General features: G+C 34.3%; 17 protein-coding genes, 2 long non-coding RNA genes and 1 pseudogene across 37 annotated transcripts in view; 11 read left to right on the forward strand and 9 right to left on the reverse strand.

The window, feature by feature from the left end:
• Positions 1-2,834: 2,834 nt before the first annotated feature.
• On the reverse strand, positions 2,835-5,218 carry LOC140958308 (transcription factor bHLH143-like). The gene is made up of 3 exons (XM_073415708.1): positions 4,980-5,218; positions 4,736-4,884; positions 2,835-4,617 (listed from the first exon to the last, which is right to left on the reverse strand). The coding sequence occupies exon 3, from the start codon at positions 4,598-4,600 to the stop codon at positions 3,512-3,514; it is 1,089 nt and encodes a 362-aa protein (XP_073271809.1). The 5' UTR covers positions 4,601-4,617; positions 4,736-4,884; positions 4,980-5,218; the 3' UTR covers positions 2,835-3,511.
• LOC140958309 (uncharacterized) lies at positions 5,195-5,564 on the forward strand. Its single transcript, XR_012171766.1, has 2 exons — positions 5,195-5,304; positions 5,355-5,564. It is a non-coding gene; the product is annotated as an uncharacterized lncRNA (long non-coding RNA).
• A 7,551-nt stretch (positions 5,565-13,115) lies between these two features.
• LOC140958758 (MADS-box protein AGL24-like) lies at positions 13,116-17,247 on the forward strand. Its single transcript, XM_073416323.1, has 5 exons — positions 13,116-13,297; positions 16,146-16,227; positions 16,444-16,505; positions 16,603-16,702; positions 17,185-17,247. The coding sequence occupies exons 1-5, from the start codon at positions 13,116-13,118 to the stop codon at positions 17,245-17,247; spliced, it is 489 nt and encodes a 162-aa protein (XP_073272424.1).
• Positions 16,631-24,335, forward strand: LOC140959100 (guanosine nucleotide diphosphate dissociation inhibitor At5g09550-like). Of its 2 annotated transcripts, XM_073416856.1 has the most exons (17): positions 16,631-16,702; positions 16,808-16,849; positions 17,185-17,232; positions 17,341-17,447; positions 18,989-19,134; positions 19,567-19,629; positions 19,807-19,890; positions 20,109-20,216; positions 20,313-20,485; positions 21,314-21,425; positions 22,065-22,145; positions 22,238-22,300; positions 22,728-22,829; positions 22,942-23,066; positions 23,247-23,457; positions 23,705-23,779; positions 23,963-24,335. In XM_073416856.1, the coding sequence occupies exons 4-17, from the start codon at positions 17,411-17,413 to the stop codon at positions 24,002-24,004; spliced, it is 1,422 nt and encodes a 473-aa protein (XP_073272957.1). In that variant the 5' UTR covers positions 16,631-16,702; positions 16,808-16,849; positions 17,185-17,232; positions 17,341-17,410; the 3' UTR covers positions 24,005-24,335. The 2 variants fall into 2 exon arrangements, with proteins under 2 accessions (XP_073272957.1, XP_073272958.1); XM_073416857.1 differs by lacking the exons at positions 16,631-16,702; positions 16,808-16,849; positions 18,989-19,134 and having other exon boundaries at positions 17,201-17,232.
• Positions 24,336-25,661: 1,326 nt separating this feature from the next.
• LOC140959173 (KH domain-containing protein HEN4-like) lies at positions 25,662-30,714 on the forward strand. 7 transcript variants are annotated; one of them, XR_012171937.1, is made up of 9 exons: positions 25,662-26,402; positions 27,200-27,634; positions 27,722-27,994; positions 28,112-28,237; positions 28,326-28,384; positions 28,477-28,559; positions 29,843-29,954; positions 30,199-30,325; positions 30,411-30,714. XR_012171937.1 is itself a non-coding variant. In XM_073416981.1 (8 exons), the coding sequence occupies exons 1-8, from the start codon at positions 25,749-25,751 to the stop codon at positions 30,480-30,482; spliced, it is 1,950 nt and encodes a 649-aa protein (XP_073273082.1). In that variant the 5' UTR covers positions 25,662-25,748; the 3' UTR covers positions 30,483-30,714. The 7 variants fall into 7 exon arrangements, 6 of the variants coding, with proteins under 6 accessions (XP_073273082.1, XP_073273084.1, XP_073273085.1 ...); XM_073416981.1 differs by having other exon boundaries at positions 28,112-28,384; positions 30,278-30,325; XM_073416983.1 differs by having other exon boundaries at positions 30,199-30,714.
• Positions 30,715-30,943: 229 nt separating this feature from the next.
• Positions 30,944-33,041, reverse strand: LOC140958450 (costars family protein). Its single transcript, XM_073415891.1, has 2 exons — positions 32,922-33,041; positions 30,944-31,356 (listed from the first exon to the last, which is right to left on the reverse strand). The coding sequence occupies exons 1-2, from the start codon at positions 33,003-33,005 to the stop codon at positions 31,162-31,164; spliced, it is 279 nt and encodes a 92-aa protein (XP_073271992.1). The 5' UTR covers positions 33,006-33,041; the 3' UTR covers positions 30,944-31,161.
• A 971-nt stretch (positions 33,042-34,012) lies between these two features.
• On the forward strand, positions 34,013-36,326 carry LOC140958291 (uncharacterized). The gene is made up of 5 exons (XM_073415683.1): positions 34,013-34,166; positions 35,258-35,314; positions 35,536-35,619; positions 35,726-35,895; positions 35,988-36,326. The coding sequence occupies exons 1-5, from the start codon at positions 34,145-34,147 to the stop codon at positions 36,084-36,086; spliced, it is 432 nt and encodes a 143-aa protein (XP_073271784.1). The 5' UTR covers positions 34,013-34,144; the 3' UTR covers positions 36,087-36,326.
• A 643-nt stretch (positions 36,327-36,969) lies between these two features.
• LOC140958612 (methylmalonate-semialdehyde dehydrogenase [acylating], mitochondrial-like) lies at positions 36,970-43,059 on the reverse strand (annotated as a pseudogene).
• Positions 43,060-46,524: 3,465 nt separating this feature from the next.
• LOC140959205 (heat shock 70 kDa protein, mitochondrial) lies at positions 46,525-49,837 on the forward strand. Its single transcript, XM_073417045.1, has 6 exons — positions 46,525-46,706; positions 47,299-47,366; positions 47,445-47,523; positions 47,625-48,191; positions 48,257-48,877; positions 48,979-49,837. The coding sequence occupies exons 1-6, from the start codon at positions 46,632-46,634 to the stop codon at positions 49,603-49,605; spliced, it is 2,037 nt and encodes a 678-aa protein (XP_073273146.1). The 5' UTR covers positions 46,525-46,631; the 3' UTR covers positions 49,606-49,837.
• Positions 49,838-52,299: 2,462 nt separating this feature from the next.
• LOC140959462 (fatty acid amide hydrolase-like) lies at positions 52,300-60,784 on the forward strand. Of its 3 annotated transcripts, none has more exons than XM_073417288.1 (21): positions 52,300-52,445; positions 52,519-52,622; positions 52,715-52,824; positions 52,976-53,036; positions 53,356-53,546; positions 53,620-53,749; positions 53,856-53,933; positions 54,008-54,155; positions 54,663-54,775; positions 54,849-54,924; positions 55,182-55,253; positions 55,968-56,019; positions 56,299-56,379; positions 56,463-56,546; positions 56,715-56,818; positions 56,934-57,053; positions 57,317-57,385; positions 58,162-58,226; positions 59,181-59,242; positions 59,916-60,011; positions 60,461-60,784. In XM_073417288.1, exons 2-21 carry the CDS (start codon positions 52,544-52,546, stop codon positions 60,521-60,523), a joined length of 1,854 nt encoding a protein of 617 aa, XP_073273389.1. In that variant the 5' UTR covers positions 52,300-52,445; positions 52,519-52,543; the 3' UTR covers positions 60,524-60,784. The 3 variants fall into 3 exon arrangements, 2 of the variants coding, with proteins under 2 accessions (XP_073273389.1, XP_073273390.1); XM_073417289.1 differs by having other exon boundaries at positions 56,934-57,026; XR_012171979.1 differs by lacking the exons at positions 59,916-60,011; positions 60,461-60,784 and adding an exon at positions 58,298-58,589.
• On the reverse strand, positions 57,730-58,155 carry LOC140959466 (uncharacterized). Its single transcript, XR_012171980.1, has 2 exons — positions 58,056-58,155; positions 57,730-57,922 (listed from the first exon to the last, which is right to left on the reverse strand). It is a non-coding gene; the product is annotated as an uncharacterized lncRNA (long non-coding RNA).
• A 311-nt stretch (positions 60,785-61,095) lies between the features above and the next one.
• LOC140959465 (L-galactose dehydrogenase-like) lies at positions 61,096-63,334 on the reverse strand. 2 transcript variants are annotated; one of them, XM_073417291.1, is made up of 4 exons: positions 62,900-63,334; positions 62,290-62,479; positions 61,719-61,850; positions 61,096-61,373 (listed from the first exon to the last, which is right to left on the reverse strand). In XM_073417291.1, exons 1-4 carry the CDS (start codon positions 62,968-62,970, stop codon positions 61,290-61,292), a joined length of 477 nt encoding a protein of 158 aa, XP_073273392.1. In that variant the 5' UTR covers positions 62,971-63,334; the 3' UTR covers positions 61,096-61,289. The 2 variants fall into 2 exon arrangements, with proteins under 2 accessions (XP_073273392.1, XP_073273394.1); XM_073417293.1 differs by having other exon boundaries at positions 62,290-62,832; positions 62,900-63,329.
• Positions 63,335-63,808: 474 nt separating this feature from the next.
• LOC140959464 (malate dehydrogenase, glyoxysomal) lies at positions 63,809-66,040 on the reverse strand. Its single transcript, XM_073417290.1, has 8 exons — positions 65,870-66,040; positions 64,998-65,312; positions 64,739-64,828; positions 64,565-64,648; positions 64,445-64,480; positions 64,252-64,341; positions 64,075-64,169; positions 63,809-63,998 (listed from the first exon to the last, which is right to left on the reverse strand). The coding sequence occupies exons 1-8, from the start codon at positions 65,972-65,974 to the stop codon at positions 63,926-63,928; spliced, it is 888 nt and encodes a 295-aa protein (XP_073273391.1). The 5' UTR covers positions 65,975-66,040; the 3' UTR covers positions 63,809-63,925.
• Positions 66,041-66,322: 282 nt separating this feature from the next.
• LOC140959461 (uncharacterized) lies at positions 66,323-70,002 on the reverse strand. The gene is made up of 9 exons (XM_073417287.1): positions 69,663-70,002; positions 69,179-69,243; positions 69,038-69,096; positions 67,890-68,888; positions 67,712-67,784; positions 67,475-67,597; positions 67,264-67,389; positions 66,912-67,060; positions 66,323-66,805 (listed from the first exon to the last, which is right to left on the reverse strand). Exons 1-9 carry the CDS (start codon positions 69,859-69,861, stop codon positions 66,550-66,552), a joined length of 2,049 nt encoding a protein of 682 aa, XP_073273388.1. The 5' UTR covers positions 69,862-70,002; the 3' UTR covers positions 66,323-66,549.
• Positions 70,003-72,749: 2,747 nt separating this feature from the next.
• LOC140959601 (probable pectin methylesterase CGR3) lies at positions 72,750-77,089 on the forward strand. 2 transcript variants are annotated; one of them, XM_073417519.1, is made up of 7 exons: positions 72,750-73,002; positions 73,757-73,886; positions 74,187-74,226; positions 74,630-74,668; positions 75,315-75,689; positions 76,002-76,057; positions 76,912-77,089. In XM_073417519.1, exons 2-7 carry the CDS (start codon positions 73,767-73,769, stop codon positions 77,062-77,064), a joined length of 783 nt encoding a protein of 260 aa, XP_073273620.1. In that variant the 5' UTR covers positions 72,750-73,002; positions 73,757-73,766; the 3' UTR covers positions 77,065-77,089. The 2 variants fall into 2 exon arrangements, with proteins under 2 accessions (XP_073273620.1, XP_073273619.1); XM_073417518.1 differs by having other exon boundaries at positions 72,752-73,012.
• Positions 77,090-77,806: 717 nt separating this feature from the next.
• Positions 77,807-81,747, forward strand: LOC140959229 (protein trichome birefringence-like 13). The gene is made up of 6 exons (XM_073417096.1): positions 77,807-78,282; positions 79,031-79,208; positions 79,999-80,139; positions 80,620-80,740; positions 80,847-80,981; positions 81,406-81,747. The coding sequence occupies exons 1-6, from the start codon at positions 77,889-77,891 to the stop codon at positions 81,667-81,669; spliced, it is 1,233 nt and encodes a 410-aa protein (XP_073273197.1). The 5' UTR covers positions 77,807-77,888; the 3' UTR covers positions 81,670-81,747.
• Positions 81,748-84,952: 3,205 nt separating this feature from the next.
• LOC140959230 (uncharacterized) lies at positions 84,953-87,020 on the forward strand. Its single transcript, XM_073417097.1, has 2 exons — positions 84,953-85,653; positions 86,261-87,020. The coding sequence occupies exons 1-2, from the start codon at positions 85,054-85,056 to the stop codon at positions 86,624-86,626; spliced, it is 966 nt and encodes a 321-aa protein (XP_073273198.1). The 5' UTR covers positions 84,953-85,053; the 3' UTR covers positions 86,627-87,020.
• Positions 87,021-87,768: 748 nt separating this feature from the next.
• LOC140958873 (aspartate--tRNA ligase, chloroplastic/mitochondrial-like) lies at positions 87,769-97,047 on the reverse strand. 7 transcript variants are annotated; one of them, XM_073416447.1, is made up of 16 exons: positions 96,582-97,047; positions 96,257-96,400; positions 95,475-95,584; positions 95,193-95,304; positions 94,978-95,049; positions 94,362-94,453; positions 94,107-94,227; positions 93,129-93,251; positions 92,679-92,756; positions 92,561-92,645; positions 92,282-92,457; positions 92,094-92,165; positions 91,392-91,490; positions 91,219-91,299; positions 90,630-90,687; positions 87,769-88,070 (listed from the first exon to the last, which is right to left on the reverse strand). In XM_073416447.1, exons 1-16 carry the CDS (start codon positions 96,984-96,986, stop codon positions 87,901-87,903), a joined length of 1,998 nt encoding a protein of 665 aa, XP_073272548.1. In that variant the 5' UTR covers positions 96,987-97,047; the 3' UTR covers positions 87,769-87,900. The 7 variants fall into 7 exon arrangements, with proteins under 7 accessions (XP_073272548.1, XP_073272547.1, XP_073272550.1 ...); XM_073416446.1 differs by having other exon boundaries at positions 92,282-92,469; positions 96,582-97,045; XM_073416450.1 differs by having other exon boundaries at positions 87,880-88,003; positions 88,047-88,070; positions 92,282-92,469; positions 92,561-92,756; positions 96,582-97,046.
• A 5,351-nt stretch (positions 97,048-102,398) lies between these two features.
• LOC140959496 (serine/threonine-protein kinase TOR) lies at positions 102,399-135,310 on the forward strand. Its single transcript, XM_073417353.1, has 56 exons — positions 102,399-102,444; positions 102,513-102,587; positions 103,384-103,556; positions 104,721-104,819; positions 105,353-105,512; positions 105,600-105,743; positions 105,858-106,027; positions 106,118-106,322; positions 106,393-106,587; positions 110,637-110,789; positions 111,868-111,989; positions 112,136-112,235; positions 112,311-112,406; positions 116,077-116,207; positions 117,457-117,559; positions 117,642-117,824; positions 117,925-118,017; positions 118,190-118,225; positions 119,086-119,184; positions 119,267-119,365; positions 119,476-119,638; positions 119,720-119,844; positions 119,942-119,994; positions 120,920-121,043; positions 121,177-121,350; positions 122,172-122,324; positions 122,432-122,584; positions 123,145-123,219; positions 123,299-123,433; positions 123,505-123,566; positions 123,738-123,835; positions 124,150-124,259; positions 124,595-124,768; positions 124,846-124,911; positions 127,817-127,885; positions 127,989-128,099; positions 128,528-128,668; positions 128,761-128,889; positions 128,986-129,145; positions 129,264-129,478; positions 129,841-130,047; positions 130,393-130,506; positions 130,582-130,785; positions 131,027-131,107; positions 131,395-131,469; positions 131,561-131,627; positions 131,769-131,929; positions 132,074-132,247; positions 132,358-132,486; positions 132,597-132,680; positions 133,281-133,342; positions 133,424-133,496; positions 133,590-133,724; positions 134,253-134,429; positions 134,499-134,764; positions 135,061-135,310. Exons 1-56 carry the CDS (start codon positions 102,418-102,420, stop codon positions 135,077-135,079), a joined length of 6,981 nt encoding a protein of 2,326 aa, XP_073273454.1. The 5' UTR covers positions 102,399-102,417; the 3' UTR covers positions 135,080-135,310.
• Positions 135,311-137,027: 1,717 nt separating this feature from the next.
• The window catches only part of LOC140958541 (tubulin alpha-2 chain), a 2,601-nt gene continuing 2,093 nt past the window's right edge, over positions 137,028-137,535 (reverse strand). The window contains exons 4-5 of one of the 2 annotated variants that reach the window (XM_073416027.1): positions 137,361-137,535; positions 137,028-137,275 (exon numbers count right to left, since the gene is read on the reverse strand). The exon at positions 137,361-137,535 is cut by the window's right edge and continues 284 nt beyond it. In XM_073416027.1, the coding sequence (XP_073272128.1) occupies positions 137,135-137,275; positions 137,361-137,535 (316 nt within the window). In that variant the 3' untranslated portion in view covers positions 137,028-137,134. The other variant, XM_073416025.1, reaches the window with a different exon arrangement.

The following is a 137,535-nucleotide window of genomic DNA, read 5'->3' on the forward strand; positions in this document are numbered from 1 at the left end:
TAATTAATTTTATATCAGAATCGATCTTTTGTAGACTATATTGATGACTATTAATTCTTTGTTAAATACAATTTTAAAATAATAAACTAATCAACATATGTAATGAAATACACATTTAAATAAAATTATATGGTAAATATCAAATAAAAAATCAAATAAACTCATACAATAATTATTAAATATACATTTTAAACTACCAGCATGATTTTCACTATAAAAATTTGAAGTATAACATAAGAAATAAACTTTCATAAAAAAATGATATTTTTTTGTATTTGTTGAATTAGTTAGTTTGATTTCAAAATAACTAAATAAAGATATTAAAATATCATATGTAAAAGTTCTAATACTTTGACAAATATTAATCAATGATCATTATAATTTATATTATTATAAGGATTATGTCATATATTTTTTTTTATAGTAGAAAAAAACTTTCGCGTCTTTTAATTGCTTATTATTATCTATTTTTCATGCATTACATATTTAAGGTTTTTATTGATGACTAATTTTGACGAGCATATACAACTAACTTTTTAGTTATATAATTTAATAAAATAATCATGTCTATAACATATATATTTGTTATAATTAANGTATGTGCTTAGTGCTTATATATATGTACATTGAAAATATCAAATTATTTGTTTTTTATGATCCATTTTTTTAATATCAAATAGGCTATAATATTGGACGTTTGAAACATTTGCTTTTTAAATTTTTAGAGTTGTATCATAGTCAAATTATATGCAATATTTCTGTCACTTATTTGACTATATATTTTTTTATTTTCTTAAAATTTCATAAATAATTTAAAAACATATATAGAAATTAAAAATTATATATCAAAAGATCACATATTATCAAATTTTGTGTATTGAATTTATAAATTTGTTTGAGATATAAAGTTTTTAAAAATTGCTACTATGATTCATTTGTAAATATCAAATAAAATATTCATACAATATGTGAGACGATGAAACTAATTATTTAACAGTTATGTCTTAAATTTATATATTATGATAGCTGATTTTGGAACTGAAGCCAAGAAAAGATTTTAATTCTGATCATTTTGGTTCCACTGTTCTTGAAAATCATGGTCGGGTTCACCTTTAGACCCTTAATGCCTAAATTTTAAACATTCTTAGTAGATTCAAATACTACCAAATTTTGTTTATTGAATTTATAAATTTATCTGATATATAAATTTTCTAAAAAAAGTACTACTAAAATATTTAAATTTCTTATCATAACAAAATTATCTGAATTTTTATAAGAGATTCATATTTTATGATATTATTAATATATTAACATTCACAATAGTTGATATAAATTCTCTATACATCCCAGAACGTCCCACATCTTTCTTGTGTGTTGCAAGTGGAGAAGATTGGAAGTAGTTTTGGCGAATATGTCCCACAGAAAAATACACCACACATACAAAGCAAACAAACTTAGCAAACTCACTGTCCTGTTGTCTACTGCAGCTATGTATCCTTGGCCTTGTTCTGTTATCTTTTATGCAGCCAGGAACTGTGATTAATTACATGTCACCCAATAATTGCACATGTCTTCTTCGGTGAAATAAAATAGGGCAAATATACTTTTATCGTGTTAAGACTGAAATCTAACACCATTTTTCCTTCTACGGTTGGAAACATTGGCTACAAGCTAGACTCTACAACAGGCTTTGAGTTGTTTGTGTCAGCAGAAGAAGTTATTTTCTGCAACGCTTTCTTTATATAATACAACGATTGGAGTATAACGCTTGCACCATTATAAGTCACTACATGTATGGTGTGCTAGCTCGATGTCCATAAGGTGATGATCAGCAATTGTTAGAAGCACGGTTCTTCGGTACGTACGAGTACCGTGGTGATCTATTGAACGTGATATTACGCTTGAACTGTTCTGATAGCTCGGTTCTAAAGTTCATCAAAATGATTTTAATTTGTAAACAATAGATCAACTTATATATATATAAGTCGTTTTTTTCAAAAAACATGTGCATCAAATAACTTTGACAACATGCATGCGGTTGGAAAGTAGTGGGAAAATGAGAAGAATGAAGTATGAAGATAAGAAGACAAGAGATGCGCAGCCCACAAGCCAAGATTGATTGTGTACATGCTTCAAACCTTTATTATTAGTAATACAAGTTGAAGAATGGATTTAATTAAAAGGAATATATACACTTATTTCAGTGTCATTTTGGTTCTTTAATTTTTTTAACATGATTTAATCATATATCTGTTATGCAGATGGATGAGACATAATTTAAAAATAACCACCTTTGATTATTTTTTATTTATTAAAATAACCTAAAGAATTCAAAGTTTTCAGATTTCATGACTTCCCATCACGAAATCATGTAAAATTTACCACTTACTTTTGGATTATGAAACCACTTCCCAATTAAAGACTTTACAAATAACAACCGGTGCATGATTTTTAAATTAATTAATATATTATAGGATAAATTTAATATTTTTTAGATTAAAAAAATTGTTTTTATCATGCATTTCCTTTCCTTACATATTTTAAAAAGATTAGTAAAAAAAAAAAGAGGTTTCACTTGCATGTTGATTGTTATTAATGGAATCAACTACATGCAGATGCAAATAATTCACATATATAATTCAGGGAAATTAAATAAATAAAATCGGACATTTGCTTCAAGGGGACATCCAATCCAACAAACACCACAGAACGAAGTAATTAAAAAAAAATACCACAAGAAGACAAAGATAAAAACATCAATAGAAACACAAAAGCCAAAAAAGCAGAACAGAAGTAAAAGAACCCAACAATCTAAATTTATTCAAAAAACTAAATAGCTCAAACATATACTATTTAATAAAAACAACACCTAAAAATGGTCAAATTTATACAAATACACTAACATAACAATACAACAAGAAACAGGACAAATACAAGTACGTCCCTCGTAAATACACCAACTTTTACATCACAAACCTAACAAGTGGAAACAAATTTGATAATGGATCTCTATTCCACAAATTCATGATGAGTCTTGGGGGGTCCCCCCTTAGACTAATAGCTTGATTGAAGACTAAAGATGCAATATTTTCAAGGAAAAAAGGTCTAAAAGCAGGAAACAATTGAAACTGGAGAGTGGGACCCATACTCACCAAACACGCATGCTCTTGATCCATGGAGATTTTTCTCAACAATCCAAGAAAAAGGCACCACATCACTATGCTTTCATATATACCACACTTCGCTTTCATCCCTCAAAAGTTCCAAACGTAATCATTTCAAGTCAAGAGTGTATTATAACCCATTTTTCTTCACCACCTCATGAGTTAAAAAGCACAGATTTCCTCCCATTAGGCTCTCCTTTCTTGGCCCACACCACATACAAGCGCAGTAATAGAGTGAAAAGCTTGGTAAATGCTGAGGTAGTCCCTGTCCCACCTTGCTACTTTAATTAAGTTTATTCGAACACACGTAGTAGTTTCCTCTTGCAGTTCTCTCTACGAATAGAGTGTCAAGGAAAAGAGGCAAGTTTGCCATTAGGATTGGAGTGACCAAGACCAAGAGATTCGGCCTCGAGTTTCATAAGTTTCAAGTGAGTAATAGCTTTGTCGATTACGAAAAGTGGATCCTTACTCTTCACCCCAGGGATGATGCCCTCTAAGATCTTTAATGCCTCGCGGACTTTAATCTTCTTTTCTCTCTTGCTGGAGTACATATCATCAGAGCAGTTTCTCATACCGGCATTACTTGATTCCACATCGTCCTCGTATCCAGATGAACTATCCAGTTTCGTGGGACTTCCAGCTTCCAACAATGATGGTCGGTTGAAGCCACCATCAAACAATTTTCGCCTTTTAGGCAAGTCATCAGAACTCGCCACTTCTTCATCGAGTTTCTCAAATAATTTGTGCTTCCTATACACATCCTCAGTGATATATGTTGTATGCCCAGTGCTAGTAACTTCATCATTTTCACCACCACCACCACCACCATCCTCTTCGTACTCCTCTTCACCATCGGAGTAAAGCAAAGCATCGATTTCTTCAGAATCTTCAAGCATATCATCTTCTCCATCAGTTAACTGATTTTCATCCCATTTTTCTTCAGTGGGACTCACCGACAAATGCTCATCTACTTGAGCTGCTGGATTTTCATATGAACCATTAGCACAAGCAGGAATCTTGGAGGCAACAATCTGACAGTGGTGAGAAAAGGAGGAACTAAAAAACAATCTAGTTTTATTCCCAGATTGGTCAAAAATCAGAAACCTTTTTTGAGCGCAAGTGGCGACACTCGGTTTAGCTGCAACCCCAAGCCTGTTGAGTAAGGCGCATTGGGAATCTTTGGAATACAGGTTTCCAGTACCATGTGGTACGTCACAATTCAGAGGTGGCAGTTTTAAGAAAGCGTCAACTACATCTTGATTCCCTGGATTTGAACCAGGTAAAATAGAAACTGAATATTCTGGCAAAGCAACATTGGCAGTACACGAGGAAGGAGGGATGCACTGGTCCAGCTGTAAACGGGGCAAGTGGTCCAAACCAGGGGAGTTCCAAGCAGAGAACTGCTGATGAGTGTGAGACTCTTTGACCATAACCATCCAGTCAAAAGAGCAACCTGGCACACAAGATTTATCAAAAGGCAAACCTGATGATGTGATTGAAATAGTAATTAAAAAGATAAATGAATCTAGCTAACTTAAATGCAAGTACCATCAAAGTATAGAAAAACATACCGGGATAATAATTGAATTTAGTCTGCAAATACACTAATTTTGGGTATGCTAAACAAAACAAGAAAAAAAATGTTGCTAGCTTGACGTGGACACGGGAACTTGGAAACAAACTACGTTACAGGTTTCAGCAAGTGACGGAAATACTCTGCCTGCAACAGTCAAAGAAGTAAGCTTAGCACTTTTTGATCCACATGATTGAGTTAGTATAACTCTAACTATGAACTAGCCAGAACTATGAACGAACCTGACAATTCTGCAAATGTTGAAAACATTCTATAACTCTAATTATGATGGTTGTTCTCCCAGCAATCCCGTTTTCATGTTTCAGCGCCCTAAATCTCGTCCGACCAGCAGCTTGGCACACCATAACTCCTTTTGACCCTTTAGCTGACTTCAGAAGACAAATTTTGGATGCAACAATGATGGCTAGAATGTAGATATTGAGAAGGGGTAGACAAAGCGGAAAACAAGCTTGAAGACGTTTAGTATTTGCTGTTTAATAATAAAACTGACTGAAACAAAACCAAAGCTTACAGAGATAAAGAAGACAACTACAATTAAAAGTAAAGGTGACAATTGGCTCGTCTAAACAGTTATTCAACAGAATCTTATGGTAAAGGTGAAAATTGGCTCGTCTAAACGGTTATTCAACAGAATCTTTTGGCTACTCTTACAGGATAAAGAAAAAACAAGTAAGGCGAGGAAAGTGATTGGATCCCATGAATGGAGAATTTAGGAGTACGTAATAAAGAGGACAAGTTTGATAGAAAACTAGTAACTTATAGAATAACCCTGCAATACAGATTCAACGAGATAACATTGCGAAAAACATCAATAGACAGACTCAGCCACCGCATAATGATGAATTCCTAAATCCAATCGAGAAAATTGCACTTGAATATTCTAATATTGATACACCCCTTGCAACCTGAAATAACAGAAAATGGGAATGTCTGTGAGGCACAACGAGAATGCTTAGCATATGACATACACAAAAGAATCAGATACTCGTGGTAGAATATATGTAAACCAAGAAGATGAAGAAGTAAAAATAAACTATTAGAGACCAATTTAAGGCCTTCAAAAATCGACAAGAATTCGAAAAAGAGGAAACAAACAAATTACGAGATTAGAAATTTCACATTTTTATTATTATTTTTCTTCCTCCCGAGATCGAAGGGCAGTCTTGCATTCTCATCCAAATTCAAAAGCGAACGGCATATCAAGTCATCTTAATTACTTGACATGACAACAAAATTATAAACTTCACACGAATTTTTTAAGTATTCACACAATCATGAAAAAAAAAATGACAGCATCATCCATCTATTCAAGAAGAAACAAATAAGCTTTAAGAACCAATTACTTGAACTGGGACCAGCGCCAACAAATCTGTGCACATACTTTGCCTGTGAGCTACGGCCTAATGTATTTGCTTCGATATACCATAATACAGACAAAATCAACATATATTGAAGATCTCGAACAGGTAAGAAAAGGAATAAATAAAAATAAAACCAAGAAAAGACAAAAACAAATCTTGACCAAAACGTAGAGAGAGTTGACAGATCTCATAGATCATCAGGAAGAGATTATACACAAACAGAAAGTGGAAGCCATAAAAGAGTAATATCAAGAATCAAAAAATCGATATTTGAAAAAAGACAAAACACAGAATCTTGAGAAGGGTCTTCAGTTATCTTACAGATCGCCTAGCAGAGACGAAGATCCTGGGATTTCTGAAGAGTTTCAGTTCATGTGACGAAGGGGTATGCTGCAGAGAAATTGGAGGAGAAGATAAACAGTGTTCAGTGGATAGCAGTTGACAGTAGGCAGCAATAGTAAGGGGTGGCTGTTATTATTATAAAGAAATCCTATTCCCACTTTGCCCTTTGCTCCTAAATTTGATGAAAATAATAAAAACACTTTTTGTTGTAACTTTTGAATAAATTTAATTTAATTTATGTTACAAAAATTAATTTGATTTTATGTATGTGTTCTTAAATCATTAAAATAAATTATAAAATATATATATAAAAACATGGTGGAATTTATAATAAATTTTAAATTTGAATTATATAAAATACAATTAAATGAAAACAATAAAAAAAATTCTTGAGAATAAAAGGTTAATCCTAATCAAAAATCATGATTTACAAGAGGTGATAAAGTAAAAAAATAGATTGCAATTAACTCATTCGAAATTAGATTCGGATTTTATGGTTTCCTGAGCTAGATGGTGTGCACATATATGATTTAACGGTAAGAACTCCGGACTCTTCAACATGGTCTGAATTTCAGTGATAAGATTTTCTTCCAATCGAAAATCCACTCCTAGTTGAGTTATTGCCAGAACCGCTAAGTGAAAGTCTGTAAATATGCAAATATTCGAGCAACCACAAGTTCATACCAAAGCCTATAGTTTCTAATTCAGCTTGAAGTATCGAGCCTGAACCTCTAATTAATTTCGTTTTTGCTCCCACCATATTCCCTTGGAGAATTTTTGATATTATAACTTCTTGCTGACATTACATCTCTCATCTATGTCCAGTCTCAACTGATCAAGCAAGGGCACCTTACATTTTTATCTACTTTAACCTTGCTTTGAAGTATGGGGTGTTGTACATGCAATTGTAGCCTATCAAAATGCATTGTGTAAGGTGCAAACCCAATCCCCTTTTATATCTCTTTGATTGTGAAAAATCTAAGTGCGTGCATGTACATACTTCATGCCAAATAGCCCAGCATTTCATGGCAAACTTTTCAAAATCATTCTTCTCAAGAACCTTTGACAAAGCTCGACAATAATCAAGAAAAGATACATTTAAATATTGACAATACATATAATCTAATTTCCACCCTCTTCGGAGCACATCACAAAACAAAATTAATACAAGTACTAGCTGTAGCATAAGATAATTTGCATAAAACACATGTACCTAGAATAGGCAAATAATGATTCTTCAAGTTTACTGAAGTTGGGATGTAGTTTACCTCTGCATTTGCATAAACCACATGTACCTAGAACAACCAATTTATAAACACGTACGTACAAAAATTTCCACAAACCTCTGTTGCTTCATAGGTAGTTCATACTCAAGTTTTTCTTACTGATTATGCAATCAAACCATTTTGATTGTTCAAATTTTAGGCTATGAAATTGTTCAGATCATTATTATATCAATTTATATTACAATAATTTATTTGTTTCTCCTATATATGTTTTTTTTTTTTGGTTCGGTTTTGAGTTCATCATGTAGTATTATTTTACATATGTATGGATTTAGTTAAATAATCTCATTCTTACATTATTATTCATTATAAAATGTCAAAACATGTCTCTTTTTTTAAGAACAATTAAAACATATCATTTTGGGGACAAAAATATTGGAAATTTTCTATACAAGAGGAAACAAAATTTAATTTGTAATATATTATTTATTAATCCCGAGACTTTTTCATTGTTGGTAAATAACTACTCAAATTATCAATTATTTTCACATGAGCAATTATATGATTAATTAAAAGACGGAGCCTATGGAAATATAAATAAATTAAATTGTGTGTATATATACACACACACACACACACACACACTCGTAAATTTTTTTCCTGCTGCTGGGTTTTCTTTTTCTATGGCAGAGGCTGAGAGCTGAAGAGATGGGGTGTTCGGGGGAAGAAGAAGAATTATTTATAGAGGAAGGAGAGGTGTAATTGAACCGGGACAAGACACGGTTCACAGTAATTATCTCGGTTCTTTTTCTAAGGAAAATTATATCGGCTCGAGTAAATTTTTGTCACCCTGGGCTAGTCAGTACAGTAGACTGACACCCACTTAGCGGTCTTAAGTTATGGGACAAAAATGGCCATTTCCCAATTTATATTGGGCCAAGTTGGGTTAGTCACCCAATTTAACTGTTGATTTTTAAATAAAAAAATTAGAAATGATAATAAATAAATAAAAATGAGATATACTTTTATTTTATTTTGTTCGAGACAAAAATTGGACTACAATAATTAAAATAGATTTTTAAACTTTCAAGCATGTAAAAGTATATAAAAAATATTTATAGTGATTATAAAAAAAATCCAATCTTGATTTTTTTTAAAAAAAATTACAGAATAATTAAAGGAATGTGGAAATATCCATCTAAATACAAGTCGATCTGATCTATAAATCGATGAAAATTTTTCAAGTTTTAACCTTGGAATTTAATTGAATCAATTTTCACCAGGTTGGATTTAAAAAAATAGTAAAAAAAGGATCGAACCTACATCTACAAGTTATACTGATGAAATCACTATCATTGGACTATAAATCAGGTCTCACTTGGAGAATCTATTGTTACCACCAAAACATGGTTCACATAGTGAGACATGATTTTTTATACAAACTTGTATATCATTCGCGCAATACACGAGGTGTTATTTTATGTAATTGATATTAAATCTTGTAAATATGNTATATAAAAGCAAAAACTTGTGTGAGACGGTCTCACGAGTCGTATTTTGTGAGACGGATCTCTTATTTGGGTCATCCATGAAAAAGTATTACTTTTTATGCTAAGAGTATTACTTTTTATTGTGAATATAGGTACGGTTGACCCGTCTCACCTATAAAGATTCGTGAGACCGTCTCACAAGAGACCTACTCATATATAAAAATATCACAAATCCAAAATTATAAATGAAATTAAATAAAATAATATAATAAATGAAGAAATTTAAACGTACAAAATCCGTCATATTCAAATTTAAATTTTAAAAAAGATATCGAAGCGACTTTATATTTAATTAAGTATTTATTTAATATGTGCCCCAATTTATTGTGCAATGAATTGCATTAGGAGCAAACCAAATGAATAGTAAGGTGCTGAATATGAACCTCGATGGTGCTGGAGTTACATGTAAATGTGAATTCAACAGGCAAAACAGTGAATGATTTGGTAGACTTCAAAAGGTAGTTGGAGCAGTTAATTAGAGGAGAAGAAAGAATTATGCAAGGCAGTGTGGAAGCGGGACAAATCATTTAATTTGTAAAAAAATAAAACATAAATCGATTTAACGGAATTTAAACTAGTAGAAAAAAGACACTACCTGCGCGCAATCATTTCCAAAACTAAATTAAACAATAAGGGTATGTTTGGTGTGAGTGATAAGTCAAGGATAGATTATTAATCTCATGTTTGTCTCATTTTTATGGACTCAATTAATCAAGAAGCTCATGATAAAAAAACCCTATTTGGTTGAAAAGATATCANTATATAAAAGCAAAAACTTGTGTGAGACGGTCTCACGAGTCGTATTGGTCTCACGAGTCGTATTTTGTGAGACATGTCTCTTATTTGGGTCATTCATGAAAAAGTATTGCTTTTTATGTTAAGAGTATTATTTTTTATTGTGAATATCGGTAGGGTTGACCCGTCTCACAGATAAAGATTCGTGAGACTGTCTCACNAATACATAATTTATAATTTAAAATTTTATAAAATATTTATTTATTAACAAAACACATGATTTTGAAAACATTGCTACAAATATCATTTTATATACCAAATTGTCATCAATGCTAGTTTAGGGTATTTTGTCTCAACAACAAAAAATGTAAAATTTATCATACTCGTTAAAATCTTACCAAACAAAACATGCTTTATCACAACATNATTTTAACTAGTAGAAAAAAGACACTACCTGCGCGCAATCATTTCCAAAACTAAATTAAACAATAATTGATTTCCTGTTCTAAAAAAATATTACCATTCACATGCATGCGAAACAAAACTTTCCTTATATTTCGCAAAATTGGGCAGTTGATATTTATTATTCGTACAAGGAATTGCTGATAATTAAAGGCAGGTTCAGATCTCAGCGTACAATTCACCATAAATTCTTAGTTGTACGGGAAGCACTGGCATCACAAAAATCACTAAACCCACTCGTAAAGTGTCTTTGGTCCACCAAACGCCTTTCATGCATGTGTTCACCTTATATCGAGTCGCTCTCAAATTACTATAAGTTTCAGGCTATCTTTACGATATTATCTCAATAACACATCTAAAGACAAATAACTAAATAATAATAATAAATGACATAAGAATAAGAGTAAGTATCTTGTGAGACGCTCTCACGAATATTTATCTGTGAGACGAATCAACCATATTGATATTCACAATAAAAAGTAATACTCCTAGGATTAAAAGTAATATTTTTTCATGGATGACCCAAATAAGAGACTCGTATCACAAAATACGACACGTGAGACCGTTTTACACAAGTTTTTGCGAAATTTATTGAAAAATCAATGGACCATATATATTGATAAATATTCAATTTTAGATCCGCTGTTGTGATAATTATGCCTTAAAAGTAGCGTTTCATTTCTCCGTCAGGAGTTACAATATCATTTTCCAAATATAAGGACCAACAGCTTCAATTCCAAATGCAAAAGAATCTCCTCAAGTTGTGTTCAATTAACACATGCATTCCAAATTTTAGAAAATGTTTTTGCCATATTACACGCGGTTTTGTATTTTGATTCGGGTGTTAGAGACTTGATGGCTGGATATAGTTAGATGAATTTGAAATCCATAAACTCAGATATTGCATCAATACAAGCACAAACGTAGAGTACAAGCCTCGAATTTTTTTGAATCGAATTAACTCGAGGACTTCCGTTGGTTTCTAAAATAATCAGAATATTTTCGGACAACCCAATTTGAGTCTATAATTATATATATTACCTCATTGGTGAAAACAAATTAATGTAACAAGTATTGTGCATCAGTTTTAAGGAAAATATATAAGGCACAACAATATAAGTTCAAAAAAATGTCACATTATCAAGAACTCAAATTAATCTAAGCGTCCGTACGTTAATCGAGTCAATATTGTTTTGGTTGTAAATAAAGGGGTTCGAGTCGATCCGACACATATAACTCAATCGAGCTCGAAAGTTGTTCGTGAAATGGCGAGCTCAAAATTACATTCGAGTTTTTTTTTATATGTTTTAAAAATGACATAAGAATATTATTTTTCGTAAAAAGGAGTATCCATTCTTATATTTAAAATTCACGAAACGTGGTTTAAGTAGTGTTTATAACATGATATTTCTAACCAGTGAAATGTTTGAAAATTGTAAATAAAAACTTATAAACACTTAAAATAAACTATTACAAATACTAACTTAATTACATTGATAATTACTTTTGTATCATAAAGCGTATTTAAAAGAACAATATATGTTTGTCGTCACAAAAAAAAAACATAATATATGTTTGTTCAGATAAAATTAATTTAAAATCACATAAATTACTTTCACACCCAAAAACCCTACAAACTAATTTTTTTCATTGAAGCTCATCTACCATTTTTCATACTAAAGTACACTTGATTTGTCAAAATTCAACGGTCTTTTAATTTTCATAGCCCACCCTCATATATGCAAACAACATTTTGATTAATGTGATTATTATTATTTTTAAAAAATATTACATTCAAAGGTAATGATGTTTTGAAGAGAAAGTTGTAATTTTGGTTATTCACAATTTTTTTTTAAGATTTTGATATTTGTATAGTGACAAATTCAAATTTTTTTCACATGAATGATGACGTAATAATGCAAACGTCAATACCACACCGGCTCCACGTGGAATAATAACTGAAAATGTTAAAAAACCAAAGTTAAAAAAAAAACTAAACTAAATTCATTAACATACAGAATCAAAATCGAAAAAAAAAACAAATATATTACCAAAATTGTAGTTCCACATATTCAAATAGTTATAATTTTCCAAATTTAATATCTATTTATATAATATAGAATATGAAGTCGTCTGTCCAACTATATATGATCCGTCCCCACAACACTTAATATGGGGATGCTGCAGTATTCTCGTTCGATCTGAAATCGTTCACCACTTGAATCATTTTGCTGCGATATTCTTAAAGATCTGAGGATAACTTCTCTTATCTCTCTCTTCCCCCTCTAGGGCTATTGCTTGCTTTCTTTATCTTTCCCTCTGCAAGTTAGGTGTGTCATACATTAATCTTTTCCTTAAATCAACAACTGAGAAAGTTTCCATTTTTACACAAAACAATGTTCCGCAGATTCTTGGATAAAACCCAGAAAGCTATCTCTCGATATCGATCTACTATTTCTTTTGCTGTTTATGTATATTATTATATGAATAAAAGATTCCATTTCTCGGCTGACTATATAAGGGTTTCACTGCTTTCGGATTCTGTGTTGTACTTAAAGATATGCTTTCCTCTATGAATTTTTTAAACCAATAACCCATACCTTATGTCCTAGATAAATTTTCAGTTCTTTGTAATGATATATGTGTTTCTGTTGGATTAGAGATTTAAGGTGAAAACTAAAATGGTGAGACAGAAGATTGAGATAAACAGAATCGATAACTTGACAGCGAGACAGGTTACATTTTCCAAGAGGAGAAGAGGGCTTTTCAAGAAAGCTCAGGAGCTCTCCACTCTTTGTGACGCGGAGCTTGGCCTCATCGCTTTTTCTGCTACTGGGAAGCTCTTCTCTTTCTCCAGCTCCAGGTCTCTCTCTAGCTTCGATCTCTCTCTCTCTCACACACACACACGAGCACACACTTGGATCGAGCTTGTTCAGAATTAATTGAAAAGTACTTTAGGATTCGTAGATGAAAACCTTGTTGATTTGTTCCATGACATATATTATTTGGTCAAAACAAGATTATATAAATCAAACGGTGCACTCATGATATTTTATGCTTCGATTTGTGATTTGTACAAATCTTGTTTTCCTGTTTGGTTCATGTACATATATGTGCTCTAAAAATCTTGTACTTGGATCAGTCCCTTTTTTATTTATATGGTATATATCATTAATGAAGAAAATTAAATACATCTGAACAATATATTATTGATGACATTGTTTGATAAATAAAATAGATAAAAAAAACTATCATCTGAAATCCTATTTAATTATGTTAGTTTATATCAAGAAACGTTTAATGAATCCGAAAACGTGTCTGAATCCAGCTATATTCTTCGATAATCTCACAGATTCATGTGGTCGTTTAAAGAATCCTTTAATTTTCTCTTTGTTCTTCAATGTCTGATCTGATGAAATAGAATAATATTAATTAATATCCATATTTTCTTTGGTGTTTCAATACTAATCCATCATTAAAAAAAAACCTTTTAAGTCTCTTCAAAAACTCACTCTCTGTCATGTGTTAAATATCAAGTGATCCAAAATATTGATAAATTATATACTTTCCGTTGGACTTACCTTATTTTGACAGTCCACAACATATAATTTTCCTTACATAAACTTAAATCTGGATTAATAATCTGGGAATTTTCCACAGTGCGGCTATGGCTGTATTTTACATTATTATCATGCTTTTCAAAAATATAGCTGAACAAGCTCAGCTTTATTGTCATTAAAGAATTTTATTTATAGCCGGTTCGATCGATCAATCATATTAATATAGGATCAAAAGTCGTGTTTGTTATCACTGTTGTTATTCGACCATCTAGTACGCATGTTGATACAAGTAAATGACATGGATCGATTATAGCGTGGACGTGTAGAATGAAAGTTTCATGCAATGTGACTTTAACAAGTCGTCTTCGCAATTTTCTCCCTAAAAATAGTTCTTCTGATGGTTGTTTTTTGATATTCAAGTATAAATAAGTAGAAACAGTATTGCGTCTTTCTTGATATTTAATTATAGTTCAACATAATCGTAAGTGTCAATTAATTATATATAGTTAGCCTGTCTTTTCTATTTTTTCTAGAAATGAATAATGTTAATTATCTGGCCAAGCTAGGCTAAAGAAAATGCGATCGAGTTTATTTCGTTTTTCATTAAAATACGTAAAATTAGAAATTTATAATGATGTTCTAACTTGTAATTAATGACTTGGTACATGTATACCAGTCAACTACATGTAGTTAAGCGATTAGAAGCTAGAAGTACAAGAAATCATGTGTATTGGAAAACTAAAATTTTCAAAAAATAAATTCCCATTGGTTAGTGGAAAAAGATTTCGGTACTAAATCAATTTTGAAATTAAGGAAAGGAAATATAATTTGTAGAATTCTAGCTAGTGATCAATGAACATGCATGTGTTGCTGAATTATCTTCTTTAATTTATCTGGAAACAAACGTAATTAATTAGCACTTAAATTAAATTAAGTAAATCCTTCTCTTATTCATGCTTAAGGTTCGTACAACCCCCTCATTTTTCGTGTCTTTGATTTAAATATGCAAAAACAGAATTATCTTTGTTTTTCCTCGAATACATCCCATTGAAGATAAATTGGAATCCAAAAGTATGATTTGATTATAATTAATCCAAAAATTATTCAAACAAGCCAATGAAGGATTTGTATGAAGCATGCAAGAAGATCAACACCCGGTCTGAAGGGAGATTGAGATTACATAAATCAATAGTTCAAATTGAACTCAAATGTAGGGAATTTCCCATTTTTATAGGAACATATAATATATGTACCATGCATAAACAATGGTATATCTAGTTATAGCCCATTTTAGATATAAAATATATATCTTCTCACCATCCCCACAATGTATGAAACAAATGTATGCATTTCGATTAAGGTTTTATTTTATGGTTACAATTCTACCATATATTTCTTTTTCATTTTGTTGAAAATCGATTTAAATGATACAGACGCTTACGACCTCCCCTCTATATATGTACCTTGCAGTAATAATTCATCTGTCATCACGACTGTTACCATAATGATGATATTCATAGATCAAATTATTTCGTGGATTTGATTTCACTTGACTGTCTACGGTTCCATCTCTACCCATCCATATATATATATATATATATATATATATATATATATAAACAGAAGAGGATCAGACCAAGACCTCTGGAACAACAACTTTTTACAACATAGATAAGGCAACACAGTCCTATATATCTAGTGTACAACTCAAAATTTGTTTAGGAGTATTATTCACATCAACAATTTTACGTGCTTTGTGCGCCTCCCTAGCCAAGTAGTGGATATCTGGGACTCTTTATCATGCATGCATGAATGTAAGAGGATAAAGGAAGTATGGATAGAGATCTGGATTCTGGCCTCATTGTATAGTTGTTTGAGAAGTCAAGTTCCAAGTAAAATAAGATGTATATATCTTCTAGAGCATATTCCAGGCATTTGTCACTTGATCTTTAATTTAGACCTGCAGGTTCCTTCAACTTTATACTTGAGATCAATTTTCTTCTTGGACATATAATATTAGAATCATGTATACGTAGAACATCTAATCTTAAGTTATAATTATCTTTAAATGCTATTAAATTAGGTGAATGGCTGTGTTAATTAATTGAGTATATTTATATATACTTATGATTGCTTATCATATCATTGAAGCATGACACAACTCATTCAAAAGCATAAGCTGCTGACAGACAAGTCCAACAAATTAAGAAAATGGCCTCCTCAAGAAGATCAGGTGAGTCCCCACCCTTTTCACTATCGATCTAGTTCTAACGCACGTGTTTTACTGTGAAAATATGGAACGATTCGTTTATATATGGCCCGTATGTAGGATCAGATAAACTTAACTTTTACTACAAAATTATATATATCGTTCCAATTCTCGTTAAATATTTTTTTTATGTATGACCCTTCATTAATTATTTTGTGATTTCTTTTACGTACCTTTTAGCCTGAAAATAACGGCAATGAAGGGCTGAAAAAGGAGCTTATGGAGAGGACAATTGAATTACAGTATGAAACTCATGATGATCAAGAGTTTGTTACATATATATTTCCATGCACAATGTTTCGATATTTCTTCTTTTTTATTTTTCTGTTTTTTTTGCAGGCGACTCAAGGGAGAAGAGCTTCAAGGACTTGGGCTGGACGATTTGATAAGACTAGAGAAATTGGTCGAGGGAGGATTGAGCCGTGTTGGAAAAACAAAGGTCGTTTTTAATTTTGTCCTAATATTTCTTCTTAGCTAGTTTTCATCAAAGTTGTTGTTAAATCATATATAATAATATCTAAGTCCTAGCTTGGACGTGTTGCAGGACAACATGCTTTTCCAAGAGATAAGCTCGTTGAGGATGAGGGTAAGTCATGGAAATTAAGGCCTAATGCTAACTTAATTATTTCAAATTAAAATACATGTTTGTTACTTTGTACATCTCATGATATCTTATATTTAATGAATTAATTAAAGTTTTAGTACCCTGAATCTCTAAGACATTTTACATATGAAATCAATTTAATTAGTTTATTTTTTTTGTTTTTAATAATGTAATTAATTAACAGCTAGAAAAACTATACATGTCTATAACATATGATAAAATCTGAGAAAAAATAAGTGATCTTCCGCTTATTACCTCCTGTTTCTCCCGCTTACGTACGTCGTCTACTTATAAAAGTTTCGTTTCAAAAACCGCAGGAACTGGAACTAGAGGAAGAGAATGCAATGTTAAAACAACAGGCAGAGGTGATACAAATATAAATTAATTAATTTGGCCCCTTTATTATTTCACACACACACACACACACACACATATATATATATATTTATTAGTAATAATAAATATATTTTTAGATGCACAAATCGGAAGGCAAAAGAACTGCACCAACAGAAGGAAATTCTGCGCAATCATCCATTGTCATCGATGACAGCAGCGCATGCGATACTTCCCTTAAGCTGGGGTATGTCCATATATACTCCATTATACTTTTAGTGAAATGTGTTGTTTAATTTTAGTAAAGTTTCATTCATTTTAGTTACACTTAATTAATATTGCGAGGTTAAAATATATATATATATATCTTCCAAAACATGAGAAGCATTTTTCCTTGAATCACTCCAGATCTTCAGAAAATTATAATAACTGATTATTTCGTTTCAGACAGATATGATATATACTTCTGTCGACGCATATCATCTACTTTGATGCATCAAACACTCGATTGAAATATCGTTCAGAACATGATTTTCGATAGGAACATCCTATCACACACACACACACACACACATGTATATATAATGTTGTTCGAATTTCTTGTTTTTTTTCTACGTGATTATCAAAGAATACATGATAAGAATGCGATTTTTATACTTGATAAGTAATGGGGAATGATTAATGAATTCTCATCTTTGCATGCAGCTTGCCTGACTTAAACTATTAGGAGGAGAGATATGTATATATATGTATCTATGGAGAATTGGTTTTTTGCATTTTAGTCCTTAATTTGTTTATAGCTTGCAAGTTATGTAATGTATTTATTCTGTTATTAATATTTGGAATGTGCTATAATAATTAAGTAGCAATAAAATCTTCGAAACTTATATATTAATTGAAATTTTTCTAAAAATATGTTTTGTGAAATTTGAAAATACTATATTTGTTAAGAGGATGGTAATTGTGTACGTATGTGGAGCAATAGTTCGATATATATCTATACATCAAGATTAAATAGCAGATGATGGAGTTCAAAATATTTATTAATGAATGAGAATAGATCAAAAGTGCAAATTGAAAATTCGAAATTATAAGTTTTTTTAACATGCAGGATATTATACTTGAAAAAGTAGGGATAAATACCATTTTAAATCATAGTATACAATTTTTTGATTATAATCAATTATATCAGAATTCTGTCCCAAATTTTTATATAAATTGTCACTTGCATATATAGATGCATTACGAGAATTTCTTAAAATAAGCACTTACATTTAAAAACAAATCTTTTACGCACGCCATATATAACTAAAATAATGAATTCTAGAAAATCTAAAATTAAATTTTAAATTGTTATGCTTCAAATTCTATTTAAAAAGTTTTAAAAAAAATATTTTTAAAGATATATATATATATATATATTTTTAATTTGGATACATACCAAAATTATCGATTTTAATTTGGTCCAATTTATTTTATTTTAGTTTTCAAATTAAATCGACATTTCAGATCATTTCGATTTAATAAAAAAATTTCTTCTATCTCCTATTTTTAATTTTGATAAATATTAATTATTTCAAATGATTTGCTGTACCCACGAAATAGCGTCATGATTTAGAAATGGGGTGGCGATGGCCCCTCCCTCCCATTCGCTGAAGACTCGTTCCTCTTCAAATCACACTGCACAAAAATGTCTTCGTTTCCGTTAATGCTACTCCCTCGATTTCTCTTCATTCCCATTCTATTCTTCTCCTCAGTTTCTGGGTTTCTTTTTCCTCTCCTCTGCAGTTTCTTGGACCCCCTTTTATTGGAAATTCCCGGGATTTCTCATCTACAACTCGATCGTCATGGATGAAGAGTATGATGTCATCGTTCTGGGCACTGGCCTCAAAGAATGCATTCTTAGTGGTCTTCTATCTGTCGATGGGCTAAAAGTGAGCGATCGTTGTGTTTTGGCTTACGTTTTTGTTTATATGTGTACGTGTATACTAGATACTTGTGATTTCTGTATGCTTACTGCCTGCAGTGGCAATGTGTGAATGAGTTTGATGTTAAGTTTTACGTATTTTTTTTATTGATCCCATTATTTATTTGGTTCTTTTAATTTTTATTATTGATTTATTCATCAGTAATGCATGGCTGAACTCATACGCAGAGAAATTGTTTTTCCCCCTTTCCTGTTATTTAATCCATTATTCTATAAGATGAGCATTTTACTTTTTCAGAGAACCTACACGGAAATCCACTTTTAGTCTTTATTGAATAAGCATGTAATTTTTTGGTTTGTTGACTAACTGAGTTTGATTAGTTTTTTGCTGCCAATTTATTAGTAAAATGTTTTAATAATCTCGAGTTTTTTCCACCAGGTTCTACACATGGACAAGAATGATTATTATGGAGGAGAATCCAGCTCTATCAATTTGACTCAGGTAGTTCCTAAGAACTGATATTTTTTAATTTGAATGCTAAATTTTTTCTAACAAAATCTACAGTAAAAAGGCCCAGTTAGAAAAAAAATGAAGTATTTCGAGTACATATGGACAAGCGTTGCTGGATCTTCTTCCAGTTAACGAGCTTTTATGACTTATTTGTTTTCCATTAAGTAGCTTTGGAAACGCTTCAGAGGAAATGACCAGCCTCCTGCGGAACTAGGTGCAAGTAGAGAGTACAATGTTGATATGATACCGAAGGTATTTAGGATTTATGTTTATTACCAATTTAATGCAATGTACCATAATTCAAATCTCATATTTAGATTTTGGTATCTCGTGCTTAGCATCTGTGGTATTAGAGATTGGTAAATAAAGCCCTCCCTTTCATGGTTTCAATCTTATATTATCATTTTATGTGATTATTTGTGTTTATGAAAATTGGTTGAGGTGAAATCTTTTTGGTTTTATTTTTTTAGTTCATGATGGCAAATGGAATTTTGGTACGCGTGCTTATTCATGCTAATGTTACCAAGTATTTGAACTTCAAAGCAGTTGATGGTAGCTTTGTGTACAATAAAGGAAAGGTATGCCACTTGAACCAAGACTTACCTGATCTTATCCAGTCATTCTCATGCACGGCTTTATATTTGTCTTTACTTTCTCTCAAATGTTAAATGCAGATTCACAAAGTTCCAGCAACTGATGTTGAAGCATTGAAATCTCCACTAATGGGGCTATTTGAAAAGCGCCGTGCTCGGAAGTTCTTTGTTTTTGTCCAAGAATTTGAAGAGTCTGATACTAAAACTCACGAAGGGATGGATTTGAACTCAATCACAGCAAAGGAGCTTATTACGTTGGTTTTTTTTCGCCTTGTGCATTTGTGAAACTCTATTTTATTATCTATGGTCGATATTATTAGAGGTCTACACATGCACATATTCTTATCGATAATAGATTCTTCTTTGTTGATCGCATGCTTGATCATTTTAGGTCGAAAACTTCATGAAACAATGTGTCCCCATAGAGAGGGAATTTTACCTCCCCCATGCAGGGCAGAGTAATATTGGCTTAATCAAATAGAATCTGTGCTAGTTTCGTGTTATTAATGGATAATTCATGATATCTTCGCCAAACCCGTTTGCTGACTGCATATCTCAGAAAATCTGTTTCCTTGACAATAAAAAAGATTTGCTCAATATGTGAAATCATACAATTGTGCAATCCCTCCCGCTAAGAAAAATAAAGTTTGAGATCATCTAAATGGCGAAATTTCTGCATGGTTTAGAGGCATTTGATTGAACAAAGAAACACAAAAGTGCAAAACATGGAAAACAGATTTCCTACCGATATTTTCCTATTTTATTGTTGTGGTTTCTTCAACTGTTGTAGAATGGATGGTTATTGAATTTTCCGAAGTGAAAGAATTTCAAGTATGAATTATTCTAGGTTACTGATAGCTGATTTGAATGAATAAAGTGATATATGATGTATTTGACATGCTTTTAAAAAAAAATCTATATTCAACATGAAATATTCTTTAATCTTTCGTTAGATATGTACTCTTCTTAGTAAAATATGGCTGTATGAGGGAAATGAAAATGAGGGGGACTGTCATATTTTTATGTACTGTGCTTGATATACTCATATCTAGATGGCTATCCCAAATTTTCTTTGAATGCAGAAAATATGAACTTGAAGACGACACAATTGATTTTATCGGCCATGCCTTGGCACTTCATAGGGATGATAGTTACTTGGACCAGCCAGCTATGGATTTTGTGAAGAGAATGAAGGTGGGTATTTTACCTGAAGTGTAGCGTTCATTATCACTTGCATTGATTAAACATTTTCATGGAATTAAGACATAATACATTTGTTTTGCTCTAGGTCATAGCGCATTTCTGATAATTGAACTATTTTGCATTTAATCAATTTGTGGCTGTTTCATGGATGCAGTTTGTCATGTACATGCTTCCTGTGTCTGTATGAGATGATATCTGAATCTTATTACATAAAAGCAAAAGGTACATACAACATTAAGCAACTAGCAAGTTATTGTTTATCTGAGAGCAAGTGTAGTATGTTGTAAGAACTTAACCGAATAAGTCATTTGAGGTCTTCTTGGAATATGATAATGCAACTTTATTTATGAACTGTATTGGCGTGCATCTGGAGTGACTTGAATTTTGACAAGTAGAATGTTAATGCCATTTTACAACACGACGAGTTTGGTATTAATTAGATTTGCATGGTCATTTTTTTATGGTTTTGAAGATGTAAAACAACACATGTTTGTGGCACATTTTTCTTGGAAATAACAGAGGCTTAGAAGGCGATCCAAAATTCCTTTAAGCGTGGCATGAAAATTGTTCTTAAGTATTTAATTTGTGAAAATTCTGGTAACAATGCCTACCATATTCTATTTTCTAAAGCTATATGCAGAATCTCTGGCACGTTTTCAAGCAGGATCCCCTTACATCTATCCACTGTATGGACTGGGAGAATTGCCTCAGGTTTGGCTCTCCCCATAAGTCATTTTCATGCGGAGAATTATCCTCATTTTTATGGTGTATTGACACATCTTAGCGTGCACCATAATTAACAGTCATTTGCACGCCTAAGTGCAGTTTATGGTGGGACTTACATGCTAAACAAGCCACAATGCAAGGTAATCTTCAAGAATTTGCCATTTTGGATGCTACTCTTCTGTATTCAATGTATTCTTGTTCAGCTGATAAATCTGTAATTCTATCATTGGTTTTAACATTCATGTCTTCTTTTTAGATTGAAGAAAAGAGATAGGTCAACTTCGTCAAAGCCATGCCATACTTGGTCATCGGCTGTTATGGATAAAAATGAAAGATACATTCTGAATAAATAGACATCGTATCTTGTCTGCCAAATATAAAAGCAATCTAATCTACGTTAAATTCAAAAAACCTAAGCAACCAATTATCCAAATAATTATCTTTAGATATTCAACAGTCTGTTATCAGCAGTAACTTCATTTTTGGTTGTCCTGATTCTGTTAGCTGTGGGAGAGACATTGCTTGTGCTCTAACATTGTAGAATTGTTCTATTATTGGGTTTTACAGGTTGAATTCGATGGAGATGGGAAAGTAATTGGTGTAACTTCTGAAGGAGAAACAGTGAAATGCAAGAAAGTTGTTTGTGATCCGTCATATTTACCAGATAAGGTGATTTTCTAACTAGTAAATAGCCTGACATCTGACCACCTACTTGCCTGTATTTCTGTCGTGCGTTTTGTTTTTCATGAAAAATAGTTTCAAAAATATCGGCCTACCACAGGTCCAGAAGGTTGGAAAGGTTGCCCGTGCTATATGCATAATGAGCCACCCAATTCCAAACACCGATGAGTCTCATTCAGCACAAGTCATTTTACCGCAGAAGCAACTTGGTCGTAAATCAGATATGTATGTTAACTAAATTATTATGGCACACTACCATATTGTCCATACATGCATAGAGAATAGAAAAAATTAGTGCATTAGTCAATATTACACAAAACCACATTTGGAATCATGTCTTTTTTAAAATGTAGAAGGTTGATATAATTTCCTATCTGTAGAATTTTTATCTTTGATTTCCTACAGGTACTTGTTCTGCTGCTCTTATACTCACAACGTTGCACCAAAAGGAAAATATATAGCATTTGTATCTGCTGAAGCTGAGACTGACAACCCTGAGGTAGAACTGAAGATTGGTGTAGACCTTCTCGGCCCAGTTGATGAGATATTTTTCGACACATATGACACATTGGTGCCCACCAACAACAGTGATGCTGACCACTGTTTCATATCAAAGGTCAGCTAGCATTGCAATTTATAATGTCAGCAACTTCCTAAGATGTCTTGTGTAATTTTTTGAAACCATCTGTGTGTCATTTATTGACTTTAATTAAATCATGGAGACCGATAATGCTAATAAAAAAATTATTCATCTTCCCAAGGCGTTTAAGCATATATATTCTCTTGGTAGTAGCATAAAACAAACGCCATCCCCAATCACTATCTATACATTTGTGTAATTCTTTCAGCATGGTCTTTTGCAGAGTTATGATTCAACAACGCACTTTGAGTCTACTGTGACGGATGTGTTGGCCATGTACACCAAGATAACTGGAAAGGTAAATTGCCAATATGGGGTCATTGATATGAAAATCAAGTAACATTGGCACTATAGTATGGCATATAAACCACGAGTCTTTCAACATCAAACTGGAGTTGATGCCAATATAAAAGCAGGACTGTTTGGCAGTTTAGTTTAATATTCCCTTTTAATTTTTGTTGCTTCTGTTATCTGTTCTTAGGTTCTTGATTTATCCGTGGACCTGGCTGGTGTTGATCAATGAGCTTCTATCAGAGTGTTATCATCCAACCATTACAAATCAAACTCCAAATTTTTGAACGGTTCCGATGCTACTTCTCAATCGAAGATTGAATCTTGGCCTTGAGCTCCAACCGTAGTAAAAAAATAGTATAGATATGTTTCCCTTAAGCTCCGCTAAATCGAGCATAGATAGTACAGATATGTTTCCCTTAAGCTCCGCTAAATCGCATTTCTTGAAAAGAGCATAGGACTTTTAGCTCGTGGGATCTCTCTCATCCATTTTCCTCATTTTCTTGAAGTTGTCTGTGAATGTTTTTTTCAGATACATATTGTCTGTGAATGTTTTTTTCATATATATAAGTTCGTACAATTTGCACAGTAGAAGTTCGTAAAATACCTATATATATATATATTCACCATAAATCAATTTACACAGTAGAAGTTCATAAAATACCTCTCATTTATTCCACTTGTGATACCCCGTTCGGTTTTCTTTTCAAAAAGAATATAGTGAAGACTTACTTACACAGTCGAAGTTCGTAAAATACCTCACCATCTCCGCCTTGTGTATGAAGCAAATCCGCTTAGAATCTTGTCCCTCCAACTAGTCAAGCTGCACCAAAGACTTCCACTATTTCTTGGAAGTCCAGATGATATCGAAGAGTTGCAGGGTTATGGAGATGTACAGCAGAAAGGCGTGTTTTCGAGCACTTGAGTTGGTTGTTCATTGGATCCGGAGGTGTAAGTGTACATGGTAGAAATGTATAAAAATGATGGATTCATGTTTTCAAAAAAAAGTGCTTTTTGTTGAACGGATGTTTGTCAAGATTATTGGAGCTATCTCATTTGTTGCATGGTCAGTCCATGGGAACTTTGTAGTGGCGATTCTTGACAAGAATGGTAAAATCAATTTCATATATAATTTCTCTTTTTAAAAAATAAAAATAAAATGCTAAATTGTTTCTTTTTACTCGCACTCATTATTAGTAATATTTTACCCAAAGCAAAAACTTGTGTGAGACGGTCTCACGGGTCGTATTTGTGAGACGGATCTTTTATTTAGGTCATCCATAAAAAAGTATTACTTTTTATGCTAAGAGTATTACTTTTTGTTGTGAATATGGGTAGGGTTGACCCGTCTCACAGATTAAGATCCGTGAGATGGTCTCACATGAGAGTCAATCTTTACCCAAAGCCCTGTAAAACATTAACACAACTATACATTTTGTACAAAGAATTGGTATATTCAAATAAATTTTAGATTATTTTAACAAAGGTTTATCTCTCAAATGTAGTGAACAGCTTCAATTTCTTCACCACATGCACAAAAGGCAACATATGAAAAATAAAAGATTAGATTTTGACCAATTAGTTATTTTATTATTAAAAATTACTTGAACGAAAATAATTACATAAAATAATCAATGCTGAGATTTCGTGTCATGAAATTTTTTTTAGGCTTCTAGATATCATAATCCAATTTTTAAATATGTCTATATTTTATTCATGAATTAATTTAAATATGTAATGTATTTTCAATAGAATTGTTCATGGTTTTATTAAAATTCCGACTTATCTTCAAAATCAATTATTTCAAAATTTATACAATTATATATATATAGATATAAATGTTCTAATATTTCGAAAAAGTATTTAGAGGCGACCCTCTAAAATGATTTGCTGCATCATTCATTCCTCTTCCGCACGCACGCTCGCACGCTTTAAGCGATAGATACACGATAGTGTGTATGTAACGCCGGACTATAATGGAAAGTTCCTTCCACTTTCCACCAGCAAAACGCCATGTCCACGCTCCTTCAACCACAATGGACGAACCCACCAATAATCACAACAGCACGACCCATTTCAACCAATCGCTTGATGGAGGAGCCTCGCTTTCCTCACGTTCCAAGCCTCATCAATCGCCTCTATACGTTCCCCCGGGCCACGTAGCTTTTCGCGTCGTCTGCCCTTCTTCATGTGTTGGCGGCCTTATTGGAAAGTCGGGCTCCATCGTTAAGAAACTTCAGCAACTCACCAATTCCAAAATCCGGGTGCAAGAACATAAAAACTTGTCGGAACACCGGGTCATCACTGTTAGTTCCTCTCCCCTTGCGACCAATAGAATCACTCTCCACGGGGATGAGTGGCTTGAGGTGTCGGCTGCACAAGAAGGTGTAGTGAGGGTTTTTGAGAGGGTGGTGGAGGTGGCGATTGAGGTAGACTCTCTCGCTGTTGCAGGGGCGGTTGAGGGTAATGTGCTATGTAGGCTGTTGGTGTGGAAGAATCAAGCGGGGACCATCATAGGGATAGGGGGTAAAGTGGTAGATGAGATCAGGGATGACTCCGGGTCCCGAATCAAACTCTTGAAGCCAGAAGAGTTTCCTTCTTTCGCGTTGCCTACTGATGCAATCGTGGAAGTGAGTTCAGAACTTAAAAGGATGTATTTGTTGTTTTGAGTTCATGGCAATGGAAAAAATTGATTTAAAGTACTGAATTTTGATTTGAACCGGTATCGATCATGTACATGGGTATGGTGGTGTTGTGATTCTACGAGTTGCCATATGTGAAGTAATTGATTCTGTTGAATTATCATTTGTACTATAATTGATCAAATTATTGTTCTTTGTAAATGTTAATGCTACCATTGATAAACTGAAAGGACATTAGGAAGCTCCGCATAGTATTGTCTGGAAAATACTTGTTTTTATCATGTTACACAGTAAGTGTAGTTTTTGGGTTAGTACTTTTCCGAAAATAGGCATGCATTTGTGGAGTGACTAGAAAACGTCTCCATGCAATTGAATTTAAATTGCGGAATATTCCAGTTCACTGGCAAAGATTTCTAAATCCAAACTAGTGAAAACAGCATGTCCCTAAAACATGTGTAGTGAAGTAGCTTCAAAGGGGATTCATTTTGACATTGTCATGCCTTCTCGAGTTATTTTATCTTTAGAAAAATTCAATCGTTAAAATCCTTGCAAAACATGGTTTCTCCCCGTGGGTTGTTTGTGCTGGTTAAGTATCTGTGCCATGAGAAACTTTTAATGAAAAAAGTTAATTCTGTCCGGAGTTGGAGAGAGAGGAACATGCAATGCCGTTTGCTATGTATGAACTTCTAGGATTTTTGTTCTCTCTGTTACATAGCACTTAGCATGCCAGGATCACACTGGTTAGTTTCTGGTCGTTACGGATTATTGGTTTGATGTATTTACAGATTGAAGGAGATGTTTTGGCTGTTAAGAAAACTCTTGTGGCTGTCACTAGCCGCCTACAAGAGTTTCCACCATTTGAAAGAACAACAATGCACGGAGCCCGGCCTTTTGAGGTGGAGTCTTCATCAGTTCCACCTATGGGTTTACCTCGGCAGCAGAATCCAATGCTACCATCTATGCCTTCAAACTCCATTAAGCAAACTTTAAGAGATGATACTTTACTATCAGCGCCTGAAAAGATTTCTACCGTGGACTCTATGCCATTACAGCAAGAAGTTGTTTTTAAGATGCTATGCCCAAAATACCAAGTGGGTGCTATTATTGGCAAAAGAGGATCAGTTGTCCGGGCTCTTGAAAGTGAAAGTGGTGCTTCCATACGTGTTGGGCGTGCTTTAGCTGCGTGTGACGAAAACGTAATAATTATTAGTGCTATGGAGGTATTTTCAGTTTTCACTTTTACTACTCTCGTTTTGTTTACATGGGCATATGAGTTTATTTGTTTTCCCTGTTTTGTGGTTGTGTAGAATGTAGAGAGACAATACTCGCCTGCACAAAGAGCAGCCATCCTCGTCTTCAATAGGTGTATGGAGGTTCGTGTGGAGAAGGGAAGGGATTTGAATTCAAAAGGATCACCTGTATCCGCTCGACTTTTGGTACCAGCGAATCAGATTTTTTGTCTGTTAGGGAAACGAGGCGCAATAATTTCAGAGATGAGAAAGGTAACTGGTGCTGGCATATGGATTATTGGTGGCAACCAAGTTCCTAAGTGCAGCTCGGAAAACGATAAAGTTGTCCAGGTGCAATAATTTTGAATGTTTGGACTTTCACTTGCTGCCTTCAATGTGGTCGTTGTGCCTTTGTGCAATGATCGTTATGTAAGTCCTAAACAGTTGTGTGATTTTTCTGTTTTTCAGATAACTGGGGAGTTTGTAGGTGTTCAAGATGCTCTCAGTAAGGTAACTGCTAGATTACGAGATAACATCTCGTCTGCAAAACCGTCAATTGGAAGTGGAACTATTCAGAACAATCCTTACTTGAGAGTAAGAGATCCTCTTCCATTTGGGTTGTATCCATCTTTTGTCCCACCCGAAAATCTTAATGAGCTCAAGTCTTTGCCACAAAGTATAGATAATCGACCTTCCTACGATATTGACCGGCTTCTGTCGCCTAGTTTATTGGCATCATTTGTAAGAATTTTTAGATATTTTTCACCATTACCTCTTCTTTTATCTAGCTTTATCATTTGCTAATTTTTTGTTGGATGAATGATTTGTTGCAGACAATTTCTGGAGAAGACCAGGGGCGTGGTATGGAAATGGACAGAAAGATACATTCAATTCAAGCTGATGTGGAACTTGGCAGGTTGGTACCATATGCGATTTTCAAAATCCCGGTTATTTTACGCTATTATTTGTTATTGACAATAGAACACATCAACAAAAAAAACATGTGCTAGGTTACCTTTAATTATATTTTTAGAAATATACGATCTGATGAACAGAGTGTTCGTGAAAAATAGTGCTAGGAATCCTAAGTAATTGCTTTGTCATTTTCTGATACCTTCAGAAGGCAAACCTTATATTGGCAAGGTGTTTTTTGTCAAGGAAAAAAAAAAGAAACAAATTTGAACTGTGGAAGTACATCACTAAGTGATATTTAATGCTTATGAAGTTTTGATATTTGGTAAGTTCTGGGATCTGATGGACAATGAGTAATGATGATTGTGTTTAGCTGGTTTGCTTCATGGTACTCTGTATACGAGTGGTATTCATGTTATGTGGATCACGGACAAATCGATCGGCTTGTTGTATTTTTTAAACTGGTCATGTCTGATCAAGGTTAAACGCCAATGTTTATTTCATTCCCGAGAACATTTTTTGTCAAAATAGGAAACTAATTATTACTTACTACATAGGATACCCTGCACTGTTTGGTGTATCTTTGTTCAGTTTAAGATTTGATCTGAGTCATGGCCCTTCAAGTAATATGTTGCCAATATATTTAAGCTGGACATTCTTCTGCTGTTATTCACACACAGCTGATAAGCGCAGTACTTTATGTCTACTCTTCTGGAAAGCAATATATGACTTTTGCTCCCAACAGTGGGTCAGTCAGTGAGGCTTAGTCCTAGCATCTTGATGCAAGCTAGGACTCTACCTTTCAATGAAGCGCTAGCCTTGGCTGAGACACACCAGTTTAACTGCACTTCAAAGGCTTGGGATGCAACATATTGATATTCATTTATTTTCTCCATTAAACTACGAAGAATTGTGTTATCATTGCTCATCAATTTTAAAAGCATATCTTGGATGACATGAGAGATAATTTTTTTTCCCACTACTTAGATTCTGATATTTTATCCTAATAGTTGTTTCAATTAATGTGCCTGGCCCAATGCCTTGCGTCTATGATCTACAATACCCACATGTCTTAGTGCGCGTACGCCTCTGGTAACTATGATTATATATAACTCAGCCCTCAACACGAAGTTGTTGATTTGGAGATATTATGCCATGTACTAACTCTTTTGGTTACCTCGTGTAATGAATGTCATACCATGGGATGGCCATGGTTTGCTTGCATGTAGAAGGTTCGTTTAGCGTCCAAAGAAAGATTCAGTGCTTCTTTTCTATCTTTGTTGGCAGTGGAAGAGGATCTGAAATTGTGGCTAACACGACTGTGGAGATTGTTGTACCTGTTTATGCCATTGGTTCTGTTTATGGGGAAAATGGGAGCAACTTGGATCGTTTGAGACAGGTATCTGAAAGTTCCTGTACTTCCTGTTTTTCGTGGAAAACATGTAGCAGCCACTGTACATCGTTTTCATTAATGATCTGATGAAATATTTGGGGGTTTTGGAACCTTTTAATCGAGTTCTCTGGATTTCCATTGGGGATGAGATGTTGATTTCGTGTATTAAAATTTGATGCAAACTATAGTAAAGTTTATTGACAAACTATGTTTATAGACTGTTTTTAATGAGTGAATATGTGATAAATAGATTTCTGGAGCAAAAATCGTAATTCTCGAGCCCCAGCCTGGAGCCACCGATAGAATAGTCTCCATATCTGGGACACCAGATGAAACACTGTCTGCTCAGAGCCTACTCCAAGCATTCATATGATCAGGTTCAACATGAAAAATATTCCTTCACAATTTTCTGCTAAAATTCTTTTGGTATTTAATGCCCACCCACCCCGACTCAACATATAGGTAGTTGACGAAGATTCTACTGCTTGCAAAGCTAACAGTTGGCTAGTTGCCTTCACGTCAACTCATAGATAGGGGTCTGTCTGATGATCTGGTTCAGTTTCTTCGTACACTTGTATACATTTTTCAGTGAAAGGCCATACTCGTGAGAAATTCAACCCAATACTTGGGCAAGGATTTTAAAAGTTAGTTTTGGGAGATAAAAAGGATATTAATTGTTTTTTTTATGAGATACTTTCTATTATGCATATTGAATCATGTAATATTTTGTTTGGCAATTATTATTAAGCTATTTTTTAATTTGATATTTGTGCGAGTGATATTTAATAAGTTGAATCAAACGTAATGTTTTGAAAAGTATGCGATCGACAGAGATTTATAGTTGGAGAAAATATTGAAACATGAAGCGATGACAATAGTTTAGAATGGAAAACGAGTTCGGTGAACTAAAATTAAATAAATGGCAGAACTGTGGATTATAAATTTTACTCTTTTTATTGTAACTATGTCATCTCCCAATATTTTTTTGTGCTATATTAGCAGCCAAAGCAAATGCTTTTATTTAAAAAAAAATTTAAACACTATTAACATAACAGGTCACTCAAAAGTCTCAATCCGAGAAAGCTAAAAGAGATAAACATACAACACAAAAGAATACAATATTGGAGTTTACAATCTTCAAACAGTGTTTCATTCCATAGAATAGAGTGCCGAGTTTGCCCCGTAGATGGAATGGTACCTTTTAAAAGATGTATTAACTTTTCACAGGGACATCACTTGACGTCGCTTCGGGTTTGAGAGTTATTTCAACGTTATCATGAACTCCTTGCAACAATAGTTCACCATCATAAGTTAAAACCTTGCGTTTTTTTGCAGCACGTAGTGTTCCAACTAAAGCTTCGAATATGTTTGCACACCTATCGTCATTAAATAGCACGCCAAAGGTGACCTTGAAAATACAAAAAGAAAACAGTGCAGCAGAAGAGTTAAAAGATTTATAAGATGGACAGTCTGTGTAACTCATATTTTATAATCTCACACAAGTTTTTCTGTTAGATGATGATTCTTGTGGTCAGTATATATTACAAGATACAAAATAAACAATGTTTTGATAGATAAAACATCATATTTTTCATTCACTCTATATATGCATTCGTCTTCTTCTACAGTATAATGAGACCTAATTACAGCATATAGAACCTTTTACATCTATTGATAAAAATTTGCACAAAGCTGCAAGAACTCATAAAATTGTTAAAAAGAGAACTTGTGAAGTTTTTGTTCAAAGTATTAAACGAGTAGGACTATCTCTCCATGAGGGATAATCAGGTCACATGCTATGTAGTTAATTCATTTGATGCGTCTTTTAAACCATTTCACCATTTTTTAAAAAAGAATTTTGACAAAATTTTTGAATATGCTAAACCGATATCACACCAACTGTTCAATTGTTGTCTATCATCTCGAGAAACCTGATGCATATCATATACATTTTGGCGCCACCAGCCTACTGTGCCAGATAATCCAGGAAATATTGTAAAATTATGCAAAACTGCAAAATATGAAGGGAATGAGAGGTTTACCATTTCTCCATCTTACAATAATATTTAAATATCCTCAAATGCAAGAGGAATGGTTGCCTATATCTACCTACCGTGCAGCCTATTTTGGAAAAACCATCAACGCGGAAAGCAATTTGCATTAGTTTATAAACTGGAAGAATGATCGTAAAACCATAAGGCATTCAAGCTATTTCTGAGACCTCCGTCATTTATAGAACAGTTTCCATGAGGTTTAATCGATAAAATAAGAGCTTGGATGTTTGTCAAACAAATAGTATGCGAACATTTGATCGAGCCGTAATCCCAAAATTCACTTCTTAGAACAACCATTAGTTTAATGGTTCATCCCACTAATTCACCAAAACTTACTAGTAGCTTTGTTATTGCAAGAGCCCTACCCCGAGAATTCGATTCATGCCCAAACTATTGACAAATTACACTGGAAAAAATTTTGGTCTGAAAAACTAATACAGAGGCGTACCTCAAGATCTAAGCTCTGACCTTCACTCAACTTTTGACCCAACAGTTGCAATAACAAAATATGTATTCATAGAGATTTAGACAACTGCATTCGAAGCTAAATAAATTCATTAATCAACATGAAATTTTGAAAATATATAAACAGATATTCGTACATAATCCAGCCACCAGAGCAGAATCAATATTAAAGAAAAACTAAATCTTGAACGTTACATCCAAAAACAAGCAATGCAATGTGAATATGGTGATCGAGTGGGATAAACAAACATGGATCTGAATCAAATCTACCAATACAATAAAACATTACTAATCCTAAAGCCAGTAATGATAAGAGAAAAAAGAGGGATCAACCAAAAAAAACACGGGAATCCTACAAATCTGCTGTCAAATTACATCCTAAAACGAGTAATATAATGGAAAATAACGTGGGTGTGAATCAAATCAAGGTTTTCAGGTGCTCTCGAATTTGTACCTTGTAGGAACCATCGCCTTGGGGTTTACCCAGACGTTTGATTTCCTCTTTGAGCCGGCCCACCTCTTCCTCCACGTTCAGCATTTTTCTTCAACTATATGCTCTTCTGATATTTTTTAGTAATGTATAGAGAAAATAAATAGAAAAAAAAGGCTATTCATTACGTCTGACCCATGGCCACCGTGGAAAATCTAAAACACATCAAATCCTTTTACAAATATTATTTTAAGTTGTTGTTTAAAAATATTTATTAAACATGTTTTCAAATTTAAGTAAGTATTTCATAAGACGGTTTAACGAAACTTTATTCGTGAGACGGATCAATTATGTCTATATTTATAATAAAAAGTAATATATTTGACATAAAAAATAATATTTCTTCATTGATGACCCATATAAAATATCAATTTTACAAAATTGACATGTGAAACCGTCTCACGAGAGTTTTTGTGTTCAACTTTTACTTAAAATTTTCAAATATTTAGTTGATTAAAAATTTGAAAGTACTTAAAATAAATTATTTTAAACAGTGTTAATATATATAATGTCGCATCAACATTCCTAATACAATAAAAATAAACCCAAAAATTAAAATATATAATATTAAGATTGAAATTCGATAATATAATGGATGAAAATCGCAAAAAAAATTTATCAAGTCAGTTAAATTTTTTTTTTGGTAATTTTAGTCTATCTGACTCTTTTGTTATGTTAAAAAAAAAAACTAAACAAGTTTATTCAATATTAGTTCATGTTTATTTATTACGATTAACTCTCGAACTTGAGATCTATTTAAACATATGGATTTTAAATATAATTAATTTTGCATACATGTTTTTTCTCTTTTTGAAATTTTTATAGGGATGACGATGGTGTGATTTTTTTTTTAAACAAAAAATACTTTATTTTACTGATTTGTTTTTACAAATTACAAAATTATAATAAATTATTAAGTTATTGTCTGGATTGAATCGGCCATTCAATGGATGTTTTGAGGTTTTTGAATCGGAATAGTCAACTATAAAACGAGAAATTTATTTTAAAAAAGAAATTAAAATGTTTACCAACCATTAAGATATTGACACGTATCACCATTGCAATTCCTGGTTAGCGGCTACGATTCTTATCCTCGCCTATAAATTCCTATCTAGGGCTTACATTTCAAGCCACCAAGATCGAAGCTTCATTTCCTCGTTGCTCGTAGCCAAAACCTTAAAGAAACAATGGCTCGCCGTAGCTCCGGAGGTTGATTTTCTGTTTCTTTTACTTTATTATTATTATATCTTCTCAAGCGAATCAATATTGGTCCGATCTCTGACCCTGCGATTGTTTTGTTTCATTTTCTGTTAGATTATATATATATATATATATACACACACACGAAACAATCTTCAATGTTTGATTTCTACGAATAATTTATGTTTTCAACCATCTTTGACCATATGGGATTTTCCATTTTCGATTGATTGCGAGTGTACTGGGTCTAGGGTTCTTCAAATTTTAGATGTGATTTGTGCTGCTTTGAACAACGAATGCTTGTCTGGACTTTTATTTGACCGTCTTAAGATTTTCCAAGTCTCGTGATTGATTGTGAAAGATCTTTTCTTTTTCGCTATTGATGGTTATGGCTTCGGTTTTTAAGGGCTTTAGATTTTAATATTTTGATTGGGATTAGGCTTTGTGTTTCTGGAGATTGTGCTCAGCCTTTATTTGTATGTTCTACTAGAGTTATTCTGAATGTTGGAAAAACAATCACCACGGTTGTCATTGTTACAATTATCCCCTAAATTGTTGATCAATGTTTAGACTTGTTTTCAGTTATTATTTTAAATATTTAAAAAAAAAAACAACTCCTTGAACTTGTATTGGAGGTATTTTAAAATTTTACAGACATAGTTGAGGTGTTGATGGTAGTGGTATGTTATAGATATGTAACTCTTTAATGAGAATGCGGTATTTTTAAGATTTTAAAATTAAAATATGGTTTATTGGATTAGAATATAATCATTGATGAGAGTTTAACTGAAAGTTATTGATTATGTTTGGAGATGTCATAGAAACAATTGGGTTTTGGGGAACAAAAAGGTAATGGTAATTTCATTTTGATTTTGTCGTTGAAAACAGAACTCAAGTATTTATCTCTTGTATTGCTTCAGTTGACAATACTTTTGGCATTACATGTTTGACATGTTAAAATAGTTATAGGATAATAGGTTGATGTGTGTTTGCATTTCTATGGCTTTGATTTAGGTATAGATTAAATTGGCTATCGTATGAGTTTTGATTGTTAATTTTACAGAGTCCAATTCTCATCACCCGCATTATTGCTTTTACAGGAAGATCTGCTCGTCCGGCTCCTCGTCCGGCTCCAGCTCGGAACCCACCTCAACCAGGTAATTTGTTCCAAACCATTCAATCGTTTATAAATTTACAAGCAAGATTAGATCAGGGTTGGAGGTATTTATGGTAGTTTTTTTGACAACATTCAATGTTTAAGCTATCTATAAGATCCTCATTCGATTCGGTTGAATGATATAATGTCCGTACTATACTAAGTATGCTATGTGATGAATGTTGCCTCCAAGCTTATCATTTTTGTGTCTAATTCATGCAGTGAATCGTGCTCCTCCACCAGCTCCTCTTCAAAGTAGTTCTGGTGGATCCATGCTTGGAGGCATTGGTTCAACAATAGCCCAAGGTAAGCCTTTTAAGCCAGCCAAAGCTTTGATGTACGACCTGGACATTTTTCCATCAGACAGAAGATTGACTTTACTGCACATTTTTTTTATATTTAACTTCAACAGGTATGGCATTTGGTACTGGAAGTGCAGTTGCACACAGGGCTGTCGATGCTGTTATGGGTCCTCGCACGATTCAGCATGAAACAGTAGTCTCTGAGGCTGCTACAGTACCAGCATCCTCCAGCATGGGCGGCTCTGATGCTTGCACCGTGCACTCAAAGGCATTCCAGGATGTAAGCTTATTAGCACTGTAAAATAAAGTAACGTATTTTTAACTTGATATTGATGATGGGTTTGATGATCGGAACCGTGATTTTTTCTGCAGTGCGTCAATAACTTTGGAAGCGACATCAGCAAATGCCAGTTCTATATGGATATGTTGGCTGAGTGCAGGAGAAGCTCAGGCTCCATGATGAGTTCCTAAGAAATGCTCTTAATCAACAACTTGGCCCAAGTTACAAAATTTTATCCTTTTCATTGGAATGTTTTCGCTTGAACTTGTGACAATAAAAATGTTGGTTCAAGCACAACTGCGTGTTTCTATTTCAAATCTTATGAATTGTGTGTTTTGGATTTAGACTATTGGTTGGCTTTATGATATGGAATATCATCCAGACTTTTGAATTCAAAATTTTATAATAATGTAATATTTGTTTGTTCTTCATATTGCACACTTCAATACTTCATACTGTGCAATGATATAAAATGTATGACGAAGCCCTCGTTCTAACATTTAAATAATTGAATACCAAAATATAACAAGATTTATTTGAAACAGATGATGGTGATATTTCTTTTTTTATTTATTTCATAACTTTAAGACATCATATATCGCAAAGAAACGCTTGTTTCGTAGCACTATAGGTCCAATTCTTTTTATAATAATTGAAATAAAAAAAAATGAGTTTATTATCATGTAATTTAATCTGTTATTCTTGTATTATAAATTTTTATTTTATGACTCCATTTTTGTTTTTTATATAAAGGATTTCATTGACTTCCATATTGAGCATTAATCCTATTATACAAACATCGTGCCTGATCGAATTGATCAGGTCATGTAGGCAAAAAAAATACGAATATAATGCAAAACCGAAATGTTGAAAAATCATATGTTTTATCTTTATACTACTCAAACCATGAATACCAAAGCCACGACCACTAAATCAAATAGGTTTAGGATCAAGGCAAATCTTAAAATGGACTGGATATCCATACTTAATCTTAATAATCTTATATAATCACTATGCAACTTGATTATCATTAGTTATTAAAAGCAGAATTATATTTAAAATATAGTTCGATCATCACATTGTCGCAATCAACAAAAACCGCAAATAACAATAGCCATCAATTACATGATAATCCGCAAATACGATGTTAGGCACAACCTTCGAATAAAACAAAAAATATAGAACATGACAAACTGCAGTCTCAATCGATTGGAGTGCGATAATAAATATAAAATATGACATCACCGGTTAACGAGATCCTTCAATTTGTCTCGATATTCATGGTAGCAGAAGCATACGTTCTTCCAAATTTTCGAATTCGTTCAGTTTGGTCTGCTGGTATCCACAAATGAAAATCGTAAAGCCGCTTGCACTGAAATGAATTCATCTGCCTTGTAATTTTTAGTAATGGTTGGGATGGAAGTTCATTCCTAGGTTAAGAAATAGAATATCCAATCCACTCATAAAATAATAGTCAACAATCTCTCTTGCAAATGAAAATGATTGTGGGTAAAATAAAGGAAAAATGCATGGATTCAACTCTACCTTGATTAAATTTTTTGACCTTTTGTGTTGTGTATTTATTGGAATGGCGGGGGAGTCTCCATCAGACCACTCACTCAATTTCTTTGAAAAGAAATTTCAATATATATTCATTTGATAAGAAGGCTCCACTTGAGAAGAAAATCATCTGATAATACAAGATTTCCAAATATTCGAAGGAGGTCACCAAGCATTTTATGACGACTTCTGGGAAGTTGGCATGGCGAGAGAAACTCCAGCACCACTTGGTAAATCCTTCCATTGTTGAGTCACAGTTTTGATCTGTGTGTAAAACTGTACTCCAGCCTTACCTACAACCGGACGATCCATCGCCCGGTAAAACAAAGCAAAGATCGGGCATTTTACCTCCTATAGAATAGATACATAATGCTAAAAAATGAAAAATTGGTGAAAAAAAGAACGACATGTTTTCTTTTAAGCTGTGTATTTAATGTGAGGAAAGCAAACCATTTTATTTGTGATAAAAGGGTCGAGCTGAGTTCGTCTCACCGTAGAAATTCAGATCCCCGCAAAAGATGCCTTGGAGCCAGTGAAGGAGAAGAAAGGCAAAGGAACAGGAATGGGAACATTGATACCAACCTGAAGCAAAACAATTCAAGTCAATGTACGCTGGAAAAGCAGTGGCATACTCATGCTTTCTTGGGGAAAAAAATCACTGATTCTTTCTTGATAATAGATGGTTCGATTATTGTCATACATTGTTGAACTAATGATAAATCCGAATCAAAGCCAACTTAGTTACCTGGCCCGCCTCTATCTCAATTTGGAATTTCCTTGCAGCGAATCCAGACGATGTAAAAATAGCCGCACCATTCCCATATCTATAAATTTTGGATAAGAGAAAGTCGTGAAATTGCTCAAAGGAAGAATAACTTAACGATTAATGAGACAAAAGGTAGTGGAGAAACTTGTTTTTGTTGACAATCTTTATAGCTTCTTCTATACCGTCAGCCTGAAAAAACGAATTGAATTTAACAACTTGGAAACACATGATATGAAATATCATATGGATAACTCACTGATATACCTGCATGCAAATGAGAACAGGGCCAAATATCTCCTCCTACAAGCCCACAACAAGAGAAGTTAAACATAAAATCCCCGACAAGATTCCTATGGACTTTATGAGATACAAAGAAAAGAATACAAAAACTGGTACCTTGTAACATTCCATATCAGCAGTAACATCAGCCAAGATGGTGGGACCAATGAAATTTCCTTGTTCATATCCTGGAACCGATTACTCCCAAGGAAGAAAAAGGGCAACTGTTCATTTAATCCAACCAAAGCACTTCAAATTCATCATCTATTCCCAACCACGGGTACAAATACTTGAACAAATAAAAAAGTAAAGCACATTTAGAGACAGAATACTATTTATTTCACCAAATTCCATATACATCTACCAAACATATTTACTTTTTTATTCTGCCCTCACCCCCACCACCCAGATTTCCCAGATAATTTTGACTCTTCACAGTGTAGTCATCAAATGAAATTAGTCTAATTGGTGAAAATAGGCTGTACCCAAATCAATTTGATATTGTTCAATGAAGAGCTTGTGGTCCAAGAAAAAATGTATAAGCCCTTGCTGAAAGTATAATTTATAATTAAAACATGAACAATTAGAGCATCACATCAAGAACCTGGTCGAAAACCCAAAAGCTTTAATACCGAGTAGCTAAACAAAAAAGTACCTTAATAGCTCTTCCATCAAGCGATAGTCTGGCCCCATTCTCAACCCCGCTTTGGACCAAGCTGCATACTCTGTCCTTAGCTTAAGAATATAGACGTGAGATTAGAGAAACAAACAAGCTAGAACCAAAAAACAATAAATATCCGTGCAAAAATTACCAATTATCATGACCTAGTCATTACAAAAAGACAGCTTTTGATGGAAATATTGACAAACGCCCAAGATTGCCACTGCACTGACCTGCTTACTAATGACTGGACCGAGGTCTGCCTCGGGATCTGTTCCAGTATCAACCTTAAGGGCTTTGGCACGCTCCACTAGCTTTTCTTCCCTACAAAGATCAAAATAGTTCACTGAACATGGAACTCCTGCTTAACCAAAACATACTAACAAAAGCACAGATCTTTTGAAAACAGACCACATAAGAGAACAGAAGCTTGTTTCATTTGACAAAGTAAAATCCTGAATCATAAACATTTTCTGAAACAAAATTTGAAACAGCACATCGTAAACAGAAAGCCTGTCTTTCTGAGTTTTGCTAGTAAACCTCTGAGTAATTGTTAAATGAAATGGACACAAAAATGAAAGTGAACTGTGTGATTCACATCAAGAAAGATGATTACTATGATTTTGAGTCCCCAACAAACAGCACTGTGCTAAGTGCCATGCACCTTTGTCCCGCGGCACCAAACCAGCTGCAACTAAAGCATTTAAAGTTGCATCCAAGTTTGCATCAGGCATTACAATTCCATGGTTCTTTGCTCCCATTTTGGACTGCAGATGTTCTTTAGTTAGAAAGTTATTTTTAAATTCAGAAAAAAAAACCCTTGAAACAAAATATATCGGTGCATAAAAAGAACATTGACATTGTGCTCCAGAAATAGATTAACAGCAGTGACCTGAAAGCGTTTTCCACTAGCCGAAGCTCTCGCATAAATATGCATGCCAGTCTAACAAATGAGAATCAAAATCAGGCCCCTCAATATAAGAGAGATGGAACCAATCAGTTGCCAGACAAACCATCCAAGATCAGAAAAGATGTTAAACTGTATCATCAGAATTGGAACATCGCTGTACCAAAATGCAAAGAAGCTAACTAGCTAAGATAGGAACAAACAACTTATCATAATATTGAAGTGTTAAATGGCCGTATCATATAGTACTAGTTAAAGGATTTTTGTTTTGCAAACAAAACAGGAGAGTATTTTCTAAGAGAGAGGTGTTAGATATCATAATTCTTGTCTACCATCTTGTGTAGATTTGGCATAAAGAATGCTCATGTTGCATTATCCGAATTGGCCACCGCTCAATTGCTTTAACACACAAGAAACTGCTTGCATGCACTCACCAGAGAGGAGAGCTGGGGAAAGCGTCTGAGTTTATCAACGTGATGAATACGGGAGAAAAGGTCTTGGACTTGGAGAGACAGAACACATGGAACCAGCTCACGTTTGGTCTTGACTAGAAGTTTGTGCCCATTAATTAGCAAGAATTTTTAGATGCGTGAATGGGTTGGCATATATGGTTAAGTGGTTTTCTTTGGGGTGCCTGATTTTGTATCTGATCCATTTAAACTTTATAACGTCAAATCACAAGTGACATGTGGATCATTTTGGGCCAAATTGACGGAATTTGGTGCTATTTATTTACAATTTGACTCCAGATACATTCAGATTGTTAATCTACCTTGCCAAATAAATTAGAAGAATGAACTAATAACCTGCAACAAAGAGTTTCGGTTGCATATGCAAAGTCAACTCAACCTGGAAGGCAAGTGTGACATGGATAGCTTACATACCGTGGTTGAACCAACAAATGATACGGCCCTGATATCTTCATCATCACACATAGCATTAACCGTGTCCTGCACGAACGAGCATTAACATAAAAAGTATCAGATCTATAATTAATAAATAATATTCGCTCATACCCTGGTATTGAGCAAATGATCACTGTTTTCTGATTCAAAAGGATTATTGAAGGCATAACAAGGGAGTATAGATGATTAAAAATTGAAAAACAGGAACGTACAGTGGTGCCATGAACAATGTTAAGGACACCATCAGGCAAACCAGCCTCCATAGCCAACTCTGCAAGGATCATAGAAGCCCCTGAAAAGTTTTCTATGATCCCCTGAAAAGTTAAAAAAGAAAAAAGAAAAAAGAAAAACAGAGTAAATATTTAGCGACAAATCAGGCACTTAAATATTCTAAAAACATTATGCGAGTGATACTTGTGAAATCTTTGAGGGAAAACTGTGTATGTAATATATTCACAACAGAGACTAACTTTTACTGACAGTATATAGGACAAAAGATGTGAAGCAAACAGTCACCTGGATCTTTTTCAGATGGCTTAAGAACAAAAGTATTTCCACACGTCACTGCAACCGGAAACATCTGACACGAGACAATAGAAAAAGATGGCTTATTACCATGGATTGTTTTGAAATTTCGTACGAGAATATAAAATTATTAATTATTAAATATAAAGACGACTGAATGTAGGATAAATGAAAGAATTAAAAAACTTAAAGATATCTATGTTGAGAACTTTAATCTGTTTATAAGATTTGAGAACAAATACACAACAAACTGGATTTCAATGACTCAAGTTTTATTGCTGATGACCTGGGCTTATATAGCCATACAATTCAACGGAAATAACAAATCAACAAGAATAAAGCTAAATGGTAACAGAAACATAGACCAAGTCAAAAACAAGTAAATGTCCCTACATAATAGGGCTTTATTTAACAAAACCAACAGGAAAAACTCTTTCAATCTAAGTATAAGAAACCAAAGGAAGATTTACCCACAAGGGAATCATTGCAGGGAAGTTGAAGGGGAAAATCCCAGGACAAACACCAAGTTGTTCTCTAATGCTGTAGATATATATTCCGTTTGACACGTTGGAAACATACTCTCCCATCTGGAGAGTGGCCATTCAACACACATGTTCCACCACCTCTTCACAAAACCCCAAAAACAATAAGAACTAAAGCCATTATCTATTCTCCAAAACAGTAGAATTAGCAAACACGTAGGTTACTCACAGAACACGCCACCTTGAGCATCTTTCAATGTTTTACCTTGTTCCGTGGTAATGTTCAATGCAAGCTTATCCTACGAAAAAAGTTAAAATTGTTCTGTTGAATTGATATCATGGACATAAAATAAATTATATTCAAAGAAATTAGACCACTAACCATGTTCTTATGAATAAGATATTGGAACTTTAACATTACGCGTTGTCTTGTTGTTATTGGGGTGTTTTTCCATGATGGAAATGCTTGTTTGGATGCAAAAATAGCAGACTTGAACTCGTCCTTTGTTGTTAGAGGTACTTGTGAAACTACTTCTTGTGTTGCCCGAGGTAAAATGTCAAGTAATCAAAATGAAGGGCTAAAGAACTACAGGAAACTCGAACACATACATAAACACCAAAAAAAAAAGAAGAAGCAATGCAATCATTTCAGCATCTAAAATCACTTGCTGGGTTTATGACATCAATGGAGTCAGATGAATGTGAATCTACAAAGTTTCCTCCAATAAGATTTGGCACCCTTCGACACAGAAAGATAATGTATTCCACTCGAACTTCATGGAAAAAAAAAAGGGAGAGAATATGCAATGCATAGCGGACACTTCTGCCCATGTTTTTGTTTCATATTTTCCTGATAATTTTATTTTACTTCCATTCGTCTGTTGCCTTTTTAATAAACATGCCACCATTTCCAAGTCAACCGACAAAAAATAAGTAAAGTTCAGAAGCAAGCACGCATCTTTTGCTTTTTTGTTTGTGATCCAATTTTCCAAAATATGTTCTTTATTTTAACCAAGTAAAAAGAAACGAAAAATGGTAAAAAAAAAAAAAAAATTGATCCCAAACAAAATGGAACAAGATAAAATCTCACAAGCGAGTTCCCATGCCTCCAGGATGGTTCAGCAGCAGTTGAAAATCCAGAATTCGCAATCCCAATTATCCCAAGATTCAACTTCCTCATATTTCTCGCTAAAATAAAATTAAAACACGAATTAACAAAAATCAGGCACATTCAATGAATTATAATAGCTATGAAAATACAATCAAACAACTCTATAAATAGACAGAAATCACAAATGCATTGACAACAAGAACAAAAATTTGTTAACAAACACGAACACAAACTCATCTAATTAGCAAACCCATAAACAAAATCACCATAAATAATCTTACCTCGTTGAACTGAAAATCGCAACATCTTGAATTTCCGCTGAAGAAGTGACGTGACCTGAAATGAAATTCACAAAACTACTCGACTGTTTGCTGACCTCCGATGAGTCCGTAAACTCGTTATGTTTTTGTATTTTTCGAAAGATTTTGTAATTTTCATTAAAATATTTTCGTATTTTCCAATGTGGCAAATCATTATTTGCAAACCTAAACAATTTTTTTATATAAATATTTATTTAATTGAATTGAATTGAATTGGAGATAATGATACGCCACGTCAGAGATTATGGTGAAGAACGTTATTAAGAAATAAATAAAATATTACACTTTTTTAAAAAATTTCAACAAACGTTTTTATTTTTATTTTTTTTATTTTAACAATTCAAATATCAATTTAGTCCCTCTATAATTTGTCAAATTTCATTTTAATCCATCGATAAAAATAAAAATGACGGTATACACACGCATCGCGTGTGCAGAATAACTAGTATATGAAATCAAATCCCAATACAATATTGATGGAACTAAAATACCTGCCGAAACTATAGTCACACAAACTAAATGAGATCAATTCTACATACAAGAAGATTCTTGCAGTCTTCGTAAGCTGCGTTGCCACCACCCCTCGATAGGTAAACACACACTAAAAGTGAATCTGCAGGGCTCAAGAAATTGTGTTACATGTTTCTGTTTATAACATTTCTGAGCACGAAACAGTTAATAATTAATTCATAAAGTCGACCATCACCCATCAGATGTCAACTTATATATATAGATAGAGATGGTGGGACCAACGAAGTTTCCGAGATCGAACCGTACCAAGAATTTATAGCTTTGGACAAAGCTGGATAAGAAGCCGAGTGGCTTCGAATTTTCTTTGAATGAATCTTTTGTTGAAATAAGCTTGTGTCTCCAGTAATAATTCATTGTGGTGGTCAATCATCAATTGGAATGACACAAAGCAGTATGTATAATGGTATGTCTCGACATATATGCATTATCTCCGTTGATTATGTAAAATCAAATGAGAAATCTTGTTGATCCACTTACAAAAAATATACCGATAAATCAAATTAATTGTCTATCAAATAGAATTAGATTAAAACCCCAAAATTAAATTTTGTAGTGGAATATTAAACTAGTTGACTAAAAATCCCATGATCTAGGTTTGAAAGGGACAAGTAAATTACGAGATTAGTATAAATACCATGGATAAATTTCCTGCATGTTCCTATGATAATAGGTGTTGCCCACAAAAAATATGAGACTAGTATTTAAATTAATTATTCTTAAAATATACTAATAAGCATATTTTAGTATAGTGGGATACTCTCCTAAGATATCACTACGTAAGAGAAAACTGTGCCTGCTTCAAATATGGAAAGCACTCACATAACCAAGTGGTGTCCATGGTCGAAATGGACACAACAGTGAGAACCTAATGAAATGTTAAAAAATTTTATTGTGTGTATATAATTGTCTTGGTTTACATATAACGGTTAATAGCTCAAGATATCATGTTCACTAATTGTCAATATCTCACCAAGGAATGTTCAAAGGCGAAAGCTATCTATCCCGTTGCAATAATCTTTCGCTTGAACGCTATTTGTCGAGTTAACATAATCACATTCACTTATTTTCATTTAATATAGGGCTTGTTGGAAAAATGAGTTTCGTACCCATTTAAAATCGATAAAATAATTTGAACGAGTTGCGCAGTAAATAAAATTATTTATCGATTATTAATCGGAGCGAATGAGAAATTAATTGAGGGTTCATAAATATTAGTTGTCTGGCCGAGGCCTTTGGAGCGGCATGGCTATGATTGGTCCGGGCCGAATTTGTGAGGGATGAATATGGTTCATTATCATTGATGGTTTATCTTCTGCTAACTTTGTCTGATCCTTTAGAGTTCCAGCACTCCATGTAAACTTTTGTAGAGCTTTAATAAATTATGTGATATTCAAACTTAACTTTTAAAAAACTCTATAAAAGTTTATAGATATTCAAAATATCAATAGAATTTTGAAAACTCGACGTAATTATATTAAGTACAAGAATTAAAATCTAAGGTACAACTATAAAATGTCAAAAATAGTCTTTTATTCAGCATAAAGATTTGGATGAACATTTAATTGGACAAAAATCTCAAAATCACATACTCGCTTTCATTTCTAATAAAATAATATCAATACAAACATTAAAATTTTATTATTTTCTTCTTCATATGTTTTTCTTTTTATTTATTTATTTTAAAAAACATATTTTTTATTGCTAACCATAGTTTAATAAAATCATTTATTTTATTTATCAACACATACATATATAAGGATAATTATAATAAACTAAACATATTAAAATTTTATAAAGTTATACTGATTGTATATATTTTAGCATACTTATTCTCTATTTTCATGCATAAATAATTATTTTGTTTATTTTTTGTTAAACATATAGTCAAAAACAAAAGTGATATATTTTTTATACAAAAATTTATTTAAAATGAATTGAATTATCTTAAGTTCGATTATTTATTAATATTGAAAATCATTGTTATATATTTTTTAAAATATTAATTAATTAAATAAACAAACTGAATTAACTTGAATAACTGAAGTTTAATTATAATAAATTTAGTATTGACTTATTTATTGTCTTTCGTATATTAAATCAATAAGTAAAAAATATTTATATTGATAAATAAATTTTTTAAATAAATAAAAGTTATTCACGTTCAATTGTTAGTTCAAAGAAATTAAAAAACACAATCATAAATTACAAAATCCATAGGGTTCTATGAAAAAATTTATAAATGTCAATAAAAATCATGTAAAATAAATTTACAAAATTCTGTAAAAATATTTAGAAATATGTGAGAATATGTAAAAGTCAGTAGAAATCTATAAACTCCACAAAAGTCTGTTATTTAAAAAAATCCGTAAATCTGACGAATAGATCTCCTTTAATTCATACTTATATTTTGACATAAAAATTTATGATAAATTTTTACAAGAAATCTTCATACAAAATTGACCATGGCACTTATCATGAAAACTAATGTCAAATAAAAAGATATCTTATTACAAAATTGAGCATGGCACTTTTCATGAGAGTCACTATGAAATAAAAAGTTGCTATACCTTGGGCAGTACTCCATTTCTTCACTAATATATTTTTAATCGCACTCTCTCTCCGCCCTTTCCAAAAACCCTAAACCCTAGCACCGCTGCGGAAGATTTTGTGAAAAGCTCCCCCGCAGTCAATGGCCACCGCCGTCCTTCTCAGATCTCTCCGTCGCCGAGATTTTACTTCAGCTCCGGTTTCTGCTTTCAGAACAGTATGCTTCATTTTCGATGACTTATTTTCTGATTTTATTATTATTCTTTGATATGATTATGTGCGATTTATCGTTGATACGTGTTTATTTAGGCAGTTTGTTAGATTGATACGTGTCACGGTTTGTTTGATTTTTGAGTCCTTGTGCTCTGTGAACTTGGTGTATGTTTTGATTTCTTCGGATCATTTTGATTCTGATGTGGACATCTTTGAAGCTGGGTAGATGTTTTTTTTCTTCTTTCTTTCTGTTCGTCTTCGTCTTCTGGGTTTTGTATCGGTATCTGACCAGTAGAAGCACCTCAATGTTTTTTCTGTTTACTTTAAGCTCGAAATCGCTTTTGAATCAACTTCTTTGTTGGTTGTTTCCTCAGCTTTTGCATGGTTTTAATTTGTCTGGTGTACTTTTTATTTGGGGGTATTAGATAATTTACCTAAGCATTTAAAAGCAACCATTATGCATTAGAACAACACAGGATATGTAGGATTACAGTTTATCGTCTTATTCTTAAAGAACTTTTCCCAGCATGTTTTTTTGCGGTGGTTGCCTTGAACATGATTACATTTCTGCGTTTTGGCTTGTATTTTTCATTCAGTTTACCGGAAACACCAACCCATCATGGGCTGTGAATAACAAGTGGGCTGGCCTTATTAGACCATTCAGGTAACTTTTTCCCTTCGGTTTCTGCGTTGTTCTGGAAGATGCAATTGGGTATTTAGGCTCACTTTATTCATGCGACAGCACAAAGCCAGCTGGTAATGATGTTATTGGCATTGATCTGGGAACCACAAATTCTTGTGTATCTATCATGGAGGGCAAGGTTAAGTTTTGTTTTTTGTTTTATTTTATTTTATTTTGGAGTAAATTGATGTTCCAGGTGCTAGTAAATATCATCTAACTGGTTACATATATCTTCTTCAGAATCCAAAGGTTATTGAGAATTCTGAAGGTGCTCGGACCACTCCGTCCGTGGTAGCTTTTAATCAAAAAGGAGAACTTTTGGTCGGCACACCAGCAAAGCGACAGGCAGTCACCAATCCAACCAACACTGTGTTTGGAACAAAGCGTCTGATTGGCAGGCGCTTTGATGATCCACAGACACAAAAGGAAATGAAGATGGTTCCTTACAAAATAGTCAGAGCCCCCAATGGAGATGCCTGGGTTGAAGCCAATGGCCAACAGTACTCACCAAGTCAAATTGGAGCGTTTGTATTGACTAAGATGAAGGAAACTGCAGAGTCTTACCTGGGAAAGTCTGTAAATAAGGCTGTGATCACAGTTCCAGCTTATTTTAATGATGCTCAGAGGCAGGCTACTAAGGATGCTGGCAGGATTGCAGGCCTTGATGTGCAGAGGATAATTAATGAGCCTACTGCAGCTGCGCTTTCCTATGGCCTGAACAACAAAGAAGGTCTTGTGGCTGTTTTTGATCTTGGTGGTGGAACTTTTGATGTTTCTATTTTGGAGATATCAAATGGTGTCTTTGAGGTATGTCCACCAAGTTTGATTTGAATAATCTTGTTGTATTTGCTGATTACATATTGACCATTCAGGTGAAAGCAACCAACGGTGACACATTTTTGGGAGGAGAGGACTTTGATAATACTTTGTTGGAGTTTTTGGTGAGTGAGTTTAAGAGAACTGATGGAATTGATCTGTCAAAGGACAAGCTAGCTCTGCAGAGACTTCGAGAGGCTGCGGAAAAAGCAAAAATAGAGCTTTCTTCAACTTCTCAAACTGAAATCAATTTGCCATTTATCACAGCTGATGCATCTGGTGCGAAGCATCTGAACATTACACTGACTAGATCTAAGTTTGAGGCTCTGGTCAACCATTTGATTGAGAGGACCAAGTCCCCCTGCAAGAGTTGTTTGAAGGATGCTGGTATATCAGTGAAGGAAGTTGATGAGGTTCTTCTTGTTGGAGGGATGACCCGTGTCCCGAAGGTTCAGGAAGTGGTTTCTGAAATTTTTGGCAAGTCCCCAAGCAAAGGAGTGAATCCAGATGAGGCCGTTGCCATGGGAGCTGCTATTCAGGGTGGTATCCTCCGAGGTGATGTCAAGGAGTTGCTTCTCCTGGATGTCACTCCCCTCTCACTTGGTATTGAAACACTTGGAGGCATCTTTACCAGATTGATCAACAGGAATACGACTATTCCTACGAAGAAAAGCCAGGCGAGCATATGAAACATATGATGCGAGTCTTCTTGATTATGATGCTTGGTGTATTGAGCCTTAAGTTTAGTTTGCCTGACCCTAATTTCTGCTGTTTTCAGGTATTCTCTACTGCCGCTGACAATCAAACCCAAGTGGGTATCAAAGTTTTGCAAGGTGAGCGTGAGATGGCTACAGACAATAAGCTCCTAGGTGAATTTGATCTCGTGGGTATCCCTCCTGCTCCCAGGGGATTGCCTCAAATAGAAGTTGCATTCGATATAGATGCCAATGGAATTGTTACTGTTTCTGCCAAGGACAAGGCTACCGGCAAAGAGCAGCAGATTACCATTAGATCTTCGGGAGGTCTGTCAGAAGATGAGATTGACAAAATGGTCAAGGAGGCTGAGATGCATTCCCAGAAAGATCAGGAAAGGAAAGCTTTGATTGATCTCAGAAACAATGCAGACACCACCATTTATAGTATCGAGAAGAGCTTGAACGAGTACAAGGACAAGATTCCTAAAGAAGTAGTTTCAGAAATCGAGTCCTCTGTTTCGGATTTGAGAAATGCAATGACCACAGAGAACATTGATGATATCAAGGCGAAGCTTGATGCAGCGAACAAGGCTGTTTCCAAGATTGGGCAACACATGTCCGGCAGTTCCGGGGGTGGTGACTCCTCCACCGGAGGTTCTCAGGGTGGCGACCAAGCGCCCGAGGCAGAGTATGAGGAGGCTAAGAAGTAAGAAAGGTGGAGTTTTAAAGCAATAGATGAACGACATAATTTTGATCTTCTGTTTTGGTTGGATCTGTATTTAAAGAACCCAATTCACTTGGTTGTATTGGAAGTTGCTTACTGAGAACTTTTCGCACCTGGAACTCGATAGCAGTAGATTTTGTTTTATCTTGTTTTTTTTCCCTTGTAATAATATGTGGTGGAATCAATCAATGTCGAAATTCTTAAGGATTATTTCTGAATTTCATGGTGTGATATCCAGAAATCTGATTCTAAGTTGCCTGTGTTGGGTTATTTTTTTGCCGGTTGTGATGGATCTCCGTCTTAAATATAAATATATTATTTTTTTATTTATCTCAAATATAATATTATTTTATTTATTTATATCAATTTATCTCGTTATTAATTATATGGATTATTTTCAACAATTTTTCTTTGTTAAACCATTCATATGAAAAGTTTCAAATAATTTGGATTCTTTGAAGTGGGAATTGTGGGAATGGATATTTGTGGAGCACTTATATTTGTTGTAGGACAGATTTTTCAAGGCAATTTTACTCTTAATCTTAATTTGATTGAGTCAATTGACGACATTAAGTCCGGTTTTTTGAGTGTCATAATATTGGATTGTGACAATATTATTGTTGAATCAGATATCTTTCTAACGGTCCAAGTAACATATCAATTTCATCATTGTTCGTTGGAATCTCCTATGATAGATTACATCTGCGGTCTAAATTCGAATCTGAATAATGCTTTAAGAAATGTCAACATAGTGCCAATCATGCGGCACACGAATTAGCTCGAAGAAGTATTCTTTCTTGTCATAATTTTTTTTATGTGAATCATTTGTAAACAGAGGTTTACATATCTTTTAATAATAATGTTTCATTAAAAAAATGTGAATCATTTGTAAACAGAGGTTTACATATCTTTTAATAATAATGTTTCATTAAAAAAAAGTTTAAAATAAATTTTTAATATATATAATACAAACATAAATATTTCTAATGCAAACGAGGATATGAAGATTAGAGGGGCAAAATGGAAGAGTAGAATAATATCCAAAAAATATATATACAATAATTTACTCTCATTTTTTTGTTGTACAGCTAGGGAAGTGACAGCTTTGAATACTTCGGAAGCCTTGCTCAATTAAAATTGTTTCAATCTTATTAAAAATAATATTTTAATTTGAAATTTTCTTACCCAGGCTATATAATTCCGAGGATTGAAATAATAATTAAAATAAAATATTATAAATCCTATGAAAATAACTTTTCCGTCCAAAAAATCCGAATAATTTTTATTTTATTTTATTGTAAAACTTCATTCTATCATTTTATATTCCAGAAAATCAAAATATCAAGATGTTTCTTTTGATTTGAAATCATTTTAATGGTATTTTTTCTTAAAATGATTAAACATATGAATTACCAAAACATTTCTAAAAAAATTTAATATGTACTAAATTTAATTTTAATGTCATTTTTATTCAATTTAAAATCATTATTTTTAATTAAGTTTGAATTATGATATGTTTTTCTAATTTTAAGCAAGATAAAAATCAGTATATAATAAATAATACATTAAAGACTCAAATAAAAATATATTAATTAATTTATTAAATCAATTTAACTTTTTTGAATAAATTAAGTTGCCATAAGTAAAAATGTAACCAACAATTTACAATACATATAACTAGGGGTATTTTGGAATCCACGTAATAATATATTGTAATATTTAGAGTTTTTGTATTATAAACAGTAGAGTGGGTTTTATGCTAAATCAGAATTTGATAGAATTTTTGGTTTATGAATTTTTTTTTAAATTATTTTTAAATAAATGAAAGATCAATGTTTACACCCTTGATAATTTCTACTTATTTTACCTAACATAAAAAATGTCAATACAGCCTAAAGCCCTAAACTAGTCGATGGGAACTTTCTAGCTCATAATTTATAAATTAATTTGATTTGATTTTATTACTTACTTCCCAACTAGAAGTCAACATCATCTCATCAATAGTGTCATAAATTATTTTAGATAATCTCATTGACTTCCTATTCATTCTCTCGTCGTTCAAAATTAAAATTTTAAATTCAAAACACATGAGTTCAAGTAATGATTAGATCAATGAATTTAAAATTTTTTGATTTGTCTCGATGAACGAAATTGAAAGTTAATTTCAAATTCATGTTATATAATTCAATAATATTAACTGTAGTAATTTTAAAAAACAGTAGATCTCTTGTGAGACGATCTCACGAATCTTTATATGTGAGACGGGTCAACTTTACCGATATTCACAATAAAAAATAATACTCTTAGCATAAAAAATAATATTTTTTCATGGATGATCTAAATAAGAAATCCGTCTCACACAAATTTTTGTCTTTAAAAAATAAATAGTTACAAAGTTATTTACCAAAAATATATATGGATGGAGCGCCGTTTTTTTTTTTTAAAAAAATATAGTTTATTAATTGTTTTTGCCATTTATTAAAAAATGGCGGCACGACTAGTGTAGGCAGAGACCGTAAAGTCCAAAGGAAAATGACGGCAAAATCATTGGAGAAATAATTTATTTTATCTGCATAGAAAGTTCTGAAGTGTGAGCAACTACTCGTGGCCCACTTCTAACTTACGCTACTCGCTCAGATCACCCACTTGTGTACCGTTTCCATTTATTCCTCCCAACCTCTTGTCCTCTGCCACCCGCTCGTCACATTTATAGTTCATTCATCCCCATTCTCCTCCCCGGCGCTGTACGTATATCATTTCCTGCGCACTTTAAACTCTTCTTCAACCGAGGAAGGTTGATTCCTGAAGTTCTGTGAACTGCAAAATGTGTGTTTATTGGAATTCTGATTCAGTGAGTTGATCGATATATTTAATTTTGTTTCTTTCGTTGTTTTGGTAGATTTGGCCCATTTTTGGATAGGAAAATGGTGAAGAAGAAGGTGATGCTACCGGCGGATGAAGTTGACTTGGCTACGGTGAAATATCAGAATGAGATAATTGAAGGTATGTTGGTTGTGGAGTATCCCAGCTCTGAGTGAATGGAATATTTTTGATTTATTCCTTGCCGTTTTAGTGATTGCCGCTTTTCGGTGCAGCGCCGCATTTGACTGGATTTTGGCTCCAGTTATTTGTTAAAGTGGTTGAGTCGTCCATAATCGGTCCGCTGATTATATCTCATTTTAAGAAGAAGAATAAAGCGGTTGAGGTCAGGGTGTTTTTGTGTGTGTGTTTTTAATGACATCGAACTTCGTATATCATCGCAGTTTTGGTTTTTGAGACTGATCATCTCTTTGATTTACAATGGACGTATCATGCATGTAGAGCTCAATATTTGAAATTGATCCTTGTATAAACAGATGCTGAGGAATACTGTGATACCAGAGGCTCCTATGTTTAAACCTGAGTTTCCTCCTCAAGGTTTATGTTCATTTTCTCTTCTGATGCTTTGTGACTCCATTTTTATACTTCCCTATTATGTTAACGAAGTAACTTCACTGGGAGATACTTTTTGGTGTGGAAATACGCAAGGAATTAAAAGAAAAGAAACTGAAGAACTGCTATGTTTGCTGTGATGCTTAGGCGACGGATTATTTTGTACCTTCTCTTGGTATATTTAGGTTACTTTATCGTATAACTTTTGTACTGGAAGGAGGAGCTCTATCTTTAAAAACATTATCTACCTTAGCCAACAATATTGCAAATGGCTAAAGATTTTATTGTTGGACTTTGAATTCAGAACCAGAAACTGAAGTTATTCCTCTGGAAGAAGATGGGAAGCCTGAAGAGAGAGTTGAACTGGCCTTGCAGTGTCTTCCAGAATATGATCCTGCTAAGAGTTGGACGTCGGATTCTTCTGAACCTTTCCGCTATTGGAATATTCGTGATTACGCATATGCATACAGATCTATGCTCACATCCCCATCTATTGTAAGTACATTTTGGAATTGTCTTTTCCTCTATCTGATTGTCATCGATTTGCATTTTCAATTTTGCTTTTCAGGTTGCAGAGCGCTTCATCTTGGCGATAGATGAGTTCAAAAATAAGAAGCCTCCCACTCCATTGTTGATTTCCTATGACCCTGGGAATATAAGAAAACAGGCAGCAGCTTCTACCAGAAGGTTTGAGGAAGGTAAAAATAAGCATGTCCCAGTTATATCAGTTTTTATTCCTCTTGTGTATTGTTTATTTAACCGATGATGGTGCAGTATTAGTACCTATCTGAATGGAATGTGCAGGGAATCCGTTGTCGATCCTTGATGGTATTTTTATGGCAATTAAGGATGATATCGATTGCTGCCCCTATCCTTCTAATGGTACTTATTTAAATTGCATTTGTTGATTGTCCTTTTAAGCCATGAGTAAGTGGCAAGTGCTCCATTACAAGCAGGTGGAACAACCTTCTTTCACGAAATTCGTCCTGTTGAAGAGGATGCAGACTCTGTTGCAAAACTACGTAGCTGCGGTGTGATTTTGGTTGGAAAGGCGAATATGCATGAACTGGGTCTAGGCACGTCAGGAAACAATCCAAATTATGGGTATTTTACATATAACTGCCTCTCATCGATGGAAAGTCTATCTCTAGATGCCAAAATGTTCAAATGGCCTAAACAATGTATTTCTTGTGGCATATAGTGCAATAAACAGTATACCTCGTTCAAATAACAATTTGTGAATAAAATGCATGCCTTTGATTACGAATCTTTAAAACACTGAAATCATGAATCTTTAAAATTTTAATCAATACAAGTATTTGATTTTTCTTGTTAAAATCTGGTTTATAAGCCTTTGCTAGTGACTAAACTTCACAATGGTGAGGTCACTGCGAGTTTGTTGATTAAAGAATATTAAGTCTGTCCACCTGAAAATGAGACCACTTTTCTATCTTGAATTTTTTTATTTCTGTAACTTCTGAACAATACATTTATTTGTCTCCTGCGAGTCTTAGAATTCTCCAGGAACATACATGAGTATAACATTTTCTATGTACTGTTCACTAGTCTTTGATATTTAAAACTTAGTCACAACAAGAGTTTGGCATGCAGGACCGCAAGAAATCCACATGCTCCTGAAAGATATACGGGTGGATCATCCTCAGGACCTGCGGCAATTGTAGCCGCTGGATTATGTTCAGCTGCATTAGGAACAGATGGAGGAGGTTGTCCAATTGCACCGCTTTTAGTTTTTCAAAAATGACCATGATTCGATTTATTTCGATTTAAAAATTACAGGTTCTGTTCGAATTCCATCATCTTTATGTGGTGCTGTGGGACTGAAATCGACGTACGGAAGGACCAATATGACGGGGTAAGCTTGTGAACATCATATTTTCATAGGTAGTACTTATTCACTTTCAGAATGAAGAATGGCACTTCAGGTAATTTTGTCAGACCACAAAAAATGTCCTTTTCAGATTGACGGCTATATCTTGACACATACTGGGACAGTACTAATTGAATCTTTCTCACGTTGAATCTCACGATACTTTTTATAATAGATTTAATGGAAAATACACATTTTTTATATCAGAACATTCACTTTTGAGTCTTCCAATGATTTGACAGATCTTTATGTGATTCGGGGACGGTGGCGATTATTGGACCTATCACAACTACTGTCGAGGATGCGATACTTGTGTAAGTAATCATACCTTGATTTTCTTGAAATATAGGTTTCTACCATCCTTGGTATGATTGAATACTTTGTTGCAACATTTCACAAATACAAACAATTGGTTCCATCCGGTCATTATTTTTTAATTAAATTGTGGTTTTTCTCTCTGTTGATTAACCACCAAAGTGTTAATAGTAAACGTGCATAGAATCCACACAAGGCTGTAGAGAAGGAAATACTAATCTAAGCTACTAGTTGTTTACTGTAAAGTTAATGAAAAAGTATCATCTAGACGAGTGCTGCATGCAAAAAAGAGTTGATCTTTAGTCCTAATGGGGCGATTTTTTTAACCTATTCCGGTAAATATATTCCTTCAATCTACTTGTTGACCTGCTGGGTGTATGTCCTCACTAGGAGTTTATCATGGATCTAGACTATCACCATTATATTGTTTCTGCTGTTTCGGAAGATAACTATTTTTCGGGGCAGTTTTATTCTGCCCAATTCCTTGAATCACGATACACTTAATCTGAGTGTTGCAGGAATGACATTAGGCAGAACATTTAAATTTTACCTTGTTACTTGTTTGCTTCTGGATAAGTAAATTCATAAATTCTTGTGTTATTACTGTCTCCATTCAAGCCCTAATTTTACATGCGCACTTGTTGAACACTTGACCTTAGTTTTGTATTACTGGGAAACTGACAGATCCTAATATATGTACTGATCACTTTCAGGTATTCGGCAATTTTGGGATCCTCGGCTGCAGATAGAATTGCTTTGAAACCTGTAATTGCTTGAGAATGACGTTTGTTTTTTTTATTTTTCTCAATTCATCTCTGAGCATGATGCTGCAATATCTCATTTTCTAACCTTGTACTGCTGACTGACATTCTTCAAACTTGCTATCTATGATCAAATCTGTAAAAAAAAATTGAGCGAATCAAATCAAATCTGTAATGTTACGATATTTGTAACAGGAACTTTTCCTTTTTTTCAGAGTTGAAAATTAGATTTTTTATTTTTTTATTTTGGTGATGAAATTAAATGAATTTTGTCCTTTTGCAGTCAATCCCCCACGTACCTATCTTATCTTCGCATGGAAGTTCAAACTTTCTGGGATCACTAAAGTTGGGGAAGTATACTGAGGTGTTCACTTGCTTCTTGTACTAGAAACCTTTCGACCAAACCCACTCAAATGTCTTTTAACCAGTATAATGTCCTCACTGCAGTGGTTTAATGATGTTTTCTTGACTGATATTACCGAAAAGTGCGAGGACGTGATAAATCGTTTAACTGAAACACATGGGTGCAAGGTGTGCGTGCAGCTCTTTTCTCATGATTGTTCAATTCCTTTGCTCTGGTGAATTCCAAATTTTAGATATTTATATAAGAACAGTACATCATATCCCAAATTAGATATTTGTTGGTGGCTGCCACTTAAACTTTTCCTGCTTTGAGTGGGTTTTCTCTTTCTGCAAAAGACATTGGAGATTGTAATTCCAGAGCTTCATGAGATGCGCTATGCCCATATTGTTTCAGTTGGGTCCGAAGCACTGTGTGGGTTGAATCCTGATTTTGAAGATGGGTATGTTCCTTTTTCTATTTACCATGTATGTTTACTTCAGAAAGGTCAATGTATGTAAGCGAAATATCTCGGTGATAGTAAACAGATATCTGAATGAATAATTCTTTTTCTTTAGTAAAAGTGCGAAGTTTACAAATGATACACGGACAAACCTGGCACTTTTTCGGTCCTTCACAGCATCGGACTATGTTGCAGCTCAATGTCTCAGGTCAGCCGTAATTGTCAATTTTATGGGGTGGGTTACAATAATCCATTATCCTGGTGATAGGTCTGCTAAAGATGCATTTATTATTATTATATGTATATTTATTGAAGTTGCAGAGATAGTTCTTATTATATGTATATTTATTGAAGTTGCAGAGATAGTTCTTTGATGGGCCTCCTTTTTGTTCGCCTTTTAAATTTCTAGTGGTTATTTTCCGTCCATTATGAATGCTGTTACTTGACCAATATTTCCAATATGTATTAAAACCTCTATTATTGTCTGATTTATTGTAGGAGAAGGATACTGCTGTACCTTATGGATATATATAAAAAGGTGGATGTCATTATCACTCCAACGACGGGGTATGATGAAATAGGCTTCTTGATGTGGTAGATATATTTCCATCTATATGCATAGTTCATCCATACACCAAATGCTGTAACATTTGTTTACTAAAAATATTTGATTCAACTTTTGCTTGCATGGACTTCGTCCATCATTTAATGGCTTCAAATTCTGATTGCCAAAAGCATTTTATTTGCATACCATTTTTGGTTTATAATTGCTTGGTTGCGTTTCTTTTGTGTGATTTTGTTTAGTTGTATCATAAAGTAACTTCTCCTGCTTCATAAAACCCTTTGCTTTTTAGAATCCACAAATCTTGTGTGATATTGTGGTAATGATATGTGGTTTGTATCTTTTTGAGGACAGGTTAGAGAAAAAATGGACTCGTCTTTTCAGAATTGACTTTTAAATAATAATGACATGGAAAATAGCGTGCATAATTAACTGTTGGACCTTGCAACATTTATGAGACATTTTTAAAATGAGAACTTAAAAAATATTGGTTGGGGACAACGATGGAGTCTTTCCTGAGAATCTGAGATTACTTTTTCTGACTAATGACAAATTCACTATAATGCTTCAAGGAAATAAAATTTTCTTTTACACTTTATTACAATGCCTTAACTCCCGAAATCATAAGGTCTATTCTTATACAACTAAATAGTGCTTGTATGTATTCAGGTTTACACTGCTTTTAACAGAAATTGTGGATATTAAATGTTCATGTTTTTGCAGAATAAGATTTTAGTTTGCTTAATTATTTAAAGTGGCTAATATGGAGCTTATTCTTTAGGGTGACAGCACCTGTAATACCTCCAGCTGCACTTAAATATGGAGAGACAGATTTGCAACTTGCAGGTTAGTTATGCTTCATCTAAAAAATTTTGCTTCGAGAAAAAATACTCCTCTTATCGATGTTGCTCTTTTAGTTCCTATATAGGATCGAACGCTTGTCGCTTTACCAAAAGCTATAGCTAGTGGTGATGGTGCAACTCAAATCTTTTAAACTGCACAACAGCTCAAGGATCACGGTTCGATCGCTCTTCCAGCAGGGACTCCCTCCCAATAATTGCACTCCTTGCAATTAATGAGAATCGAACCCGTGACCTTGACATTGATACCAATTGTAGGACCAAACGCTTGCCGCTTTACCAAAAACTATAAATGGTGGTAATAGTGCAACTCAAATCTTTTAAAACGCACAGCAGCTCAACTACCACGGTTCGATCGCTCTTCCAGCAAGGACAATTATTGCACCCAACATCCTATAAATTTTACTATTTACTACTAACTGTTTCTCCAAGTTTCTAAGCATCAAGATTCTATGTCTCTCACTATGTCAGTAGAGAATAAATATTGGTATCAACCGAAAAATATTGATTCTGGTGCTATTTGGTTATGCATAGTCGACAAACTTTAGTCCAAATTTGTTTGGATCTCTCTTCTCCATAATCTCCCAATCACTTGACTCGTGTTGAAGTTCTTGCTAAGTTAGCATCAGGTCTATCTTCTTTTAGTCTACTATCTCCCTCTGTCATGTTGCCTCTGAAAAACATTAATGTTCAACTCTGGTTTATTTCAAGCAGAGTCATCAAACTTTTCTCTAATATGTTTATTTCAAGTTCAACGCCTTCTTGTGTATTCATTCATTTACCTATTTTGACCACATCGTATATCATCTCTTTAAGCATAATATGACCGATGAGCTAATTTTAACCTTTCTCTAATTATGCCTGTAGATCTCAACAAATGTATTTGATAGCAATTATTGAAGTATAATTGTGTCTGCTAATGAATTTCTTCATCCACCAGAAAATCTAATGCGGTTTGTCACATTAGCTAATCTTCTTGGGCTTCCAGCAATATCTGTTCCAGTAAGTGCTATAATCGCTCTCTCTCATGATATTGTTGTCAAAATATGTATATATCCAAAAACAAGAAGGATTTGAAATTATCGTTTAAATTCTGGAGCGGAGGATTTTTAAATAATATTCAAGGACCGGCATTACTGTAATTCCCTTCAATGGCAGGAAATAATCTCTGAAAGTTGCTGGAGGGATGATATTGAAGAATTAAAAATATATAAAGAGAGATGATTTTGACATTGGGCTCTGAAGGATGGTGATAAAATAGAATGTTACCCTTTTAAAATTACAATTCCAACAGGTTTATATAAGACTTATCAGATAGGTTTTGTGTGAATTGTATTAAAAAGTTTTTCAGTTTGCTCTAGTTTTTGGTGATGTCTGGACATGCGCTAATTATGGAATGCTGACTAGGGAGTTAACTGTCGATATTTTAGGTGCAAAGTTACATTTTTGTACAACTAACATAAAATTTGAAGATTTTAGGCAATTCTGCTTGCTCCATCCTCCCTACTTCATGATATCCCATTGGTTTAAAAGTGAAGTCAGCTTATAAGTGTATATCTGAATCCCTTTTAGAAACGAAGAATATAAATGCTGGCTTTAATTTACCTTTCACTCTATACCTTCTAACTTTCTGCTTCTATTTTCCTCCTTTTGCTCCAAAATTTTGACTAACCAGGTTGGGTACGATAAGCAAGGTCTTCCCATCGGCCTACAACTAATTGGCCGTCCATGGTGTGAAGCTTCTATTCTGCATTTAGCTGCTGCAGTTGAGGTATTTTTTCCTTTAATACTCTCATTCAAAACATCATCACAACATCCGTAATTTTTCTTTAAAAAAACTGACTTTGAAGGCAGTTTTCATTAGATAAAACTGCAATCCTGATGAGGATGATCAACAATGTGTGCAAGCAAGCCGAGGGTTGATCAAGTTCAAGTCAACCTCGAGCTATTCAAGCCATTATAGACGAGCCTGAGTATATATAATTTAAAAAACATGATCAATACTTCGGTTTTTTTAGATATTCGCAAAGACTGTGTGGTTTTCGAATCCGGATATATCTATCTGCTCGATCACAATTAATAGCCAATATGCTAGTTAGTCAGAGCTCAACGATAATGGCACGTTTGCCCCCTAACGATGAACTCCTCATCCGACTACAACAAGAAAACATTTCATTGCCTCCATATAATATTATGCTTATAGAACTTTCCATGTTTCAGGAACTTTGTTCTACAACTAAGAAGAGACCATTGCAGTATTATGATATGTTGAAAGGGAATTGAAATCACACAATTACTTTGCTTGGGGATCCATCCATTCACAAATATCCAGTTTCTGCCCAAATAAAAATTGTCGTTCATCGATAAAATAAAATAAAATGTCATTAATCACTCTGCCACGATACCATCAATAAAAATATAGATGGGTCGGTTCTTTAAATTTGTCTTTTTTTTCGTTCTTACATCGCAGTTTTTAGTTTTTTGCATTTTGCATGCAGGTATATTTAAATATTTGTGTAAAAAGAGACTTTTGATGCTGAATAACTATGAACGATATTTTGATCGGTTAGGTCGCTGTGAAATAACGATAACTTGGGTTAACTACAAAAATACAGAGTCAAATTTTGATGAATAAAACTTCGACAGAGCCGTGTACAAACAATCGTGTGCAGACTGAGCTTGCAACCTTGATATAAATGTGGAGGCTATCGCAAAATCCCTTTAAGCAACTGTGTTTAGTTCAGCCTCATATTTCATTCAAAAAGTTATGCTTGTTATGAAGGCTATAACCCACCATTAGTGGCCAAGGTTTTAAGAACACCGTTTTCCCCAAGAAAAAAAGATCGGAGAACTCATAAAAGAAATGAATTTATTGTTTATTTTCCTCATAAGTGGCCTTCTTTCTCTCAAAGTGTACGTGCTAATACACAATCAAATCTTTAGTAGTCTCGTGCACTTTACGTAGAACAACCAACATGGATTTTCTGCAACTGCACCAGATTAATTGTACGTCAACTTTGGTGAATACCGCTTAACCATGTCTGATTCTTCAAATCACTTCGATCTCCGATAGAGTTTCTTTGTCTATCCCAACCGTAGCAAGTTCTGCAGCAGCTGCTACATTTTCATCAACCTGGATTTCAAAGAGGGTCGGTTCAAAATGGATCGATTATGCAATTCATTTGCTCACGACTCAAACTAATGTTAATTTATCTGCATTTGGTTTCTAACCCATCTTTCTCTGTCATAGGATAAACCTTGAACTATTCTTTTCTTTTCATATCGTACTTCTTCCATCTCATGTCGTGCTTATAATTAGTCGGTTACTTGGTTATTGCCAAATATCATTACATATATGGCTTATGAGCTCATCTAGAGAATGCACTAATAGTTTGCGAATGAATAGGAATGTCTTGGTGCAAAGTAGTTAATTTTTCGATGAGACTGTGGGACATCTGCAGAAACAAAGAAATGTAACCTGTTTGATGGAGTTCATCCCAACCAAGATAGTCAAAATATCTTGATTCGACAAGCTGAATTGCATGGTCGTCTTCAATACATTCTTTCCCTTCTTTTTGCAGTGAGCAGCAGCAGCAGCTTGACAAGCAGCCTGAGGAGATGACATTAGTCGAAGTAACAGTATATTTTAGAATTGTGAGGTCTACCAATTAAATTTATAAAAAAATGAAAGGCATTTTCGTTAATACACTGTCTACATGAGCTCAACCGATTGATAGTGAAAATCGAAATTGCTGAACTCGAGTTTGAGCTTCACATTTACTACTCATTCAGGCCGATCTTTAGGTAAAGTATTTTATTTTCTTTTCAAATCGAGCTCAAGTTGGGTGTTACTCAAAGCTTGACTAGGTTTGGATCACCCTTGGATTGAGGCTGATCTTGAGCTCCAGTATTGTATTTTCTTTTCGAATACAGATGGAGTAGGGTGTCACTCAAGCTCGGTTCAGCTGAATCACCCATAGTCCCAAAAAATTATGCAAGAAAGAAAGCTATGAATAATGTCCGTACTTTATAGAGAATAAGGGATATACCTTGAGTTCAGGGGAGGTAGGACGCCATTTTGGAGGGCTATTTTTGGTCAGAAGACCCATTGCTAGTGGAGAAGCACTTATTACACCAACACCCTTGCTCCTCAAGTAAGGCACTAGATCTTCTGAAGTAGAATAATTGATGCCACAGTGACAATAAGACAGGACTACATCTACAGTTCCTGGTGGCACCCTATCCAGAACATAAGTGAAAATTCCCATTGGAAGCCCTGTTATACCGATGAATCGGATCTTTCCTGCTTCTTTTAATTTAAGAAATGCGGGAATGTCTCATTCACAATCTATCTCAATGAAAGTTTACCAGATTCTAAAATCAACAGACAAAACAACACCTGGTCCGACAACAGGAGCTATATTTCGAATATTTTATCAGTCAAAATCTGAATATCTATCGGAAAACAATGTCACACGATCTCCCTCTTTAACAAGTAACATACTACCATAGAAGCGAAACAACAAATAAAACCTGGTCGAGTGAGCCGAACTCTATGTCATGTGGCATTGCAGAATATCCACATAATCAAGCTGCAACCTTTCCAAACTCTCATCAATATTCACTCTTTCAGCACTGAAATCAAAACGTTCAACGTACCTTCCACACTTTGTTGATACAATGTATTTGTTTCTTGGAACTCCCAAAGCTTTTAAAGTTTTCTCTAACATCTTCTAAGATAATGTTCCTCCATAGTACCTAAAAATCCAGATCAAAATCAAGACGCCCAGAATTTTTTTTCGCCAAAGAAACCGAAATAATTTGATATGGCAGATAAAGATAGGAGAAAATAATATGTTTCATCTTCGTATGTGAAAATTTTGAAATGAAGATTCCTCTAATTAATAACTTCCATGGAGAGCCACGATCAGCTGATCCAGCGGGTAATAAGATTTTGAGGCCTGTGCTGCCCAGCAGGCGGAGTTCAAGTGGAGTTGCCGCTGAAGCCGCCATCGGAGATTGCGACACAGTTGAATAACGTATGAAAGCGTTTCATAAAACAGTAGCTGCCACACAAAACATGAGGTTGAAAGGAAGGCGAGGGGAGCATAGACATTTTGGTCCTACTTCACATGTTTTTTTAAAAATAAAAATCTAAAAATGGTCCACTTCTTAATTTCACAAAAATTGTATGTCTAGCTTCAATAATTTAATTGTGCTCAAATGAAAATAAAAATTATTTGCAATATTAAATTTTTGCTACCTATTGGAGCATGATGTCATTGAACGAAAAAATGTATACAATAACAAGTTGAATTCTTTTTAGTTGGTGGAGAGAATTGTTATAATTGAGACTCGAATCCGAATTTTTATTTCAAATTTAAAACTTTGATATTAGATAAATTTTAATTATCAGCAACAAATTACATTTCAAATAAAACCAAGGAAAAAAATTAACGACCATACTTAAAAAGAGAGAGGGCCACTTCATTAAAAAAAAAAATACATGTTACAGAGATTTCTACAGTCATTTTTTTTTGTAGGGAGTCTATAGACTTGTTGAGGCTCAATGAAATGCAGATATTTATGTATTACTGATCTTATAACTTTTGTTGGTACAAGAAGTTGAAGAAGCAAAAAAAACAATATTGTTCTGGTTGTCAATGGACATTCTTATATACATTTTCAAATCCTAATGAAGGAAACCCCCTTCTGAATACTTCCCTCCAGCTCCTTCTTCGCTTTCTCCAATCCAGCCCTGCCAACAATCAATTACGCGTTAATGACCGACTATATGCAATGGCAAATAGTGTGATAATATGCAGTGAATGTACCTCTCATACTCATTTAAAAGCCCGAGTTGGTACACCTCTTCAGCTCCTCCACGTCCAAGTCGTACTTTCGAAGCAAAGAAAGGGAGTTCAGTGACCTGTGGTGATCATTCAACCATACATCACCACACACCTCATGAGTCCTTAGTAGTAGGTCATTATCTGAGGACAAGATCATACCTGTGATGCCACAAAAGCACATTCAATGATGCCAGCATCCCCTCGTAAGCCACGGAGGCATGCATCTGCAAATTTTACTGCTGCATATGCCTGCAAATTAACTTATACATGTTATCTCCTCGCAAGAAAAGTATTTACACCTTAATATTTTCGGTAAGCACAAGAAAGATGATTGGAGATGGGAGTTACAAACCATTGATAGTGTTGCAGAGCCAGCACCTGCTTTTGCCTGCAAATTTTAGAACAAGATCCTGAATCTTTAACAAATTTAATGTGTAAAAATGATCATTCACTGGATATGAACTGACAATACCTGAACAACTTCCGTACCACCATCTTGAACACGTTTGGTAAGATACTCGGTTTCCTCGGGTGTAAAGGAACAAGGAGGTTTTACCTGCAGAACAATAATACCAAGATGATTTCCTCTTTTAACTCCATAACCAAGAACATGCTGATGAAAAGATCAAAAAAAAAAAATCTTCACCTGTGAGAGAAGTGGCAAAATTGTCACTCCTGCATGGCCGCCAACTACAGGAACACTAACCTCTCTTGGATCAAGTCCCAGAACTTCAGCCTTTATAAAGATCCAATTACAACATGAAAACAACTGACTTGATGCATTATAAAATTCAAATAAAAATTCTTATGTTTAACCTATGTGAGTATATAACAGAATTTTCACTTTTCCAGTTGGTTATAACAAAGCACTGAAAAAACACATATGAATACTTGTTAAAACATACCACAAAAGTATTGGCTCTCACAACATCAAGCATGGTAACTCCCAGAAGCTTTTTCGGGTCATAAGTGCCTGCTTGCTTGAAAACTTCGGCCGCAATAGGAACGGTAGAGTTCACTGGATTACTGATCAAATTGACAACAGCATTTGGGCAACACTTTGCAATGCCTTCACATAAGGTTTTGACAATCCCTGCATTGATTTTGAAAAGGTCATCTCTAGTCATTCCTGGCTTCCTTGGAACCCCAGCAGGAATTATTACAAGGTCCACTCCCGTAAGTGCATTCTCAAGTTGATGTTGCCCAAGAAAACCCCGCACCTGTTGTACACCACAAAATCTGTCTAATTTTAGGATCAAATCAGGAACCAAACCAGTCCCCATGCAATTTCAAAAGAGAATTTTAACGTTCACCTATTTATATTTGACCATGCTTAGATATTCCTTCGCAACTACATAAAGCTTCTCACGGACCTTAAATTGTGAATGCTAATCCCATACGTATACCTGATTTTGGACTACCTTTTGGAGGATTTTGGAGAAACTGAAATAACTAAAATATTCGTAAAAAAGGAATACAATTAAGTTGTGCTAATTAGTGATAATTTAACTGAAAACTGAGCAGGTGTCCATATGTCAAATATCAGCAATTGGAGGGTGCTAAGTTCACCTCTTTAGCTTTGGATTGAGCTCAGATATTACGATGAAACTTCATAAATCTTTTGCCAAAACATAAACTTTCGCATTCAAATAACTCGATTGTCTGGCTTTGCTCGAAAGGTTTTGCATCAATCTTCATATCCAAAGGATAGGTGGTTCTGTGTCGTGTAATGAACTACAATCTATGTAAAAAAAGATACAAATTTTAGAAAACTTACAACAGCACCAGTGTCCATATGACTGATATCAGCAGTGACACCAGGGGAATTAACAACATCATAAAGATGAAGCACTGAAACCAAAGGATTCATTTTCATCAACATCGCAAGAGGTTGGCCAATGCCTCCAGCGGCACCTAATATAGCCACTTTGAACCCAGGAGCTCCGCCTTTTGAAATGTTAGCTTGTGCTCAAAATGATATAATATAATTAATCTTTTCAACTGCTATTTTAATTAATTCGAAAATATTTGATATTTGCATGTGTCAACTAAGAAAATATTTTCTATAAAAATTCAAGTTTGAGTTCTTCCAAGTTTCAAGATTTTTTAAAGTTTTTAAGGGTTTAAAAACTTTTAAAATCTATCCAAACATTGTGGACGCAAGATAATTATTTTCCTTGAAAATAAATCCTTCAAGAGTGCACAATAATTTCTACATTCACCATCAAATACAAAATTGCATATAAACGAGAAAAGTAATCGTACAAGAGATAATACAATACACCAGTTTGATAATCCGCCAAACATGAAATGAGAAGAATTCTCCAAATGGATCAATTCATCGAATAATAATAAATAAAATACAATAAAATAAAATAAAACAAAACATAACTAAACACAACAATACAAGTAATTCAATAGATGATTGAACACAACCAGACAAAAACAATTGTCGAGTTAGAGTTTCCTGGTGCAACCACTCCTTGGTGTATTGGTGCCATGAAAGTTTGGCTGCACAGCAGTAACAGGCCTCCTTCTACAGGGCGTAGATCGAAATAAGGAATCAACAGTGGGGGAAGAAATGTTGTTCCTAGTTTCTTTCCCAACCCTTCTTAGTTCTGAATGCTTGGGTGAATTTTCGTGTATCACTTCAAGTTTTTGACCAGGAATCAAGAAAGAAGTCACTACTTCTTTCCTTGTCGAAGTGAGCCTCCTGTTAAATTAAGCCAAAATCAATAACTCGTCATCAAACTATTTTCAAACAAAGTAGGCGTTTTCTTCTATTTGTCTGATTAACTAAAAACAGAATTCTCACTCACCCTTGAGGCTGAACAGGAGATGCAATTTTTCTGAACTTCTCCAATCTTTGAGTTGAGTTACTTTTGAGAGGTGAACTCATCTGTTTTGGTTCTTGGTATGCCGAATAATGATGGTTCTGTTGTTTTATTGTTGTTGTTGACCTCCCTCTCTGTAAAGTGTTAAAAAAATTCAATAATTGAGTAAGCAAGCCATTTGGAATTTTTAGCACTAAACATCTGAATTTGGTTTACACAACTCTTGTTTATACTAGTCATGCACTGTGATAACTGATAACTACAAATGTTTAGCAGACACAGGAGTTTTAGAATACTATTTCTTCATCAGGTGGGAATAAAAGGGAAGAAAGCATACTTGATTATCACTCCCTTGCTTCATCTGCAACTTTCCACCTAACGTGCTTGGATTTGAACTTTCATTTTGAGATGCCATGAGAGTGGCTCTTCTCTCCAATGTAGCTTCTTTAAGAATTCCCCTCTCCTGTAAATTTAAACTGATGTAAGATTTCTCCACAAAAAATACAAGCAGATTCCAAGAGTGGAAGTGGAGTTAAATAGAAGATTACATCTGTTCTTAGTTTAAAAGGTTTAGGATTAGTGGGCTTTGGTTTCTTGAATTTCCGTCCAGGAGCAAGTGCACCAGATAAAATCAAACCCTCTTTCAAATTCTTATCTTTTGCTTGAGCAGCCTGTCATCAATTATAGAAAGCAATGTTGTAATCGTAACAAAGTTCGATCAATATGAAAGATAAAATTTGATTTTTTTTCTTTTAAAAAGATGAAACTAAAGAAAATTAACGAACCTTTTTTATGCCGCCACATTTGTCATGCATGCCAAAGATTTTTCTTCCGTTTTGGTTTGTATTATTATCATGCCTTCCGCAAACAATTAAACGGGGATAGGTAAGTTTCTCGTACATGACTCCAGAAATTAATAACTTCAAGAAACACTCGAAAAAATTACGAAAAGAAGACTCACACCTGTTCTCATCAGCACCCGCAACATTTTCTTTGTCATCACAGTCCATAAGTTCATCCTCATCTCTCCTTCTTTCAGAAGAATCAGTCTCAATTGTCTGTCTCAAAGATTCTACATGACTATCTGAGTTAGTTCTTGAAGTTTCATTTAGTTCATTTCCATCATAGATATCATTATCCTCTCTGTTTGTGGCTTGAAAACTTGCACTATCACTTCCTTCAAGATGCACACACCTCCCTTCTCCATTGGAGTCATCTGCTAAGGCCGGATCTGTATTGTACAGCAATGGTGGCATAACTGAAGATGCACAGCCTTCTTCTTGCATAGATTCGTGAATTTCAAACTCTTTCACTTCTGCTGCCTGTAACTTTTTTGCAACATCGCTTTCGTTCGATTTTGAACTGTCTATAGGATCATCTAGCCACAATTTCTTGGAGACTTGTTTATCTGGTAGTTTTCCTTTACTCTTACTTCTGTTCGATCCAACTGATTTAGCTTCGATTGTATCACAAGTTTGAGAATGAAGCACACCTTTCTTTCTGGAAGCATCAGTTTCCCAATTACTGGATGATTTACTTGAATATCCCAGTAAATGTTGCTTTCTCTGATCTGTTATCTCGAGTTTGTTCATATGTTCGCATAACTTTGTTAAGGGTGTGCGCTGTTCAAAAGAAGTTTTGACCTTGATGTTTTTTTTGGGAGAGTGAAAAACCAAAGCCTTTGCTACCATTCTACTTTTTGGCACTTCAATATTTCCTGGTTTTGCATTCTGAACACTTCGAAATGATTTTGGATTCGATAATTTGGTTTTGTTCCTTGGAGTTGTAAGATACTTAGAAGCGATCTGCTTAACCTTAGCCATTGGTGTAACTCCAGGCTTCGAGGGAGGCTTCATGATCCTTTTCATTTCACCATCCATCTTCTGAGAAATAGAAGAGATTATTGCTAATCTTGGTTTGGAAGATTTAGGGGGAGCTGACATAGGGCATTTTATGGGTGTTCTGCAAAATAAAGTTTGATTGGTTTTGAGTCATTATCAAAATATATGATAAAATAACAATTAAAACAAAACTCTCACCTAAAAAATTTACACTATTAGACAATAAGCCTTATATTTAACCATTTTAAAGAGGCCTAAAGTTACAAATACCTTGAAGAATTTCCAAGAGCTTTCCTAAGCCTTGCATTTGGACTTCTAGCTGCCATTACCTATGGATAAATTATAGCATTATAAAAGTTTGAGATTATTCCAAGAACTTTCAACTAACCAGAAAAATCGATTGACACAAACCCTGAGGATAAAGTTCTTGTAGATTGCTTCGTGATCCATTTCTTCCTCGTGTTTTTGGTCACATCCTGAAACGATGCTAATCATAAGGTCTTCAAAATATGTATTTTTTCAAGAATGGATCTCAATGGCAGAGACAAATTCTTTCCAGCATTTCAATTAGTTAATGAAATGATACAAGTCATACAACAGTTTTATAATAAATTTTAATACGAAAGCTCATCCAAATAGATTTTCGACCATGAAAGAATAAAGTTCATTAATACGTTTTAAACAAGCTGATAAAATATGTTCTCTGTATATTACCTCTCTAATTTTCCACCCTATGTATACCAAGTAACTCAAAAAATTTAGGACTAAAATCGAACTTCATGAAAAGTGGGGGACAAAGAAGAATATAATAAAAGAAAGAAAATATAGGTAGTTCCCAGTCTAGGGTAAACCTAATTACATAAAGAAAAATCTAGCATAAACACTAAACACTAACCAACACGGAGGCAAAACCAGTATCGGTCGTCTGGGTGGAAATGATCTGGGACAGTGAAATCAACGAACTTCGGCGCCTCCAATTTCTCGTAAAACTCCTCGTCCCTTCCTCCAGCTTCGTCGGCCATCTCTTGATCTTTCCATGAACAAGATGACGATGATGATAACAATTTACTGAAAGTTTCTTCAATTTCCGCCATTTTTTGCGTTATTTAGGGGGAAATTTTCCTTCAGGTAGCGTTTATTGAAGTGAAAATTGGGAGTGAGAAGTATTGATGGAGCGTCGTGACCTCCGGTGGGTGAAATTTTGAACATGGATCCTGTCTGTAAATAGCCGTTGGAACCCTTCTTACGTGGACTTTTTTCTTTTTCTTTTATTTTTTTCCTTCTCTCCGCAGATCGCAATTGGAAATCGAATGGTGGGCTACCAAATTGGCCCGTTTACTGTAAAAGGCCCACAAATGGGCTACACGTTATTCTAATCACCTCATCGACACCATTACTTTGCAAACTATGGTTAAAAATATATTTTTATTTTTATTTTTTAAAAATTACAAGTTATTTGCATTCACATATCATATATTTTATATATTTGTTACTCATCTTATTTATCCAACGTGAAAATTATAACATATCAGGAGAGCTAAATGTCAAATACATAAAACGTAAGAGAGACGAACGTGAATTACCCTTAAAAAATATTATATATAAATCTATGATGAATTCAAATATCGAATTTATAAGGAGGGAAATATTTGAATATTAAATCTTAGTATATGTTTTTTCAACTAGGGAGATATTGTTCCAGATAGATCATAGATCCAATACATCATATAAAATTTTAAATACGACGTCGGATGAATTATAAGTCGATAAAAACTTGTGTGATACGGTCTCACGGGTCGTATTTTGTGAGACGGATCTCTTATTTGGGTCATCCATGAAAAAATATTATTTTTTATACTAAGATTATTACTTTTTATTTTAAATATCGGTAGTTTGACTTGTCTTATATACAAAGATTCGTGAAACCTTCTCACAATAGACCTATTCTTAAAGGCAAAAACTTGAATGAGACGGCCTCACAGGTCGTATTTTGTGAGACGGATATCTTATTTGGGGCATCTATGAAAAAATATTACTTCTTATGTTAATAGTATTACTTTTATTGTGAATATCAGTAGGGTTGACTCGTCTCACAGATAAAGATTCGTGAGACCGTCTCATAAGAGGCATACTCTTATTAAATGACCCACACAGGAACCAAGTCCTAAATTCTTTAAAAACAAGTCAAATAAGAATTTGTTTTTTCAAAAATTAAATAACAGTCAAATTAAGTCGCCAAAATCTGGAAGTATTAAAACTAGTATATCTAACCACATGCATGTAGAACAAAAATAATAATGCGTAATTGTGATAACAAGGGTTTTTATTAACTTTTTATGTATTATTTTGAGTAGTATTATCAAGCTGCAGCGCATGGAAGTAAATAACTCGATTAATTTAAAATAATTATAGTATTTATCTACAAGGTTTCGTTATTAATTATAGGATAATACCAAAATCATATTATGGATGATCAATTTGTTTTCAAATTATTATCTAAAATTAAACTTATATCGTTGACATAATTATATCACTGCATTTTATTTTTAAAATGCTTAACTACTATTTGGGGTGTTACATTAAGATTCGTCATACATTTTCCTTGACTGGCAATAGGATCAGTTTTTCTTCATCTTCATCCCCACATATCTATGTGTTTCACTCAAGTTTTCACATAAGACTCTAACTGATGTTGATTAAAATCGTGATACCTCTTTGAGGTTCGGACCTTGAGCAAGGAGTGACCCCCGCTCGGAGGTCGGATTCCTTATGGCGAGTTCCAGTCAGACCTGTGAATGAGACACAAACAAAACCATTATAAGGGGGCCAGAAAGATAGTTTGGCATAACCTCTCTGACGCACAAGTCATATAATAGTCTTTTTCTGAAAGAATTCTTATATCTTCAAAATCTTTGTTATATTCATCTCTTTGTTTAGATAAGATAAAATATTCATTGGTATTTCTCTTTGAACGAGAGATTAACGATCTGACATGAAGCTTATTTTGGAAGTGAGCTCGTTTGACCTGTAAAGCAATCCCGACTTCACCAGAAAGCTCGGATCGGGAGCTCGGCTAAATCTTCATCAGTCGCCCTAACCTTGGGACATTGGAGGTCGGCTCGATTGTGACCTCACCTCCGTTGGTTAGCTTGAGCAATCTTAATCACCCCAACATTGAGGCCTGGTACCTCGACTTGGTGTGACCTTGGTTCGGAAGTTTGGCCATAATATGTTGCATCGCCCTAACAATACATGTTTGAGAGGTCGACCGAGGTGAGATCCCAGCTGACCCATTACCTGGCTCACGTGGCTCGGGGCAAGCCCTGGTATGATAGGTATCATGATGGATTTGGGTAAATAAAATGATCTTCCAGTGCAACATGACCATTACGATGACCTCCCTGTGTGACCAGATCATTGGGGCGACTTTCCGAGACCACCTGGATTTTGGGTCCGGGCAGTCGAGAGTTATTCGGTGTAGATATTCTGACACTTAATTCAGAAAATAGCTCAACGATATTTTCTAAAAGCTACCTAGATAGCGTAAGCATAAAAATGAGAACATATATCGAATAGTAAGAGTGCTAATCTATTTATAGATTTTCGGATGTCTATCGAGCTTAGAACTTTGGTGCTCACAAAAATGTTCATATTGAGAGCTCACCACATCAAAATTTTTAATACATTTTAGTTTTGATATGATGTCTATTCACCGTACCCACCTCCGTGTTAGATGGGCATGGAGGTGGACAACATATATATCACCGATAGCAGATATTTATACTGATTGAACATCTAATAAATAAATATCATTTTATAAATAGACAAGCAGATGAATTAACATATATATCATATCACTGAGAATTGATAGTGATCCTAATACTACATATTAGAAAAAGGTAATAAATATTTGAATGTAGTTGGACCTGCTTGGATTCCGCATATACACAACATTGATTGAATTGGGAGAATTTTGCAAGAATCATTATTATATCCACACACAGTACTAATTTATCACACTTTGGTACCTGTTTTCAATAATAATTTTTTAGGGGCTAAATCGATTCCAGATGAGAACTCAAATACTGAAAATGACATCAACAAGCAGATAAATTAATTATTACAGCTCATTGAAATGAAATCCCGGTCTTTGTCCCCGTCATTTGAGCTAGAAGTACCGCAGATCTAGATCCCAATCCAGTTCTTGGTTCCTGTCTTTCGATTTTGCATTTTAGGTAATATCCAGTTATTACTTGAATTAGTTGGTTTTTATTAAGATTTAGTGTTTTCTTGTTTATTTGTTAAAAATATGACATGATTCTGTTCAGGGAAGAGTGGATCCGTCTTTCAGATTATTTGAGGGTTCGATTTGATGTTGAGCAGTAAATTGTGTTCTAATTGAAATGAGTTGGATTTTCCTGCTGCTTCAGACTCCTGGATTGAAGAGCTGAAATAAGGAGATAATTTCTAATAATTATTTGTAAACATGGAAATAATATTTTTTTAACGTGGGAATTGGTCGCTCCACCTCTGCTTGATTGATTGATGCATAGTACGTTACCTAATAGTAGATTATCAGCGGTATTGTATGATGGGCCAGTATCTGTCAATGTGCTGGCTACTTGTGTATGATTACTAATAATTAATCACTTTTTCTTGAAATGGTTATGTTGTGTAATGTATCGTAAGCATTTCATTTAGGATATTTTTGGTTTCTTGGTTCTGAAAAACTTTTGCATTTGTTGGGTTATCGAGTTAAGAGTAACTTTGGTATCTTGGTGGTCTCTTTTGCTTTTATTTTTAATGTTTTGAGACATGGTAGTTTTTATAGTTACATAACAGCGGCCATTGTGTTTTAATATTTGTCCCAGGGGTTGTGATATTTTGGTTAAATGATAGTTTTGTGTGTTTAACTAAGTCTTTCGCTTTCCACGGAGGTGATATTATCTTCTCATCATTAAATCCAGCATATGTTGCGGGATTTTACAGGCATAAAACGATGTCTAGAAGGCCCAATACTTCACGTCGTCCCACAGAGAGTGGAGACATTCCTTTCATGGGCGTATTTCATCCCAAATCCCGCCCATCTCCTATGTTATCCATCGGACTTCTCATTGTGGTAAATCTGGGTCATTCACTGCAAACTATTTTTGACTTGTTAGCATGTTTGTTTGTACATGATAAAATGCACAATGAATGCATATTTCACAGATGTTCATATGCGTACCAGACGTAAAGTCCCACTCCCTCATTTCCACGCATAATGAATTGTATTATGCAAGTCATAAAGCATATGGTTAAAGGAAGCTTCCCATGTTTACCTAGTTGCAATGTTTTTTTTTTTAACTAAGACCCAAAGCATAAAGATAATTATTTGCTGGAGTAAGAAAATTGATCCGGTGCCTATTTTGATTTTCAGGGAGCATTACTCATTGTTGGTTACATCTTCAAAGGCTCAGGTATTTTATTTGGTTTTTACACTTGTATATATAGATAAGATTGATTAAATTGACATATTCTGCATGATAATGGGTGAAATTCATATATCCACCATTGGATCATTAAATATGCATAGAACCCACCTATAGTTTATATAGGATCCCACGAGCATTTCTTATGATCTGGTGGTAAGTAGGATGTGAAACCTGCCATCCAGCGTGGCATAAAATCAACTTGAATTAAAATGTTCCATATTGCCGTGATTTTATAGTTGTAGGCTGGACTTTCTTTCTTTTTACTCAATTTCTCTAAATCACGAAGATGTAGGAACTCCGTTAAGAAAGCATCTCCGTTTATGAAGCATTTATTTGACAAATGAAATCTTATACTAGTGAAGTTCACTAATATACATTCTTTTGACAGGTGGCAGCGCTGACATGGCTTCTTTAAGTCGACTTGATGGTATATTCTGTTATATCTTTGATTTATGAACCTGAAATGCTGTGTTTATGAAGTGAAGTCATATTAGTTAGATATGATTGTTTCCTCCCTTTACTTCAACTTTCCTCCCTTTACTTCAACAATCATACAAGTTCTTACGAGAGAAACTTAATTTATTTATTCTTTAACTTGACTTTTCAATGGATTGAGTTACTCTGTGCATACATTTTGAAGTCCATTTCTTCGTACTTGTAACAAGCTCAGCCAAATTAAGTTCTTAGTTTTTAGTTGTATTGGTGGAGCCTGTGGTAGTTAACTCATTTCTACTTCGATATACGAAAAGGCCATTTTATGGGAAAGTTTGTGGTATTACTTATCATATTCAGAGTAGCTTGAAATCCAGTTCATGTGTATATATTCTTGCAACTTATATTTGACAATTTAAAAAGTCATCTTATTGATATATGAAAAAGTTAACTACTTGGTGCCTTGCTTTTTTGGTTATGATTTTTCCTTTCTTTTTTTGATCTGGGTTTAGGATGATTATGGCCTCATATGCCCCACTTCAGGCACTACTTGGTCGTGGGCCATCTCTGTCTGGGGTTTTTATGAAAACAAACACAGTTTTACTGGTGAAATGAGTATTATTTTTCGAGAATTGTTGCAGGTGGTATTTCATGTACACTAGAAGTTACAAGATTAATACCTTTTCTTAAGAAAGCATACGGTGATAGCATGCACAAAGTGTTGCATGTGGGCCCTGAGACATGCTCAGTAGTCTCTCAACTATTAAAAGAAGAGGATGCAGAAGCTTGGGGTGTTGAGCCATATGAGTTGGACAATGCTGATGGAAACTGCATGCGTCTGATGCACAAAGGCATCGTTCGTGTGGCTGATATCAAGTTTCCTCTTCCCTACAGGCCGAAGTCATTTTCACTTGTCATAGTGTCAGATGCGTTGGATTACTTGTCACCCAAATACCTTAACAAAACTGTTCCAGAGTTAGCTAGAGTTGCTTCTGACGGTTTAGTTATATTATCTGGTGAATCTCTGGAAACCTTGACATCTTTTATTCTTTTACCGTGTTAGCTTATTCTCAGGAATTGCTTGGATTTTTTAATGGCTTTATGTCTATGTTAGTGATCTTAAAAATTGAAAGGTCGTGTGAGTTATAAGATGTTCCGTCAGGACTTAGGTGTCAGAAATTTGCAAATGGGTTTTAGCAAATATTAGAATTTTTGGGCATCATGTGCATTGTAGAGGCTATCTAAATCTTTCCCACTCATATGTTCTATATTATATGGTATTCCCATTACTTAAAAGGTGTTTTTGCTCGTTTGACATTCTGATGCAGGATACCCAGGTCAGCAGAGAGTTAAAGTGGCGGAGCTATCCAAGTTTGGTCGCCCGGTAAGTGTCGGTCTATCTTTTACTTCTTGATCTTTACTCAATGGTAGTCGTACATATATCTTGTGTATACATGATAAGAATCATGTTTGGTTCATTGAAAAAATTTACTGCTGGTAGACAAGATAATATTATGAGGATGCTGCAGTAGGGTTCGTTAGGACTTAGGAGAATTCTTTATTGTCATCTATAAACCTTAGTTCCAAATTAGTTTGTGGTTGGTTCTCTCGTCTGTATTGTGTATTTGGAATTGAAGTCCGAGTCATTCTCGAACTTTTTAATGCCCACTTAATAATTCCTCGCCAACTTTATTTTCACCACCATTGATCTCCCTTCACCTCCTGGATTTGTTCATTATGCTCCTTCTGATATTCAAATCTATANAATCCTATAAAAGTATAGTACTATTGGGCCACCTCTCATAAACTCAAGCTTTAGGGAAAAGAGATTTTAACATGGTATTAGAGTCTCGGGTCACAGGTTCAAATCCCTTGTGTGCAAAACCTCATAGATTTATTAAATTGATCTGGAGTAGCCTATGTTACCTAACACCAGATCAAAGTGGACGTGTGCATATTGATATTTCAGATCACCAACTAGCTAAATCCTCTTAATTAATTCTCCTTTTCTTTGCGGAGGCATATGTTTTCGTATTGTGGAATCTGAGTTTCGGCCCCTGGGCACCCAATTCTTGGTCGGAGAAATATCTTACCTACGCCAAGTAATTCTCGCATTTGGCTTTACCTACGCTAGCCTCTGCGGCAGTGTCTCAAATCAGCTAGTAATATCTTCCCACATATCAAATTTCTAGCTTACTTCCTATATATCATCATCATATCAATATTTTTTTTGTGAAGGCCAAATTGCGAAGCTCGTCTTGGTGGATACGATTGTTCATTCAGACCAGTTTAGAGGAGAATGAAACTGCTACTAAGAAGTTTCAGCAGGCAGCAGCCAAGAAATCTCTCATGTCTTCTTGCCAAATTTTTCACCTAAAACCATTGCATTGAGTCTTTTATAATATCTGGATTTAAATTATGTTTTTGACACTATGGAAACTAGGTTTATATTGATTGATTCTCAATATGAAATTATCACTAACGAAATCTGTGTAACTTTTTTTTTGTATACTAATTAATTTACGTGACATGAATCTCCGTGGAGTTGTAATTTTGTTGGACTTGATGTATGTAACATCAAAATGTAATATTGATTTCCTCTAAAAAGAAACGTAATCTTGTTTAATATTAAAACCGATGTTTATATCATTCGATTTTAGATTATATTTGTCAAAATCAAATTGGCTGAAAATACAAAAATTTAATTAATTCAATCATTTTGTTTATATTTTTATTTAAATTATATATTTTATGTGATGATATTTAGTGAACTAAAAATATTTTTGTTAATTTTTAATTTAATGTTATTTATTTAATTCATTTAGACTTGTATTTTAAAAGTTCTATTAAAAAATTTTAAAAAAGTAATATATTATGTTTTATATTTTATTTTAATTACCAATTTTAAAAGTAATTATCAAAATCGAATAAATTGAATCGAAATGACCGAACTGTTTTGTTAGAAAATCGAATATCAGATTATATATTTCTAAAATCGAAAAAAAATTAATCTTTATCAATTGGTTTTTTTTTTTACTCTATCGACCAATTTATATAAAAATATTAGTATTTATATTAAAAATATTATTTTTTAATCTAAATATAAATATATGTTAAAAATGAAACTTGCTCAAAACCGAACGGACCGAACACCCCGACCTCGTCAAGGGGGACAACGTGCTGATGTGCACCGGGTCCGCACTCCACCGTGCTCCATGGCCACGAGAGACCATCGCTCGAAAAAATACGCGTCGAATTCCTCCCTCTCATCTCGTCTCTTCATCACTCTCTTATGCCTTACCTCTCTCTGCCTGTGCTTCTCTCTGTTCTGGAAAGACGCCGAGTCGCCGCCTTTAACCGCTTACTCTACGGTGCTGGACAAGAGAAACAGCAACTGCAACTACTCGAATGGACGGTGGATCTACGATCCGGCTGTACCGCTTCGGTACGATCACACGTGCAAAGAGATATTCAAAGGTTGGAATTGTATTGCCAGTAAAAAATCTAACGCCATTGATATTCTCAAGTGGCGCTGGAAACCATACCAGTGTGATCTCCCGCTGTTCGATCCTCTTCGATTCCTCATTGACTTCCGAGACACCAATATAGGTGAGTGTTTTTTCTCACCTTTTCTTTTTTGTCGGAATTTTTCAGCTGGTGCTTCATTGTGAGCTCCTACATCTTCAGTTTACTAATTACTATGTTCCTTGTAGTATTTTATATGATTTGAATTACACTTTCGTTGGTGTGTGCGAATTATGGAGTGAGCTAGTAATGCACAGTTAGAAAAAGTTCTCAAATACAATGTATTTTGTTGATTTATATGTAGACTTGGCAGCAGTATTACTTGAATGAATAGAAATGAAAGATCAGGAATTCTGGGTTATGAAATCGATTGCCAGGAATTGGTATGTGGGTGAAGAATTTATTTCAGACAGCTTCTATTTTTTTAATCTAAGAAACGAAATTATTTAGAAATAGTTCCTACCAATCCTACAGAAGCAACAAACGGGCACCCCAATTTGAATACCTAATCTTGACACCAAGGGATTACACACTATTATGGATTTAGGTTAGCATGGCCCCAATAAACCATAAATTGAGTTTCCTTTAGTGACTTAATATTTTATATGCTTCCATTGTTGAAATGTGTCACGTTGTATTTAAAAAAAAAATGTGTCACGTTGTATTTAAAAAAAAAATCATTTCTTACTTTATTTCCCAAATTCAATGGGAAGTACTAGCATCGCTATTTTCCATCTTTTTTCAATTCTCCTCCCATCCATGCATTTAGTCAGTTTCCCATGTGATGATTATATTAATGAAATTTCAATCTGTATAATCCTAAATAATGCAGGATTCATTGGGGACTCATTGAATCGAAACATGTTTGTAGCACTTTTCTGCAATTTAAAAAGGGTATCTGGTGAGGTAAAAAAATGGCGTCCTGTTGGAGCTGACCGGGGTTTCACTTTCCTTGAATACAACCTGACCATTGCCTATCATCGGACAAATCTCCTGGCCCGTTATGGTAGGTAAGCCAATTGCAACACCTGTTATATAGGTTTTGCAACAAACAAGTGAATGCGTTTGTGATGATGCATTTTGTCACATTTCTTTAACAATCTTTTGCCATTTGCAATATATATCTCCACTGGCTCTATTGTTGAAAGCTTTTAATATTCTCTTCTATGTGATAGTATGTGATGTGTTTGAATTGATACCTAATGTTGTTTTAATTCTTCAGGTAACTATTTGGCAATTTGATATCCTAAAATAATATGAACCCTGCCACCCAAAAATTAATATATTCTGTAGTTTAATTAGAGTACCAGACCAACAACATTTATTTTTTTTACTGAACTTGAAATTGTCTTAAATCCTGACTGTAAACAGGATAGGTGTAAAACACTAATTCAATGAAACTTAAATTTTCTAACTTCCCTCGTATGGGATTAAGACACAATCGCTTGTAATTTTAAGGAAAACCGGAGTATAAGATCTCTCATTCTGTTGCCTGTATTCACTTTTTTTTTTGTATTTTCTTTTGAGTATTGCATTAGAATTCTTGATTTTGCATAACTTCTTGGTAAATTAGGAGTCTTTTATCTATTACTAGTGTGCTTGTTATGGCTTTTTACACCACCAGATAGTGTACTCTTAAATTTTCTCCATGCCGTTATGATCTGAGTTCTAAAAAATAGTTTGTGGTAATTACTTTTGGCTGCAATGTTTCCAGAGGCTTGGAGATTATTCAGTTTTCAAATTTACTTGTACACACTTTTTCACAATTATCACATAATTCTTTTTTTGTAAACTTTATAGTTGGGCAGCCAGCAATAGTGGTGGCATGCTGGAGTCACTTGGTTTTAAGGTAGGTTATAGAGTTGATGCAGATCTACCCGAAGGAACGTGGGCTGAAGCTCCAAGTTTCCATGACATACTTATCTTTAACACTGGACACTGGTAATTTATGGTCTTTGTAGGTCTCTTTTGTGTAGGATGGTGCTAATATTCTTGTGGCTATTACTGTATTATAATCTGTTCCTAAGGCTCCAGGCTTTTTCTTTGCTTATCGCACGTTTTTCTGTCGAAAATAGAATTAAATATGTAACTATTTTCAAACTTTAACGCTTCGAAACTCCGAGAGTAGCATAGCAGCCATGCTTACTTTAATGGCTTATTTTTTAACAATTGGGAAATAATGGCTGCTTCTATCCACAATATGCGTATAAGAATGGCATTCCTTAGACTTCAAAGATAAATGGCTGTGATAGCTTGTGACTGTTTCCTAAATTCAGTAAAGTATTTTCTTCTTGTGTCTAACTACTTGTAATTTACTATGGCATCTTTCGGTGGTTTCAGTTGCTCGATAATCTTTATCCTTTCTTTTCTTATGTTCTTTCAATTTTTACCTGGATTTTCTGTTTTCTTGGCCTTTTGTAGGTGGTGGGCGCCTTCAAAGTTTGACCCGGTAAAATCACCTATGCTTTTCTTTGAAAAGGGTTTGCCTGTGATTCCTCCCGTCCCACCTCATGTTGGCCTTGATATAGTCTTAAGGCACATGGTATGAACCTCGCTTCACTTTCTAATGCCCTATAAATTGAAGGGATTGTTTTATCTCCCGCATCTGTCATGAAAGCACAATTATATCTGTGCCATGTTTTTACCAGCTATCATATGTGGAGAAACAAGCGCGTCCAAATGCAATACTTTTCTTCAGAACACAATCACCACGACATTTTGAAGGAGGTGATTGGGATCAAGGTGGTTCATGTTCACGTTCACAACCTCTGTTACCACAAGAAGTAAGCTTCTCTACATGCGGCTTTAAATTTCTTTCTTTTGCTGTATTGATGTCCGAACGCATTTATAAAATTATCTCCTCTAATTGATAGCTGTGCATCATAAATGATCATGCTACTGCTCTATAATAGTGTTAAACTAATAAATTATGTAGTTTTTGCTGGGATGGGGTGGGGGGGATAATAAGGGAGGATGTAGAATTATGAGACCATTATAAACATTTTCTTAGTTTGCGAGAGGATGTAGTATTGATGGTGATAGAATATTTATGCTGTTGGGGGATGAGGCAAACATTTTTATATAAAAATACACGTCAGAGTCCCCCCCCCCCAACAACAAACCACTAAACATTTGACCGAACTGCCTTATTTTGTTCAACCCATTTCCATTGTTATATTTAATCAGAGTCTCCTATTCTGTATTCAGGTTGAAAAACTTTTCTCTATAGAATCTAATGGAACGAATGTGGAGACACGACTTGTAAACAAGCATCTGCACAAAGCCCTCGAAGGCTCTCGTTTCCAGGTACTGGACATAACACGTATAAGTGAATTTAGAGCTGACGCCCATCCATCAACAGCGGGTGGGAAAAAACATGATGATTGCATGCATTGGTGCTTACCAGGACTTACAGATACGTGGAACGATTTGTTTATTACTCATTTAAACACCATTAGACTCCGGAATTGAATCTGTTATCACTGTACGATTTCTGGAAAATATTTTTTACACCTGATTTTAGTTTTAATATTATTTTTAAGAAAAGTATAGGTCTGATGTCGTTCCATCTGATACATTCTTTTTTTTTCCCCGGTAGAGAGAATGGAGTCAACTAGTGTCTAACGATGCACGCGAGCCTGCTCTTACAAAAGTGGTGTTATTATTTTGTAATAAATAATTATGATCGCAATTTCTAACAAGGACTTGTTAGAAAAAAAGCAGCTTTTATGAAGGATTTTAAGTGGTGTTAGTAAATGTTTTTTAAAAAATAAAATTTTATGAGGAAATATTCATGATAAATGTACTTTTTTTAAGCATTTGAAACAGTGCTATATAGTGAAGCCTGAAAGAATTTTTCTACCAAAAAACCTCGTGTCGGTCTATCTCCGAACCCTAGTAATTATCTGAACTACCCGATCGACTCGGAATCCGAATTACCCCATCCCTTTGCCTCTCCCTTGAGTGTGAATATCAAATGTTGTACAGAGGCATAGTAAGAAAGAATGAACAAGCATGTGACAGAATAAAAGCCTGACGACATTTGATCTTTGCACCAAGTAAGTGATGATATACAGTGAAGTATTTCCCTTTCGGTTTCACCATGAAATCCCAATTTTAGTTGAAATCTTTATACAGGGTCCAGCTCTTGAATGGAAGAAATTATACAAGGTAAGATAAAATATACTGATGGTAATCAATTTTTGTTTATAAATTAACTACTATTTATTTTATTGACATTTAATTTGATAATTACTAAATTACAGATTAGATTGTATTAGATAATCTTTTTAGCTATTTATTTTTAGCATATATTTCTGATTAATTATGTCCACAAAAACACGTAAATCAAACTTCTTACTAATTAAGTGATCGATATTATGATACTGTTAATTTTTAAAATGAACTAAACTACTAGTATATGTCACATTATTTTTTGCATCATTGAGTTAAGTGAGAGTTTGTTGTAATCGAGTTTCGAACCAAAAACTTCGTCTCAAACGTAAAACTTTGGTCTCGACTATAAGTCATCAATTATTATATTATTAAATATTCAATAAAGCACATGCGTCTATTATGTAGGGCTTTATTAGTTCCTGATAATATTGAAATACAATACTCAACACAACAAATTCAAAAAAATTTAACTGAGTTGTGGAGGTTAGTTAATTGTATCGATTCTAGAAGACGAATTGACAAGATCCTAGACTTACGCAACACGTACTCCTATACTTTTCTTTTATAAAATGTCGGTGAATACAAAAGTGGCACAAATTCATAGGGCATATGTCCAAAGGGAACGTTTTAGTAAGTTTATGGTTACTTAAAATTGTAATCAGTTCAATTCCACCTTCCCACATCCTTTTGTTTTCAGGTGTATGTGTATTTTTTATTATTACAACATGATTTTACGTCTGCCTTTTGGTTTACGAAAGATTAGATAAAGAGTGAGAATAGAGATGAATAGGAGTTTATGTGTCTGAAAATCATAGAGCTTGGTTTCCGCAACCTTTCTTGAATACAGTTGTGAAAGAATCTGTGGATAAACATATGTAATAATGAAACCGCTGGAACTGTTAGATTTCTTTCCCAATGTGTTTTTCTGAATCAAACTTGTCAACCTCTTAACCATTTCCATTACAAGAATTTAATCCACCAAATGTCTACGTCTCGAGAATTTCCTATTAATTCTTGAAATTTAAACTCAAGATGCTAAATGAGATTCTGTTGTTTCGGAATGATATATGTTAGATCATTTGATAAGTTGCTTACTCTTTTCAGTGTACTCTTATTATGTTTCCACTGGTTTGGTTGGTATTAGCAGCGAGAAAGACAAGGGAAGTTATCATGTCCAGGCAGTCGCTGAATAGGAACCAGAGATCCAAGGGAATCAAGATTAGCATGTTCTTCAAATTTGTTTGTTGGTTGCTATTTGCTTTTGGTTGATATACCAAGTCAAACATTCCCATGATAGGAAAAAAGAATTTGACGAAACTGATGAAGTGTTAATTCGTAGAGAAAGTGCCGACAGTATGATTAAATTCGGAAGAAAGGACACACTCACAGGTGGAAGAAATTGTTTCCAAGAATGCAGAACATGATGACGAGCTGGAAGAAGAAGAGGAAGATAAGAATGAAGAAGATGCGCAAGGAGAGAAAAAGATTCGAGGAAATGAGAATGAAGGTCTGGGAGTCAGATGCAACAATCAAAGAAACTTTACTGGGCAACTCCCATAATGGCTCGTTTTCGAATAACACACTGATTGAAGGGTCCCAACTTTGTTTAGAAGTAACTAACAGCTCAACAGAGGTAAGATTGGGGAATCGTAGCTCATCCTTGGGGAACATAACAAAGAGTGTGCCGGGTAATAGTATCAACGGCTCTATTTAAACTATTTCTGCTGAAACCAAAGGCGTGGGTTCAAAGTCTGAGAAGTTCTCAAGTACATCATATGATGCAGATTCTTTTGAATCAGTACAAATTGGTACCTTAGAGGTTTCAATGGACGCTGGTGATGGTCAAAATGATATATTTGATTCCATAATGCCTGAAATTTTTGAGCAAGTTCAACACGACCCAATTGATTTCTCTGATACATCAAATTCTTTGGAGGATAAAGATGTCCCTCCGAATCTGCTCCATTGAATATGGAACCAGGGAACTCATACCGAAAATGCTGGCAGCAGAATGACCATTGTTTTTCCCCCCATCTTTTAGTTTTGCTGGTATTTGGGTTTGGAGGATACATGTGCAATGAAGAAAAGTTGATGATCTAAGGTTTTAAATCACTTGAAGAAGTTTTTAGCTAAGCATTTTGTTGTGCGCTAAACCTCAACCATATGGATCTATACAAATTGTTCGAAAATGATGAGGACTCTAAATAATAGTTTAATGTCAGAGAACTGCAATTACAGTCGATCAAGAAATTGAATGGAAGAATATTGGAAACGACTTTATATTTTTTGACAAATGAAATATTTTTGGATTAGAAGATTTTATATTTTCATAACTTTTTTCATGGAATGTTACTTTTTTTATGATTAAAGGATTATTTTTTAACATATGATAATAGAAATTTGAATCTTGAGATCAGAATAATAAACAATTATATATTTATTTTTCTAATTATTATTATTAAATACATGGGTTTTTTTAAAAAAAATGTAAAAAATTAAAATCCACCCATGTATTTGCTAAATATTTGCAAATTTAGAATTTCTTTTTAATTTTTAAATTTTTTTTGTAATTGTGAATGCATAAAAATATTAAAAATAATAATTGTAAGAACACACTCGGCGCTTGGTGTTGCAAGATCTACACACTGTATTCGCACTTTCTTCATCTCCTCCATTTCCATGGCAAATTCCTGGAAAAGAAACCAATCCACTAAAATCCTAACCCCCAAAAACCTACTTCTCTTCATCTCCACATCCCTTCTCCTGCTCGCGTTCCTCTACCTGTCCACCCAAAACCCCTACGATAATCCCAACAAGATCAGTAAAGATTCAATAACTGTCAGACCCATCAAAAGATTCGATTGCATTAGCTCTGCTCAGGCTTACCCTGTGTTTGCCAACGTTGTTGAAGGACTCAAACACCCTTTCCTCTATTCCCTTTCGGACTTTGGGAGTTTACCGGAAAAGCCGCACAAAAACATTGTTCGGACGCTTAAAGGGAAGCCCTTTAGAAGACCTGATATTTCTGCGACGGTACAGGAGTTGATGGAGAAGATGAAGGGTGAGGGCAGAAATGGGATATTTGTGGACGTGGGAGCTAATGTGGGAATGGCTACTTTTGCTGCTGCTGTTATGGGTTTCAGGGTCTTGGCATTTGAGCCTGTTTTTGAGAATTTGCAGAGGATTTGTGAAGGAATTTATTTTAATAGAGTTGGAGACCTGGTGGAGGTGTTTGAAGCCGCTGCTTCTGATCGATCCGGGAACATCACATTTCATAAGGTGTTCAGTTTTCTGCCTAAAGTGTGGAACTGTTTCTTTTTTTCCTTCTGAAACTGGCTTTTTGACCAATGTTATTTATTATTGAGCATTGGGGGTAAACTTTTAGGAGTTAGGATTTGTCGTATTTGTGGGTAAACTGTTAGAAATAATCGATGATTTGTCGTATTTGTGCTACAGCATGTGATAGAATGCACAGCCCCATCATGTCTTGCTAGAGGGGAGTTTTCTAAGAAAAGCATTTGGTTCTTCTGTTATTTCCGTGCCTGGAAGGATGGTAAAATGCTAAAAAAAAGAACTTTTTTATCTATTGTGTTGCAGCCTAAGTTCCTTTTTTCCTTTCTCCTTTTCGCCCAGTTGCCCTTTTCGTCTGTTTGTATTTTCGTTTCCCTTACTTGAGCTACAACATATTCTCCACCATCGCCACATACTCTGCTTCTGATTAAAAACTTAGATTTATGTACCGTATGGTCTATCTACTGTGCGAGAAACTAGTATTCTCCTTTGTGGTTTTTTTCAGTGTAAAAGTTTTATATATGTCCGATTTATCTTCATAGAACAATTTCTGAATGTGTCTTGCACTGTATGTGGCATGTGTGTATATCCCTAGTTGGTTGGGCGGCTTGACAATAGTGCAGTCTCAGCCGAAGGTGCCAAGATGGCTTTTAAGTCCAATGAGGAGATTGAACTACAAGTCAAGTCTATCCCTCTGGATAAAGTTGTACAAGAATCCGAGCATGTGCATCTCCTCAAAATAGATGTTCAGGGTTGGGAGTATCATGTTCTAAAGGGTGCATCAAAACTATTATCAAGAAAGAAGAATGAAGCACCTTACCTTATATATGAAGAAGATGAACGACTCTTGCAGGCAAGCAACATGAGCAGTTCCAAAGAGATAAGGGAATTTCTCCGAAGTATGGGATACCATCAGTGCACTAAGCATGGTACAGATGCACACTGCACTAAAACAGATTGAAAATATAATCCTGAATAAAAAATTTTTTTGAGGAACTGAAGAAACATGATGCAGTTCTTGGAATTCCTTGGCTTGGTATGATATAAATCAAACCACCAGGTGCTTAATTTGAACGAGTGGAAGACATTGCAGTGAGATACCCCTGTTGTAATAGTTCTTGGATTGCTGATGTATATATAGTTTGCACTCAGTTTTGAGCTTCTTGGCAATATGGAGAGATTTTTTTAATACCAACTTGGAGATTTGATTAGTCTCGGAAGTCTGCCATGGTTTTCGTACACGTGATATTTTGATCTTAGGAACATTTGGTTTTTCTTTTCTATTTTGGAACTTCTGTTCGATTTTTTAGCTCTTGTTCACAAGTATAATGAAAGGTAAGATTTTTATTCTTTTATTTCAGTTTTTAGTTCATATTCAATCTATTTATGTTTTCTGGTTTCTATACTTGTGCAGCTGTGGAGATTCTTTTCGTACGTTAAACAGCACTAACAAAATTAACACACAAGAGACAAAACGCTAGAGAATTTCCGAGTGACTCCATAACTTTTATATCTATACCATACATCCCCTTAAAAACTGGTATTTTGGCGTCATCGTCTAATTTTAAAATACCCCATTTCCAATTAAAGACAAGTGACCACAAACTGTGCCAAAATCTATTGGTACAAGCACGCTTCGATTCACTAGTATATGACAACTTATTGGCAATACACGTATTACAGGGACCAAACCTCACTTAGCTTTTAAATAAAACAAAAGAATTGATCGAATTATTAAAAAAGATTCTTGGATATTCTACTTTACATAATATGCTATTTTCTTTCATATACATATAATCAATGTCATTTTATTTATCTTTTTTGTATGTAGACAGAAATGCAAGGTCCGATGAACATAACTGGGATGGGCTCAGATAGCACTCCTACGCTTTTCTTTGAAAACAAAAGAGATGATTTAACATTTGATGGTAAACTAGAAAATAACTATCGATAATCAATACGTGTATTGACATTTTTACATGAACAAATAAATACTAAATGATATAAAATCGAAAAAAAAAATTAAAATAGCAGTATAATACAATGTATATGTACTGCAGGTTCTACTCTACTCATATTCTATTGTAATGATTATTATTCAGGAAAGATAATACTGCTACGGTATATATCCAGTAAAAAATGTAAACCGAATTTAACATACAAACAAGAGACCAATTTTATCACCACCCTTCACTGCTAACCACCCTTTCTAGAGGATTAGAGTGTATTGATAACTTATATGGTCTGAAGTGAGAGATCCTTAAGCTGCTGGGCATCCACCTCCGAAGGGGAGCGAGTAAGGGCACACTGGGCAGTGGTAGTCTTGGGGAAAGCTATAACATCCCTAATGGAAGAAGCTCCCGATAATAGCATCACAAGTCTATCCAACCCAAAAGCAATTCCTCCTGACCAAATGAATAAGCCTATCAATATTTAGGAATTGAATAACGTAACTAACAGATGAACACAGTCATCTACAGGAAAAGGATTATGGTTGGTGGGTCATTTTTTCTTGCACAAGTTGATGCTTGAATCTTAAAGAATGGAATGCAACGGGTTGAAGAAAAACAGAAAGTTGAGTGAATGGAAATGAACTAAAATAAGAGGATTCTTTAAGTAGGATTACAAGCACCGTTAGAAATATCCAGTGGTTCTCAGTTCTCATCTCTTTATATAGATTAAAGAATCAGACAGAGGTCCTGTGGATATCTTCTACCATCTTTAATTGTTCAAATTCAAATCTACTTACATATAAATATATCACTTCCAATTGTGAACTCCCTATATGTCATTTATCTAGCTTGGCAAGTTGTATTCTTATATGAGTTAACTTGTAATTTCTTTGTTTATCTTAAATAACTAATGACTAATTATTAATATATGAGCATTATATTCATTGAAAACATTGAACTCATTCCTACTTTTTCCGCCTTGCGGTTTTATATGACTTCTTCTTGTTTTTTTTCCAGAGTTCGGTTAATTCTCGTCACTTTTCACAAAACTTGAAAATTACATCTTGGTCTCTAAGGATTTATTTTGATGGTTATTTTAAGTTCTCCCATCCAAACTATAAAGTCTATCTTTATTTTAATTTTATTACATTAATTTGTTTAATGCATTGGATCTTTTAGGGTTTCATTTTATTTTATTGATTATCTATTTTCCTCTCTCTATGAGTTTTTTTTACTTAATTATTTGATGTAACGTTAATTTCCTTGATTTAATTAGTTTAATTTATCAATGGTTCGAGTTTTGTTACCATTTTTTACGGTTCGGTTAATCTATATAATATATTTATCATCTTTCACAAAATTATGAGATTATATTAGTTTCTAAGGATTTATTTTGATAGTCATTTTAAGTTCTCTTCTTCCGAATTATATATTAGTCAATATTTATTTTAGTTTTATTACATTAAGAACTTTTAGCCTCATTTTTAAAGTACAAAATTGTTAATGTTGTTCAAATATTACTCATGTACCACATTAATAAGTCATGATTACTAATAAATAGTATATTATTATTATTATTATTATAACTCAATGGAGCGTATGTGTGGGTAAATGATTGTAACTACCACCTACGCTCAAAATTTGTCATGATGAAATAGTTGGGGTAAAGGGTCGTTATGGTAGTATATTTATTTGCTTTCAGATGAGATCATTTGATTTGTGATTGGGTATAACTCGACTAATATTATGTTAATTTAACTAAATTAATAATGTGTTGTAAATTATTCGAGAAAAATATATTTAAGGATTGAGATTGAAAATTATAATAACCTTATTTCATTATTTGGTTGAATCGACAACAAATATTACAAAATACCTTAACATGATACTTTATTTTATTAATATATATCCGAAGCTTACACTTGTCATTAAAAACATGTCAGTAAATGTCATTTTTCTTATGATACTTTTCCAATGAAGATGAACATTGAATACACGTAGATTCTATATGTTTTTTGCGAAATTTTCTAATATTTTATTTACAGTATAATTTGATTAGTTTGATTTATTTCAACTTTATTCATATAAAGAAAAATTAATGATAAATTAAAATAATGAAAATTACTTTCTATTTTTGAATTAAATTTTGAGATAATCCTTATAATTTTTTAATCAATATCATCCTTATAATAAATATAAATTATTATAATAAATATGAATTATAGAAATAATTTATTATCATTTGTTATATATTACAATTTTACATATGATATTTTTTTAACTGAGTATTGCGTCTTATTTTATTTATATATGTGTTTTAGTACACATATTTATTTGAGTGATATTATGTTAAAATTTTATTTCACTGAAATTATTAATCCTCAATATTAATTTACAAATGATTGATTTTGATATAAAATTAATTATATATAATATGTATTCTAAAAACAAACATAGAAAGTTAAATAAAATTCGCAAAGGGTTAAAAGTTAGAAAAAGTTTAGTGGTTTTATTTTAACATCATTATGATAATTTAGTAGATTAAGATAATTTTACTTGACGATCGTTTGTCTATGTGTACTCCATTTAAGTACATTGTGGTTTTGATTTTGGTAAAATTCACTATTCTATTAATTTTATTTTTATTGTTTTTCATTTTGAATGATATTTGGATGAAAAATATCTTTGCTGGTTTGAGAGAGCTGTCATTATGTTATAATCACGCGGATTGAAAATTGTCATATAAATAAATAAATATATATGATTTATTGTTATAATGTATTTTTAATATTTTATCTATTGTGTTTTGATATATTTAGATTGATAAATACTCATAAACAAGATGTTATTCAAACGATTTTAAACATTATCTAAATCTCGTGATTATGATTTTCATTATTAGTCACCCACGTACATCGCACGTGAACATTCCTAGTAAAACAAAATATTTCAGGTGCAGACGATTCATATTTTACAAACAAATACAGTCCAAAATAATGAAGAAATAAATACCATGAGGAGGAGCGCCCATGTCCAAAGCCTCCAACAGATAACCGAACTTTGCTTCAGCCTGCAATAATATATAGAGTCCAAGCTTGTCAGATAGACAAAGATGATGCTGATCCAAATAATTTTTTCGTATTTACAGGGTAAAAAAGTTCAATAATCACTTCTCCAATCTGAATTTTTTTTTTTTAAGAGAGAGCAAACAAAACTGTACCAACAGCCGTTGCGAATCAAACTATCTTCAGAATCCACATACAGAATATTCGTGGATTTAGCACAAGTGCAGGTTATCAATGTCAGATGCCAGTATAAAAACTCACAGTATGCCAAGCAGAAACTTGATCCATGAAGAAGAAAAAATGTATTTCTGTAGCTTATTGTCTTAATCATGACTACTGAACACAGACGTGATTTTGTAATAACTTACACAAGGAGAAGTTTGTTTTCATAAATATGAGATACATTTAAACATATTCTCTTAAGTCTTACCCATGCATACAAGTGACAAAAACTGGATTTAAATTTCGACCGAGACAGACGATGATTCTAAGGCGCGTGCATTATAAAGGCAATGAGATTGCATGGCTTTGCTAACCTGTTCGGAGGAGATTCCAACAATTTCCAACACCTTTTCTTGTATGTTACGCTTGTAGATTCTTAAGCTTCCTCCTCCAATCTGATATTGGGTATGGGGATAGCACAGTTTTAAAAAATATTTTTTTCCTTCGCACATATACAGCTACTATAACAAATTTAGTTTCCCTCTACCTCAACACCGTTATAAACCAAGTCATAGGCCAAGGCACGAGCAGATGAAAGATCCTTCATATCCTCAGGGTTAGGGGCAGTGAATGGATGATGCAAGGCCTACAACGAAACATAGCGAGCATCTCATCAATTATGAATCCCAGAAACTAGCCCATGCTTCCATATGGATTATCAATACAACAAAGACTAGATTTTGAACATACTATGACAAGGATTTCCTGCTCAAATTGATTTAATTGCTAAAATTTCTATTTTGTGCACATCCAAAAGGACTGGAATGCCTATGCATTACAATGTTTCCTTGAAAACGTTTCCCCAAAACGAAAAAACTAAAACAGGTTTTGTGATGATTTTCTTGGACAAGTTTCCAGAGGCTCAAAGAACAGGCCATCATAATATTGGTAAATCAAGTGGCATTTAAACTTCAGCCATCATGATGAAGCTCACATATTCCCCTAGGAATACAATTTGAAGTTTTGATGAGGTAAAGTTTCACCAGGTTCCGAATGCCCTTCTATTTGAGTCTGTTTCATCCCAGACACAATTAGAACTTGACATTTGGCAGTACATATAAACTGCATCAAAAAAATATTGTGTACACCTGATAATATTTTTGTGCGATGACAAAAGCTGGAAAAGCATTAAAATATTTCATCCTAGATAAAATATTTTAGAAGATGCAAAACTAAGGATTTCACAAACCTCAAACCTCTCCTCGTAGTCATTCCATTCGAACATTGGAAAATCAGTCACCCACAAGATTGAATGTCTTGACTAGAAACCATATAGATAAACACAATAAAGTCAGAAAAAAAGAAGCTTAACTTCACAAAACTACATTTTCCATCAATTAGATGCATTATATTTAATCCAAGGTACCAATAACTTACGTGATCAATCAAGCACAGCTCATTCGCTACATGAATCCTCAGCCGGTCTAAGATTTTATTAACTGATGTAGGTTTACCAACTGCAAACAGGATCAGATCATCTGAACTGGCCGATAGTAACTTCAGTAAACAATCTTGCTTAGTCAGATCCAAACTAGACACAAGTGTCGGAATGCCTTCAAGTGACCCTAAAATAGAACACTAAGTTATGTAAAAAAAATGATACAACTCGTTAACATAAGCATTACATATCGTATGCCAAAGCATTGATGTTACTACCATCACTTGAGACCTTTAAGAAAGGCAGACCCTTTGCTCCAGATTTTATGGCTTCAAAGTAAACATCGCCCTTTTTGAGAGCTGTATTTGAATAATATTTTGCTCCTGAGGGGACACATAATGCCTTAATGATTCCCCCACTAGACAAGGTATCTGCAAATACTTTGAAAGTTGAACCCCTGAAAACATCAGATACCTGCAGGCATAACTTCAGAATATTCAACTCCAAAAGAACAAACACAGATAAATATTGCACATAACACATAGGAAGATAGTGTGATAATAAAATCAAACTATCTTAGTGGAGGAAACCAGTCTTGGCATGTGGGTCACAAAGAACATAAAACATGATGAATGATGAAAATCATTGAAATGATTAAACACACCAAGTAATAGCGAATTAAACCGTGAAACATGCAAGAGAAATAAATGAAAAAGCATCTAAAAGAGCAGAAAAAGAAAACCAAAAAATTAATCAAATACCATAACAAGATAAAGTATGGTCTGATCAACCCAAGGAAATGACAAAAAAATAATTAAACAAGAAAAAAGTCAACGAAGATGTTACATCTTTCAATTCAAGATCGAAACGGGTGTCGGGTCTATCTGAACCATATCTGATCATAGCTTCAGTATATGTAAGCCTTGGAAAGGGGTTTGGTAGTTCAACTCCAATGATCTCAAAAAAAACCTGCAAGAGAGTATATGTTCATGCTTGGTACCACATCGTTTGAGCAAATTGTAATATTACCTACGGAAACTGCAGGATAAAAATAAAAATACAAACAAAAAGTTAAAACCAAGAAACCACATCAGGAATAGTCACATAAGATGGCATCAGGGGGAATGCCATCAACCACAAACTTTGAGATCCCCACAAAACTAACGGAAGACCTAGCAGAGGAGAAGCCTAAAAAGGATTTCAAATTAAATTGTAGTAGTGTCTGGTTAAATGAGGTCAAGATTCAATCAAATCACCAGTTACAGTTACCTCAACATCTTTTTTTTTTTTATAGGAAACATAGTTACCTCAACATCATTGAAGCACACTATGACACAGTCACAGCAAATATAATTGCTAAGCACAAAGTAATACACTCTTTGTCAACTTATATGCATCATTATTGCAATCATATAAGGTAAAGCCACAATACATTATGACAAACTTTGCCGAAACTTGAGACAACTTTCTATACAATGCGATGTTTTGTATTCAAATGCTATTCAAAACATCAGATAATCATCCTCACCATTCTATTCAGAAAAATTCCACGTTGACCGTTTAGAAACACCAAGAGTATTTTCAGTTGTGGACAAAGCTAGTACATCAAGGTATATGTGTGTAGAACTAACAACCTTTAGTGGTACCAATTACTTTACAAGTTAAACAAATTCGGTACCTCGGAACAAGAATTAAATGGAGAAAATTAAGTTAACCCAGAAACCACGGAGGTAAAAGCGAGACTAGCTCACGAAATATCAAAGAGATCTTAGCATCCTCCATCATGAATGAAACAAAGCGGAAATCCACACCAAACCGACAAACCTTTCTAATTAACTCTTCATTGAGCTTCAGCATGTCTTCCAGAGGAGTGAATGCCATTTCCATGTCCAACTGCGTGAATTCAGGTTGCCTATCTGCCCTCAGATCTTCATCCCTGAAGCATCTGCAAATAAGGAGAGTCTAAATTATGTTGGTCAGAAAACAAGAAGAATGCCAAAACTACCCCCGGTCATCAAATTATGATCCGGGCTCATTGAAAAGGAAAAGGAAAATAAACTAAGTATTAGAGATAGAAACCTTGCAATTTGATAGTATTTATCAAAACCAGAAACCATGAGCATTTGCTTGAAAAGCTGTGGACTCTGAGGTAAAGCATAAAATGTTCCTGGCTTCAAGGAGAAGGATCAGGGATCAGACTTCCGTAACATATAATATATAATAAATATGCAAACTCAACCAATAGATCACCATGAAGCTAGAAGTGTGCATCTTATGTGTTATCTTTGCATGCGGCAACTCAACTAAATTAGATCATCCATCAGATAAAAAGTGCCAATAGAAATTAGTAATGCATAATTCAGTGTTTATAACTCTAGCAAAGCACTCAGTCACCACAAGTAAATGTGTTTCATTTTTTACTGTTCCAGAAACCGAAGGTGCCAAGTTGCAAATTGTGACATTGGTACATCGTGATCCACATGTCGCCGCTAGAAATAGCATGAGAACAAAGTCTTTAATACACATTACAGTCACAGCCAATACATATATAATATTCTGAAGCACGTGTTAAAATAATAGAAATGCAATCAGAAAAATACAATGTCTAACCGTTTTAAAAAAGCCATTTTTGTAAGAATCTACAAGTCAAAGCTCACCTACCAGTTGGCGGTGCAACTAGAAAAGACAAAGGTACCTGAATTCTAGAAGGCACTAAATAATCCCTTGCACCTTCTGGAGTAGATCTAGATAAAATTGGAGTCTCAATCTACCTTAAAACATCAGAAGATTGGGATCAACAGAAGGAAATAGGATAAACCAGGAGAAGCAATCCCATAACCCTTTCCATGATTAAGAAGTTACAAATAGCAATTATCATAATTTAAAGGAACAGAAAGTCAGATTTATTACCTCCACAAAACCATGAAAATCCTCAAGATATCGTCGAATAAGTTTCACCACTCTATGCCGCAACACTATGTTTGAATTCATATGAGGTCTTCGTAAATCAAGGCATCGATATCTAACAATATTTAAATATAATTTTAGTTCATGCCGCAACACTATGTTTGAATTCACATACCTATATCTTTTAAATGAGCATGAACAAGGTAATGAATTGAAAATGGTTCTAGTAACAAATTTAGAATTCCAATTCAATCATAGATGACAATCCATAAAAACGCCGGTTACCTCAGTCTAATTTCCTCTTTAATGGAATCTTTTGTTTCCTCTGCAGTGGTCACCAAGAAAGGTAACTTAAAACTTACTGCATTCAACACATGGACGTGTTCTGCAGCTACCTACGCACGGAAGATATTTTAATGATAATTTGAGAACATTTACATAACAAAATAGTAGACACATTTTACGTTTTCCACGGGAGCTTCATAGCAGCTTCTCAGCAATGATTTTAAATGCCCTTACAAGTACAAATATTTTGAGCTAAAACATAACAATTGTGTGCATAGGCACAAAGCTACGATAAAATCTCGATATGGCTACGCCACCGGGACAAGACAATCAAATGAAGTTTATTAATAGGATAATGACTTGATGAAAGTAGTGATTAGGAAAAACTTATCTTGACTAAATTATCCTGAGGTATAGCATAGAGGTAGCATTTGCATTATTTAATACAATAAATTAGGCAAGAATGTAAAAATTTCAAGAATCGTGTTGAGAAAAACCAATCGATATAATTCCAAAAAAAAGAAAGAAAATTTAATCATGCTGATTTATAATCACAAATTACTCGCAAAAGTAAAAATTATCTTTGGTGCCAAGACTCTCAACATGCTTGAGATTTGAGAAAATGGAAATATTTGGGACAAGGTGTGTATACAACTCTAAAAAAGAGGTGACAACTGACAAAAAAACATTAAATAAATGTTTTTTCTTTTACTGAAGTTAACACGTAATTTTTACATGTATTAGGGTATAGATTTACTGTGATTACAGAATAAATTACCAACCTCTATGGATCCAGTCTTCATGCTCCTGTTGATCGACTCAACTGGTCTAGGCCGAACAAAACCCTCCACGGCTATTACATACTCGAGTCTCAACCCATTCATAAGTGAATGGGCCTCGGGAAACTCATCTGGGAGCGTCGTTACCTGATCGTCAGAAACCCAAAAGAAATAGAAAGGAAAATATATTTGTCAAATGTCATCCACTGAAACAAGTAAAGGGGTTTCCGACCTCGTTTACCACAAAAATGAAATGAAATGAAATTAAATTAAATTAAATTAAAATACATATTGAACAGATGCGCGTCTGAAATAGAGTAAAACAAACCTGAACAGTTCCGGTATGGTCACGAAGAGTGACAAATGTGACAGCGCCGTGAACACGATGTAGGGCCACCCACCCACAAAGTCGGACCCGTTTACCGACGTCGGTTTCGGACAATTCGCCACAAAAAGCGGTTCGATTGACCCATTCAAGTGCGGCTGTATTTGCGTCGGACAAAGGCGGTGGCGGTGGCGGTGGCGGTGGCGGATGTTTGTGATCAGAGATACTGATGGATTCGGAAGCCGAAGTGGCGGAAGCGGAAATTGAGAAGATCGCGAGTCTCTGAAGTGAAGCAATTGGATTCGATTTAATTCTGCGGAAGGCGAGAATGAAAGGCAGATGTGACGACGGCGAGTGCCTAGCGCGAAAAGCGCCGGCGGGAAGGGAGCGGAGGAGGAGGAGGGACATGGAGGGATGATAACTTATCTATACACGAGGAGGAAACAAATCCGAGGGTTTTTAGCAGTGTCACTGGTCTATTTATTGACCCATAAATACAATGGTTACACAATATTACCGTTTCCATACTTTCCTTATATACCATAGGATACCTTAAATAAGAAATATGACTATTAACCAAAATTGTTGTATTTAAAATTAAATATTGTTTATCGAAATTATCGGTTAATATATTTTTTAAAAAAAATTTCTCAAATATATATATTTAATAAATATTTTATAGATCAAAAAAAATTACACCTCCTTTCAAAAAAAAATTACACCTTGGTATTACTATGTATTTTGTAAAAAAAAAATACAATAATAATCAATATTTTGTATATCCGTGTTAAAATCAAGGATAAGATATTTAATATTAAAGTTAGATTATGTTCAAAATAAATATTAAATTTAGATTTCTTGAATTTTAATTATTTTCTTTGTATATGAATAATATCATCAATTTTTAAATATTAAAGATTTAATTGTTGGCATACACGAAAATTGCAGTTGAATATTTTAAGGTAAATACAATTTTTATAATACAGGGAAAATAAATACAATGGTGATACTATCTGGTAATCTAGCAAATAATTAAATAGGTAACATGGATTGTTGGGCTTTTTCATAAATAATTTTAAAAAGACAAAAACTTGTGTGAGACGGTCTCACATGAGACTCATCTTTTAAAAAATAATAATAAGATTTTCAAAATTAATTTGTGTGGTAGAGTTTTGCATTAATGGCCGAAGCTGCGAATTAATCGAATGCAGTGTCCTCTCTTATTGGCAACGGGACACTGCTAATTTGTATATAATAAATGAGAGTTCAAACTCGAGTTTAATAATTTGAAATGTAGAAAACATTAAAATGATGAACTGGTCAACAAAATTTAAAAAAAAAATTTATTTGCAAAATATTAGGTAATTTATCTTTTAAAATAATTTGTACTCTTTTTATTAATTTTTCAAAAATATTTATTTATGTAAATATGTGTTGCTTTAGTTTTTGAAAAAAAACAAAGAAAGATGTATACATATCAGTCCACTTATTGTTTTCATTTTATTTCTATTATTAACATTATTAAAAAATAACAATAGTTGAAATATCGAAAATCTTGATTTTGTGTTTTTTTTTAAAAAAAACTTTATTTGTTATTATCATTTATTAATCATATTATTACTATATAAATAAGTAGATTTACAACATTATGTCTTATATTTTTTTGAAAGTAATCAAATGCATATTAAAATAAATTAAATATTTAAAAAATAAAAATAATACATATTTTTTTGAAAGATAAATTTCATAATATTTTAGAAATAAATTTTTTGATATAAAAAAAATGTTGATCGATTTACTATTTTAAAGTGATTTATCTTTCAAATTATTTTACATACAAAAAATGAAGTTAAAGTTAAAATTCATAAATTAAAAATAAAAATAAAACAGTAAGTGTGTCATATGCATCTTCCGCTTTGTTTTGAAAACTAATCCAGCATATATTTAAATAAAAAAATACGTAAATTCAACAATTATAAAAACGAAAATTTCAAGAATTATTGAAAATTTTATATTCCAACTATTATTATTATTAGTAATGTTAATAGGTAAAATAAATATAAAAAATAAGTTTACTGAAACACATATACATTTCTTTATTTTTTCAAAACTAAATCAATACATATTTAAATAAATAAATAAATTTTTAAAAATAATAAAAAGAGTACAAATTTTTGTAAAGATAAATCACCTAATATTTTACAAATAAAGATTTTTTGATAAAAAAAAAATTAATTGACCGATTCATCATTTTAATATAATATATTTTTCAAATTATTGAACTTGCGTTTCAACTTTATTTTTTTATACGTGGTCTCAACTCTGAGTGCATGTTTTTTAAAATAAAAGATTTGTCAAGTTCTAAAAGGAAAAAAAAAAATAAAAATATAAAAATCAGTTGGCAGGTGCTGCTACAAAGTTGCAACATTCGCTGTTAAAGAAGAAAGGACGGTGCAGTGTCCTATTTTTCTTTTGGTGGACACTGGAATTAATTTGTATCGTCTCACCACACACATTAATTATGAAACTTTTATTTTCATTTGAATTATTTATTAAAAAAAACCTAGATTGTTATAAAGCTTGTTAATAATAAAACACAAATTAAAAATCAAAAAAAATTATTTTTATATACAAGAAAAATCATATTAAATTAAAAAAATTTATTACATATGTTTTATATTATAATAATATTACAAAAACTCATGTGTGATCATTTCACGAGTTTATTTTGTGGGAAAAATCTCCTATCTAACTCGATTATTGAAAAAAATTTATTTTTGACTTTAGGTATGGACCAGGTCGAACCATATCAAAGAAATAGATTTATAAGATCGTCTCACACGAAACCTACGCTAATAACATAATCGTTTTGGTTTGGTTTGTTTTTATAAAAATCTTGAACAAAATCAATTTTTCTGGTTTGGTTGATTTGAAAACCAATTCAAATAACAACTGACAGAAAACCAATTTGAATCATGTGGTTTTGTTTGATTTGATTTAACAGTTTGTTCGAGTAGATTCAGTTTCTTAAACCCCACTGATTTTTATTTGTCAAGTATAATATATAATACAATACTGGCAACTCACGCGCGCTATAATTTGTATGCACATATTTTAAATGTAACTATTTAATTATTTTTGAAATTCATCAAAATAAATTGTTATAATAGCTTTTATTGGATGAAAGTATGAGTATTTTTATCCATCCACCGAAGTTATCAAGATAGTTACTCTAAATATATTTTTGGCACAGATGATGAGATAAATAAATGATTGATTATATTATAAATGATAACAAGGTTGATATATTATTAATCAGATGTTATGTGATACTATTAAGATTGTTTGGTTCAACGTTTTGAATATGTGATTAGCTTAAAAATATTACTAAATTCGCTATTATACTCTTTATAAGTTTACTTATTTGTTAAATAATATATTATAACTAATTTTTTACGTTACACACGCGTGTGTGTCTATATATATGTATGTATGTATTCCAAAATTTAAAAATTATTTTGACAATATTTCATCTTATATTCATGAAAAAAAGTTAAACAAACTCTTAAAAAAATAATATAACAAAGAAATACTTGCAACATAAAATATCTACAATATAAACATATTATTATCCAACCAAATATATCACCAAAATAAAATGTTAAGAACGATATCGTACCTCATCATGCACGCTAAAGAAAGTTTAATGGTTTCATCAAAATATGAAATAAAATGAAACTAAAAACCTGAAATATGCGACAATAGTTTTTTCAAAATATGAAATCGACCCAACAGTTTCTTCAAAAGTACAACTCGTGCCTCATCATGCAAGCAAAAGAAAAGCTCGAATCCATGTGTATTGTTCACCAACAGCTTTGCTACATCAACTCTTTCCTCCAAAGTGAATCCTGAAATGTTCTCCAAAGATTCAAAAACCATTTTTCTTGCATTTGACGCATCATATGCATAGCCAATCCTCAGTTGCTCCAATCTAGCATCAGCCTTATCTGTGAACTTATTCATCATCTCAACAATAATCTCAGGATCGACATCAAAAGATTTACGCTTTTTATAAACTATCTTTTTCTCATTCTCATTATGACCCACACTACTTCGAGACATCAATGTTGTTTCATCATATAAATCATGTAGCAATTTGTCAATACAATATCAATATCATTTTCATTTTGCTTTTCCTTATTATTTAAATCATCCACCATGTCATAAAATCCTCGTGCATGCTCACCGATAGCTCTATCCTTTCCAAAAATTTCACACCAATCATGATAAAATGGCCAATACTTGTGTCTCATCAACCTTGCATTTGGATCAGCCTATAAAACCGAAAACAAAAAGAAAAGAAGAGATGTGTACAGTTATTACAGGTAAAGAAGTTAAAACAACACAAAAATAATATACACAATGTAAAAACTTACTTTTACGTATTCATTCCAATCAACATCTTTTACATCAATCGTTTTGTCGGTATCATTACACCATATCCCACTTTGAGTAAGCATACTAACCAATGATCCATGGTTTTTTTTCCATACATGACTTTTGAGTTGATATGAGGAATTCCACGTATATCTGTTTCTGGAAATGAATTCTGTATTTCATTTTCAAGAACAGTTAATTAACCACTATGAAACCCATTTTTCTGATTTCCATCCCGTTCTAACAACAACTTTCAATGCGTCGATCAATGCTTCTTCTTCTTTAATCGACCATATTCGTCGTGTCTTGTATGTTTTGTTACTTTTCACACTGTCATATTGGATGCTTGACAGTTTCATAACTGTTCACCACATTAATAATAATGAAAAAGAAATATCACATTTAACTCTCAGGAATAAATGTATAAAATATCAAAACTCAACACTGCAAGTTACAAAGTATATCTGCATGTCTATATGATGGGTTTCGTTCATTGTTAAAAAAATATCAAATGACATGTGCTAATGAATGAATACTATGGCACAAATGCACTGCAGATACATGGACACCCAGCAAATTTCAGCAACAAGAGGTTTATAGCGTCTATATAATGAAATTTTCTTGACATTATACATTCAAAACACTTGAATTTACCAACATATATATAATGAATCACCATAACTCACAGTTAGGGACAATAGTATGCTTAATTGAGCAATATGGATGTTCAATTTCAATAACGTAAGAAGCAAAATGGAAGAAACTAGTAACTTATAAACATCTTAAACATGGAGTTGTCTAACGACTCATAATATTCAAATTCAAATATCATAAAAGCAATAAAATTCAATTAAATCCTAATGATTGGTTGTACATTGTCGTTGCTAATTTTTCCCTCTAATTATCATAATATGTCGAAGTTTCAACATTATTGATCGTTTCCTCGGGTCATGCTTCATCATTTTTCCATTGTTTCTACAAATTCATCCTCTAGCAGACCCACAACCATCTCACCCCATATAAAGTCGTAAAGTAAAATGCATGCCATGGTCATTTGATTACGAGTCTTGATACCATAACATGAAGGGCTTCTAAAGACTGACCGTTGCTTTTTCAAAACCTAAAAGCTCTTTTNGTCGGGTTAGACGGGTTCGTGTTCGGGTTGGGGGTTTTCGGGTTGCTTCGGGTTCGGGTTGGGAAAAAAAATAAAACAATTTCGCGGGTTGACCCGAAACTTGACCCACCCGACCCGATTGACACCCCTAGTCGTAAAGTAAAATGCATGCCATGGTCATTTGATTACGAGTCTTGATACCATAAAATGAAGGGCTTCTAAAGACTGACCGTTGCTTTTTCAATAACCTAAAAGCTCTTTCNCCACTTAGCCAGAGCTGGTGGGGCAATGACTGCCGATGAAGTGGAACGCTTGGTATGTTGAAATTTTTATTCTCCATTTTGCTGAATATTTCTCATACTTTTAATTTCTACTATTATTAGGTTAAAATTGCACTGGATTGGCTTCGTCTTGATAGAGTGGAACATCGACGTCTTGCTGCTGTTTTGATCTTAAAAGTAAGTTCCATGTTTAGAATCTCTCTCATTATTTACAAATCCAATAACGGAGCTACAAAGCTTCAGAGCTACACGGAAGTCTACTAGGATAAAGTCAAACAATTTTGGCGCTATATTTATTTTCTATGTGCTTGTATATGGATGATCGAAGGAGGAAACAGCGTGGATAATTAAGAGATGTTTATGGACAAATCATCAATCATAGCCAAAACAATTGCCGTATTAAAGATTTATCCATTGCTCTTAGAAACCGGTCAGACTTGACCCCTGTTCTGCTTGTTGCCTCGTGTGCTTTTAACAAATATGGGCTCAAGTCTCAACACACATAATTAAGAAAAACACAACCACAACAAAATATAACAATCTATTTTTGGCAGGACAGTTGATTAACAATTCACACAATTAATTTCTCAGTCAAGAACTATAATTAGAATGCACCAAAACCATATATATATTATTGTTTTTCTGGAAACCTTTTCCTCTTGATTTCAGAATTTTGCTTTGTTTTTCCTTTCTGTTTACTGTTTGCTGCAAGAACTGCTTGACGTTTTTGTTTATTCACCTCCTTTTTAATGCAGTAATCAAAATCACGTCAATCACATCGGTCAAAGGCATAAATTATGAACATTAAAATATAGCTTTTCAGTGTTGTTTTACAATATGATTAATCCTTGAGAATCTCAATTAACTTGCTAAACATGACAATAATTCGCTCAGATTACTTTTTAAATATAAAGCACTAAATAATATGCTTATCCAAGCTAAGAGTTATGCAGTGAAGTTATCTTCTTGTTAGGAAATGGCTGAGAATGCTTCAACAGTATTCAATGTTCACGTTTCTGAATTTGTGGATGCTATCTGGGTTGCATTAAGGGATCCAAAGCTAGAAGTTCGGGAGCGAGCTGTGGAGGCACTTCGTGCTTGCCTCCGGGTTATTGAAAAGCGTGAAACCAGATGGCGTGTTCAGTGGTAATTGTAGCTTTTTTTCCTTTCTATATGGTCGCATCTATGTTGTGGAAATAAGCTGTACATCTGTGTTACATATCTATTTCAGTGGCTATATTTGTTTTCGTACATGAAAAACCCATTGATATGATGAAATCCAATTCAGTTTCTACATGGCTAAGCATCAGTGCTTTTGAAATTAGAAAGGAAAATATCATTCTTTTATATTAATCTGAATTCTGAACAAATGTATTCTTGGTGGTATTTTGGAAATGTAATGTGAAACTGGCAAAACTGTGTGAAAGCATGTCTGAAATGGCTTATATTTTGACAGAAATAGTTTATTTTGAAATTAAGAACAGGAGTGGAACTGAAACAAATGCAATATATTTGATCGTTGGACCCATTTAATTACCTACCATTTGCCTTATCAGATTAAAATGTCTGCTCCTTGGTGAACCATGCTTTTTAGATTTTAATTAATAATTAATTTACCCCAAGTGAGTCTTTACTTATAGATACTTAAGCGCGCTCTCATGACTTTTGGAGCAATCGTTCTTGGCTTCCCTTAGAAAAATCAAGTAGGAGGTTTGGAAGCACTTGGTATTAGTTTAACGCGTACATAATTTAATAGTATTCAAGATTTAGAAAAGCCTTGTACTAAAGTAGTTGGTCCAAGAGTTATTAGTCATGGAATATATCCAGTCTTACATCACTGACAATATTGCCTTCTGCTAGATAAAAATGGAGAGGAAAAAAATGTTACAAAAGAAGTACCAGTAAGGATCAGATACAATAAAAGGAGTGCTATATATTGTGTTATAATCCTCATAAAAACTATAATAAGAAACAAATTATATCTTATTAATAATATGTGCAATAATAGAAGAAACATAATCCAATTGTCACATTTTTGGAAGGGAGTTTTTGCTACTTTTACCATTGAACATTAAAAATTACCCCTGATTGTCCTTGTAGAACCTTTTCACGCCTTAGGTTGAAGCCTCTTCATGGTCAATACAAATTCTTAAAATAATGTTTTGTCTTTGGTTCCAACCAAAAAAGAAATTGAAGGCAATTTGAAATATCCTGTTTCTTAACTTTTTTTTTGTTTTTTCCTGTTGTGAGGAAGTTGTTTCTGCCACTTTTTACACATGTCCATTGTTTTGTGAAATTTTTTTGTTGCAGGTATTATCGTATGTTCGAGGCTACACAAGATGGATTGGCTAGAAATTCCCCTGTACACAGTATACATGGTTCTCTGCTTGCAGTTGGGGAACTGCTGAGGTAGGTGGAACAATGAGTTGATCTTCTTCAGAAGTTAGCTGTGTAGGTATTATGTCTGTTTAGGTGTGTTGTTTCTGGTGAATTTTGGAATGCCCTTTATTTTAAGTGCGTGTTTGTGTTGAAGCATAAATGATTTCAGTTAACCTTTTGTCTAGTCCTTACTTGTTTTAGATTCCCTGGCTTTGGGCATTCCCTCGAGACTTGTTTTGTAGGCATTAGTTGGCACTCACCGTATACTAGTTCATGCAACTATATGTTTTATTTATTTTTATTCGGAACAAAGCTTTTATATGATCCAAGGGAACTTTCTTTACATCTTTCACGATTTTTATATTTTATGGTGAGGTCAGCCAATCTCCATTTTCTACAAAGCTTTACCTGGTTTTTGCGGCAATATATTGCAGCGCATTCTCTATTTGGTTTTTAAGACGATGTTTCACCAATGTGGCTACCATATAGTTTAAGAATGCTGAGATGAAAAATCCTCTCATCATTATTTAGGGTTTGTTGTGAATTTGGTATCAATTGGGCAGGAATACAGGTGAATTCATGATGTCAAGGTATAGAGAAGTTGCTGAGATTGTTCTCCGCTATTTGGAGCACCGGGATAGGCTAGTTCGTCTCAGCATTACATCTTTGCTACCACGAATTGCCCATTTCTTGCGTGATCGTTTTGTGACTAACTATCTGACAGTCAGTATCCTTTTACCTTAACAAATGAGTAAATTTGTGCTTGCTAATGCTTAGAACTTTATTTGGCTCACAATCCCTTCTGTGCAGATCTGCATGAGGCATATACTTCATGTTCTTAAAATGCCTGCAGAAGCTGCCAGTGGATTCATTGCTCTTGGGGAAATGGCAGGTGCTTTGGATGGTGAACTCATCAATTATTTGCCGACAATAACATCGCACTTGCGAGATGCGGTAGGGTCTAAGCCAACTAGCTATGTTGTTACTCTGTCTCTGAGTCAATGGCTTTCTGGTAGTTCTGTGCATTTACCATACAGATAATTTTGGTTATGGTTCTTCTGTTTGTAGATTGCTCCTCGTAGAGGGCGCCCTTCTCTTGAGGCTCTAGCTTGTGTTGGAAATATAGCAAAAGCTATGGGCCCTTCCATGGAGCCTTATGTTCGTTATCTCTTGGATGCAATGTTTTCTGCTGGTTTATCCGTCACTCTAGTGGAATCCCTCGAGCACATAACTACTAGGTCTTCAGAAAGAATGCATACTTTTTTCTATGTTTCCTTTGTCTAATTGCATTCACGGGGTTTGATATTTAGTTTTGTTTGGCATTGCAGCATTCCATCTTTGCTTCCAACCGTTCAATTACGGTTGCTTGAGTGCATTTCTGTTGTTCTTTCACGACACCATCAAGTGCAGTCAAGACCATCTATGTCCATTACAAGGACTAGTGGCACAACTGTTACCGTGCAAGTATTGGAACTTAGTGGTCCTGCCCTTGTTCAACTCGCTTTACAATCTCTAGGCCGGTTTAATTTCAAGGTTGTGTTACTTCGAACTATTTATTATACTTAACTTCTATGTTATATTAATGAATATGCTTCCAATTTAGGGTCATGATCTTCTTGAGTTTGCACGGGAATCTGTTGTGGTGTATTTAGATGATGAGGATGGAGTTACAAGGAAAGATGCTGCTTTGTGTTGCTGCAAATTGGTCGCCAATTCCTTATCTGGTGTCTCTTCTGCAGAATTTAGTTCTAACAGAACTAGTCGAGCTGGTGGAAGGCGGCGGCGTCTTGTTGAGGAGGTTTGATTCCGTGAATACTTTACTAATTCCCCTATTATCAACAATTTAGTAACTCTGAATAAATTTTAAAAAAATTAATATTTTTTCCCACATATATGGAAATGAGGCATGAAGTCTTATACGACAAAGCAAAGGTCATGTAAGGATTTACTGACGAACTTGGGTATTTAGATACCTGTTAACTTCGCAATTTAATCAAATTGGGGTATTGGGTAACAATGGATGATTTTTTAGTACGTAAATTTACGCTCCAAATGTTGAATGGACTGTTGTATGCCGCTAGAGGCCTAGAGGTAGATTGTACAAGGCCATAATTGACATTCTGGTATGTTTTCAAAGGAGATAAATTAGTTTGGAATTGATTATAGAGCCCATTCATTCGCGGAAAACAACAATGAACATTTGATTATGTATAACACCATAGGTATGTGACCATAATGCATTCATGTTCTTTGACAGTGTGATGTAATCAAATTTTAAAGCTCATGTTGGAAGGTGTGTTTCGATTATGGATCTATTGCAAGAATTCCAGTGTGCAGTTTTAGCACTCAATGTGCATTCTTTGATAATCTCATTTTTTTAAAAAAATATTCAACTATTCTATTTTATTACCTAGTTCAAATTCTATCCGGATTATTCAGCATTTATGTGTTTTGATGCAACAACGAATGGAATTTATTGAAAGATTTCTTGGAAAAAACCATAGATCAACTAAGCCTTCAAGGATTTTGCAAAAAGCCAATCTAACCATGGGTTATGGTGATGATACACTATGGAATTTGATTAATTGAGAAATCTGGCTTTTGAGAAATCACACATTCCAACTATCTTCTGCAATGTAATTTAGTTCACTTCCAATGATTAATGATTATGTTCTTATGACCGTGCTCTTGAAAGAGTGATTCTAAGGGAGCCTTCAATATCTAAATTGTTTGTGTTGTTTTTACTTTTAAGTGAAGATGTATGTAGAGTAGACATGCTCAAGTAGGGACTTTAACAAATATAGTATACAACTCCTATGCCAAGATCCCTGACCACTTGGTGCTTCATGCATGCATACAAGTATACAATTTATAGTCGATGTAACTGAACCGAGGTATGGAAGTGTCTAGGGGAAGTTGGAATCCAATGACTAGGCTCTCTATTAGGATTCTAGATACTAGGAAAATGCAATAATCTCGGAGACATAGTATTGTACCGACTTATAAGAATAAAAGAGATATAGACGACTACTCAAATTATAGAAAGATTAAGTTTATGAGCCATATGTTGAAGTAATGAGAGCGAGTGATAGAGTGGAAACGTAGGAGTATCACTACTATATCAGATTACCAACTTGGTTTTATGCCGAGTAGGTCTACAATGGAAGTTATTTTCTTGGTTAGACAAATGATTGAGAAGTATAGAGAACAACAGAAGAGTTTGCATATGATATTTATCAATTTAGAGAAAACCTATGATAGAGTGCCCAGAGAATTAATCTGGTGGATACTTAGATAGAAGCATGTGCTTCAATGCTACATCAAAATCATTGAAGATATGTATGAAGGTGCTGTAACTAGTGTCAGATCTGTTGGAGAGCTGTCACGTGAATTTCCTGTGGTAGTAGGACTTCATCAAGGATCGGCGTTAAGCCTTTAATTCTTTGCTTTGGTTATGGATGAACTGACGAGACATATTCAAGATGAGGTACCGTGGTGTATGTTGTTTGCAGATGATATTGTCCTGATAGACGAAACTAAAGAAGGTGTAAATAAAAAATTAGATAGATGGCGTAAAGCTCTTGAGAGTAAATGTTTTAGAATTAGTTGCTAAAAAACATAATATTTACCTTGTAACTTTGGTCCTGAATCTAGACTAATGGGTAGTCCAATCTAGATTGATGGTCCAGAAGTCTCAGAGCATGAAGCTTTTCGCTATTTAGGATCTATAATCCTAAAGACTGGGGACATTAGAGAGAATATAGACCATATAATTAACAAGGATGAATGAAATGGAGGATGTCATCATGAGTTTTATGTGATAGAAGGATGCCAGCGAGATTGAAAGGAAAATGTTATAAAGCTATTGTTCGACCAGTTATACTTTATGGCTTAGAGTGTTGGGCCATTACAAGACTATATATGCATAATATGTCGGTAGCGGAGATGCGTATGTTAAGATGAATGTGTGGGAAAACGCACAATGATAGAATTAAGAATGAAAGAATTATGAGCTATTTAAGTGTAGCCTCCATAGATGATATGACTAGGAAGAGACATCTAACATGGTTTGGTCATGTGAATAAAAGGCCAAACGCGTCCCAATTCGACATATCTTAGATTGACATGTTAATAAATAGAAGGAGCCGAAAGAGGGGTAGATCATTGAAAACTTGGATAAAGGTGGTCGAAGAGGATATCTTAGATATTTGTTTAAGAGATTACATGTGAGAAAATTGCTTAGTTTGGAGAACTAATATTCATGTAGCCGACGACGCAACTAGCGGAAATGTGCTATAATAATAATGATGACGACTTTCCTTTGGTGGCTCAAACAACTGAAATTGGCATGATTAATTTCTGCATATCCTCTTATTTATAGCATATTTTGGTCAATTAGATCGACACGAGAATGATGCAACTTTTTTGTTGACAGGAAACAATATTATAATATTTAAAACTATTAATTACATATAGCGAACAAGTGGTTCGAGCAATCGAAGACAAAAACCCGGATCACATTAACAACAAATAAGACTCCAATCCCTAAATAAATTTTAAAACGAAAATATCTTAAACTTCTAATGCTTCTCGATCCAGCTATGAGTCCGAAACTTAATCTTGTCCCAACTTTCTTCATGCGGTTCTTCTAGTTTGTCAAAAATGCTCCTATTCCTCTCCAATCAAACTGACCAACAAATAAAATGAACAACCACCATAAAAAAATGCTACCCCTCCTGCCTAGTTGGCGTCCAAGATCTGCTTTAAATAAATTCCTCGTTGATCTCGGAGTTACCCAAACCAGACCTAACTCCTCTAATGCTTTGAACCAAAGGTAGCTCGTAAAAAGGCAATGAATAAAAATGTGGTCCCAAGTCTCCACCTCTTGCCAACATGACACATACCAATTTGGGCGAAGAGAGCATGTGAGCCAACTCTTTTGTATCATCTCGCAAGTTGGTAATTTTTCCATCTCTGGTATCCACGAGGACACTTGAACCTTGGATAAGATCGGCACTTTCGAAATGACATGATATAGAGGAAACATGGGAAAACCACTATCCGAAAAAAAAGCCTCATAGAAAGATTTAACAGAAAATATCCCTAAGGTATCCAAACCTATTTTCTAACATCTTCAGCTCCTTCAACCAAACCGACCCTTTCTAAGGACCCTAGCAGTTCATTCAAAACGTTCACTTGCTCATCCCTCAAATTCCGGCGAAAGTGCAAATCCCAAGAAAGGAGGAAATGGAATAAGTGCCAAAATGAATAAAATGGGAAATAGGCTTATTATGAGCTGTAGAAATCTGAAATAGAGATGAATTGATCGTGCAAAGTGGCTGTATTCAATAGTTGTTAACAGTAAAGTAGATGAAAAGGCAGGCCTTCCCCACTTCTGGATTTCAGTATGTCAATGAAGCATTAGCCCCTCTTTATCTTTCACCATCCACATAAAGAATCTTCCTTCTGATAATCTGTTCCTTTTGTATCGAACTACACTAATGTGACGGGAATTATAAAATGTCAAGAGTTTGAAATCATGGAGTTCGGAAGGTTGTGAACTCGATATGAACCTACTCTTCACAGTTGCAAACAATCATATTGCTAGGGCTTTTTAATTAGTTCTATTACTTAACATGATAAATTACATCTCTTTCTGCTGCGGTTTGAGTAGCAAAGTTAATTTTCTACTAATCAAGCTTCCGTATTGTTTATCTTTGAAGTAGTGGTGTATAGATATTGTGCATTGTTCTTAGTATCTGCTTTACTTGTACGTGGTTTGGCAGCAACATCATCACTAATATTGCACTGATTTGCTAACATTGTTACGATGCCACCATTTTGTAGATCGTAGAAAAGTTTCTTATCGCTGCCGTTACGGATGCTGACGTTACAGTTCGGAGATCTGTATTTTCCTCTTTGCATGAGAATGGAGGTTTTGATGATTTTCTGGCGCAGGCGGATTCCTTGACTGCTGTGTTTGCAGCTTTAAATGATGAGGTTAAAAGCATTTATCTGTTTTTTTTCCGTTTAATTATAAGATAATTTAGATTAGAAAAATCACGAGAATACAATTAATTTATATTTTCCTTTGTCAATCCTGTCTGCACTCTCTCCTTTTCCTTGTACCATAAAAATTAGATCTTGGAGAAATAATTGTGATTGATAATTGTGCAATAATTATGTGATGCTAAATTTTGTCCCTGATTACAAGTGCTTGATTTTTTATTCTAACCGGCATGAAGTGCTTAGTTTTGGAAGGAGGCCTTTGGTAAGGAAAACACGTATAATGTGTTTGAGTCGTAGTGAAGAACAAGTCCCATGGGTTTTCATGTTTTATTTTCTCTTTTTCAAAGTGGGTATTCCTCAAATGTCCCTTTTCCTAAAATGGAAATTCATTCTCCACAACTGCCATTCTTGAAACTTCATGACATGACATCCTCTAACTTAACCACTTTTGTGGAGCATTCATATAAGCAACTCTATTGTAAAACCCCATGGCATTCAAATTGATGCATTTTGTCTTTGATTCAGGGAGAATGCAACTGGAAAATAACTACTATTATCTGTAATCTGTAAATAATTAAATGAATAGATTTTGTGGAAATATACGAGGAAAAGATAGTTTGGAACAAAGCCTGACAAATTTGTGTGTGAATAAGAACTTCTTATCGTTGGAGCTTTCTATTTACATTATTTTGCTTTTGTTTAGCATTTAGCGACTGTTGATTTACATGTTAATTATGTTTGTTTCATCTACACGACATCATGAATTCTTGAGTTAGATATCACTTGTTTCTTGAATAAGGTACCAAGGATCTTTAATCTTTTTATTAATATAGTTGCCTCGGTTCTGAATGAGTATGTTTATTGGGACTTTTTGACTTTAGTTGTGCACTGAAGATTTCAAACTTTCCTGAGGCTGGGAAATGAATGAGCTTCAGTAGTAATGTATCGTATCAATTTTGAGCGGGCTGAACTGATGATTGCTTTAATATGTACAAATGTGCTCCCTCTGTCTGTGGTAATATAATGAAGTCACATTGCTGTCTGCTGAGTTGATATGTTCTCCTGTTAGGATTTTGAAGTTCGGGAAATTGCAATTTCAGTTGCTGGTAGACTCTCTGAGAAAAATCCAGCTTATGTTCTTCCGGCACTCCGCCGACATCTTATTCAATTATTGACTTACCTAAAGCAAAGGTATCGTTATGATGCTAAAATTCGATAAAACTTTTTGGTGAACACTTTTGAGTTGGTGACAGTCGCTGACCCTCTATTTTAATTTTTTGTTTCTTTCGTATTTTCTTTCTAAGACTTTGTATTGACCTCGCTCTTATTGCTAGCAGTGCGGATAGCAAATGCAGAGAAGAGAGTGCTAAATTGTTAGGATGCTTAATTCGCAATTGTGAGAGATTAATTCTCCCATATATTGCTCCAATACACAAGGTGTGGTTGCTGACATGCTTACCCATGATTTTGTTGAGTTGTATTCTTTTGGTGACAAAAATTTGTGTGTTCCAGGCCCTTATTACAAAACTCTCCGAAGGAACTGGGGCAAATGTCAATAATGGCATCATAAGCGGCGTTCTGGTAACCGTTGGGGAACTTGCCAGAGTGGTGGGTATCTGCTTTGTGATTCTGATTTTTTGCGCTCAATCAATTTTAGTCCATTTTACAATTTGACATGTTCTGCGAACATATTTTATTATTTGAAGCGTCCAATTTTGCAATTCATTCTCAAGCAACCACGTTGTTCTCGTTTCTTTATAAGAGGGTGTTGGCTTAGCTCACCAGCAAACATCTTATAAGTTGTTTGAGAGCTTATAAACTCTTAAAATTTGTTTGGGAAGTTTTAAATTTTTTTTAACAAGTCAAAATAAGTTGTTTTTTAAAAAGTTGGGGTACACCAATATATGAAAATAATAATAATATTGTTAATTATTTTTAATACAAATATAATCAAATTATTATTTAAAACTAATATTTGTTAGTAAGATTCTGAATATACTAATAATAATAACAATTTATGGAAAATAACTATAGTTTATTTTTATAGTGTTATGTCCTTTTTCGTATCATAGAAAAAATATCATATAACACTAGATACCAAGCGATATCTTAGTATGTATGGAGTTCTAATAATAGACAGTCCAAATTTATCCAACTTAGGAGTAACATGAGGAACTTCTTCTGATAAAGCTCTCTATATCGCAGCCACAAAAATCCTAGTAGGGTAAAAAACTTCAGTGAAAGGCAAGAAATTTTTTTTATGATAGGAAACATAACTTTTTTATTATAATAATATACGTTTTACAAAAGTAGCGGATGAGTAATCTGCAAAATTTAAAACCGTTACGATACTATCATCATGACCATACATACTTTCAATCCCTAACTAAATCTGAAATAGATAAATGATTAAACTCTGTCAATTTAGTCGTCCAAATCGCAACCCTGAATTTGATCATCTCCCATACTTCGTAACTTTACCCTAGAGTGAGGGTTGGGGATCGGAAGAAGTATCGAATGAAAGAAAAGAAATCAAATGGTTGTTAGAAGAGTTGATATGTCGAAAGAGTCAAATCAATTATCAAAAAAGCAAGGTCAAATGGATTAAAGAAGGGGATGAGTTTGGTATGGGTAGTTCTAAGATCTTCGCACTAGCTGTTTGCTGCAGATCTTTGACGTGAACTTGGCAGGAGGGATATAATTTTTTAGACATTGATAATTCATTGTATTTGCTGGTCAGTTTGGCTGGAGCGGAATATAATGATTTTTGACAATCTAGAAGAGTTGTTGAAGAGAGTTGGGACAAGATTAAGATTCAGAGATGTTGATAGCAAAGTCAACTCTTCAGTTCTCTGGGATGTGAGATTTAGAAGAGATTTTGATGAGATTGAGCTAGGTGAGTGCACTAGTCTCTTAGGGGTCTTAGAGCGAGTCAAGTTGGAGTTAGGAGTTGAGGATTTTAGAGTTTGGTTGCGGGATTCTTCCGGGTTGATCACTGTTCGATCTTTTTATAATTATTTCTTCCCGATCTTAAATTTTCCTTTATTCCCTTATTTTCGGAATATCTGGAAAGTACCCGTCCTGCAAAAGGTTCAAGTTTTCTCTTGGATCGTGGCTTTGGGAAACTGCCCACATGTGACTCGGTGCATAGAAGGTGGCCGGCCTGCGCTCTAAGCCCTCAATGGTGTTGTTTATGCCGTAAGGAAGAGGAAAATCAGGATCATTTGCTCTTGCGTTGTTCTTTCTCGACTGGCTGACAGAGTTGGGTTTCCAATGGGCGGTCCCAAGGAAGGCACAAGATCTTTTTATTATGGAGCCAGGGCGTCTCATACTCTCATTGCGAAAAGGTTCTCGAGCTTCTGGTACATCATAATTCATTGCATATTTTGGTCCATATGGTTGAAAAAGAATAACAGAATATTCGAAAATGTGTCGGAGCCCGTGGAAGAAGAAGTATGGGAGAAAATTAAATTTCGAGTTGTTGATTGGACGACTAAGTTGACAGAGTATAACCACTTATGTATTTCAGACATTGTTAGGGATTGGAAATTTTCTTGGTCGTGATGACATTGTGATAGGGTGCTAGGGAGTATTTTTGTAACATTTCTTGCGGACTACTCATCCGCTACTATTGTAATACTTCCTAATATATTAATAAAGTTTAGCCAGGATAATGGGTGGGATGTGGGGTTAGCCAGGAATTCGACATTTAGAAGCCCTTGGAAATTTATCTCTTGTTTTTACCCGGCTTTTCATCTCTTGGTGGGGGCGGTGTTAAAAGAGGGTAATGTCATTCGATTTTGGGAAGATGTTTTTTTTTTGGGGGTAGGGGGCAGTCGTTTCAAGAGCGTTTTCCATCTATTTTTTCGGATTTGTACCTCTATTAATAAACCAATCAGTAGTTTTTTTGATGTGCAGTCTAGTGGAGTCAATCCTATCTTTCAATGGGACGTGCGTTTTAGAAGAGATTTAAATGAGGCTGAAATGGGTGAGTTCATTAATCTTTTAGGGGTTCTAGACACGGTTAGGTTAGAGCTGGGTGTGGGGGACTTGAGAGTTTGGTTGGGAGACTCTTTAGGTCTGTTTTCTGTTTGATCTTTTTACAACTCCTTCTTTCCATTTTCCCCTTTCCCTTTTTTTCCTTATTATGACAATATCTGGAAAGTACATATCCCTCATAAGGTTCAGGTTTTCTCGTGGATTGTGGTTACGGGGAAACTCCCCACTTGTGATTCAATGCAAAGAAGGTGGCCGCTCTGTGTGTTATGCCCGCAATGGTGCACATTATGTCAGAAGCAAGAAGAAAATCAGGACCACTTATTGGTACATTGCTCTTTTTCGAAAGGTATTTGGACAAAAGTTTTGCAAGAGTTGGGTTTTGATTGGGTCTTTCCGAAGAGGGCAGTAGACATGTTCGTTATGGAGCCGGGAGGAATTTCAGACAGAAAATTTAGGAGCTTTTGGTACTTGGTGATACACTGTACGTTTTGGTCGATCTGGTTGGAGAGAAATAACAGAATATTCGCAGAGGTGTCGGAGAAAGTGGACGAAGTCTGGGAGAAGATCAAGTTCAGGGTTGCGAGTTGGACGAATAATATTACAAAGTTTAATCATTTATCTATTTCAGACTTGATTAGGGATTGAAAATTTGTATGAGCATGACGAAACTGGGGTAGTACTTTATAGGTTGTGTTAGTAATCGCTTTGCGGACTACTCATCCGCTACTATTGTAAAACTATTGTAAAACTTTATCTATTTATAAACTTTAGTTTCCTATAAAAAAAAAAGTTTAGTTTTCTATCCAAAAAAAAAGTAATATATGTTGTTGATATGATCAAGGATTCTGTTTTCTTTTTTTTTTTGTTGTGTGGATTGTTTGTCCGCTTCTTGTAATTAATAGCTTTTAATTATTTAATATATAGTTTCCTATAAAAAAATGAGTTGGCCCCAACAGAATTTTGATTTTTTGAGATGTCACCAAATTCGTCAATCCTTCTTAATTTTTTTTCCGGCCTCTTTAATCCTGTATTATCCAGCTTTCAAAAAATGTTATTCAAACTCCATCTCAAACTTTAAATTTTTCTTAAAGTTTTTGATCATTTTAAGGTGAAAAAGATAATTAAGGAAACCCTCAGTCATTAGAACGAGGGAGTAACAAATAAATGTTTCTAAGACTGTTTAGGTTCACCCTTGACTGTTTAGTTGAGTTTGTTTTTGTAATTTTTCATGGTTGCTGGAATGAAAGTCAACTTTTCATGAATTTTCCCATGTGCTCAGGGTGGCTTTGCGATGAGACAGTATATTCCAGAACTTATGCCTTTAATTGTGGAAGCTTTATTAGACGGATCTTCTGTAATGAAACGGGAAGTTGCTGTCACAACTCTTGGTCAAGTGGTACAAAGCACAGGGTATATATTACTTTGAGGTTTTTATTTCGATTTAGTTTTTCTTTATCGCATAATAAATCTCTGGTTGTTTAATAGAATATAGTGACTTTTTAGCAGGTTGTATATCCTCTGCTTGTATTTAACCTGTTATAAATTTATAGTTGCCTTAGATTGCTACATGAATCTTTGCTTGACTCAACTACTATTTCGATTCAAAACATCTTGTTGCAAAGTCTAAATGGCTAGTACTGGAAGTGGAAGTTTATCAACTGTAAAGTTCTTAGAACATTTTGCTTCAAAAGGATGCACAATTATGTTCATCTTAACCCCGATTATGTCTCTCAATGGGGTTAGTTTTTTCGAAACAAATTCACTTTTTTGATGACTTATACTGTGGGTTATGAACATATGCATTTAATAGATCATTACAAATGCATACCATGAACTTTGTTGGGTTCATACCTAACAAAAAGATGTTCGAGTGCTGATGAATTTACTTGTAGATGCAACTGTTTTTTATCATTTGCATCTACATTGCAATATTAGCTTGGGCATCCTAAAACCTCCGTTTGAACTCGTCGACATTGCTCTCTAAATTTGTTTTTCCATCGAGGTTTGGTTGTGTAGTCTAAAATATACTAGGAAATCACTATTCACGTGTTGTTTCCTCTTAATAGAACAATTAGATGCCTTGATGAACTTATGTTGCCAACTCCTTGAAGTTAGAAACCGTCAGGATGGTTATCATTTTGGTTTTTGAGTCGTGCTATGACAGTTTTTTTTGTAGGTGTATCACGCTAGATAGAACTGGTCGACCTTATTTATGTGGTAAATTTACCCAGTTGTTTGTAACAAGGTCTTGATCTAGTTTCTCCTCCGTTTTTTTATTGGATGAACAAGTTGGGGTCCGCCAAAACCCCCGCCATGACCTTGATGGTGTTCTTTTATTCTCAAAGTAGAAAAACATTATTAACTTTAAATGTGTACATTATTAACTTAATGACTTTAAATGTGTACATACTTTTTAAAGTATAGTTGTTTTATTTGTACTCAGTTTTGTGTTTGTGAATGAAATTATTTTTACTTTTCATGAAGTGTTAGTAACACGATATGGAGTTCTAATTATATTGGGCATTTGGTTACAAGGAAAAATAACTCGTCAAAATTTTTAATGAGTGATGTCTTTTTTAGGGGGTTTCTGTATGGTGTGATTCTTTTGTTTTTGTATACCCGGACAAAGGGTCTGACATTATGTTGTATTATGTTGCAGTTATGTTATAACACCTTATAATGAGTATCCACAATTGCTTGGGTTACTTTTGAAATTGCTCAATGGTGAGCTAGCCTGGTCTACCAGACGTGAAGTTTTGAAGGTTGTGCAGCTTCTGGAGTCATGATTGCTCAAAGTGTTATACACTTATTTTTTATGCTTAACCTACTTATTTTTTTTTATAGGTTATTGGCATAATGGGAGCTTTAGATCCCCACGCGCATCGGCGGAATCAACTAAGTTTGCCAGGATCCCATGGTGAAGTTGCCCGCCCAGCTGGTGATGCCGGTCAACTCATTCGGTCAATGGATGAATTACCTATGGATCTTTGGCCATCATTTGCGACATCAGAAGATTATTATCCCACCGTCAGACTTAAATCTAATACCTGTGTTTTCTGTTGGCCGACTTATATTTATAAACTGGAAAGTCCTTTATTTGCTTCTTTGTAACTCTGTCCTGATTCAGGTTGCCATCAGTTCTCTCATGCGGATTCTTAGAGATCCTTCCTTGTCGAGTTACCATCAAAAGGTGGTAGGATCTCTTATGTTCATATTCAAGGTTAGTTTGATATGATGGTTACTTCTTGTTGAACGTTTTTGTTGCTTCTGTTTCTATTGGATATTTTATGTCCTTCCTCTTTCTTTAGATTTTGCTTCTTATATTTTATTGTACCGAGTTGCTTACTTGGGGTTTTTGTGCATTAACTTACTTTTTTATTCTGCGAGGCAAGTCAATGGGTCTTGGTTGCGTTCCATATCTACCTAAGGTTAGTCAACTCATTTCTAGCAACAGCGTCATGATTATTATTTTTACCTGAGAATGACACGATATGCGAATGTGGAATTTATGCCCCTATTTTTCTTTATTCTTAAGAAACTTGGATATTCTTCATTTGCTGTATCTGAAAATTTCAATTGTTCAACTTGAAAAAGCATCCATTTGACATGAAATAATGTGGTACTTTGCTAACATTTACTGGTTTAAGGCCAAAATATGAGCTACCAAAGATATAAATCAATAAAGATAACTCAGGCCAGGACAAACACATTCATCACTTTCCCCTTCACAGCAAGATGTTTTTCTGTTGAATTGCCATTTTCTTTTTGGCTTAATGCCATGAACAAAAGAAGATGAAGTTATTGTACTTTCCTTGCGGTAGATGTTTTGAAACTTTTGTCTGCTTCATATGCCAGCATAACAGACATCTGGACAACTCACTTGATTCGAGTATCCATTGATATCCGATGTCTGGGTTTTCTGATCATGAGGCAATGAGACCCATGCATGGTATAATTGGTTATTAAGAGTTTTACAAACTCACGAGACGACTCATTCTTTTACTTCCCTTGGGTTTTTGCATTCCCAAGATATTACATTAGCTATATTTGACTTCTCCAAACTTCCAATCTCAAGTTTTTTAATGCGTAAGCACACTTGCATTTTCAGTATTCAAAATTTTGATATTCATATTATTAACCATAGAATCTTCTTTTATTTTAGAAGTTTATTATGTATAGTTACAAGATGATCTAGGATATGCAACTGTAAATTGTTTAATGATCTGGTCTATAGTTGTATTTGTATCGGTTTTTTGTTCTGAATGGTGTGGTTTCTTTGACTGGGTAGGTTCTGCCCGACCTATTTCATACTGTTCGCACGTGTGATGATGGTCTTAAGGAGTACATAACGTGGAAACTTGGAACTTTGGTTTCTATTGTGCGCCAGGTACTTGCATACATCATCTGTATATTCATGTTGATTGATATTAATGCCTTGTATTAATTACATCTTTATTTCGCTCATGCAGCACATTCGAAAATATCTTCCGGAGCTGTTCTCTCTGATATCAGAATTATGGTCGTCCTTCAGTTTGCCTGCTGCTAGTAGACCAGTGCATGGATCTCCGGTAATTCAGCTTTTCCTTTTTAGCAATGTTGCTAATGAAAGTGAATTATCATTTAGATTGTGCGGAAAACATACATTTTTGGGAATTATGATGTGGGTTTGCAATTATAGATTCTCCATCTGCTAGAGCAACTTTGTTTGGCACTCAATGATGAATTTAGGACACATCTTCCTTTTATCCTTCCATCATGTATTCAAGTCCTAACTGATGCGGAGAGGTTTAAAGACTATACATATGTCATGGACATCCTTCATACTCTTGAAGTTTTTGGTGGTTGGTGTCCCTTTTTTGTCTTTTTCCAGTTTAATTGATATTTTAAAGATGTAATTTTGAATCCCTAACCTGAATGTGCAGGGACCTTGGATGAGCATATGCATCTACTTCTTCCAGCACTCATTCGAATTTTCAAAGTGGATGCATCTGTAGAGGTGCGGCGTTCTGCTATCAGAACTCTCACTAGGTTGATTCCTCGTGTACAGGTTTGTTTCAGATTATAAGTCATTGTTTCGTTTGTTTCCGTTATATACATGTATATATATCACCAATTACATTTCTCTGTACTTTTTGCATCACCAGGTTATGGGTCACATATCAGCTCTTGTGCATCACTTGAAGCTTGTCTTGGACGGGTTTGATATTTGTCTCTGTGTCTTATATGTGTGCGATGTGGAACTAATCAAGGGGAAATGTTATTCTGTTTGAGCGCACTTATAGTTGGCGGAGTTTTAACACCGACAGAAATATTAGATCCCCCCTTATTTACTTCTTGGTGACATATAAGTGCATCTCGTGTGACATTGAATATTCTTTATTGTGGCATTTTCCGAAATTATTGTTAATCTTCTTCATTTTTTTAATTTTATATAGACCCCTTAATAAATGAAAAGATTATGATAATGAAACATTGAATAGAAAAAATTTCATGCTTTCCATACTTAATCTCCCAGTTGAATAGAGCGATGGTGCAGATTTAGATGACCATGACTGTGTTTTTTCTATCATAGATGCATGATTCTTATTTCTTTTGACAAAAAAATTCACATTCTTCATAGAAATAAGCTCCTGGAAATCATTATAGAGAAAGGTATGACTGTGTAGAATCATTTGGCTGGGACCTTGTACAGAAAAATCTCACTCAGTTTACCTGTTTTCTTTTTTCTGTCTTGCTTTGACCTGCCTTGCATTATACCAAACTATATACTCAGTGATAACTGTGCAATTCGATTTTTTAAAAAATACCTACAATCCTATCTCTGCATTTTAATTGCATTGGCAGCTTCACAGGACTTGGGAGCAATTGTTATTTTACGCCAAATAATTGTTCCTACTTGTGAGAATCAAACACCCCTCTCTCACTTGGTTTTGTACCTAAATTACTTGTTGGTTGTATGATACAACTTAAATTTTTGAACTCTGACTTAGGTCAAACACTATATTTTGATTGATGTTATTACTTATGCAGCCATATAGAACAATTGGGCAATTGTTGCTTCACAACTTGTCTTTATGCTATTCTTCGCCTTCCCTTCTAACACACTAGACATCTCTTTGCAGTAAGAGTGATGAGCTGAGAAATGACGCTGTTGATGCACTTTGTTGCCTTGCACATGCTCTTGGGGAGGACTTCACAATTTTCATTCCATCCATCCATAAGCTTTTACTGAAGTATCGCCTGCGTGTATAGTTTTTATCTTCTTATATATTTTATCCAGCTCCTTATTCTAGTCAATCAAAACCTATGGCTTCCTTAAAATTTGAATTGTGTTTTATAATACATATACTTATGCGTATTATGGTTCAACTTTGAGCAGCACAAGGATTTTGAAGAAATTGAAGGCCGCCTGCAAAGAAGGGAGTTATTGACAATAGGAAGTACTGCCACTCAGAGACAAAATTGCCAGCTTCCTGGGGAGGTCATTAGTGACCCTTTAAGTGATACAGAGAATGATCCCGAGGGTAAAATTGACCCTCACAAGCCCCATCAGGTGCATTTATTTAGTTTTGTTGTAAGCAGTTGTTTATTCAAAATTAAAGATGATTAACACGGTCTGTATGTTTGGAATTAAATTTACTAAAATTCTTTACTGTGTATAAGTAAATTGCATTCCCTGTTTACTCATAATTCATCAGTGAAGTAAAACCTTTTAGTTTTACAACTACATTGCTTTTTTCTGTGAGTCAGAGCAATTTACATTGTAATGTTCATTTTGTCATTTTTGGGATAGCTCAGATAAACAGTTTCAAATTTCAACTAGTTTTATATTTTTCTGCGAGTGCCATTAGCTATTTGGCGCATTGTTAGGCACGGCATGTCATTCTGGTTTCCACTAAAGTTTAGTGCTGAAGCACTCATCTGCAAGTTGTACTCACAATCAGTTTCTATAACTGCGTGACTTGTGAGCATTTTGTAGACATGTCACATGTTTGTCCTGAGATTCCTGTATATCATTTACATGAATTAGAACGTTTATTGGAGATACTTCGTAAGCTTGTGCTCAAGGAAGAAATCTAATATGTTTTGAGAATATGTAGTGTTTCTACCAATTTAATTTCATGATAAACATATATGGACTGTCGCAGTAGATGGATGATGAAATCTTATTTACATAGTCTTGACTGTAATCGGATAAAACCTCGAACAAATAATTTTTTAGGTGAAGTGAATATTGAATGATGTCCCTTCTTGTATGTTATTGACGTTGGTAATGTTAGAAGAGTCTTTAATCTATAGAAGAGGAGCTTGACATGAAACTTTTGAGCGAAATGTGAAGAACCAGTAAATTGAGTTGCTTATAAAATTTCATAGATAAACGAAGTTCGATTACGTGCTGCTGGGGAAGCTTCTCAGCGAAGTACAAAAGAGGACTGGGCAGAGTGGATGAGGCATTTTAGCATTGAGCTACTGAAGGAATCACCTTCTCCAGCTCTGAGAACATGTGCCAAACTTGCCCAGCTGCAGGTATCTCTCTAATTTATGCATCTTTATCTCCCCCAAACCATCCTTAGCCCATTAGGGATGAAAAAAATCGTCCTCCATTAAGATTTAGTACTATATGTTGTTTGCAGCCTTTTGTTGGGCGGGAGTTGTTTGCAGCTGGTTTTGTCAGCTGCTGGTCACAAATGAATGAGACTATCCAAAGACAACTAGTACGTAGTTTGGAAATGGCATTTTCATCTCCAAATATCCCTCCAGAAATTCTCGCTACACTTTTGAACTTGGTAAGTTGTTTTGGAGTTGGGAACGTAGAGCTGAATTTGGCTTCTACCTTACTGATAGAATCTACTTTCTGTACCTTTAACTTTTTTGCTTCAATGAATTTGACTCATTCATTAGGCATAGTTTAAAGAAGATTTCTTCTTCTTCTTCTTCTTAAACATTTTATGATGAATGGAGTCGCTGTATCCAAGTGTAAAGAGTTATATTTTTCACGTCTTGAAAAGAGCGACTTCCTAAGACTTGGAATCAATGAGGCATGAGCAGAACATAGTAGGTCGCAAATATGATTTTTAGCTTCTAATTTTTTGGGGAAAGTGCAGGGCTATTTTAAAAAATGGGCCAATCAAATTGTTTTTAAAGAAAATGATCTCTATTTGATAACAACACATAATGCAACCTATTGCACAACATTATTTTAACAAAGCAAAGGTCATCTTTTCAAATATCATTTTTTTGTACAAATAAAAGTGCATGGTATTGGCAAGCTGTTTGGAGATTAAAATTTATCATGCCACCTTGAAATTAGTATTCTGCTGATATGTTTGTGAAATGATTTGTTCAGGCTGAGTTTATGGAGCACGATGAAAGGCATCCTCTTCCTATTGATATCCGCCTCCTTGGTGCTCTGGCAGAAAAGGTGAGTTTTGCTGTCAGAAACTGTGGGGGATCTTCCTGTATCATGCCTTAATTGTGTATCAACTCACTTTCTGTTTCAGTGCCGCGCATTTGCTAAGGCTCTGCACTATAAAGAGATGGAATTCGATGGTGCACGCACAAATAGGATGGATGCTAATCCTATTGCTGTAGTTGAAGCACTTATTCATATAAATAATCAATTACACCAGCATGAGGTTATTATTTACTTGTTGACGTGTGTCTGCAAATTTTATTCATGTTACTGAGTTAGATTTTTGATATTCAGGCGGCAGTTGGAATACTGACATATGCTCAGTTACATCTGGGTGTTCAATTGAAGGAGTCTTGGTATGCCTTATCATGAGCTCAAGTATTGTACCTATTCACTCCTGGAGTCCACTGAACTCTTTTGACACTGAGATGTCGTGTTATGAATGTTTCTACATTTGAGAGTATTTGCAGTTATAAATCTAATTAGCTGTGTTTTTTATTGGCTTATATGAACTTGCTTTTATCTAGGTATGAGAAGCTTCAGAGATGGGATGATGCTCTCAAAGCTTACACTGTCAAAGCCTCACAAGCATCAACTCCACACGTTGTTTTGGATGTAACACTAGGTGTGTATTGAGGGTAACATATGAGCATTAGGGGGGACATATTTGTTTGAATTTGTATAGCCATCATGTAAATGCACATCTCTGTCTTGCTGCAGCCCTGGATGAAAATAAAAAAGTGCTTTGTTGTTGATTGAACTTGGATAGGTGGTCGAACAGCTGTTGATTGTTATTTCGCCTACGGTTTTTATGATTTTTGTTCACCATGTTGTGTTTATTAGCAGAACTACTTTTGATTCACGTTGCATGACATAGATCAATTATTGACATGCATCTGATTGAGGATGAGATTTCTTTCTACCATTTATCTCTGTCAGGGCGCATGAGATGCCTTGCTGCACTTGCTCGGTGGGAAGAGCTCAACAATCTCTGCAAAGAGTATTGGACACCTGCTGAACCAGCTGCTCGATTGGAAATGGCACCAATGGTTTTTTTTGGTCTTCATTATATCCTATTCATGAACTCCACTGTTTTTTTAAAAAATAAATAATTATAAACCACGATTCTACTTTGATATTTTCTTTTGAGTAAGAGTCATCAGGCCAACTTTCAAACCAACCCCATTAAAATAGAAGCAGGCTGAATCCTTAACTCACATAACTGAAAGAACTATTCCGCGTCTATTGTAAAACATTCTACTATCATAATAAAGTTTATTTTTCTTTAAAAAAAAAGAACTATTTATTCCTGATTCCCTTTTCATTACATAACCGCCATCAAACCTTGTCCCTTTTGTAACAAATACCTGATTTGTTTATCTAGGCTGCTAGTGCTGCCTGGAATATGGGTGAGTGGGATCAGATGGCGGAATATGTTTCTCGATTAGATGATGGGGATGAAACGAAGCTTCGAGTTTTGGGAAATACTGCTGCCACAGGTGATGGGAGTAGCAATGGAGCGTTCTTCAGGGCTGTACTATTAGTTCGTCGAGGAAAGGTATCTTAATTTTTTGTACTATTCTATTTTGTTTTTCCTTATCTGATGTGGCTTTTCTCCTCTTTTCAAATCTTTAGTATGATGAAGCACGTGAGTATGTTGAAAGAGCAAGGAAATGTTTGGCAACAGAAGTGTCTGCATTGGTATGTTTCCAATTTATTTAATGAATCAGAAGAAGAAATGTGGTGTTGTCATGAGGAATTCTTACATTGGACACTGACTTCTTTTTTCTTGTGATAATATACCAACATAGGTTGGGCTTGTTGACATCCATTATGTTTATTTAGTATTCTTTCGCCACGTTTGGTACTTGGGATTAGTGTAGGATAACACTTTTAGTAAAGTGTTTGGTTCATTTTTAAGACCACTGGGGATAACCATGGGCCCGGGAATGACGCACTGTAGAAACGTGAAAATGCAAGAATTCAATCCCAAAGTCAAGAAGGTATTCTTAGTCCCTATTTCCACAGTAGATCAGAAAACTTGCCTCTTTTACAAAATTACCCTTCGCCCTACTTTAAAACGTTGTTTCCCATTTCTCACTTATTTGTTCTCTTCGATTGAAAATGGCCGCCGTCGTTCTTCAATGAGGTTTACTACATATCGTCCATTGAAGTCCAGTTCGGCCTCGCAAATAGTTTGTCAACTCCCTACTTTCACACTGACTGCATCGTCTCATCCTTAGATTTTTTCTTCAAAAGAACCTCGTACGGTGTACTTCAATAAATCAACGGTCGACAGACCTGCAAATTTTACTTCTCGAAGACACAAAGGCATCAAAATTAACGAAAAACAACGAAGAGTTAAATACTTTCGTTCTTCTTCCGATTGTGAACAATTCGGAAATTCAAAAAAAATGGAGGAACATTTATTTGTAACCCATCACCTTGACTTCCTTTCACATATCTTCTTTTGTTCTAGATCGGATGTCTGATCTAAGAAATGTGAAAAAGCATCATTGAGTGAGATAGTAGTTGGGTAGATCTGTCCTTGGAGTAAAAAAGAAAGGAAGCGTGATATGTATTGTCATAGGGGTAAAGTTGGAAAATTAAATATTGTACTAGTATTTATCCAGACAGAATAAATAGAACCAAATAGAAACAGAGTTTAAACCCTTGTACTAAATGTCCATGTACTAAACTTTCTTATCCCTTCTATTATCTTCAAATTATTAATCTCATCTTACGTATCAAACGGTGCCTTTGTATTTTCGATTACCTTTATTTAACTTATAACCACCAAAGCTGGAGGGTAATTACTGCATGCAAGTGAAAAATATAACTGAGCTTAATTACACATCTTTTGATGAATTTCTCAGCAATCTGTTGCCTAGGCATTACTTTTCTATGCATCATTGTGAACTGCTTTTCTTTTGTGGCAATCACAGCTTTCCTGAATTTGATTCTCATTGTTCTTTCTTTACCACACTATTTTGCCTACTTATCTGTCCATCCATAAAAATTACCATAATTGGAGTTACTTATACTTATGCGACAGTTTATCTATGCTACATTACTGAGCCTCCAGAATCCAATATTTTTGGAAATATGGGTTTCTAACATGTGGTTCATGGCTACTCATCAACCTTTGAAGACATGCATGAATTGGGTCTTCTGAGGCTTATTTTGGTGATGCTAGTTTTGGGGCAGGTAGTGGCACTAGTAAGGGTGAAGGATGGATTTCTATACTGTTTAATGGAGTATTTTCTTGTGGTGATGGTTTCCACAATATCACCTATTAAGTTTTTGGTGGTTTACTAGTTTTTGGAGGTTATATCGTTTAATTATGAAGGCGTTTCTCTTTATATGGCATTTAGAAAGTCGTTAACTTTATTTTCTTCATTGTTACTTGAGTGAAATGGCTCACATGACTCATGAGTGAGCTGTTTGCAATCTGGTTTGATCACTTGAGTGAGAGGTGAATTGCAACTTAATCTGATCACTGGAGTGGGAGATGAATTGCAGCTTAATCGGAAAAACATGACAGAAAACCTGATTTAAGTCAGTGTTAGAGATGTGAAGTGGAGGAAGCTAATTTTAGTTGTGATCTACGTCTCTTGTTCAGTACTTAGACGGTAGCATATAAAGTTACTGGGGGAAAAGGAATATAGGAAATTAATGGAACTTAAGACTTTGAAATTTTTTGCTAGAATTCCAAAATGTTTTGTGACTATAACTCAAGCGTAAGTTTTTAGCGCAGAAATGCTCAATAATGTTGACAGATCTAAATGTTCAATTCCAGTAGCAGTATACCGTAGTATAAAAGGGCTAGCAATTCCCATATATATGCAACCTTACTTTCTTTGGTGAGTATTCCCTGTGCTCCTATGGGAATGTTGTAGTTCGTGCATTACTTCATGACTTTCTCATTTATTTTCTTTCTTTTACGGTTCGACCATCATGGATCAGATAACTAAATAGTAAAGACAGCTTTCTGCGGCTGTGCGCATCAATTTCTTTGAAGCATGGGTTAAAAATGTCCCGAGATCGAATTGTTGCTATCTATATATATTTTTTATTGGAAAATATGTTTTCTGTTGTTCTTTCCTGACCGTATTTTTTTTATGTCTGCAAGTAATTTGTGGCTCTTATTGTGATTATGTCTCTCTTTGGTGGAATATACAAATGTTGATAGGATCAGAGCTTTTTTTTTCCTTTTTTACTATGCGGATTACTTGTCCGCGTCTTGTAACTAATAACATAGATTTTAATTAATAACGTGATATTATTCCATATAAAAAAAAAGAATATACAAACTTTTCTCTCTCATTGATCGTTCAACAAGTGTTAGTTCGTTATAAATGGATTTGCTTTGCCTTGTAAATTATCCTTGTCATTTAGGCATTGTAAATGTTTTATTCAAATTCCTTTTCTCTAGCTTTTAAGTTTCAATAAGCTTGGCGATAAACTTCTTGACTTGTTGCTGTCGGTGATGTGACATCATTAACATGTTAAGAAGTTGGTAACCTTGACACTAAATTTTATTGATTTTCAACATCTCATACGCTCCAATCAGCACATGAAATAGTTAACGATTTCTTCTTGTTAGGTTCTTGAAAGCTATGAACGAGCATATAGCAATATGGTTCGCATTCAGCAACTATCAGAACTAGAGGAGGTATATGCCATTATTTCATCTCAAAATTTTTTGATATCTCGGCTAAGTTTATACAGTCGAAACATTTTAATACTGATAGTGTTTCTGATGCCTTGCAAAACAGGTAATCGATTACTGCACTCTTCCTCTGGGAAACACTGTTGCTGAGGGACGAAAGATGCTCATTCGCGACATGTGGAATGAACGCATAAAAGGCACGAAACGAAATGTTGAGGTATATGGCGGCGTTGATCAGCTGGCTTCATTAGCAATCTATCAATTTGAAAAAAACGTAATTATATCAATTTGAATATAAATATTCATTGAAATGGATTACGAGAACAGAATACCAACTTTTGATTTAGGAACTTCCCTTTTTATGGCATGCACGAGCATTATCTTTATTGAGGTTCCAGCCACCAAAAAATAAACATGTTAGAATAAAATTTTACTGCAGTGAAACAAAAGGTGTTTTTTAATATTGGTGGGTTCCTTGATGTACACTCAATGGTGAGGCGAATTACCCCCACCTTAATTGTTTATAATGCGTGAATACCACATGTGATTAGGATTTTGCACTTCAGCTTATATCTGTCTGCCCTCTCACCCACTATCTATTTTCTATATACTATTTTTCCGATGTTCAAACATCGTAATTCACAGGTATGGCAAGCAATTTTGGCTGTTAGGTCTCTTGTTCTGCCTCCTACAGAAGACGCGGAGACATGGATTAAATTTGCCTCTCTCTGCCGCAAAAGTGGCAGAATTAGTCAAGCTAGATCAACTTTGACTAAGCTCTTACAGGTTTGTGACCCATGTCAAATGTGTAGTCACAGATCTATTTTTTTCACTTAAAATGTCTATATGGTAGGTTAACTCATACTTGTTACACGTAGTTTGAACCTGAGACAACTCCTGATACTGTGCGATATCATGGGGATCCCCAAGTAATTCTAGCTTATTTGAAGTATCAATGGTCACTTGGGGAGGATCACAAGCGTAAGGAGGCCTTTGCTCGACTGAAGGTCTGTTGTAAAATCTGTTGTTTGTCAAAATGGATTGCACTTGTAATGTTTAGTATTTTCTATGTTTATGACGTGCATAAAACTTATATATTGTAGGATTTGGCAATGGACCTTTCAAGGATGCCAGTTTTGCAACAAGCCTCGCAGTCTGGATTATCAGCTAGTTCAAATATGCCTCTTGTTGCTCGTGTTTATCTCAAGTTAGGAACCTGGCAGCGGGCACTTTCCCCTGTACTGGATGACGACTCTATACAAGGTACTGTGTGAGAGGTGCACTTTAAGTGCACAATTCTACCACGCCTTCCTCAACTGCGAGGATTGCGGCAGCCATTGATGTCACTATTTCTGATTAATGATTTGTTACATGATTCCAGAGATCCTTAGTGCATTCCGAAATGCCACTCACTGTGCAACAAAGTCAGCAAGAGCTTGGCATAAGTGGGCTCTTTTTAACACAGCAGTAATGTCCCATTACATTTTGAGAAGTTTTCCTAGTGTTGCTGCACAGTTTGTTGTCGCTGCAGTCACTGGATACTTCCACTCGATAGCTTGTGCTGCACATGCGAAAGGAGTTGATGACAGTTTACAGGTAACAATATTGTACATAGATACTTGTGCCTTTGTAAATGCTATGGCCTGCTTTTTCTGTTGCTGCCCCTCTTTTTAAGTATCCATGCACGACTTAATTTTTGCCTGGAGATCATGACGTGAATTCCTTTGCCCTAAGAAGTCTTGTCCTCAAAGCTTCCAACTCTTATATTTTTCAGATGCCTCCTTCATTGTTTTTCCAATGTTCTTCTCAATTGAGTTTCATCATTTTTTGGCCATCGCTCAGTCTCATCATTCTGCTTCAATCATCTCTGTGACTCTGGCTTCAATGTATTTTTGCTTTCACTTAAATTGATTTAATTTTAAACGGTCCTTTGTTTTTGTGGTGCTTCTGGAGCTCAGGATATCCTACGGCTACTTACTTTATGGTTCAACCATGGAGCTACATCAGAAGTTCAGATTGCATTACAGAAAGGATTTTCACTTGTTAATATCAACACATGGTTGGTTGTTTTACCACAGATTATTGCCAGGATACATTCTAACAATCATGCAGTTAGAGAACTGATACAGTCACTATTAGTACGAATTGGTCATAGTCATCCACAGGTTTGCTTTTAAACACCATGATTTCATGAGCTTTTTTGATTGATCGGCCCTTTTTGTGATTTAAGTTCTTTTTTTTTTACGAATAAATCATGTTTACAGTTTTCTTATCCTGTTGGTTTTTCTTCTTGCTTGGTGTGCCTCTTATAATTTCATTTTGTTACTGCATCATAACTCGATATATATGCAGACTCTATAGTAATGTAATTAGATGACATCATTGGTTTGTATGAAATCACTTTTTAATTTTAATTACTCGCTATAACGTTTCTTTGTCATCAGGTTCGTTATTTCATGTAGTTTCATCCCTCAAGTGTCTGAAATATAATACGCATGTATATCGCACAGGCTCTTATGTATCCTCTGCTCGTGGCATGTAAATCAGTTAGCAGTTTACGTAAAGCTGCTGCTCAAGAAGTGGTGGACAAAGTTAGACAGCATAGTGGTGTACTAGTGGATCAGGTGAAACTAGTATCGCCATAGTGATTTTCTTGATACTGGTTTTCTCATGTCTGACTTCTTTCCTTTAATGCAAAGGCCCAACTTGTCTCCAAAGAGTTGATTCGAGTTGCAATACTTTGGCATGAAATGTGGCATGAAGCACTGGAAGAGGCTAGCCGCTTATATTTTGGTGAACATAATATTGAGGGAATGTTGAATGTGTTGGAGCCGATGCATGAAATGCTTGAGAAAGGGGTGATGAGGAATAATACCACCGTAAAAGAGAAAGCCTTCATTCAGGTAAATTCGTCGCTCCACATCTGGTTAGATCTGTTTACTTGGTTGCAGTCCAAATGTTCGCAATATACAGCGACATTGCTCTAATGACGGTCACTTGTGATTTTTCATCACATTTGTACACGTGTGACTGAAAAAGGAGTCAGTGTACAGAACTTAAAACTAATCATATTTTGGCTATATGTTCAATTGTTCTTGTTGATTGTGATACTTGGTTATAATTGGATTTTATTTTATGTTTCAGGCATATCATCATGAACTTTTGGAGGCCTATGATTGCTGCATGAAATATAGAAGAACTGGAAAAGATGCGGAACTGACTCAGGTATTAATTGGGGTAAAACATGGTCACTCCAACTTAATTCACACTATTTACAAAGTCAATGTCACTTTTTCCCAATTGTTTTTATGGAACTTCTATTATCACGTGGCTTGGATAGTCTATTCTAGCAAGGACATGGCATTGGAATTTTCAAGTACTTGCTGCCTATTTATTAAATGTTTGTTTACTGTTCAACTTAAATTTATGAAGTGGAGCTCATGAAATTTGTCAACATGCTTTATTTATTACTCATGTACAACTGCTTATAAATTTTTAAATATCTCTTTCAGGCTTGGGATCTCTATTACCATGTGTTTAGGCGGATAGATAAGCAGCTTCAAACTCTTACTACCCTTGACTTGCAGGCAAGAAACAAGTTTTCTTATTATTGTTGGTGTAGGCTGCTTCTAGAAAACTAAAATTTTAGAGACTAATTTGTTTTCTTTTACAAATCAGTCTGTGTCTCCAGAATTGCTGCAGTGCCGTAATTTGGAACTGGCCGTCCCAGGAACTTATATAGCTGGTATACAGTATACTCTTGACTATTTCACTGAAGAAAAAATTTGTGATATAAAATGAGCTTTACTGGAACGAAATCATCGTTTTAGAAAAATAGGAGACTTGAATGTCAGTTTTACTTTGACCAAGTTGTTTTCTTTCTCAGACTCACCAGTGGTGACAATTGCATCCTTTGCACCCCAGCTTGTTGTTATCACTTCAAAACAAAGACCCCGTAAGTTGACAATTCATGGAAGTGATGGAGATGATTATACTTTCTTGCTGAAAGGACACGAAGATTTGCGTCAAGATGAACGTGTCATGCAGGTCTTATTATAACCTTAGTTCCAGAGTTACATGTTGACGGCTAATCCTATTATGAATATTTTGTGTTTCTTCAAAATAGAATATCAAGATACATTGCTCTCCATTAATTTCTCACGATTTATCTGACTAGTACTTCTCAACCAGCTTTTTGGTTTAGTGAACACTTTACTGGGGAATTCTAGAAAAACAGCAGAGAAAGATCTATCTATTCAAAGATATGCTGTCATTCCACTATCTCCAAACAGTGGCCTCATTGGGTGGGTTCCAAACTGTGATACCCTGCACCAACTCATTCGAGAATATAGAGATGCGAGAAAGGTGTGATTCAATCATTGCCACGTCGCTTACTGCTAACTCATTTGTGTTGCTTGTATCTGTTGGTAGATGCATTTCCTGATCGTTGTGGTTTATTATTCCTAATTTTGTAGATCACCTTGAACCAAGAGCACAAGTTGATGCTTAGTTTTGCTCCGGATTATGATCATTTGCCGCTTATAGCAAAAGTGGAGGTTTTTGAGTATGCTCTACATAATACCGAAGGAGATGACCTGGCAAGGGTGGGCATAATTAAGAAATTAATGTCGCCTCCCTTTTCAGATACATTCATATGTGGGATATACACATGTTCACAATTAGTTTTCTGAATGCTTCTATAATTTCCTAATAGGTGCTGTGGTTAAAGAGTCGCACTTCGGAGGTTTGGTTGGTTAGGAGGACAAATTATACAAGGAGTTTGGCTGTCATGAGCATGGTAATGGCTTCTTGTTAGAAGTTAGCTTCTCAATCTTGTGTTATTAATCCCTCTCCCTCTCCCTCTCCCTCTCCCTCTCCCTCTCCCTCTCTCTCTCTCTCCTGGTGTATAGATATATGGAATTTCAATCGATTATTAACCTTGGATTGATAATTCTACTGTGGTACTAAACTGTTCATAATCCCTAACTACGCTAGTAGTTGAACTAGATTATTATCTGTAATTCTCTCTAAATGCTCATGATTATCCATCTGGGATACTTCCCATATGAAATATTATTGTGGACACTTAACACCTTATATGCATGAAGTTTTTATGCTAGATTCATTAAAATTGGACTATGATTTGCGGCACTTGTCTGGGGTTTATCTATGATTTTAATTTAAAATAATAAATGGATGCAATTATGTTTTTTTCTGTAACGATTTGTAGACTTACGAGGTCCAAAATCGAGAAAGAATATTAACTTTCACTGTTTAATCATATTTTATTTCAGTTCTCTTTTATATTTCACATTTTTAACGTTACAAGAGCACGACTTACTAAGTGCCATGATCTTGCACCTATTGAAATGATATCACTTGCTCATTCGTTTTTCAGGTCGGTTACTTGCTTGGTTTGGGTGATCGACATCCAAGCAACCTCATGCTGAATCGTTATAGGTATTCAGATGAAAAGAGATTTACATGCATAGAGTTTATAAATGTGTGATTTCTCTATATATTTGTAAATGATGTTTTCAGTGGGAAGATATTGCACATTGATTTTGGAGATTGCTTTGAAGCTTCAATGACCCGGGAGAAATTTCCTGAAAAGGTTTGCGATCTCAGCTGCAGTTTTAATAAATTTTGGGAAAATAAAACAAACATCTAGCTCTCTCTTAAATATATAGAATTTCTTGGTTTATAGGTTCCATTTCGCCTAACAAGAATGCTTGTTAAGGCCATGGAGGTTAGTGGCATCGAAGGAAACTTCCGCTCAACTTGTGAAAATGTTATGCAAGTTCTACGTACAAATAAGGATAGTGTTATGGCTATGATGGAGGTATAGTCTTAAATATGCTGTGTTTTTTCCTCATAGTAAGCAGTTTCATTGTAAATTACTCCATTTAGGCTTTGTTAATGTAATTGTCATTGCCCATTATGGCTATTAGTAATATAAGAAGGATTGGCTTATGAGCTATAGTGATGCCTCCAGTTTGAAAGGTTGGATGTGCTGGTGATAAATTTGTTATAAGCAATGTTAATATTATGTCCATTCAGGCTAGCAGATCAGCTTCAGGTGCTGAAGGTTGTCGTTGCCATGTGAAATTGTTTCTCTTTTCCTTACTATTTTTTTGGCTAAACCTTATGCTCTTGTAGTAGTGTGGCGAGTTTACTCCACTGATGATTGGTTTTGACTGGGAAAGAATGATTTGGCCCTAGTGCATAATTGTACAAAAGTTTAAGACTCGCGTCTTAAGTTAAACCACCACTTTTTATGGGATGATTTAAGTTATTTTTAATTTTTGAATTTATTTAACAGTAGTACAAATTTGACACTCTTACTCGGATTTATGTTTACCTTTTTCAGGCATTTGTGCATGATCCGCTAATAAATTGGCGTCTTTTCAACTTTAATGAAGTCCCTCAAATGTCGACCCTTACAAGTACTCACATCCCAGCTGTCGTGAACGGTGAGGATTCTTCCACTTCCAACAGTGAGCTGCTTCAACCACAACGAGGTGTTCGTGAGAGAGAGCTTCTTCAGGTATTGGTCCATTTTGGTCTTCTTGCCTGTTGTATCTGTAATGCTTAGGAATTTTTTTGTTCCTTTTAGGCTGTCAATCAATTGGGCGATGCTAATGAAGTTCTGAATGAAAGAGCGGTGGTTGTCATGGCGCGAATGAGCAACAAGCTTACAGGGCGGGATTTCTCTGCATGTTCTTCTTTACCTTCAAGCTCCGTTCAATATTCCCTGGACCATGGCACTATGATTTCTGGTGATACTCGTGAGGCTGACCATGGATTATCTGTCAAATTACAAGTTCAAAAACTCATTCTTCAAGCAAGATCTCATGAAAATTTGTGCCAAAACTATGTTGGGTATGCTTACGAGCACTTCATTAGTAAATTACATATTGATTTTGATAATTTTTTACATTCTAAAAGCTAATATTGACTTTTGTGTCATGTTTTTTCCGTTAGCTGATAATCTAAAACTGGAGATTCATTATATTCCTAACCGTTCCAGTATTATTTTACCACCGATTGACTAGTTTTCGCCCTTTTTTTGTAATATTCTTCGGAACAGCTGGTCCTGGATATCATACAGAGGAAAATATATTGCACCGGTCTTGTTTATTTTCTTTTTGACCAGGAGGTACCTTTTTCTTTTTCAGATGGTGTCCTTTCTGGTAAGTCTGCGGATCAAACCAAACGATCAGGGGAACACATCCTTTGTAAACAGTGTACACTTCCGAGTAACAAGGTGATTTTCCTGATTTACCCCACTTCCTGTTATATTATAGAAAGTGTAAATAATAAAACTAACTGGGAGTTGATCATGTACAAATGTAAATATAGTTGAGAAGTTAGAAATCAAACATACCTATTTTCATGATATATACAAAATTCGAGTCAATTCCTGCATATTGTTGTCTTGGTTTTATTGCTTTTTAGACATGTCTATTGGTATTGTTGACTAGTAATTGTGATCCCAAGCCCGCGGTTCATAGCTAAGGACACAGATCAAATCGGTTAATTGTTTTTTAAAAAAATATTAGAAAGGATGTTTGGGTCTTAAGAAGTTCGGGATTTCCCCCAACCTTCCACTGCCTGCCACTGCCAAGGGCTTTCTTCTGGTACATATTTCACTGCTCCACTAGAAATTCTCTCTCCCTCTGCTGTACTCCAGCTTGGTAGTATCCACTGCCTGTCCACGGTGATCTGCCTTCGGACTTGCAAATTTGAAGTTGAGTTATATTGTTCTGGAATTGATGAACAAATTGATTGGCGTAATGTGCGAAGGCATAAAAAGGTTGATTGGATTTAATCGTCTCATTTTCTATGTTAATAGTACAGCGAGTCGGTATATATATATGTGGGGAAATTCTATGTCACACCGAGTGATCTTCGTCCGGTGTAGCATCCACCATTCATTTGATGTAAATGTGTGGGCTACACACCAAATGAATGGCACCTGGTGGATCATAGAATTTTCAATATATGTGTCCTAATAGTATGTGATATATAATATTAAATATTAATAGTAAAGAATAAAATTATTAAAAAAGTTCAGGTTTGTGCCACGATGCATGCGTGGCAGCTTGGGTGGGCATCTTTGGAAGAAATTCATATCTTCTCTTGGTTCTTCTAAAGTCCACCCTACCCATATGGTAGTACTCCAAATCTTTAATCCAAGGGCTACAACTTAGAGGGGGGCTACATTTTTTTTTACCATGGAGCCACAGATTGTATCAAATGGAAATAAATGTGTCCTCGTTGTAATCCTTAGATTAACGTTTACTTGCTTGATTCGGAGGATTCGGAGGTTATTGAATAATTATTAAATAAATGAAAAAAAAATTGATAGGGAAATGTGATATATTTAGAAAAAAAATATTGTGTTTGTTATGATTTTTGTGGCATCTTTTGACCTTTTTAACATATTATTATAATTACAACCCTAGCCATAATTTTTTTGGGTTTTTTGTTCAAGGACAAAGGTCGAAGGACAATTTTGGATAACGGAATATTTGAAAGAAAATGTTGACAGGAGGAGAGTTTATTTTCACACTTAATTCCAACTATTCATAAAAATGAATGATTGTTCGAGTTTACTAAAAATTATATATAAAAATGATAAACCAAAAAAGCAACTTACATTCACATGGTATAGAGCACACCGAAAACAACCTATGGCATTGCGAACAAATTTCATGTTTTTAGTCGTTTTTCTTTCTTCGTGCAATGAACCCCAATGGGAGATGGAAATTAAATAGATTTTTCCCTCCAAAGATGTGTATTTCATTATGTGGATTTTTTTTTTTATAATTGAATAGGTGGAAATACAAGTGGAAAAATTAGAAAAGATCCCTAATTTTTATGCTATGTAGGCAAAACTCAGGTGTAATCAAATCGACTGAAATTGCAAAATTTGAAAGCAAAGAAAAAAAAATCGGCTACTGACTGTATCACGCACCAAATATTCATAAAAAGACGGCGGACCTTAAAATATTTATTTATAATTTATGTAGTTTTTTTCAGAGTAAGGTAGGTGAATTTCTAGAAAAGGTCATCTGAAACATGGAGCCAAGTTGAAGACAAATAGAGCGACAATTGCGAATGACGAGTGCCAAGTGCAATAAAAAAATGTCGTCATATTTGAATGGTAGAAAGCATTTTAATACGGGGCTCAAAGAAAGAGTACACATAATATATCCGAAATCCAAAACCAACTTCAGTAAGAAAACATCAAGCAAACACTATCGAACTCAAAACACCTTTATCAACCATCCTCTTCACATCCATCTTCCTCTGTCCCCTCCGCGCCAACTTCTTCATAATCCTTCTCCAGAGCAGCAAGATCCTCTCGAGCCTCCGAGAATTCGCCTTCTTCCATTCCCTCACCGACATACCAGTGCACAAAAGCTCGCTTTGCATACATGAGATCAAACTTATGGTCGATACGAGAGAACACCTCAGCCACACTGGTTGAGTTTGAGATCATGCAAACAGCTCTCTGAACCTTGGCAAGATCCCCACCAGGAACGACTGTAGGTGGTTGGTAGTTGATGCCGCACTTGAAACCTGTTGGGGACCAATCGACGAATTGGATTGAACGCTTTGTCTTGATGGTGGCTACGGCTGCATTG

The sequence above is a fragment of the Primulina huaijiensis genome, chromosome 15 (assembly GCF_012295235.1).
Source record: "Primulina huaijiensis isolate GDHJ02 chromosome 15, ASM1229523v2, whole genome shotgun sequence".
Classification (NCBI taxonomy): Eukaryota; Viridiplantae; Streptophyta; class Magnoliopsida; order Lamiales; family Gesneriaceae; genus Primulina; species Primulina huaijiensis.

What these genes read in the sequence shown, in the direction of transcription:
- LOC140958308 (XM_073415708.1), bottom strand. Translation starts at nt 4,600, where the DNA reads ATGGTTATGGTCAAAGAGTCTCACACTCATCAGCAGTTCTCTGCTTGG.
- LOC140958758 (XM_073416323.1), top strand. Translation starts at nt 13,116, where the DNA reads ATGGTGAGACAGAAGATTGAGATAAACAGAATCGATAACTTGACAGCG. An exon ending in GAGAGGACAATTGAATTACA is followed by an intron (nt 16,506 to 16,602) that starts GTATGAAACTCA and finishes TTTTTTTTGCAG; the next exon opens with GCGACTCAAGGGAGAAGAGC. An exon ending in GCCGTGTTGGAAAAACAAAG is followed by an intron (nt 16,703 to 17,184) that starts GTCGTTTTTAAT and finishes CAAAAACCGCAG; the next exon opens with GAACTGGAACTAGAGGAAGA.
- LOC140959100 (XM_073416856.1), top strand. Translation starts at nt 17,411, where the DNA reads ATGACAGCAGCGCATGCGATACTTCCCTTAAGCTGGG. An exon ending in CTTGGTCGTAAATCAGATAT is followed by an intron (nt 23,067 to 23,246) that starts GTATGTTAACTA and finishes GATTTCCTACAG; the next exon opens with GTACTTGTTCTGCTGCTCTT. An exon ending in ACACCAAGATAACTGGAAAG is followed by an intron (nt 23,780 to 23,962) that starts GTAAATTGCCAA and finishes ATCTGTTCTTAG; the next exon opens with GTTCTTGATTTATCCGTGGA.
- LOC140959173 (XM_073416979.1), top strand. Translation starts at nt 25,749, where the DNA reads ATGGAAAGTTCCTTCCACTTTCCACCAGCAAAACGCCATGTCCACGCT. An exon ending in AAAACGATAAAGTTGTCCAG is followed by an intron (nt 27,995 to 28,111) that starts GTGCAATAATTT and finishes TCTGTTTTTCAG; the next exon opens with ATAACTGGGGAGTTTGTAGG. An exon ending in CTAGTTTATTGGCATCATTT is followed by an intron (nt 28,385 to 28,476) that starts GTAAGAATTTTT and finishes GATTTGTTGCAG; the next exon opens with ACAATTTCTGGAGAAGACCA.
- LOC140958450 (XM_073415891.1), bottom strand. Translation starts at nt 33,005, where the DNA reads ATGCTGAACGTGGAGGAAGAGGTGGGCCGGCTCAAAGAGGAAATCAAA. An exon ending in AAGGCGATGGTTCCTACAAG is followed by an intron (nt 31,357 to 32,921) that starts GTACAAATTCGA and finishes TGTATTTTCAAG; the next exon opens with GTCACCTTTGGCGTGCTATT.
- LOC140958291 (XM_073415683.1), top strand. Translation starts at nt 34,145, where the DNA reads ATGGCTCGCCGTAGCTCCGGAG. An exon ending in TCGGAACCCACCTCAACCAG is followed by an intron (nt 35,315 to 35,535) that starts GTAATTTGTTCC and finishes TAATTCATGCAG; the next exon opens with TGAATCGTGCTCCTCCACCA. An exon ending in ACTCAAAGGCATTCCAGGAT is followed by an intron (nt 35,896 to 35,987) that starts GTAAGCTTATTA and finishes TTTTTTCTGCAG; the next exon opens with TGCGTCAATAACTTTGGAAG.
- LOC140959205 (XM_073417045.1), top strand. Translation starts at nt 46,632, where the DNA reads ATGGCCACCGCCGTCCTTCTCAGATCTCTCCGTCGCCGAGATTTTACT. An exon ending in CGGTTTCTGCTTTCAGAACA is followed by an intron (nt 46,707 to 47,298) that starts GTATGCTTCATT and finishes TTTTTCATTCAG; the next exon opens with TTTACCGGAAACACCAACCC. An exon ending in TTCCTACGAAGAAAAGCCAG is followed by an intron (nt 48,878 to 48,978) that starts GCGAGCATATGA and finishes TGCTGTTTTCAG; the next exon opens with GTATTCTCTACTGCCGCTGA.
- LOC140959462 (XM_073417288.1), top strand. Translation starts at nt 52,544, where the DNA reads ATGGTGAAGAAGAAGGTGATGCTACCGGCGGATGAAGTTGACTTGGCT. An exon ending in AGAAGAATAAAGCGGTTGAG is followed by an intron (nt 52,825 to 52,975) that starts GTCAGGGTGTTT and finishes TTGTATAAACAG; the next exon opens with ATGCTGAGGAATACTGTGAT. An exon ending in AATCCTGATTTTGAAGATGG is followed by an intron (nt 56,819 to 56,933) that starts GTATGTTCCTTT and finishes CTTTTTCTTTAG; the next exon opens with TAAAAGTGCGAAGTTTACAA.
- LOC140959465 (XM_073417291.1), bottom strand. Translation starts at nt 62,970, where the DNA reads ATGTTAGAGAAAACTTTAAAAGCTTTGGGAGTTCCAAGAAACAAATAC. An exon ending in GTATCAACAAAGTGTGGAAG is followed by an intron (nt 62,480 to 62,899) that starts GTACGTTGAACG and finishes TGTTCTGGATAG; the next exon opens with GGTGCCACCAGGAACTGTAG. An exon ending in GGATGAACTCCATCAAACAG is followed by an intron (nt 61,374 to 61,718) that starts GTTACATTTCTT and finishes TTTGAAATCCAG; the next exon opens with GTTGATGAAAATGTAGCAGC.
- LOC140959464 (XM_073417290.1), bottom strand. Translation starts at nt 65,974, where the DNA reads ATGTTGATGAAAATGAATCCTTTGGTTTCAGTGCTTCATCTTTATGAT. An exon ending in TGAGAGCCAATACTTTTGTG is followed by an intron (nt 64,829 to 64,997) that starts GTATGTTTTAAC and finishes ATCTTTATAAAG; the next exon opens with GCTGAAGTTCTGGGACTTGA. An exon ending in GTGGTACGGAAGTTGTTCAG is followed by an intron (nt 64,481 to 64,564) that starts GTATTGTCAGTT and finishes TAAAATTTGCAG; the next exon opens with GCAAAAGCAGGTGCTGGCTC.
- LOC140959461 (XM_073417287.1), bottom strand. Translation starts at nt 69,861, where the DNA reads ATGGCGGAAATTGAAGAAACTTTCAGTAAATTGTTATCATCATCGTCA. An exon ending in CTGGTTTTGCCTCCGTGTTG is followed by an intron (nt 69,244 to 69,662) that starts GTTAGTGTTTAG and finishes GCATCGTTTCAG; the next exon opens with GATGTGACCAAAAACACGAG. An exon ending in AATGTGGCGGCATAAAAAAG is followed by an intron (nt 67,598 to 67,711) that starts GTTCGTTAATTT and finishes AATTGATGACAG; the next exon opens with GCTGCTCAAGCAAAAGATAA.
- LOC140959601 (XM_073417519.1), top strand. Translation starts at nt 73,767, where the DNA reads ATGTCTAGAAGGCCCAATACTTCACGTCGTCCCACAGAGAGTGGAGAC. An exon ending in CGGTTTAGTTATATTATCTG is followed by an intron (nt 75,690 to 76,001) that starts GTGAATCTCTGG and finishes ATTCTGATGCAG; the next exon opens with GATACCCAGGTCAGCAGAGA. An exon ending in TATCCAAGTTTGGTCGCCCG is followed by an intron (nt 76,058 to 76,911) that starts GTAAGTGTCGGT and finishes TTTTTTGTGAAG; the next exon opens with GCCAAATTGCGAAGCTCGTC.
- LOC140959229 (XM_073417096.1), top strand. Translation starts at nt 77,889, where the DNA reads ATGGCCACGAGAGACCATCGCTCGAAAAAATACGCGTCGAATTCCTCC. An exon ending in CTTCCGAGACACCAATATAG is followed by an intron (nt 78,283 to 79,030) that starts GTGAGTGTTTTT and finishes TAAATAATGCAG; the next exon opens with GATTCATTGGGGACTCATTG. An exon ending in CTCCTGGCCCGTTATGGTAG is followed by an intron (nt 79,209 to 79,998) that starts GTAAGCCAATTG and finishes TAAACTTTATAG; the next exon opens with TTGGGCAGCCAGCAATAGTG.
- LOC140959230 (XM_073417097.1), top strand. Translation starts at nt 85,054, where the DNA reads ATGGCAAATTCCTGGAAAAGAAACCAATCCACTAAAATCCTAACCCCC. An exon ending in GGAACATCACATTTCATAAG is followed by an intron (nt 85,654 to 86,260) that starts GTGTTCAGTTTT and finishes GTATATCCCTAG; the next exon opens with TTGGTTGGGCGGCTTGACAA.
- LOC140958873 (XM_073416444.1), bottom strand. Translation starts at nt 96,986, where the DNA reads ATGTCCCTCCTCCTCCTCCGCTCCCTTCCCGCCGGCGCTTTTCGCGCT. An exon ending in ACCATACCGGAACTGTTCAG is followed by an intron (nt 96,401 to 96,581) that starts GTTTGTTTTACT and finishes TCTGACGATCAG; the next exon opens with GTAACGACGCTCCCAGATGA. An exon ending in TTGGAATCTCCTCCGAACAG is followed by an intron (nt 90,688 to 91,218) that starts GTTAGCAAAGCC and finishes ATATTATTGCAG; the next exon opens with GCTGAAGCAAAGTTCGGTTA.
- LOC140959496 (XM_073417353.1), top strand. Translation starts at nt 102,418, where the DNA reads ATGACTGCCGATGAAGTGGAACGCTTG. An exon ending in TATTAGTTCGTCGAGGAAAG is followed by an intron (nt 124,769 to 124,845) that starts GTATCTTAATTT and finishes TCAAATCTTTAG; the next exon opens with TATGATGAAGCACGTGAGTA. An exon ending in AACTATCAGAACTAGAGGAG is followed by an intron (nt 127,886 to 127,988) that starts GTATATGCCATT and finishes CTTGCAAAACAG; the next exon opens with GTAATCGATTACTGCACTCT.